This window comes from Macrotis lagotis, chromosome 2 (assembly GCF_037893015.1).
Source record: "Macrotis lagotis isolate mMagLag1 chromosome 2, bilby.v1.9.chrom.fasta, whole genome shotgun sequence".
Lineage (NCBI taxonomy): Eukaryota > Metazoa > Chordata > Mammalia > Peramelemorphia > Peramelidae > Macrotis > Macrotis lagotis.
Window position 1 is genome coordinate 205,655,561 of NC_133659.1, and position 121,896 is coordinate 205,777,456.

General features: G+C 40.3%; 3 protein-coding genes and 1 long non-coding RNA gene across 6 annotated transcripts; 2 read left to right on the plus strand and 2 right to left on the minus strand.

Moving 5' to 3' along the window:
• Positions 1-41,259: 41,259 nt before the first annotated feature.
• Positions 41,260-58,231, plus strand: BTBD17 (BTB domain containing 17). The gene is made up of 3 exons (XM_074224644.1): positions 41,260-41,717; positions 49,644-49,920; positions 53,334-58,231. The coding sequence occupies exons 1-3, from the start codon at positions 41,633-41,635 to the stop codon at positions 54,415-54,417; spliced, it is 1,446 nt and encodes a 481-aa protein (XP_074080745.1). The 5' UTR covers positions 41,260-41,632; the 3' UTR covers positions 54,418-58,231.
• Positions 52,539-121,244, minus strand: KIF19 (kinesin family member 19). Of its 3 annotated transcripts, none has more exons than XM_074224642.1 (20): positions 121,157-121,244; positions 114,552-114,632; positions 88,338-88,448; positions 87,592-87,679; positions 86,796-86,932; positions 82,722-82,847; positions 80,297-80,491; positions 70,326-70,472; positions 69,164-69,286; positions 66,233-66,398; positions 62,642-62,816; positions 62,229-62,427; positions 61,582-61,852; positions 61,195-61,316; positions 60,237-60,400; positions 59,798-59,909; positions 59,610-59,691; positions 58,705-59,102; positions 57,317-57,476; positions 52,539-57,026 (listed from the first exon to the last, which is right to left on the minus strand). In XM_074224642.1, the coding sequence occupies exons 1-20, from the start codon at positions 121,193-121,195 to the stop codon at positions 56,923-56,925; spliced, it is 3,000 nt and encodes a 999-aa protein (XP_074080743.1). In that variant the 5' UTR covers positions 121,196-121,244; the 3' UTR covers positions 52,539-56,922. The 3 variants fall into 3 exon arrangements, with proteins under 3 accessions (XP_074080743.1, XP_074080742.1, XP_074080744.1); XM_074224641.1 differs by having other exon boundaries at positions 60,237-60,553; XM_074224643.1 differs by lacking the exons at positions 87,592-87,679; positions 114,552-114,632; positions 121,157-121,244 and having other exon boundaries at positions 60,237-60,553; positions 88,338-88,414.
• Positions 84,230-84,766, plus strand: LOC141511417 (uncharacterized). Its single transcript, XR_012475327.1, has 3 exons — positions 84,230-84,324; positions 84,418-84,548; positions 84,646-84,766. It is a non-coding gene; the product is annotated as an uncharacterized LOC141511417 (long non-coding RNA).
• LOC141511416 (transcription initiation factor TFIID subunit 10-like) lies at positions 84,793-85,411 on the minus strand. The gene has a single exon (XM_074220615.1). It carries the CDS (start codon positions 85,409-85,411, stop codon positions 84,809-84,811), a length of 603 nt encoding a protein of 200 aa, XP_074076716.1. The 3' UTR covers positions 84,793-84,808.
• Positions 121,245-121,896: the final 652 nt, after the last annotated feature.

The window sequence follows — 121,896 nt, forward strand, 5'->3', positions numbered from 1 at the left end:
AGCACTACAAGTTGGCTATTATTTTTAGAATTCTGGGGATAACCTTGTAAATGGCCATCCTTCTAAACCAGAAGACAAGCCCCACACTGGTGTTCTTCTCTTTAACATTTATTTAGTGGACCAGTTTTTTTTTTATCAAAGATCTGTACTCAAATGGCATAGCAAGAACAGGAGTTACAAAGCATTTTATCCTAGACAGTGGCATACTCTTCCCCTAAAATACATACTGAGTCACTAGAGGGTAGGGGAGGAAAGTGGTCATGTACTGAAATATAATATGAGTTAAGAAAACACATGGTCAAAGCAACTCATTATCCTAGAATTTCTAGATCTTGAAGTAACTTTCTTTTTCCAGAGAGACCTTACAAAGTTTGCTTCAGAGTGTGGTGTCCGTATTTTCTCACTTGCATTAGTGAACTCCATCCCCAGTAAACTCAGTCATCCTATAAAATGCAACAGTTTTGATACTCATACCTCAACAATACCCTCTGTCCTTCTGATTGGAAGACTGGACAACAAAGCAAAGAACTCCTCTAGAAAGTTTCTAGGCCAGCTATGTCTTCATTTCTCACCAGCTATACTCCTCCTTCCCCCATTTATCAGCTTCCTTTTATATATTGTATTCCCCCATTAGATTGTAAACTCCTTAAGAACAGGAGCTCTTGCTCCCACATTTGTATCCTCAGGACTCAGTACTGTGTCTGGCAAATAGTTTTAATTGTTCAATCATTTCAGTTGTTATTGACTCTTTTCGACACCATTTTGGGGTTTTCTTGGAAGAGATTTTGCATTGATTTGCCATTCCCTTCTTCAGTTCATTTAACAGATGAGGAAACTGAGGTAAACAGGGTTAATTGACTTGCTCAGGATCATTTAGTTAATAAGCAGAGTAGAATGCTAGGGACAAAGCTATGAATACAGCTATTGTTTTGTCTTTTCAGTCATGTTCTACTTTAAAGTGCTCCGATTTGGGGTTTTCTTGGCAGAAATACTGGAGTGGTTTGCCATTTCCTTCTCCACCTCATTTTATAGATGAGGAAACTGAGGCAAACAGGGTTAAGTGACTTGCTCAGGTTCACATAGCTAGTAAGTATCTGAGGTCAGATTTGAACACCAGTAGAGGAATCTTCCTGATTCCAGGCAAGGCACTCCATTCATAGAATCCAGACAATGCCCTAAAGATTCTTCTATTGTCTCCTTGAATTCTTCATATGCTTATTGTTCAAATTTCAGAAATTTTCCAAGATGTTAAATATTTTCTCTATATCTGAAAATATTTCTTTAAGTTTCATTGTATTTTTATCCCTTCAGACTTTAAACTTGACTAAATTTCAATTAGGCAGATTATAACATTATTTAAAAATGAGATCACAGATAAAAATAATTAAATCTGGTTTGGAAAGTTTATCTTTCTTCTTTGATAAGATATAGATGTTAACTGCAATATCCTGAGGCTTTAGGACATATGTATTACATTGCTTTTTTTTCAGCTATACATTTTTTTAAAAAATTTATTTTTATTAAAGATGTTATTTACAATTTTCCCCTAATCTTACTTCCCTCCCCAACCCACCCCCTGCAGAAAGCAATCTGTTAGTCTTTACTTTGTTTCCATGTTGTACCTTGATCCAAATTGAGTGTGATGTGAGAGAAATCATATCCTTAAATAAGAGACAAGAAGTCTAAGAGGTAACAAGATCAGACAGTAAGATATCTGTTTTTTCCTAAATTAAAGGGAATAGTCCTTGAACTTTGTTCAAACTCCACATCTCCTTATCTGGATACAGATGGCACTCTTCTTTGCAGACAGCCCCAAATTGTTCCCGATTGATGCACTGATGGAATGAACAAGTCCTTCAAGGTTGATCATCACCCCCATGTTGCTCTTAGGGTGTACAGTGTTTTTCTGGTTCTTGTCATCTCACTCAGCATCAGTTCATGCAAATCCCTCCAGGCTTCCCTGAAATCCCAATCCTCCTGGTTTCTAATAGAACAAATAGTGTTCCATGACATACATATACCAGTTTGCTAAGCCATTCCTCAATTGAAGGATATTTACTTGATTTCCACTTCTTTGACACTACAAACAGGGCTGCTATAAATATTTTTGTACAAGTGATGTTTTTACCCTTTTTCACCATCTCTTCAGGGTACAGACCCAGTAGTGGTATTGCTGGATCAAAGGGTATGCACATTTTTTGTTATCCTTTGGACATAATCCCAAATAGCTCTCCAGAAAGGTTGGATGAGTTCACAGCTCCACCAACAGTGTAATAATGTCCCAGATTTCCCACAACCTTTCCAACAATGATCATTATCCTTTCTAGTCATATTGGCCAATCTGAGAGGTGTGAGGTGGTACTTCAGAGAAGCTTTAATTTGCATTTCTCTAATAATTAATGATTTAGAGCATTTTTCATATGGCTATGGATTGCTTTGATCTCCTCATCTGTAAATTGCCTTTGCATATCCTTTGACCATTTGTCAATTGGGGAATGGCTTTTTGTTTTGAAAATATGACTCATGGGGCGGCTAGGTGGCACAGTGGGGGGCGGCTAGGTGGCACAGTGGGGGGCGGCTAGGTGGCGCAGTGGATAAAGCACCGGCCCTGGAGTCAGGAGTACCTGGGTTCAAATCTTATCTCAGACACTTAATAATTACCTAGCTGTGTGGCCTTGGGCAAGCCACTTAACCCCATTTGCCTTGTAAAAAAAAATATGACTCAGTTCTCTGTATATTTTAGAAATGAGCCCTTTGTGGGAATCATTAGTTGTAAAAATTGTTTCCCAATTTACTACATTTCTTTTGATCTTGGTTACTGTGCAAAAGCTTTTTAATTTAATGTAATCGAAATCATCTAATTGGTTTTTGGTGATGTTCTCCAACTTTTCCTTAGTCATAAACTGCTCCCCTTTCCATAGTTCTGACAGGTAGACCAGTCCTTGATCTTCTAATTTGCTTATAGTATTGTTTTTTTATGTCTAAGTCCTGTAACCATTTGGATCTTATCTTGGTAAAGGGTGTTAGGTGTTGGTCTAAGTTTCTTCCATACTAACTTCCTTTTTTTTTTTTTTTTTTTTTTTAGGTTTTTGCAAGGCAATGGGGTTAAGTGGCTTGCCCAAGGCCACACAGCTAGGTAATTATTATTAAGTGTCTGAGACCAGATTTGAACCCAGGTACTCCTGACTCCAGGGCCGGTGCTTTATCCACTGCGCCACCTAGCCGCCCATACTAACTTCCAATTATCCCAGCAGTTTTTATCAAAGAGGGAGTTTTTATCCCAATGGCTGGACTCTAGGTTTATTAAACAGCAGCTTACTATAATCATCTCCTGCTTTTACACCTAGTCTATTCCACTGGTCCACCACTCTATTTCTTAGCCAATACCAAACAGTTTTGATGACTGATGCTTTATAATATAGTTTTAGATCAGGTAGGGCTAAGCCACCTTCTTTTGCACTTTTTTTCATTAAGCTCCTGGAAATGCTTGACTTTTTATTTCTCTATATGAATTTACTTACAATTTTTTCTAACTCATTAAAGTAATTTTTTTGGAATTTTGATTGGTAGGGCACTAAACAGTTTAGTTTTGGTAGAGTTGTCATTTTTATTATATTAGCTCTACCTATCCATGAGCAGTTGATATTTGCCCAGTTATTTAAATCTAATTTAATTTGTGTGAGCAGTGTTTTATAATTGTTTTCAAAAAGATTCTGAGTCTGTCTTGGCAAATAGACTGCCAAGTATTTTATATTGTCTGAGGTTACTTTGAATGGGATTTCTCTTTCTAGCTCTTCCTGCTGTATCTTGCTAGACACATATAGAAAAGTTGAGGATTTATGAGGGCTTATTTTATAACCTGCAACTTTGCTAAAATTGCTAATTGTTTCTAGTAGTTTTTTTGGATGATTTCTTGGGATTCTCTAGGTAGCCCCTCATGTCATCTGCAAAGAGTGAGAGTTTTGTCTCTTCCTTCCCAATTTTTTTTTTTACAATTTATTTGGGTTTTTTTTTTTAGGTTTTTGCAAGGCAAATGGGGTTAAGTGGCTTGCCCAAGGCCACACAGCTAGTTAATTATTAAGTGTCTGAGAAAGAACTTGAATTCCTTCCCAATTCTAATTCCTTCAATTTCTTTTTGTTCTCTAATTGCTGAAGCTAACATTTCTAATACAGTATTGAATAGTAGTGGTGATAATGGGCACCCTTGTTTCACCCCTGATCTTATTGGGAATGCCTCTAGCCTCTCCCCATTGAATATTCAGCTATACATTTTACAAGTAGCAGAAAATGAAAGTTTAATGTAAAATGTCTTTTAAACACTTTTCTAGGATGTTTTACTTTCTAAAAGAAATTACTTAATACTTTTCTCCAAATTACATATGCAATTTATATTCTTGTTGTTCAGTTGTTTCTGGAGTATTTACAGATTTGTAATTCCATGTGGGGTTTTCTTGACCAAGATACTGGTGTGATTTGGCATTTTATTTTCCAGATCATTTTATATATATAAGGAAAATGAGTTAAATCAGATTAAGTCACATAGCTATTAAGTGACTGAGGCCAGATTTGAACTCAGGAAAATGAGTCTTCCTGGCCTTAGAGCTGGCCCTCTATCCACTGTGCCATCTAACTACCCCTATTTATATTCTTATAGAAAATTTCTAACACCAAACATAGGGGGATTGGATGGAAGGAGTTAACTTAACATCTCCTGCTTCCAGCAATGAATCATCCTAGGCATATGTTATCTCTTAAAGCAATAAATAGTGAATAGAAATATGGTACAATTTCCCAGGGCTCAATTCGCTGTGGGATTGATAGCAAACATTTTAATGGTTAATTCTGTACAGCAAGATGCAAGTGATTCCAGTAATTCACAAATGGGACACATTTTGAAGAGAGAATTTCTCTAGTTTATTTTCCCCCTATGATTCAAAGAATTGCTAATTCTGTTTATTTTTCCTACAATCCTACCCCCCACAACTACTTGTTGAAAAGTCTTCTTTTATCTAAAATTTACCACAGCTAAGTTAAAGGTATTTTTACCATAATTCTCATACAAAATTTATTGCCTGAACATAGCACACTTTTTTTGGTTTATTTATTTTATAGTTTTGCAATAATCTTGTTGTGAGAGTAAACCTAAACCCCGTCCCCCAAAGATAGAGAAACCTCAAGAAGGGTGAGAGAGAAAAACAAGTATACTTCAGTCTGTGTTCAGATTCCAACGGCTCTGTCTCTGGGATGAGTTGCCTTCTTTATCATAAGTCCATCAGAGAAGTTGCTTCAGTATTTTTTCCACAGTTGCTATTACTAGCTGTATTTCCCTCCACTCTATTCCTCCCCACTCTCATTTATTCTATTCTCTCTCCTTTCACCCTGTCCCTGTTAAGAAGTGTGTTGTATCTGCTCACCCTCTCCCACCATCTTCCCTACTCCCCACTTTCCTCCCCCTCATTCCCCTTATCCCATCCCTTTCCTCTCATTTTTCTCTATGGTAAGATAGATTTCTGTAACCTATTAAGAAACACAGCCCACTTTTAAAGATAACAAGACAGACACTTTTATAGCCAATATTCCTGCATGTTCCTTTCCTGAGATCCAGGACACATTTTGAGACTTCCTCTTCTCTTTTGCACTTTGGACTCCAGTGGGTTTTTTTCCTCTATGTAGAAAAACCTTCAATTTCATCTGGTTGCAGGAAAGGCCCTTATTTTAGGGTGACTGCCCTCTTCAATTACCTAGGGAGGGTTAAAAACTACACTACAATTTAGGGAGAATATAGTTTTACCCTATCATTCCTGAATTTGCAGTTTTAGTTTTTTCCTGTGAATTTGGTGGTTCTTGGCCAAGAATTCAGAATTACTTACAGAAGTTTCTGCATAGAAATAGGAGTTATCCCTTAAGGTGATCTAGAGTTTGTTTATGCAACTGATTAATGCCATCCTTTAGATTCTGATTCTAGGATTCTTTTAAGGTGAATAATTTCATCCAGAGCAAGAGATCAATATGGGGGAACTATAATTTAGGATCATCCTAGGTATAAAATGAAATATGTTTGAAGACTTGCGAGTTTGTGATACAGCTGAGTTCAACTTGTGATAAATTGGGTATTTGATCTCAGACTGCTGACCTATCACTTTTTTCTTGCAACTGGGCCCTAAATCCTGAATCTATTGTGTCTAAAGTATTTCCTGGAATCTTTTTAGTTTCTAGATACCTGTAGGGCAATTAGGAGGTGAGGTGGATAGAACTTAGGTCCTGGAGTCAGATAGGTCTGAATTCAAATCTAACCTCACACAATTATTAACCCTAAACAAGTCCCTCATTTGTAAAATGAGTATATATCTCTCTATATTTTTTCTTTTTAGGATTTTTTTGAAAAGCAAGCGGGGTTAAGTGGCTTGCCCAAGGCCACACAGCTAGGTAATTATTAAGTGTCTGAGACCAGATTTGAACCCAGGTACTCCTGACTCCAGGGCCGGTGCTTTATCCACTGCGCCACCTAGCTGCCCCCTATATCTTTTTTTAATTAAAGATTTTATTTATTTTGAGTTTTACAATTTTCCCCCCAATCTTACACCCTCCCCACAGAAAGCAATTTGTCATTCTTTACATTGTTTCCATGTTGTACATTGATCCAAATTGAATGTGATGAGAGAGAAATCATATCCTTAAGGAAGAAACATAAAGTATAAGATCTATCTCTATCTCTATACATATACATGTTTGCTAAGTGTGAGAAATGTAGGGTGTTGGTCTTCACAGGGTGTGGAGGGGAGTCCTTAGGGAATCCATTACAAAGGGGGAATCGCCCAGCTAATCACAAGACTGGAAGAGTTTTAGGTCTAGAGTGACCTATAGGGGCGGCTAGGTGGCGCAGTGGATAAAGTATGGGCCCTGGAGTCAGTAGTACCTGGTTTCAAATCTGGTCTCAGACACTTAATAATTACCTAGCTGTGTGGCCTTGGGCAAGCCACTTAACCCCATTTGCCTTGCAAAAAAAAAAAAACCCTAAAAAATAAAAGAGTGACCTAGAGATCTTGACCTAATGCTACCAAGTTTGTTCAATTAGGTAATTGAATATTAACCCACACACCCCCTGTGAACCCCTGTGGGGTTCATTAGCATATCATGCCTCAGATGATGTGGGGGGGATCAAATTAGGGGCATGTCATGGAATGAGTGGACCTCTTAGATTGTAACTCAAACTCTGAGAGCCTATGAACATCCAAGAGGGAGGGGAAAGTTTCTGAAGACCATAAATTACCTGACTTTGAAGATTAATTCGTGCTTCACCCCTAGGTGAAGTACCTGTATCTTGGAAGGTGTATCTTGCAAGTTTTGTGAATAAAATGTACAATTTTCTCTCACTCTAGCAGGTTTTTCTTTTTATTCATTTATAACACTAAGGATAACCTCAAATGAGGGCACAGAGTCAAACACAAGCAAACAACCTTTATAAAGCCTGCTCAGAGACTTTTCATGCAATCATAATTAGTCTTAAGGTATATTACTAATAAGTCTTGGGTAGATGAAGCCATCTATTAATCTCAAACTTGCCTGTTCTAATAAAGGGTGTAAAAATGGACAACTTTTCCTTCTCAAGTTAGAGGAAGGGGAGTGGTAGGGAGAGGCTAGGAAGGATAAGTTATATAACCCACAGAACCTGGTTCAAGGTTTAATATTTCTTAAATTATGAGAAAAACTAGTATGAATAAGACACTTCCCAACCAAATTACCTTAATTCTTCTGAACAGATATTCAGAAAAATGGTTAACCAACATCAAATGTAAACTCGCCTTAGCAAAAATTCTCTAAGGCTTTCCTGAGCTCATTTAACCCTAAAATACTGAGCAATTATCTAAGGCAAAACTTGATCTCCCAGCTTAGAGACCTGTCATTCAAAAGGCACCTCATCTATTTACCCATCTTCCTTAGGCAAACTTAGAAAATAGTATCTCCTTGCCTGACTTCTGTGTATTAAAGAAAGCAGATAATTTTGTCCCCTACAGCATAAAACCAATGAGCATCTTTGTAAAACTTCCAAGAATTGAATATAACAAAACCACTTCAGGCAAAATGTACACAAATGCTTTTATTAAAGAGATAACTGAATAAATTAGTTAAAACTTCTTATTAAAGAACTGATCCCAACTCTTAAAATGACCAATGTCCCTTATATACACATTGGGAATAGGAAAAAAGCCTAGCTTCTGATAAAGGTCAGGATATCTATTCGATCCAGATTTTCCCCTAATGTCTGAATTTGAACATCCTGTCATAAAACTCTGAGGAAGGATATAAAGGTCACTTGGATTAAATTGTGAACAACCAGACAGTATTTTGCACCTAGGAGTATACATTCCTCTGTGGAAAAGAAGAAAGAGCCAAGTCACTAATAATTAGAGAAATGTACACTAAAGCTATTCCAAGATGCTACTTCACATCCAATAGATAGGCAAAAGTAACAACAGCAACAAAGATGACAAATGTTGGAGGGGTTGTGAGAAGACTGGCACATTAATGGATTGTTGGCTAATCTGTTAGTCTATCTATTCTGGAAAGTAATTTGGAACTATACTGCCAAAGTCACTAAACTGTGGAAAACCTTCAACCTAGTGAAACCACTATCAAGTCTGTACCCCAGAGCAATCAAAGAAAGACATAAATATTTATTGCAGCTCTTTTTGTAGAACTGGACAAAAAAATGAACCTGAGGGGGTATCCAACAACTGAGGAATAACTACTCAAATTATGGTGTATAAATGTAATGGGATGTAAATAGGCCAACAGAGAAACCTGTGAAAATGTATATAAGTGATTTAGAGTAAAATGAACAGAACCAGAACAATTTGTACAATGACAACATTTGAAAATGATGACTTCTAATAACATCAACAGCCAAGGTGTGGCTTTTAGGGGAAGGTTCACATGCTTTGCAGAGGTCTTAGTATAACTGAACAGTCACAAAGATCCTGTGTTTGGGAGGAGCCATCCCTTCTGGCATCCTCCTAGACATACCTCCCAGGAGGTGTACTGAATATCCAGCTCCACCCTGAGTTGAGGGCTACTTCCTTAATGGACAAAGACAGAAACAACTTTTTCAGCTCTTGTTTTCTGATTGTGGAAGGTATAAAAACCCATTTCCATTTTGGAGAGAATCTGTTTTTCTAACCAGACCCCCATGTATGCCTATTTAATCAGCCAACTTAAAGAAATATTAACAAACATGTATATTAACCTAACCCAATTCCATTTTGCTCTTTCTTGAGAACAAACTCTGAAGGTTAACATTTGTCCCTTATTAGAACAAACTTTGAATGTTAGCACATTTTTATTTTAATTATTATTTTTAAGGCCAAACCCATGAAAGTCCTCAAGAGACAAACAACTTTGAAAGATTTAAAGCTCCAGTCAATGCAGTGGCCAACCATGATTCTAGATTACCAATAAAACCTGCTATCTACCTCTTTACAGCATGATGAAGTATTCTAGAGGATAATTTTTTAATACATTTATGGGAAATTGTTTTGTTTGACTATACATATTTGCCAAGAGGGTTTTATTTTAGTTTTAGTTTATATGGAAGGGTAGTGAAGAGTGAGATTATTACAGATAGGATGCACATTCTCTAATTAGGAGAGAGCCAGAAGGAATCACAAAAAAGCAATTTAGCTTTGAAAATTACGTGTTGGGGTGGCTAGGTGGCATAGTGGATAAAGCACGGGCCCTGGAGTCAGGAGTACCTGGGTTCGAATCCGGTCTCAGACACTTAATAATTACCTAGCTGTGTGGCCTTGGGCAAGCCACTTAACCCCGTTTGCCTTGCAAAAACCTAAAAAACAAAACAAGAAAATTACATGTTGAAATTAGTATATATTTTATTTTTAGGTTTTCTGCAAGGCAAAATGGGGTTAAGTGGCTTGCCCAAGGCCACACAGCTAGGTAATTATTAAGTGTCTGAGACCGGATTCGAACCCAGGTACTCCTGACTCCAGGGCCCGTGCTTTATCCACTATGCCACCTAGCCACCCCTTAGTATATATTTTAAAAGGGAATTCTACTTAAGATAATTTCACAGCTTCATAATACTAATTTTATTTGGTGTTAACTTCAAAAGAAAAGAAAAAGAAAAAGCAGTAGAATGAGAACCCAGGTAACTAAAAAAGGATTAGAACTAAATACATGGGTATAGGGAACTCCTTATTAGAGAAGCCTCTTCTAGCATTGAAGACTGACAATTTTATAGTCTTAGCCAGGGGCTAGTAAACTGCGCCCTGCAGGTCTAACCTGTTTTTGTACACTGGAAGCTAAGAATGATTTTTTTACATTGTTAAATATTTAGTTTAGTCTATAAGCAAGCACTTACTATATGTCAGCAAAAAAGGGGGGTACAAAAATAAGGTCCTCTTGAAATAGCTCATATTCTTTTTTTTAGTTTTTTTCAAGGCACATGGAGTTAAGTGGCTTGCCCAAGGCCACACAGCTAGGTAATTATTAAGTGTCTGAGGTCGGATTTGAACTCAGGTACTCCTGACTACAGGGCTGGTGCTTTATCCACTATGCCACCTAGCCATCTCATTTTTTTTCTTTTTTTTAAAATTATTTTCCATCTACATGCAAAAATAATTTTCAGCATTCATTTTTTGGTAAAATTATGAATTGCACATTTTTCTGCCTCTCTCCCTTCCTCCCCCTCCCCTTCATAGCAAGTAATCTTATTTATTATACATGTGTAACTATTTTAAACATATTTCCGTATTTGTCATGCCGTGAAAGAGGAATCAAAACAAAATTGAAAATAGTGTGCTTTGGTCTGCATTCAGATTCCATTGTTCTTTCTCTGGAGGTGGATGAAAATTTCCATCACAAGTCATTTAGAATTATCTTTAATCATTGTTCTGCTGAGAAGAGCTAAGTCTATCATATTTGCACATTATACTATGTTGCTGTTAATGTTTACAACAGTCTCCTGGTTCTTCTCACTTCACTCAGCGTCAGTCCATGCAAGTCTTTCCAGGACTTTCTGAAGTTCACCTGCTTATGATTTCTTACAGAACAATAGTATACCATCATATTCATATACCACAATTTCTTCAGCCATTCCCCAATTGACGGGCATCCCCCCAATTTCCAATTTTTTGTCACTTCAAAAAGAACTGAATGTGGCTCACTTTTTAACTCGATGCAGGAATATTTTATGTTGAAAAATATATGTTTTCTACAAGTTTTATTTTTTATTTAGTTGTTTTAGGTTCATTTCTAGCATTATAACTAACATGAAATGCAAATATAATTGATCCCTTGTGAAACTTGTATTTTGACCCAAATTTGGCACAAAATATTCAGCATTGGAATGAAAGGAAAAAAAATTTTTCTAATGTCAAATCTGATATCAAGTAAAATGCAAATGATTATGTTCCTAAAAGATATATATACGGTACAGAAAGAACATCATCTCAAAGGAAACACATTAGCCATGAGGAAGACTGGAAAAGGGCTCCTGCAAAAGATGGGATTTAGTCTGAGTTGTAAAAGGAACCAGAGAAGCTGAGGGATGAGGAAAGAGGAATGGGGCAACAGCCAGTGCAAAGACTGGCAAAAGAAGGGAGATGGAATATATGTGGTGGGAAGTCAACTAGAGGATTTGTTTCAAGAGTTGAGCAGATAGGTGGTGCCATATAGCTAGACCCCTTCAAGAATTCAGATCTGGCTTCAAGGATTTAGGAGATGTGACCTTGGGCAAGTCACTTTACCCTGTTTGCCTCAAGTTTCCTCATTTGCAAAACAGCTGGAGAAAGAAATGGCAAACCACTCTAGTATCTCTGCTAAGAAAATCCCAAATGGGGTCATGAAGAGTCAGACATGACTGGAAATAATGACTAGAAATAATAGACCATCATTGGAATTTATTGAATTGGGGAGGAATGCATTTTAGAAAGATCATCTAGATAGCTGAGTGGAGGAAACACTAGAGTAGAGAGAGACTTAAGGCAGGGAGATCAACCTGAAGTCTCCTATATTATTCTAGGCATGACACAATGATGACCTGGACCAGGGTGGTGGCTATATAAGTGGACAGAAATGGACACAAAGGAGAGATATTTTTTTTTTAGGGGAGAGATGTTTTGAAAGTAAAACTGATAAGATTTGTCAACCTATTGGATATGCAGAGAGAGAATAAATAAGGAATTGAGGATGACACCAAGGTTGTGAGCCTGGAATGGCAGCATGATGATGGCAGCATCTTCCTCCACAATAATAGGAAAATTGGGGAAAGAAGGTGATTGTGTAGAGAGGAGAGATTTTGAGTTTTGTTTTGGATAAGGTGAATCTGGATGTCCAAAAGGTATTTTAGTAATGGAGATCAGGAAAAAGATTAGAGTTGGATATAGAGATCTAGTAAGAAACTACATAGTGATGATAACAATCTTTAAGAGTTGATGAGAAGGAAGAGGACTCTGGACAGAGAAAGTCTTGGGAAACATCCAGAAGTGCACTGGCCAATTTTTAACAAAAATGATGCCTGGAAATGTTTTAGAGTGATCTAGTCTAGTGTTTAAGAATGTGAAGGAATTCACTTAAAAGACCAACTAGACTTAGAGTATTTAGGAATAAAAAAATTTTATTTGGGGGTGGCTAGGTGGTGCAGTGGATAAAGCACCGGCCTTGGAGTCAGGAGTACCTGTGTTCAAATCCGGTCTCAGACATTTAATAATTATCTAGCTGTGTGGCCTTGGGCAAGCCACTTAACCCCATCTGCCTTGCAAAAACCTAAAAAAAAAATTTATTTGTATATTATTGTGATTAAACAAGTAAAGAAATTCAGTAGTTAGATGGGCTAGATCTCTTAGGAAAATCTGGCAAAAGCTAGGAGAGAAAGTAAATAAAGGCACTTGCAACTGGACTGATCAGCAGCAGCCAGCAGGGGATAAAACCAGGGTTTATATAGGGGAACAGGGTACCAGCTGAGAAAAGTGTAAGGGAAGAGTTAGGGTGATACTAGGAAGGGATTAAAGAGTTTGAGTATACTGAAGGGTCAACATAGTGTCTTAAAGTAGTTTTTGTCAGACAGAAACATCTCCAGTCTGATTCATTTTTGGCCCCTGGACTCAGATGACTCCAGAGTAAGGCATCACCTCCCTAATGCCATGTTCTTCTTTGAGAACAAAGGACAAACATCTTCATCAAGATAGACAAGGGATGGGAGTATGGTTAATGGAATATGAGTGGACTTCAAGAAGTTTGGATAGCTTTGAGCAATGGGATGGGAGTCAATGCAATTTCAGCTCAGAAAGAAATGTTAATTATTTAACATGATCAACATAGAACACTTTTCTCTGCCTCATATTTCCTCTGCTATAACTAGATCATTTCAGGGAAAAAAATGTACCTATGATACATTTTTAAAATTTAATCTGCATTATTAACAGCTTCTATATTAGTTTCTTAAGTCTAGAAATCAACAAAACACTAAATCAAAACTTGATTTGTAGCATTTGTGAATATCTGGGTGTAAATAAATGCTCATATTGAAAAGTTAACAATTGTCCCTCACTGTTGGCTAGTGGTAGGTATGACCTAGATGAATGTTGAGTTAAAGGAGATTAAGTAGACCCTCAGACAGAAAGAGAAGAGGAGAGAGTCAAGTCATGAACATTTATTGTTGTTATTTGTGGATTAAAGTGAGGGCTGTGCAGTCTCCAGTCTCACTTCCTTCTCTGGAGCCATCTGGTCCAGTGATAAGATATAGATCAGGATGACTGTAAGAAGTCCCTGTATGCAGTGGGAGCTTAGAGAGGAAAGAATATACAGAAGAAGATGGTGACTGATAGTGTCAGAGTCTGAAGAGAGGTGAAGAAAGATGGAAGACAAAAGACCATTAGATTTGGCAATTACGAGATCATTGGTAGCCTTGGAGAGAGCAATTTCAATTGAGTGATAAATTTGGAAACCAGATTACAGATTCTATAGAAGAGAGAATGAGGAAGGAAAATGAAGCCTATTGTAGACAACTTTTTCAAAGAGCTTAGCCTAGAAGTGGAGAATCCAAAGGATAGTCAGATCAAGTGAAAAAAAAAATTTAAGGCTGGGAGGGGATTAGTTGTTTATACATGGTGCCAGTAAAAAGAGTGAGAGACAGGACATCAGACTGAGGATAATTAGTTGGAGAAGAAGGATGGGGATAAGATCAGTGGTACATGTGGGGAGTGGGTCTAGGCTAAGAGGACTACCTCTTAGGAGGGCAATGTTTGAATGATATGAAGTGAGGAGGGGAGAAGAAGGAACAATCTTAGAGAAAGCCTCAATTTTTTCATTGAAGTATGAGGTAAGCTCCTTGACAGAGAGGGTAGGGGTAAAGGGGAGTAATGAGAGGTTTTAGAAAGTATGAAAAGTTTTTTTAAATAACTGCTGTGGTTGAATGGGATAGAGAATTGTTTAGGAAAGTTTAAACGACTGCTTTGCAAATGTGAGGGTAGAGATGAAATTATATATTACACAAACTTGTAGTGTGTCTAATCAGCACAGCTTCAGCTAATTAGTAGGGAGCTTAATAAATGTTGATTTATGCTTTGGTAGTAATAACAGCAGTTCACTCTGGTGAAGACAGGTAAATGGGGTTCGGGGAAAGGGGACTTAAAGATAGATCTATCGGGGTTAACTGTGAAAAACTCACCAATTTCTCAGACTTGGAAGGTTAGGAAAAGGCACAGATTTTAATTCACAGGCTGCTCAAACAGTTTACAAGTTAATATAAAAACTCACAAATTGCTTCAAAAGGTTCACACGTTAGGTTCTTTGGAGAAGTAGCAAGATAGTGAATTTTAATTGAAGCAATAAGGGGGTGGGAGAGTTTGGGGAATCAAACTCTCCAGAGTAGGCTGACTTTCCTCAGGAAGACAAGCAAGCAGGGAGATAAATAGTAGAGAAGAGTGAGAGAGCCGGGAGGAGGGAGGGTTTGGGGTGGAGGGTGTCACACTCTCCAAAAGTGGATCTAGTTTCAAGAAGACAAACAGCATAAATAGTAGACAAGATAAGTAGTTGAGAAGGGCAAAGGGATAGGAGAGTTTGGGGGATGACAATGGGTGTGCCCTCAAAGGAAGGCGCATGAATAATAAAGCAGAGTAATAGGGGTAGAGGATATTGCTTCCTCAGAGCAGGTTGCCTTCCAAAGGCTGCGGAGTTGAGTTTTTAAGGAGGATGTGGGTGGGTGGAAGACCTGTGGACGAGCAGCAGTAACTCCAAGAACTGAGGTGTGATAAATAGAGATGTTGATGAGGGGCAATAGCTCAAAGAGTAGAGAAGAGATAATGAGGGATCAACAGATGAGAGGTGGTAGCACAAAGACTTAATCCTTTTAGTCTAAGGCAGGGATCCATCCTTCCATATCACAACTTTCCCACATCATGGTTTCTGTTTCTGGCAGATTAGTTTAAGAAATTAAATGGTAATTTTTTTGGAGTTTTTCAGAAGTTGTAGATGACATGTGAAGCCCAGCAGATGACACAAAGTCTATGATCAATACTTAGCCAAAATTTTACAATAAGATACTATAAATACCCCATAAAAGAAAAAGAAAAAATCCAGGCTTCTTTTGTTGGAAGGATCAAAAAATCTTATTCTGAGTAGAAGTCTTAGAAAGTAGCCTTGAATAGGGGCAGCTTGGTGGCGAAGTAGATAGAGCACCAGCCCTGGAGTCCAGGGACCTGAGTTCCTATCCAGCCTCACACTTAATAATTACTTAGCTGTGACCTTGAGCAAGTCACTTAACCCTATTGCCTTACAAAAAACAAAACAAAACAAAAACAAAAAAAGAAAGTAATCTTGAGCAGAGGCTCAAATACCATACCCACAGGCAGCATTGTTCCCCAGTACCCCCAAGCTGTGATTTATAGAAGGGATTTGGGACTTTAGGAAAGTGAATATGTGCACATACAAGATAGTCACTTCATCATTTATCTCTCTGGGTAAGAGTTTGGGTGTTGGTTATAAGACTTTCCAATTCATAGCCTTCTATTGTCTTCTCCCACACACTATGACTGTAAGCTCTGATTTCCCAGTATGTCTCTAGGTTAGTCTCACTGAGGTCAAAGGCTATTCCATAAGGATATCATAGCTCCTTTTTTTTTTTACTGTATATATCCTAAGGTTTTTCAGCATACAGGAGACAGTATCAAAACCTGTGGAAAAATAATCATGCCTGCTGATTGACTATGCCATATTTTCATATTGCTTATTTGTATAGATACATAAAATCAATTGAATGACCTCTCTACTGTTTCAATATTAAGTAAGTCCAATTTTAATGCAATGGAAGAGGTGGGGGTTGATAGTATTTGTCCTTAAGTTTAAAAAAAATTTTTTTACAAGTCAGTGGGGAGTTAAGTGACTTACCCAAGGTCATACAGCTAGGCAATTATTAAGTGTCAGGTTGGATTTGAACTCAGGTCTTCCTGACTCTAGGGCTCTGCACCACCTAGCTGCTCCTGTCCTTAAATTCTAATAGGTCTACAATGACTATTGGGCCTCAGACAGTGATGGGATTTTGTTGATTTGCACTGTTTGGCAGAACTGATACCTAATTTTATGTTGAATTCAGTAAACTGGTTATTAATTTATTTGAATCCTACACCTGGCCTCAGATGCTAGAATGATTCTTCATCTGAGAAACACTATTTTCCTCATTCCCTATGTTAAAATGGATATTCTCCTAATGCTCAAGCCTTCCTAGTTCTATCCTTTACTTTCTTCCTTATTGTGCTTTCACACCTTGAACTGTCCATTTTTTTAAAGACTTTATTTTGTTTTACAATTTCCCCCCATTCTTGCTTCCCTCCCCCACCCCCACAGAAGGCATTCTGTTAGTCTTTACATTGGTTCCATGTTATACATTTATCTCAGTTGAATGTGATGACAGAGAAATCATATCTTTAAGGAAGAAAAATAAAGTATGAGATAGTAAAATTACATAATAAGATAATGGTTTTTTCCCCCCTAATTTGAAGGTAATAGTCTTTGATCTTTGTTCAAAGTCTATAATTCTTTCTCTGGATACAGATGGTATTCTCCATCGCAGATAGCCCAAAATTGTCCCTGATTGTTGCACTGATGGAATGAACAAGTCCATCAAGGTTGATCATCACCCCCATGTTGTTGTTAGGGTGTACAGTGTTTTTCTGGTTCTGCTCATCTCGTTCAGCATCAGTTCATGCAAGTCCTTCCAGGCTTCTCTGAATTTCTATCCCTCCTGGTTTCTAATAGAACAATAGTGTTCCAAGACATACATATACCACAGTTTGTTAAGCTATTCCCCAAATGAAGGATATTCACTTCATTTCCAATATTTTGCCAACACAAATAGAGCTGCTATAAATATTTTTGTACAAGTGATGTTTTTACCCTTTTTCATAATTTCTTCAGGGTATAGACCCAGTAGTGGTATTGCTGGATCAAAGGGTATGCACACTTTTTGTTATCCTTTGGACATAATCCCAAATTGCTCTCTAGAAAGGTTGAATGAGTTCACAGCTCCACCAACAATGTATTAGTGCCCCAGATTTCCCGAATCCCTTCCAACATTGATCATTGTTCTTTCTGGTCATATTAGCCAGTCTGAGAGGTGTGAGATGGTGTCTCAGAGATGCTTTAATTTGCATTTCTCCAATAAGTAATGATTTGGAGCAATTTTTCATATGACTATATGCTTTGATTGCCTTGAACTTCCTTTTGCTGTATGTCCTTGAAAAAGTCATTTTCCTCTTCTGGATCTGAGTTTCTTCATTTGTTTCTTCATTGACCAGATGATCCTTAAAGGTTTTTTCCCCCCCAAATCATAACTCTAGGAATATGGATGGTACCCTTGAGGAACAGAGGCTTCAAAAATAGACATTTTTAGTATTATGACAGTTGTCTAGAACCTATGATCTTCCCCTAAAGTATCTGTAATTCAGCATGGTAAATTTATTTCTAGAAGACCCACTCAAGTTTACAAGCTAGCCCATATATCCCTAGTCAAAGGCAGCTCGGAGGTCCATGGGATAGAGCACTGTCCTTAGAGTCAGGAGGACGTGAGTACAAATTGGCCTGTAGCAATAGCTGTGTTACTTTGAGCAATTCAATTAACCCTAATTACCTTGTTTGTAGGGTTATTTCTAGTTGTCCTGATTCTTATCTGGTCACTGGACTCAGGTGGCTCTGGAGGAGAAAGTGAGGCTGGTAACTTAGCATAGCACTTCTCCACTCAAATCCAATTCATGAGTTTATCATGGCACCACCTCCCTGATGTCATGACCTTATTTGAGCAAAGAACAAACATCATCTTACCCCAATTCACCAATGACAATAATACCAAGTATGAGATACCAACGAATTAGCAGAGACCATATTTCAGGAAATGCCAGAAGCTTGCATGTCTTGGCTGGGTTGCTTCATTTGCTTGGGGGAAAATCATAGGAGAGGATAGGAAGGAAAATTGGCAGGAATCCATTTTTCCTGGTCTCTTTGGACTGCCTCTGGGGCTTTAGGCTCTAGGCAAGGGACCTGTAGAGATCTCAGTGGTTCCTATTGAGGAAAGTTTTATTTACTTGGAAAATTGCACAAGAAATCTATTCCTTTGAGAATCGGGTGGAGAATGAGACTCAAGAGCCACAGTGAGGAATAAATTATATTTTTCTCCCTTTTTAAACCAAACTATTTACCACTGAATCTCCTAAGCATTTAACTTTTTTTGGGATTGTTTGCAAAAACTTTAAGTGACTGAAGAGTAGTTGAATAAATATTGGAGAATAGTTAAACAAATTATGGTATATGAGTATAGCAAAATATTATTATGAAATTATGAAAGAGATGGTTTCAGAGGAAGCTGGGAAGAGTGGTATGAACTGCTGCAGAGTGAAAGGAGCAGAACTCAGAGATACAATACAACTACATTGTAAGGACAAAAAACTTAGAAAAACTTAAGATGCTAATAATAATTCAATGACCAAACACAATTCCAGAGGTCAAATAATGAAGCATGCTACTTTTTTTTTAGGTTTTTGCAAGGCAAATGGGGGTTAAGTGACTTGCCCAAGGCCACACAGCTAGGTAATTATTAAATGTCTGAGACTGGATTTGAACCCAGGTACTCCTGACTCCAGGGCCGGTGCTTTATCCACTGTGCCACCTAGCTGCCCCATGCTACTTATTTCTTGAATAATTATAAAAATGTTTGCCCTTTATAGAAGAAGACTATGACATCAGAGAGGTGATGCCATGACAAGAACATGAATTGGGTCTGAGTGTTTGGGGAGGGTGGGGATTGCTAAGTCACCAGACTCATTTTCTACTCCCAGAGTCATATGGGCCCAGTGTCCAGAAACAAATCAGGATGACTGGAGATGGTCCTGGATGTGAGGCAATCAGGGTTAAGGGACTTGTCCAAGGTCATATAGTTAGTAAGAGTCAAGTGTCTTAGGCCAATTTGAACTCCTATCCTCATGGTCTGGCTAAACTAACGTAATAAAAACGGCAATTTTACCCAAATTAAATGACTTATTCAGTTCCATACTAATAAAACTACCAAAAAAACTATTTTACAGAGCTAGAAAAAAATAGCAACAGAATTCTTCTGGAGCAACAAAAAGTTAAGAATACCAAGGAAATTGTTGAAAAAATACAAAGGAAAGTGGCCTAGCTGTTCCAGATCTAAAACTATATTATAAAGCTGCAATCATCAAAATGAGCTGCTACTGATTAAGAAATAGAATAATGAACCAGAGTATTAGAATAGGTACAAAAGAAATAGGAGTAAATGACTATAGTAATCTTCATTTGACAAACTCAAAGACTCCAGCTTCTGGGATAAGCACTCACTATTAGACAAAAACTGTTGGGGAAAGTTGGGAAATAGTATAGAAAAAACTAAGCATAGATCCACATCTCACACCTTATATCAAAATGAAGTCAAAATGGGTACAAGATTAAAACATGAAGGGTGATACTATAGACCAATTAAGAGAACAAGGAATACTCAATCTGTCAGACCTGTGGAGTTGGGAGAAAAAGAGAATATTATAAATTGCAAAATGGATTTATTTAGACTATATTAAATTAAAAAGTTTTTACACTAATAAAACCAATGTAGCCAAGATTAGAAGGAAGTTTGAAAACTGGGAACAATTTTTACAGCTAGTATTTCTGATAAAGGATTCATTTCTAAAATATTTAGAGAACAGAATCAAATTTATAAGATTACAAATCATTCCCTAATTAATACATGGCCAAAGAATATGAACAGGCAAGTTTCAGTTGAAGAATTTAAAACTATATATAATAATATGAAAAAAATGCTCCTAAATCTTATTGGTTAGAGAAATGAAAATTAAAACAACTATGAGGGACTACTTCACCCCTATCAGATTGGCTCAGATAGCAAAAAAAAAAAAAAGAAAAAGATAAAAGTTGAAGAGAATATGGGAAAATTGGGACATTAATGATTTGTTGGTGGATTTGCAAATTGATCCAGCCATTCTGGAGAGCAATCTGTAACTATGTCAAAAGAGCAATAAAAGTAATCATATCCTTTGATCCAATGATACAATAGTAGGTTTATATCCCAAAGAAATCCTAAAAAATGGGAAAAGTCTCACATGTCCAAACATGTTTATAACAACTCTTTTTGTAGTGGCAAAGAATTGAAATTGAAGGTGGGTAGCGAGCTGGTGCAGTAGATAGGCCCTGGAGTCTGGAGGATCTGAGTTCAAATATGACCTCAAACATTTACTAGCTATGTGACCTTGGGCAAGTCACTTAATTCCATTGCCTTGCAAACACCAAAAAAAAAAAAAAAAGAATTGAAAATTGAGGAGATGTTCATCAGTTGGAGAATGGCTGAACAAGTTATGGTATACGACTGCTATGAAGTACAATTGTTCTATAAGAAATCATGAGCAATCAGACTTTAGAGAAGCATGGAAAGAATTACATTAACTGATGCTAAGTGAATTGAGCCGAACCAAAAGACCTTTGTACATCTTAATAACAACATTGTGAGATGATCAACTATGATGGATGCAGCTCTTCTTAGCAGTTCCAAGATCATGGACAACCCTGAGAGACCAACTATGGACAATGCCATCCACATCCAGAGGAAAGGAATATGGAGTCTGAATGCATACTATGTTTACTTTTTTTAAAACTTCTTTTGTTTTTCCTTTCTTTCTTATAGTTTTTTTCCCCTTAGTTGTAATCCCTATTTCACAACATGACTAATATGTAAATACATTAAACAGAATTTTACATGTACAATTTTTACCAGACTGCTGACTGGCAGGGGGAAGGGGGGAGGTTACGTTTCTTCCCATAAAGTAGTCATTGAATGGAAAAAAAAAAGAAAAGAATAGCATAAAGTAGTAATCATAAACTGTATTTGGTATTCACTAACACTGGAAGAGTTTATCTTTGGAACAAAATAATTGAAAAATGTTCTGAAAAAAATGAACATATGAAAATGATCATATCTTGATCTTTAACTAAACCAAAAGCTTCAAATACTGGGGAAAGCACTCATAATTTGACACCTCCTCCTCTTCTCCTCCCCTCCCTCCCAAAAAAGAAAAAACAACTGCTGATAAAAATGGAAAGCAGTCTGGTAGAAGTTAATATTCAACCTATCTGTCCCCTGGATACAGAAACTAGATATAAAAATCCATTCTTTAAACAAATTAGAGGGGGAAGGAGATACTTCATGGGATTAGTTCCTGAATAAATGATCACAGGAGAGAAAATGAAAAATTTTATTTATATAAAATTGAAAAATTTTGCACAAATGCAATCAATGCAGTTAAAATTAGAAGAAAAACAGTAACTGAGAAAAATCTTTGCAGCAATTTTCTAGAATAAATGTCTAATATCCTAAATATGTAGGATTTGATGCAAATATATTAGGACAAAAAAAAGTTCTGAATAGGTAGTTCTCAAAGGAAGAAATGCAAACTTTCTATACCATAGGACAAACCCCTTCAAATTAGTAATAATATAAATGCAAATTGAAAAATTTCTTTGGTTCCAACTCACACCCATCAGAATAGCAAAGTTGGATAAAAGAGAAAAATGAAAATTACAATTATTGGAGGGGATATGGGAGGATAGGCACTGTTGGTAGAACAGTGAATGACTTCAATTATTCTAGCTTTTTTAAATTTAAATTTTTAATTTTTTTGACTTCAACTATTCTAGAAAGAAATTTGGAATATACCCCAGAGTCAATAAACTGCACATGCACTTTTACCCAAATATATCACTTATATCCCAAAAAGATCAAAGAAGGAGGGGGAAAAAACCTCCTATTTACAAAAATATCCATAAAAAGCACTTTTTGAACAAAGGATTGCAAACAAAGTAAGTGACCATCAATTGGGGAATGGCTGAACAAATTATAGTATATGAATATAACATAATTTTATTCATCCATAAGAAATGATGAAAGGGACAGATTCAAAAATGTCTGGTAAGACTTGGGTTTTTTTAAGTGTCTATAATTTTGGTCTTCCTTGAATTTTAAAAAATTTATTTTTATTCTAAACTCAACAAACACCAAATTAAATGAATATTTCCATATGAATAGTAGGAAAAAGATAGTATATGAAATTGAAGGCCTTTCCTATATACAACTTACTTTTCTCTTTAAGGCATATATAATAAATTCAACTGAAAGCTTTCAAAGCTTTCTTGCTTGTTTGTTTCCTGCTGAGTTTCCTTCTGTTCTCAGTCAACATTTATTAACCTTCTACTACAAGATAAGCATTGCATTAAGGTCTGGGAATATAAAAACTCTTCAGGTAAAAGAAATACGATGCCTTCCTTTAAGGAGCTTATAGTCTAAAGGAGTAAGACAACAAATAAAGGAAACAGAAAGGGGATGTGAGGATTGGGCAGAAAGAGGCAAAAATAATTGGTGCCTCTCATGTAACAAAAGAATAATCAAGCAAAACAAATTTGTATTATAATAGTCTTTTTGAAAATGTATGTCTCATTCTGTATATCTTGTCCACCTTGGTAGTATGGGGTCCCTATCTTTTTTTTTTGGTTTTTGCAAGGCAATGGGGTTAAGTGACTTATCCAAGGTCACACAGCTAGTCAATTATTAAGTCTTTCAGGCTGGATTTGAACTCAGGTCCCCCTAACTCCAGGGCTGGTGCTCTCATTACTGTACCACCTAGCTGCCCCTGGGGTTTCTATCTTGAAAACTGTAATGTGGATCCTTTAAGTAATAAAAGTCATGAATTATGGAGGTTTCCTAGAAAAATTCTCAATCAGTGAAAATCATCATCATCATCATCATCATCATCATCATCGTCATAATAGGGAGACCCTCTCAATGAAAGCCATGAATAATGTAAACCAAAAGAAAACACAATGATTAGTAAATGACCGGAACACAATTAGTATATATGTTCAGTTCATAATCTTGCATTCCCTGAGACTCTAGCCCTGACAGCATTGATATGGCACTCAGGTATTTGGGACCCAAACCCAGTACTGAGCAGAGTAAACCCCAAAATATTGGTCAATCCACATTAAATTACTTTATAACTCCTCCTCCCTTTGTCTTATTTCTATAATTACCATGGGGAGTTTACTCCTCCACATGAAATCCTATTTTCATTATAAAACTACCTATAAAATCAATCTGGAACCTTTTGCTTCAGTATTATATTGGAGCCCTTGTTTGAGGGGAGCCTTGAATATTCTGCTGAAGGGGAATTTTTGGGCAAGACAGTTGGGTAGAATAATTTATCATCAGTTTTCTGGAACTCTGCCCAGAGCATTGATCAGAGTTCTTAAGATCTTCATAGGTTATTTCTTTTACAATGTTGTGACCAGTTGAGTAAATTGTTTTTCAATTTCTTTTGATTTCACTCTAGAACAATTTATTCAAATCTTCCACAATTTCTCTGAATCCATTTCATTTGTCAAACTTTATTCAGCCATTCTCCAAAGGATGGTCATCCATTTTATCTCTAGTCCTTTTCTACAACAAAATGTACTTCTATAACATTTTTTTTGTATATTTTGGTTCTTTTCATCCTTCTTTGATCTTTTAAGGATATATTCCTTGTAACAGTATCATTGAGCTAAAGATCATATATAGTTTAGTGACTTTTGGAGTATATATTGATGATATCTTCTTTTAAAACCAAATATAAATTTTTTGTCTGCTAATGACAAATATGAATCTCCCTGTTATATCAGTAGTCATAAGATGGAACGGACATCCTGGAGAAGATTCCCATGCTTTATGGAGGTCTTTAGCAAAGGTCCTGAATTGGGAAGGGGCATTCTTTTGACTTATTGGAATTTCAATATATAGAGTTCATGGGAATATTAGTTCCTCTTTGTTCCAGTTCTTTAAGAATGCCTTTTTAAAATTCCACTTTGGGGTCCTAGCTGGGCCCCACACATACGAGACTACCACCTTAGAGAACTAACAAATGTATATGTAAAACTAATTCTGTTTGTTCTTTCTTAAGTTCAGACTTTGGAGGCTAACACATGTTATTTTAATTCCATTTGTTTCTTATTAGGATAAACTTTGAAGTTTTGAAGGAGAAATAGTCCTTCCTGTAATATGTTTTTTTAGGGGTTTTTTTGCAAGGCAAATGGGGATAAGTGGCTTGCCCAAGGCCACACAGCTAGGTAATTATTAAGTGTCTAAGACCGGATTTGAACCCAGGGCCGATGCTTTATCCACTATGCCACCTAGCCTCCCTGCCTTCCTGTAATATTAAGGAACTATTATCTGCACTGGTCTGACATTTTCTGTGGGTTTCTGACCCTCTCCCCATTATTCAGTTTAATCCTTCTCTCAAATGTAAGTTCACTAAAATAATAGAAAGCAACTTCAGCCCCTTCTTCCTATCCTTCCTCCATCTATCTGGCTCTTAACCCTCCAAAATGTATGCTTGACTTCAGTCATGTTCAGATGTGTCATTCTTTGATTTCCCCCTACCCCTAACTCCTCCCTGCACAGGAGGTGGGCTAGGCTCCCTATAAACCTTCTTTTCCATGCTGGACCCATGTAGTCCCAGCTCCATGTGAATGGATTCATGTTGATCTAAGTCTAGTCGCTGTCTCAAGGCTATTTCCTTTCCCTTTCCCTTATTGCCTTTCTCCCTTTAACTGTCTTTGTTGTTCTTCCCAGTGCAGTTTGTAGCTTTTTCTTTTTTGCTTAAACTTATCTTTTTAAAAACTCACTTCCTTTACCTTATTAAATAACTTAGCCTGTGAACTTTTTATAATAATTTCTGAACTTTTTGTAATAACCTGTTAACTTTTGCAGCAATCTGTGAATTAAAATTTATCTTTTTCTTACCCTGATGAGTTAGATTCTAGTAATTTCCTCACTGAAAAGAATCACAGATGTCTCACTCTGATCTCTTCACTCCAGTTACTCCAGCCACAGGAGGTTAACACATATTAGTTTAATTCTGATTGTCTTTATTAAGGCCAGACTCTGTAAGGTTAACAGTGAATTTCCAAATTGCCTTAGTCAGTGCTGGACTAATTCACAGCATCCCCTAGAGTGAATTGTGCATTTTTTTTTCTTTTTTTGTTGTTTTTTTTTTATTATTTTTAATTTCTTTTTTCTTATTGGTTGATAGATTGCATTTCTTCCTTTCAGATCTACCTATTTATTGATTTTTTTGATCATTTAACTATTGGGGAATGGTTCATGTTCTTATGTGTTAGAATCAATTGTTGAGAATGACTTCCCAGTAGGACCACTGATAACCCTACCCCCTCAAATGATGAAACAATATGAATCTAAGTTTTCAGGGGCCTTGCAAAGCTTAAATGGCTCTTGAACTCAAAAAGTTCCAATAGCACTTCTATATAGTGATCATAAAGTAAATAAACATCTTTGCCATCAGGGTGCAACTCCATCTCCCCGCCAAAAGTGACAAGAATATCCACAGGAAGGGGCAGCTAAGTGATGCAGTGGATAGCGCACTGGCACTTGAGTCAAGAGGACCCAAGCTCAAATCAACCTTAGATATATAATCCTTACCCAGCTGTGTGACCTTAGGCAAGTCACTTAGCCCCATAGCCTTGAAAAAACAAACAAAAAGAATATCTCTAGGTGACTAAGCTATTATACTGAATGTTCAGAGAGATGAGATTACTATTTTTTCTCCTGGAAATGTAAAGACTGGGGCCTTAAAGTTTCTCCTATAGATACTTAGTCTTTCCTTTCATCCTTACTTAGGACATACTGAATACTTCCTTTCTCCTAAATCTCCTCCCTTTACTCTCCCTATGTAAGTTCACTTTTTTTTTAGTCTCCAGGCGTTCTACCTGGTAATCTCTTACTTTTCTTTCTGCCCCATACTACCCTAAGGCTAATGAAGGCAAGCCAGGCTATTACGATTCTCTGAGCAGTGGTATGCTAAGTCTAAGATTTGAGTTCCACTATGTTATAGTGTTCCATCTGGACAGTCCTGCCCTGCCTACTAAATATACATTTCTGAGGAGTCAGAGCAGGAAGCACCATAGGCAGTTTTAACTCCTTCACATGCAGTCAGCTGCTAGGAGGGGAGAGTCTTGTAATAACAGGAAATAGGGATAGGTCACCCCAGTACTCAAGAATTCCTCATCTTTGGGAGGGGAAAAAATCAGATGACAGCGCACCCTAGAAGACCCTTGGCACCCTTGTATTCTTTAGGGAAATCATAGGATCATAGATTTAGCAATGAGAGGAATTTCAGACACTGTCTAGTCCAACCCTTTTGTTTTATAGATGAAGAAACTGAGACTCAGGGAGGATAAGTGAGTTGTCAAGGGTCCCTCAGTTTATAACCTTAGAAAGAGGTATTCTTCTATAGGACAGAATGCCCCTGGCATGGCATCTGCTTGATGGTCAGTTTGTCCAGTTAGTATTTTTCCATCTAGACTGAGTGCAACAAAATTTTAAAACCTACTGGACTAGTCTCTTGTAGTTTTACTCAGCCTGCTAACTAAACGCTTTTCTACAGAATGGTGATGACACTAGCCAAAAGGCCTGAGTTTAAGTCCCAGGTCTGGCAGTATTTGGACTCTGGACAAATCACCTTCTCTGAAATCACCCTTTCTTCATCTAAAAACCAGATTTAATCATATTCATCACATAAGAAAAGGACTTTGCAATCCATACAGCACTAGATATGTGTTATACTATGTTGTTTTTCTATCCTGATTTCCATTTGTCCAGAAGGGAAACTAAGGCAAAGAATTGGTTAAACTGTTCAATCAGTTCCACACAAAATTCAGCAGTCACTGAGGCAATAAATAACCTAGTTAATCCAGGACCTAACCCACTTTTACTGAATAACCTGAGTAATTATCTCCGTTCTTTGCTTCTCTTTTCACAGTGAGTGCTAGGCATCAGGCCAAACTTTTCCCTAGGGCGGATCCCATTACAGGTCACTGTGAATACAGGTGTGAAGGACTCAGAAGCTGGAATGAATTCCCACCCACTTCTGATGAGTCTCATCAGAGGTTTATGTTGGTTACCTGTCTCCCTCTTCGTTGAATGGGGACCCCAAGATCAACTGTTGGATATTTCCTCAAAGTGACCAGAGGGTCCAGGGATGAAAAGCACTATTGATCCACCTATGCCCCAGGGTCTGCTCCAAGGATTCCCTTCTGGGCTGAGTCCCTCTGTGGAGCACTGACCTATCCATTTGTATCTCAGCAAGTACTCCTTGCCACTGTGGTCTGGGAGAGTAAGCCAGCACCAATTCACAGCTGACAAACTCCAGGAGAGTGGCAGCAAGCTGGGGATGGAGCTCTGGGCAGGGTGCCAGCTCTCCTGTGTTCTGTTCCTGGCTCTGCCAATGACTCACTCTGGGCCTCCCCTCCCATCTTGGGGTTGCTTCTCTTTTCTCAGTTCCCTCCATTCTTGGCCAAGGATATCAAGGCTCAGCTGTTTAAGTGGGATAGAAATCTTCTAGAGAGAAGTCAAAGTGGCCAAGAAGAGAAGCTTGAGATTGGGATGTGGGGTGCTGAGACAAACAGGCTGAACTGAGGCCATAGGGGCAGAGATCCTGAATGAGAGGAGGGAAGAGGATGGTTGTGGAATAGGGAAGGGGGAGGCTCAGGAGACCTGGAGCCTGTCTTGTCCTGGAAGGAAGTAGAGTTGGTAGAGAAAGTGGGGTGGGGTTAGGGGAGGAGGCATTCTGCCAACCCTCCTGGGCAGCAGGAAGGAGGGTATGAAAGGGCCCTTCATATGGGGGCAGTGAGCAGGAAACTCATCCAACCACCAATGTTATCTGAGAAAACGGCAGTGACTTGCAGCCCCCAGGTTGGCAAACCCTATATGGCTATAGTCAGGAGGCAATCAGCAACTGGAACATCTGGTCCACACCCCTTCCCTTGCCCCTTCTTCCTCCCCTGCTGGCTCTTGGCAGAGGGTATATTTCCTTGGCAATGACCCTAGTCCTTCTCTTAAAAAAAATTCTCTCTGTCCAAACTCTGGCCACTTTTTCTAAGTTCAAGGTCCTATCCTGGGGCTCCTCCCACCTTTTAGTTGGTCCAGCCTTTTTCCCTTTGCAAGCAGTGCCCCCTGCTGTTCCAGATGCCAACATATCTTAAACCTTTATAGCTTGAATCTTTAAATTCTCTGTTCAAAAATGACTGCTTTATTAACGCTATCAATACAATATACGAATGCTATAAAAATTGTCGATAAAAGAATATAGTGGAACGTAGAGATATTTGTATGTAGTATAGCAAGAGAATATTCTCAAAACCAAAACTCTGAGCAAAACCATATATACCATACATCACTCATCAATGACAAAAATGATAAATATTGGAAGCATTAAAGGAAAACAGACATCATAATGCATTGTTGTTAGAATTGTGAATTTATCCAGTCATTATATAAAGCAATTTGGAGCTATGCCCAAAAATCACTAAATTTTTGTCTTAATTCTTAGCAATACTATTACTATACTCGAAGAGATCAAAGAACTATGAAGATGACCTATGAAAATATTCATATCAGTTCCTTTTCTAGAGGTTAAAAAAAAGTTGGGGATGACTAACAAATTTTGGTATATGAATATGATGGAATATTAATCATGCTGTAAGAGTAGATTAAATGCAGTGGATAGAGCACTGGCCCTAGAGTCAGGAGTACCTGACAAATCCAGTCTCAGACACTTAATAATTACCTAGCTGTGTGGCCTTGGGAAAGCCACTTAACCCTATTGCCTTGCAAAAACCTTAAAAATAAAGAATAGATTAAATGGTAATTTCAGAGAAATCTGGGATGACCTCTAAGATCTGATGCAGAGTGAAACAGAACTCAACATAATTTTTGCAATGACAACAACATTGCTAAGAGATATTTTAGAATTCCAGTTTGGGTTCTTGTTCTTTGCTATCAAAGACCAAAATGATATAGATAGAGATGTTACAGTGTGGTTCATCAGACCAATACAAACTTGGAATATTCTATCACAGGTCAGTCATAGATAGTCTATATGAACATAGACTCTGAAGTGGGTACTCTAAAGTTATGCATCTCATGTTTCCTTTGAGTTGCTTCCATTCTGTCTTGTTCATGGAGTACAGCACCCTCTCCTATGAGGGCACACCAGGCTAGGCAGTCCTGTGCCAGTGTCTCCCATGCAGTACAATCGGTTCCAAAGTTCTTAGAGAGATCTTCACAGTGTCTTTGTATTACTTTTTCTTACCCCACTGTGAGTGCTTGCTCTGTGTGATTTCTCCATAAAATAGTATTTTTGGCAAGTATTTTGGCATTTGAATAAATATGGCCAACCCCTCAGATATGTGAACTCTTATCAATGCAATGATCAACCACCATTTCAGATGATTAAATAAGAAACAGTTTATACATTTTCTTCCAGAGAGACATTGAACCTAAAATATATAAATCAACCTAAAATATATAAAATATATAATTTAGATGTATAACCACAGCAAGATTTGCATTTTTTTCAAGGGGGGAGGTAGGGTTGGAATGGGGTAGAAATTTAATTATTCTTTTTATAAAGTTGCACATACAGATTCATGTATTCAGGTGCAATCCTCTTTTTCTGTTTTCCTTTGTGTATCAGTCCTTCTGACAAGAACTCTAAGTTATTAAGGACCCAGGGCATCATCATACTGGTAAATGTTTAACAACCAGCTCTTCCAAGGGAAAAATGTATGCATGATATGTTAACATTTTCTTGATCACTTTCTTAAGTCTAGACAAGAAACAAGAAATCAAAGCTTGAATTGTAGCATTTGTAAGTTCTGAGGTATAAATGCTCAGACTAAAAACTTAACAACTGGCTCTTAAGAAGTGGTTTGAGTTGACTCCAGAGGAAGCTAAAATGGCATTAGTACTGGAGGGAAGACTCTTCCACTACAATGGGAGTTTAAAATAATCCTCTGTGAAAGAATTAGGACAGAGAAAGAGAAAACATACCAAGAAGAGAGGGAGTGGATGATGAGGGTGGTACTTCCCTAAGACATGAAAGCAGCTGTGGTGCAGATTGTTTGGTAGTGCCCTTTCTCAAACTGAAGACTGGAGAAGTGAAAGCTAAAGGAGCAAGAAGGAAGATATGAAATTGTTTTGTCTTGTTTTGAAATTGCAGGCTTTTGCTCAGGTAATGGCAGGACTGAGTTAAAAAAATAAAACTAAATACTCTCTTTAGAATTTGCTCTTTATTCCTTTCCTCGACTTAATTTAGCTGAATATGTCTGGTACATATTTCTAAGCATATTCTTTAATTTTATTAAAGATTGCATCTGACTGATCTAATCTTATTTGTTATGAAGACTTGTGACTTACCCTGTCCTGTATGTTTTGTTTATACTTCTGTGACTCACACAGGATAGTGTACCCTTCCCCAGAACAGTCCTTTGTTGGAGAGTTTTCTTTGTTTAATTGGGGGAATAATATGGGTCTATCCTTTTGTTTTGTAACTACACTTCCAATAAAAGAATTACTATGAAATCGGGTCTTTCATTATGTATGGCCCATCTGAGCACAGCCTAACCTGTTTTTACAAGCAGTACAGATTTCCACAGGCAAATCTATAGAAAGGTTCATGTTTATTGATGTTTTTCAAATTTATAACAATAATAATAAAGAGAAAGGGCTAATCAAGGGTTAGTTGGCAACTAATTTGCAAAAATATAGGAGTTACAGAAGGGATTGCATTCCTTAACCGAGTTATTTTGCTCCTAATAATACATCCTAAAGGATATTTATAGAAGGGAGGGAAAAACTTTATATGCCTTTCCCCTCTTGAGATCACTTTGCATCAATTTATACATTTTTTTTATTGATTTTCCTGTGTAATTACTCTATGCTTCCCCCACCCCAAATTCCCTGAGGCAGGGAATTCTTTTATTTTACTTTTTCACTTTGTATCCTCAGGATCTAGTCTAGTATTATACAGATGTGTTTAATAAATATCTGTGGAATTGAGCCAAATGTTTAATATCAATTTTATAGAATATTATTATAATATAAAGTGATAAATATGAAGAATGCAAAAAAATATATATGCAGCTGGTGGCACCACTGAGTAAGGTAAACTGAGCTGCCAACTGTTAAGAGGAAGGTGATACTTTCTCATGCTACAAGGTGCAGCTTGGTGGTGACACAGGTTTATTTTGCTTCTCAAACTGAAGACTAGAGAGATAAAAGTTAAAGTGGCAAGAAGGAGCATATAAAATTACATGTATGTTAAACTATATGTATAAATGGATTTATTTATATGTATGTATGACTATCTATACATCTATCTATTTATCTGTCACAAATCCTGATCATTGGTTCTTACTTTTTCTTTCTCTCCTTATTATGATTACCCCTTCAAAGTTGAGGTTTGTTTTGCTTGTAAATATCCCCTCTTCACTTCTTTCCTTCTTCATCCCTCCTCTCTCTCTATTCCAACTTGTTTCCCTATTGAATTTAATGTATTTTTACCCCAAATTCATTGTGTATGTATGAGATTAATGAGATGCTACCTTTTCCTACATGTTTATATACTCTTTTCCTCTTGAACTCCTATTATGAGAAATAGTGAAGTTTCTTCTCTTTCTTCCTCATTTCTTCCAGTGTATTTTTTAACTTGATCCTTTTTTTCTTTCTGAAAACTAACAAAGCAGAAAAAAATCAAATTTAATCCACATTTGTCTTTTTTGCTTCTTTTTGTGACCCTTAAAGACAATGAGGCTTCTTTTTTTTTAAATTTTTTATTTTTTATTTAAGGCAATTGGATTAAGTGGCTTGCCCAAGGTCACACAGCTAAGTAATTATTAAGTGTCTGAGGTTGGATTTGAACTCAAGTACTCCTGACTCCAAAGACAATGGGAATTCTAAGAGATTCATGTTGCTTCTCTTTGTATAATGCTAGCACTTCATTATCATTTGGCCCTTTCCAATTGCTCAAATGTACTAGCTTTTTAAGATTTTTCTTGTAGCCTATGCCTGTGTTTCAAACACTTTATCCACACCCTTCTTTTTATTATGAATACTTGAATATTCTCTATTTTAGCAAGGGTTCATTTCCCCCTTAGGAATATACTTATTTTTGTGGGTAAGTCATTCATGATTATAAAATGGCTTCTGTAATATTACAATCTGAAATTTCTCTCTCTCTCTCTCTCTCTCTCTCTCTCTCCCTCATCAGAAACAGTATAGTGTTGAGTGATCTTTACTATGGTTCCTTGATACTTGTAATCTTTCTTTCATTATGTCTGTGGTATATTTAGTTAAATGTGAACACTTTGGATTTTGACAGAAACCCAGAATAGTGCTTCTTTCAGGTGCCTGGTGTATTCTTCATATTTTTACTTGTCTCTGGTTCTAGCAAATCTGAGTAGTTTTCTTAAAATATGGCGTACAAGTTTTTGTTTGGTTGTATTTTTCAAGGAATCCTAAATGATTCCTAAATTATTATTCCTCAACCTATTGTCTAGGTCAATTTTAAAAGATAAAATACATGATAGTTACCCAATATATGATTCTATTTTTCAGACTTTTTAATTTGCTGCAATATTTCTTGTTATCTCATGGAATTATTGAGATATCTTTGTTCCATTCAATTTTTCAGGGAGTCTATTTATTGGGTAGGGTTCATTCATCCTACGTTTCATTCTTAGTTGTTTATTCTTCTTCCAGTTCCCAGCTTCCCTTCCCAGCTAATTTCCTTCCCCTTTTGCTCTTTTCCTCCCAACCTCCTCCCCCCAGCCCTGGACCTCAACATTGACAGAGCAATTTTATTGCTACCATTATAAATTTAATATATTCTTTAAAAAAGAAATTTTAATTTTAATTTAAAAAAATAGAATTTCACATTTTCATTCATAATAATCTTTTTTCTTGTCTATTTAGATCATATTTACTGATATTTATAATAAAAACAAAGATTAAAAATTAATTTGCTTCTTCAATCCTTTGATTTCACATCTATTAAGGAATGACATTTCTTCTCATATATTTATATTAATTCCCTTCATATTATAGCTCCCTTATTTTATAAATGAAGAAACTGAGATCTTATCCAAGATCGTTCAGTCCTAAGTAGCAAATCTAAGATTTCAATTCATTTCCTGACTACCTTCACTCTTTGCTTTGAAGACATGGTCTGATTAAAAAGTAGAACTTTGGGCGGCTAGGTGGCATAGCAGATAAAGCACTGGTCCTGGAGTCAGGAGTTCCAGAGTTCAAATCCGGTCTCAGACACTTAATAATTACCTAGCTGTGTGGCCTTGGGCAAGCCACTTAACCCCATTTGCCTTGCAAAAAAAAAAAAAGAATAATAAAAAAAAGTAGAACCTTTCAAGTAATGAAGACATAAAGGAACAGAAAAGAAAATTTTAAAATATAATAAAACTCTTCAAGGTCAAACATACAATAAGCATAGTTTTTTTTAAAAAAAATTTAACACTAATTTTCACTCAATGGAAATAGCATGTAACACTCTGCCCCCTCCCTGGACCACTTTCTCCATGTGCCTTTCCATCAGATAATTGGACTTGCAGAGGTGAGCACTCTCTAAGCTTACTGTGGTGCCACATTTCTAACACTGTAGCTCATGAACCCCCATTAGGCAGTAGACACAATTAGCTATGGCAAAGACATTTACTAAGACTGACAGTAAGAAGAGTAACTACAAAACATTTCATCCTAGATCTAGGGCATCACAGTAATACACATATTGGGACAGAATAAGTATAAACTTGGGTGGCGCAATGGATAGAGCACCGGTATTGGAGTAGGAGGATCTGAATTCAAATCCAACCTCAGATACTTACTAATTACCTAGCTGTGTGACCTTGGGCACATGCCTTTCAAAAACCTGAAATAAAACCCCCAAACCAAAAACAAAACAAGTGTAATTCTATAGTGTTACTCTTTGTCCTGGAATTTATAAAGGTCTCCATAATCCCAAAGATAAAGAAAACAAAAACCAAGCTTCCTTTGTCCCCCATAGAGGTTTAAAGAATGTATGAGAATTTCTCCTTAGGAATCAGGGACCTAAATTCCTTGGGAAGTCACTTGCCTTAGTCATCAAACCAAATCACTTTGTCTTGATGCTTTGTATAATCACATAAACCTCTGGACTCAGGACTTATGCTGCTTATCCCCTCATTAAAGGGCCTTTTGTTATAGACCTACACTCAGACCACATTAATCTTGAGGGAAGAGGGGGTGTCTGTGTGTGTGTGTGTGTGTGTGTGTGTGTGTTTTGCTTCTTATAATACATGGAGCAATACTGTGAACCCCTGGAATATATAGAATAATCCAAAATGCAGTCCAAACCAGCCATTCTCAAGGCTGAACAAACTGACTTACAAAGGAAAACAAACTCAGAAAAGCCCCAGAGATATGGGACTCCCTGAAAAGGATTCTGCCCTTGGGGTTGATCACTCAGAATTTCTGGGCCACTTTCAGGCCACAGGAATCCCAGAGTAGCTGCTGTACTTCTGTCACAGTAAGGCAAACATTCCCTCTATGGAGTTGGATTTCTCCTCCTTTTTTCATTCCCCTCTTGGATTCATCTAAACTGCCAAATTTAAGCTTATCTAGGGCTCAGCTATTTAAAGCCACAAAAGCAGGGACATTTTTATTTATTTTTTTGTTTGTCCAATGACTTAGCTCTTAACTAATTCCATAAAAGAAAGGTATTCACATTTGGTAAAGGGATTGTCAGGAGTTAAGACTTTGCTAACACATTAACACCTGATTATTTTTGTGATCTATTTCTTTGATTTCAGTGACAATAGCAACTTTGGGGGATGGGGGGTGTGATGGAGGGAAAGAAGTCACATCCTCACTTCCAAAGGGAAAAAAGGATGATGATGATTCCTTGTCAAGGCCACCAATGCTATGAAGTATTTGTGGGATTGGATCTAGGGATGCCAGAGAATTTGCTGGCCTCTGACTTGAATCTTCAATTGCCTTTCAAATGTCTTCAACTTGATGTTTTGTGTTTTTTTAAGTTGTTTTTCTTTTTTTGTTTTGTTTTGTTTTGTTTTGTTTTGCAAGGCAATGGGGTTAAGTGGCTTGCCCAAGGCCACACAGCTAGGTAATTATTGTGTCTGAGGCCAGGTATTCCTGACTCCTGTCTGAACTCAGGTACTCCTGACTTCAGGGCCAGTGCTTTATTATCCGCTGAGCCACCTAGCCGCCCTTGATGTTGACATCTTAAGCTCCTTATGTTCAAAACAGAACTCATTAGCTTTTCTCCTAAACCCTTCCCCCTCCTCTCCTACTTTCCCATATCACTGTAAAGCAGGAGGGGGGAACCTTTTTTCAGCCATCATCATTCATGGCCATACCAAATTATCAACTTAAAAATCAGCCTACTATAGTTGATCAAAAAAGCTCCTAGATTTATTGAATTTCAAGTCCCACCTGCAGTTGCCTTGGCAATGTCAGACCTAATGATTTTTCATGACTTGTAGGACCTAGGACCAGACATTCCTACCCCTGCTGTAGAGGGTAACACCATCCTCCCACTTCCCCAGGCTCTAAAACTAGGAGTTGTCCTAGATTCCTCTCTATATCCAAACTGTTGTCAAAGCCTATTGATTTCATCTTTGTAAAATCTTTAGAATATGTCCTTGTCTCTCCTCTGATATTCTGATATTGTTACATGGAAGTACAAGCTCTATTGCCTCTTGTCTGCAATAACCTGTTGGTGTGTCCACTTGCTTTAAATATTTCCCTTCTCTAATTCATCCACTGAAATGATTTTTCTAAAATGCAGATCTATTAATGCAGGAAAATAAAAAGCAAGATATATATATATATAGGAAAATAGGAAATAAAAGAGAGAAATTACTAGAATTAAGAAGAATTACAGAGGGCTTCATGTAGAAGTGATGATTAGTACAATGTTAAATATATATTGAATTGAATTGAAAAAAGAAAAAAAGGAGATGATCCTAGTGGATATGTGACACAGAACTATTAAGAAGAAGAGTTTTGAGCTTGAAGGGATCTTACATCTGAAATCAAGTCCAACCCTCTCATTTTACATACAAAATAACTTCAGCAGAGATATATGAAGTGACTTACTGGGGTCACACAGGTAGTAAGTGAGCAAGGCAGAATTTGAACCAACATCTTTTTTGTTTGTTTGTTTTTTTGCAAGGCAACAGGATTAAGTGATTAGTCAACTTCATACAGTTAAGTAGGTATTAAGTGTGGGAGGCTGGGTTTGAACTCAGGTCCTTCTGACTCCTGGGCTGGTCCTCTATCTATTGTGTTGCCCCGCTGCCCCAAAACCAACATTCTTTGATTCCAAATCCAGGGTTCTCTTTTCAGTGGACAGCATTACCAATCTTGGAACAACTTTGTCAGTGCTACTCTTCTTTTTTTTTTTTAAGTTGTTGGTTTTTTTTTTGCAAGGCAAATGGAGTTAAGTGGCTTGTCCAAGGCCACACAGCTAGGTAATTATTAAATGTCTGAGACTGGATTTGAACCCAGGTACTCCTGACTCCAGGGCGGGTGTTTTATCCATTGCCCCACCTAGCCGCCCTAGAGCTACTCTTCTTTCATGTTTGGACCATTTCTTTGTAGGTGGTAGCCACTGGAAATAGAAGCTACCAGAGTCTGTTATGGAGATCCTACTGAAACCACCCATAGTGCCAGGAAAGGGTTTTAAAGAGCCCTGGGGCTATTACAGAAAGCATGAAACAAAGTGGAAGGAGGTAGCAACCTCAATAGATCCTACTTGCTTAGGATGCTGGAGAGACCCATGCTATCTATTCATGTTAAGAGGGAAAAAATGGAACTCTAGTTCCTTATCAATGAGAGAATTGGCCCAAAGTTTAGTATCCTTGGGTGCAGCTTATTGGGGCAAATAGAGTGCCAGGCCTAGACTCAAGAGGACTCATCTTCCTGAGTTCAAATCTGGACTCAGATACTTACAGTTGTCTGACCCTGAAAAGTCATGTAACCCTGTTTGCCTCAGTTTCTTCATCTGTAAAATGAGTTGGAGAAAGAAATGTCAAGAAACCCTAGTATCTTTGCCAAGAAAGTCCCAAAAGGAGTCCCAAAGAGTCCTAGGTGACTGAAATGACTGAACAACAACAAGCAGTGATCTAAAGGACAGGAAAGGATTGGAAGTAGAAGTAAAAAGATAAGAAAAGAAAAAAAATGCTATCTTCCTCTAGAGAGAGAGAATTGATAAACTTTGAATATTGATTGAAGTCTATTTTTTCCTTGCTTTATTTTTCTGTGTATGTTTCCTCTTGCAATATAGTATGTAAATATGCTTTGTGTGGTTTACATATATAATCAATATATTGCTTACCTTTTCAAGAAGGGGTGGAAGAGAAAGAATTTGGCATTCAAAATTTTTAAAAATGTTAAAAAAAGTTTTGCATGTAATTGAGATATAAAATTAAAAAATTATAATGATATAAAATGGACCTGAGTTTCAACAGTTTTGACCAGCCTGTCAGTTAAAGTGAAGTAAGGAGGAGAGCTGGCCTTTGCAGGCCAGTCTCCTGTTTTCTTACAATGATGTAATCCTGATTAGGATCTAGCTAGGGTTTCTTTATGACTTTAATTTAATTTTTTTTTTTTTTGCAAAGCAATAGGCTTAGGTGATTTGCCCAAAATCACACAGCTAAGTAAGTATTAAACATCTGAGGTCAGATTTGAATTCAGGGTCTACTGACTCTAGGGTTAGTACTCTATCCACTGCACCACCTAGCTGCCCCATTTTAATTTCTATTGAATTTAATTTATCAAGAAACTAAAGTGGGATGGCTAGGTGGCACAGTAGATAGAGCACAGGCCCTGGAGTCAGGAGTACCTGAGTTCAAATCTGGCCTCAGACACTTAATAATTACCTAGTTGTGTGGCCTTGGGCAAGCCACTTTACCCCAAAAAACACAAAAAGAAACTAAAGCAATTGGTATACTACACAAAAACTGTTTTTTTATACTCAGTCTGTTGGTCTCCAAAAATGATTATCCTCTAGTATTATCTTCTCCCCATTCTATACACAAGAATATCTAAATGACTCAGTGGATAGTGTGCTGGACCTGGAGCCAGGAAGATTCATCTTCCTAGGTCCAAATATGTCCTCAGATATTTACTGTGTGACCTTGGGCAAGTCATTTCACCCTGTTTGCCTCAGTTTCTTCAACTCTAAAATGACCTAGAGAAAGAAATGACAAACCATTCTGGTATCTTTGCCAAGAAAATCCCAATGGGGTCATGAAGAGTTGAACATGACTGAACAATACTTTATACCCATGCCAATTGGTATGTCCCACTGGCTGTCCCCTGTGCCTGGAATGCTCTCCTTCCTCTTTTCTACTTCCTAGTTTTTTTCAGGATTCAGCTCAAATCTCACTGTCCAGGTTCCCTCTGTCATTCAATCATCCCTTCCCTTCTGAGATTACTTTCCATACACATACATTATTGTTTATCATATATAGCTTGTATGCATAGCTTTCTTTCTTTCTTTCTTTCTTTCTTTCTTTCTTTTTTTTTTTTGCTATTGTCTCCCATGTTCGAAAGTGTGTTCCTAGGGTGGCTAGGTGGTGCAGTGGATAAAGCATTGGCCCTGGAGTCAGGAGTAGTTCAAATGCAGTCTCAGTCACTTAATAATTACCTAGCTGTGTGGCCTTGGGCAAGCCACTTACCCCCATTTGCCTTGCAAAAAAAAAAAAGAAATTGCGTTCCTCAAGGTCATGGACCATACTTTTGACTTTCTTTGTGGACCTAGGGCCTGTTTAATCAAAATGGAAATGATGAAGTGGATTGTATCCAACAATATATATGACATTCTGCATCCAGATCCTCCTCACCTCATTATGACAAGCATTCAGTTCACATTAATGGTTGAATTTTAAAAATATTTTCATTGATGTGATCATTCCACATATTATGTAAAGTATGTGTATTCCCAGGAGCAAATGTGTTTTACTTAGGTGAGGTATGAATGTCCATATGGCTCTATCTTGAATGTGACTCAAAGGGAGGCTTCTTTGATGGATCTCTCAGAGTCTTTTGCTCACCCTTCTCCCAAGGGTGCTTTGAACATGTTTAACATCACTTTCCTGGTTCTGTTGACTTTGCTCTGAATTGTGGCATATGATCTCATATTTCTCTTCTCTGTCTCTATTTTATTAATAATAATATATTGTTATTATTAATATATACTAATCACAATAATATATTATTAATAAATAATATATAATAATATATGATTTAATACTATATAATAAACATAACATAACACAACATAATTAACATAACATAATAGAATACAATACAACATAGCACAACACAGCACAACACAGTAGAACATAGTAAAATGTAATACAATGATATGATATAAGCTAACCTCATTTAACCTAACATGGCACAACATAACATAATTATAGGAAACATAGCTGTCTCAGAGCTGGCAGCAAAGGATCTAGTTTGGCCTATGAGTCCCTGGGCTAGGGAGAGTCAGGCTCTAGGAAATACAGGCTGCCTGCCAGAAAGGGGGTAGGGATCCATCCGGATGAGGGGAACCAGGCGTGAAAGTCATAGGGGCCAGGAAGGGGTTTTCCAATGGCCGGGTGGTTTGATGCCAGTACTGTCAGAATTGGAGCCAGATTCAATACCACTCAGCCCGGGCCCCAGGAAGGGGGCAGGACTGGCAGAGTTAGAGAGCCATGCACTGATCTGATCTTTGGGTTGCTGGGTGGAGAGAGCAGAACCACTGACCCATGTATGCCCTCTCATGGACCTTGTTGAAGGAGGAAAAATGAGTAGGACAGGTACCTTAAGGTCACCAAGGAGGAGCTAATGGAGAGGAACTGTGCCATGTGGGCACCTAGGCATTTGGGCTGGAAAAGACTCCCTGATGTGTGGAGGTCAGGGTCCATTCCCAGATCTTGAGTGTCTCAGCCCTCCATGCCGACTCTTCCTATTCCAATACCTTTGCTTTGAAAAGCAACTGGATCCACTCCATTCCATTTGACTCATTGTCCCTTTGCAGAGGTGAGAGGTCCACAGGTATTGCACATTGCACATAGGTCAGACTTTTCCCAATTACTGATCATTTAAGTTCTACCAGCAAACAGTATGACCCTGTTGAGCTCTGCCTCAATTTCCCCATCTGAGGAATGGGGCTTCTGGAGCTGCTGGGAAAAAAAATGTGCCAGATAACAATTTGCACTTTAGAGTAATGAGAAGCCTTGTTAGGTCCTAGGCCAGGGTCCTAAGTTTGTCTAGAGAAGAGGTATTAGGGAGGATTGTGATATAACATACAAAAAAGTCAACTAGCATCAGTGGGAAAGGTTACCTACATAAACTTAAACCTTCCAGGATTCCTTTGTATGAGTAGAGGATGTGGTAAGTGTCTTAACCAAACTTACATCTTTCCAAAAGAAGGAACCACTGGACAATCTCCCCAATAACCTGGTCACAGTATAATGTGCCCACCCTGCCCTGAGGAGGACCCCCCCCCCCCCCAAGTCATTGCCTCCTGAGGGAGGCCTAGCCTGGAAAACCGGACTCTGAAGTTGAAACAGTCCAAGACCCACCAGTGGGCAAGTGTTAAGAGTCCATCCAGTTTCCTTCCTCTTCTCTCTCATGCCCATCTCTGCAGCCAATTCACCCTAGCTCTCCTTAGCATTCCTGCCAAAGAGCTGTCAGGTTTTCTCTTTGCTGGGGCAACAGGCTGGGTCATGGGAGTGGAGGAGGCATCTTTGACTAGGGATTGGCAGAGGCCCCAGAAACTCCCACCTCTTCTGACTTGCCTGCCCTCCAGGGGGCTTTCATCACCCCAGGGAAGACAGGAAAGGAAAAGCACATTCTGAGAGCAGGTGGGAAGGCCTGGGGATTGCAGAGGGTCCACTGCCCCTCTCAGGGGCCTAGCTGGTCAACACAATAGGCCTGGCGGCTGTCATGTTGAAGCTCAAATGGTTGTCTGGGCAACAGCTGAGACTAGTTTCCACCAATCCATGGCAAAGATAGATTGGGGGAGGGAGGCAGGGGAGGAAGGAGGGGAACTTGCTCCCCACCAAAGGCCAGGATCCTATATAAGGAGCCAGGGCATTTGGGAAGGCAGCAGTGTGGTGTATAACTGGCTCTTGGGGTTAGGAGTGAGGACACAAGATGCCTGGGACTCATCATTCCAAGTTCGGGCCCTGGGGCAACTTTTGGGCCACCATGACCTTACTGGGCCTGGCTGTGCATGCAGGTAAGGATTGGTGGTGGTAGAGAGACCAGAGGGGAATTCTTTCCCTTTTGGGATGAGGGGTAGGGGTTAGGAAGTGGGAGAGATCATGTGGAATCCACCATGGCATTTCCAAGAATTGATAGAAGGGGTCTTGGATAGGGAGGAGTAGTGAGGGGTCCTTTGGTTATCACAGGGCTGGCTATACTATGGGGAGATAGTTTGTGAAGTGAAGCTGGTTCTAAGTATCCTAGACAGGGTGGCTCTCACTGATCAGCTGCCCTCCCTCTTAAACTCATAGAATATTAAAGTTGGAAGGGAATTTAAAGATCTTTTCATTCATCTTTCCTTTCTTCATATTCTTACCAAGAAAGGGGAATAACTCTCCCCTCCCCCTCCTTTACTCAGTCAGCTTAGGGACAGAAAAGAAGCTGTTGGCATCGGGACAGGGGAGAACAGACTGAAGCTTTACTTTCCTTCTCTCCCTGCCCCCCTAAAAGTTGATTTGGGGCATCCTGGGAGCTCTGTCTGAATTGACTTGCTTTTATTTTAATCCCCTTCCCCCCTTTTTATTTTCTTATTCCCTCCCTGCCCCAGTCCTTCCTTCTCTAACTAGATTTGGAGTCATAATAATAATGATAACTAACATTTAACTTTTTTTTTAAAGTTTGTAAAACACTTTGTAAGTGTTATCTCATTGGATATTCATATGTTATTATTATCCCCATTTTCAGATGAGGAAATGGAGTCTGACAGAGGTTATTTTTCCAGAGTCTTCTAGTAAATGTCTGAGTAGGGATTTGAAATCAGGACAATGAAACCTCCTTTCATAGGATCTTAGATTTAAGATGAAAGGCATCTTAGAAGTCGTCTATTCTAATTCTCACCTCTCCCATCACATTTTACAGGTGAAAAAACTGAGGCCCATAAAAATGAAGTGACTTGCCTAAGGTCACAAAGGTACTAAGATGCTCTGATTCTAAACTCTTTCATTGAACCATTCAAGGTCCAGATCAGTTACAAGTTATAGGACTATTAATATCATTTAGGTTATCTGAATTTCAATTTCTTTTTCTTTTTTTTTTGTTAGGTTTTTGCAAGGCAAATGGGGTTAAGTGGCTTGCCCAAGGCCACATAGCTAGGTAATTATTAAGTGTTTGAGACTGGATTTGAACCCAGGTACTCCTGACTCCAGGGCCAGTGCTTTATCCACTGTGCCACCTAGCCACCCAAACTTCAATTTCTTACCTATAAAATGAGAGGAGGGCAATAATAACTTATTAAGGATATTGGGGCATTGTGGAATAGTTCAGAGGGTGTCAAATGCCACAGAGTGAGAATATTCCCCAATTACATTTCAAACTGTTTCTCACTCTGTAAATAAAATACAATAGATCATAGATAATGTTAATATTTAGCTAGGTGGCATGTTGGATAGCAAGCTGGTCTTGGAGATTTTCTCATCTGTAAAATGAGCTGAAGAAGGAAATGACAAACCACTCCAGTACCCCAAAAGAAGTCATGAGCAGTTGGCCATGACTGAAAATGACTAAACAACAAAATGTTAATATATATATATATATATATATATATATATATATATATATTTAGGTTTTTGCAAGGCAATGGGGCTAAGTGGCTTGGCTAGGTAATTATTAAGTGTCTGAGACCAGATTTGAACCCAGGCCGGTGCTTTATCCACTGTGCCACCTAGCCGCCCCAATATATATTTCTAAATCATTATATAGCCTGCCGGGATCCTTATGTATAATTTAATGACCCCCCCCTTCTAATTTGAATTTGACACCACTGGCACCTGTAGTAAATGAGAGTTGACAGAAATGAGGAGGACTTGAGTTTAAATCTCACTTCTGTATGTATTGGGCTTATAATTCTGAGAAAATCAATTAGGTTCTCAGTAGCTTGGGTAAGTCTCTAAAATCTTAGTTTTAGATAAAGTTGCAGATAAGGTGATGACCTGTGGGTTGGTAATAGAGTCCTCATCTAGCACTTCCCTATAACTTGGAAATGAAAAATTTAGTTTGTATTCTGTAAAATGATAAAAATCACAAAAAAAGTGAGCAAAGTACTCTGTAAAAGGTTAAATATACTGGGATTTCAATACTAACTGACAGTGGAATAACACTCTTTTCTCTGGGATATTTACTGCTGAAGTTACCATCATTTGGAATTTTTATGCAGTTTTCTCTCCTTTACCCCAATATATTCATACACTTTACAATGCAAAGACCACATTTCAAGGTCCATTATAACTTGCTTCATTTTTACTTTAGGTTTGTCTATAGGTCAAAGCATGGCACTTCTCTGGAACCCTATCCTATGAAGTGAAAGCAGGGGTGTTGTGAGGCTCAGATAAGATAATGGATGTAAAGTACTTTACAAACTTAAAACACTATGTAAAATGCAACTTATGATTACTATTATTAGCCTGTGGTCATCAGGTCTACAGTCTGATGATGACTTCATTTCTGAACCTTCTACTATATTTCTTTTTTAAAAAAATTTAAAAATTTTTTTATTTATGGCAATGAGTTAAGTGAGTTGCCCAAGGTCACACAGGTAAGTAATCATTAAGTGTCTGAGGTCAGGTTTTTTTTTTAATTTAAATTTATTTTTATTAAAGATATTATTTGAGTTTTACATTTTCCCCCATCTTGCTTCCCTCCCCCCTCCCCCCCACAGAGAGCGCTCTGTCAGTCTTTACTTTGTTTCCATGTTGTACCTTGATCCAAATTGGGTGTGATGAGAGAGAAATCATATCCTTAAAGAGAAGAGAAGTCTAAGAGGTAACAAGATCAGACAATAAGCTATCTGTTGTTTTTTTTTCTAAATTAAAGGGAATAGTCCTCGCACTTTGTTCAACAGGTTTGAACTCAGATCCTCCTGACTCTAGAACTGGTACTATATCCAATGCAACGCCTAGCTGCCCCCCTTCTTTTCCTGCTGAATTTAAGCAATGTTTATCGAACAATACAAGGGTAAATGCTTAACTACTGGCTCTTCAGTAAAAAAAGTATATGATACACTTTTTTATTATATAACTATTTTATTTGTTTTCCAATTATATACAATAGTAGTTTCTACCTATTATTTTTTGATAAGGTTTTAAATTTTACAGTTTCCCTCCCTCCCCCCCCCCCCCAGTAAGGGCAATCTGATCATCTTTACACTGTTTCCATGCTATGCGTTGATCAAAATGCAATATACTTTTAAATTTAATCTAAATTATTTACACTTTCTATACAATAGGGCAGCTAGGTGGCACTTATATGCTGAATCTGGAATCAGAAAGACCTGAGTCTGGATTCAGGTCACTTATAGCTGTGAGAGCCTGAGCAAGTCATTTATCCCTGTTTACCTCAGTTTCTTCATCTGTAAAATGAGCTATAGGAGGAAATGGCAAACAATGCCTATATCTTTGCCAAGGAAACCCCAAATATGGTTATAAATAGTCAGACACATAACAACAACAACAACAACAAATTCCAGGCAATAAAACAAATCAAGCCCTAATATATAAGGAAAGATGATTTCTGAAGTGTAAATGCTCACAATGAAAATTTAAGTCAGAGCTGCCTCCAGCATACCTCTGAGTGAAAGGCAGATGCAATTTAGCCTGTAGCTGTGGTGTTAGTTCTAGTAGAATAAAAGCATTCTAAAAATCCTTTCCACTATGTGGCCGGCTTTAAATGGATCGGGGATCTTCCCTCACAAGATAGTCTCCTGAAAACTGGATCCAGAATTGCTAATTCTGATTTTGAGCGAAACTAAATTCCTTCAAATTCTTGTGCAACTATGGAAAAAGGAATCTAAAACTTTTGTTAAAGAAATCAAGTCAGCAACTACTTTAGACCAAAGTCTGTGTGTGTGTGTGTGTGTGTGTGTGTGTGTGTGTGTGTCTATGTGTGACCTAGACAACTTGTGACAAAATTGGGGTTACAAACACATGAATCCTGCTTTGGATACTCCCTCAATGACTTCCAATGAGCAATTCAGTTAACTTCTCTCAAACTCAAATTCCTCTTTGGAGGAATAGCAGCCACCTTTCAGGATTGTTGCTAGGATGCAGGAGACAATGTGTAAATGCAAACCTTAAACTGCTATGTCAAGCTCTTAACTAATATTCTATTATCTCTGTAAGAGCTAGAGGAGATCCACTGGTAATCCAGGTACAACTAACACCAGAGTAGGAAGAATAGCCTTGGCCTCTTGAATGGCTTGCCTATTATTACCACCACTATTTCTGCTACCACTAGCTTGCATATATACATGGTCATCTGGTTAAAAACCTCCATGTTTTATAAATGAGGAAACTGAGGCAGAAAAAAGTGAAGTGAATGTTCTCAGAGGTAGTGAGTGCATTGTGCCCCTTGGTGGTTGCAAGATGCTTTCAGATCCTATTTGAAGATTCCAATAGCCCTGTGAGATGGACAGGTGTTCCTGACCAGGGAAGGGCAACTCAGAGAATTATTGACAGGTTTTTGGTGGGGTTTTTTTTGAGAAAGGAAACAAAACTCTGAGGAGTTCAGTGCCTTTTTGACAAAGTCATTAGACCTTCTGCCTAATATTCTGATTCCTAGATAATGCAGTGAATGAGAACTGGGTCTGAAGGCAGGAAGAGTTGAGTTTGAATTCAGACTCAAACCCTTACTAACTTTGTGACCTAGATCAGTCACTTAATTTCTGACTATCTCAGTTTCCTCATTTGTAAAATAGAAATAATGATTATAATAATAATAATAATAATAATAATAATAATAATAATAATAGCATTTGTCTCCCAGGGTTGTTGTGAGGCTCAGATAAGATATTTGAAAAAGCACTAAGACCACTGAATTCACATGGGTTCATGTCTTTGCACAAAGCCCCCTCACTTTAATCAATCTTATGTGCAAGTCATGATATCACTTTCCTGATGTCATGGTCTTCTTCCAAATCAAAGGACAGCTACTACATAGGATAACTGCTAGTATATAGAAGGAGCTTAATAAATACATACTTAACTTCCTTTTCACCACCATCTCCTCCCCATCTCATTACACTGCTTCTATGATACCATGGACACTCCAGATTGTTCACATAGCCTATCTGTGCCCGTTCTATGGTAGGGCATTCAGAGTTTGTATTGTTCTGATTAGCCACAGTTGGACACACTAACTCTATTTTGGACTTCCTCAAGAATGAAGGAGAAGAACCAAAAGAAGCAAAATAAATGCACGTTCACCTTCCTTTCCACCATGGCCTTCTCCCCATCTTATTTCACTGCTTCTGTGATACCTTGTAACATCCTGCTTCATGAAGAGTGCCCAATCTCAGGAAGTGTACAGAGGAAGACTCTTCTGTTCAACTAGCCCGGATTGCTCTCATATTCCTGGAGATGCCTGAAGACCTATGCCCATGAGCAGATCCTTAGAGGCCCCTCACCATTCTGCCAATATTTCTTTGGTACTTACGCATGTAGACAATCACACAGCAGGAGTAATCTAGTAAACAGCAAGCTGAACTTAGACCTCCAAAAACCTGGGTTCACATTTTGACTCTCATATCTTAGTTTCTGTGTGACCCTGAACTTAATCTCTATGTATCTTTTAGGAACTACCTGAGGCTTACAAATAATAATGATAATTTATATAGTGCTTTCTTACTTATTGGAGATTCAAAGGCAAAAATAGTCCCTTTCTAATGGGAAAGAAAGTAACTCCCCTGTTAGATATAGATGGAGTTGTTACTTTTGTTCAGTTTACTCATATTTGATTCTTCATGACCTAATGGACCCTTCTATTCATGGTGTTTTCTTGGTAAAGATGTTAGAGTGGTTTGCATTCTCTTCTCCAACAGATTAAGACAATCGTCCTGAGAAACATCTGAACTCAGGTCTTCTTGACTCCAAGGCTAGAACTCTTTTCACTGAGTCATCTGGCTGTCATATAAATGGCACAGATGGAAGGTAATCTGAGAGATTGGAGCACTAATTGCTGAAGGAATGAGAAGATCTCTTGCAGAAGATGGGACTTCTGCAAGGAAACTAAGGATCTGAGTTGAGGGGATAAAGATCCCAGGCATGAGGGACAAGCCAACACAAAAACATGTTGGCCAGAAGATGGTGTGTTGTGTGTGAGAAGTTACAAGTAGGTGGGTAAAGCTGTTTAATCATAGAAGAAAGATTTTAACTCAGTGTAAATTCTCATAGTGGAAGCTTCCCATGCAGATCCTTCTCATATATCTATAGACACTTAAAAGCATCTACAACTGCCAACCTCACCCTACTCAATCATCCATTGAACCACTATAGTGAGTTTCTTTTTTTTTAACTTTTTTTTATTTAAGTGGTTTTTTTTTAAAAGTGGTTTCCCCAAGGCCACACAGCTAGGCAATTATTAAGTATCTGAAGCTGGATTTGAACTCAGTTACTCCTGACTCTAGGGCCAGTGCTCTATCCATTGCGCCACCTAGCTGTCCCATAGTGAATTTCTTAAAGTGTAGGCCTGAAAAGAATTGGAAGCTCAAAATTTTAAAAAATATTGAAAATAAATAAATAATACATTTTTTTAAAATTAAAAAAAAATAAATGTAGGTCTGGTCATGTCATCCTTCTGCCCCTTAGTGAATAAACTTCAGTGGCTCCTTGTTACCTTCAAGATCAACTACAAGAGTCCTCTGCTTGCTACTGAAAGCTCTTTATAACCTGGCTTCTCCTTCCGGTTTAAGTTTTATTTCTTCCACCAAGTCTATGATTTAGTTACACCAGCCCATTTGTTATTCTTTTTTTTTTTTTTTAGGTTTTTGCAAGGCAAATAGGGTTAAATGGCTTGCTCAAGGCCACACAGCTAGGTAATTATTAAGTGTCTGAGACTGGATTTGAACCCAGGTACTCCTGATGCCAGGGTCAGTGCTTTATTCACTGGCCACCTTGCCCCACCCCATTTGTTATTCTTTATAATAAGACTTAATTTCCTGACTTTATGTCTTTGTGATGGTTATTTCTCATGCCTGGGATGCTCTCCAGGCTTATACCTGCCTCTTAATTCCCCTGGTTTCCTCCAAGTCTTAGCTTATTTGTCTTTTCTTTTTCATTTTTTTCCCCTGTGATTGTGGAGGGAGACTAAAATGTGGTAGGGAGAAAGGGGTAATTAGCAAAAAAAAAAAAAAAGGAAAAATATCATTGAAGCATCTTTTAAAAAATGCATAAAACAAACAGAAGGAAGGTCAGAAAAAAAACAGAAGAGCAGGACAGTTTTGAAAGCTACAAATCTAATTTAATATATTTAAAAGTAAAAACAAGCTGTGCAGAGTAGTTCATAATAGAGATTTGCAGTTTCATATATGATCCCCCTTTTCTCTTCTACCATATATGGGTTTGCCATTTTTTGTTTTTAACATTTATTTTTTAAATATTTCTTTCCAATTCCATGTAAAAACAATTTTTAACATTTAAAAAAAAATTTGAGTTCCAAAGTATGTTCCTTCCCTCTCTGTTCCTAGAGAAGGCAATCAATTTGATAAAGACTATACATATGTAGTCACACATAGGTGTGACATATTTCCATATTAAGGATTTGGCATATGTTAAGTTGAGAATAAAAATTAATAAATTACTCAAAATGCGAACTTCTGCAGAAAGCCTTTCCCATCCCCTATGTTGCTAGAGCCTTCCTTCTAAGATTACCTCTCATCACCTCCATATCTATCTTTGTTATTTAAATGTTGTCTTTTCCATTAGGATGAGTTCTTTGAGGGGCAGAGATTTTTTTTTTGTATTATGTATATGTAAGCACTTCATAATTACTTGTTGATGGAAAAAATGCTTCCTTGACTCCCTGGGTAAGCAGCTGCCATTGAGCCACTGCCCTCCTCATGGGGACCTTGTTGGGGCTTCCTAGTCCTACCCCAGTGTTTCCCTTCAGTCAGTCTGTGTTTCTCCCTCCCTAGCCCAGAAAGCAAACGTTGCTGGTGAAGCAGCAGATGCCTCGATAAACCACTCCTTGACGATGCTGCAGCGCTTGCAGGAGTTACAACAACTGGGAAATGAGAGTGACACAGTGTTGCGGGTGCAAGCTGCAGGTACAGATGAAGTCCACATCTTCCACACTCACCGGCTGCTCCTGGGCCTGCAGAGTGAAGTATTCCAGGGTCTACTGTACAATCAAAGTGAGGTGACATTGCAGGAACCCAGGGACTGTGCTGCTGTCTTTGACAAATTTATCAGGTAGAGTCAAGCTCCTTAGGATCCTTTTGCAGGGTTCTTTGGGGATCAGGGTCCTTCTGTTGAGGTCTTTGAGGAGTCATGTTCACTAGAGTATTTGGGTGAATCTTTAGGGAGTCAAGTTCAGTAGGGTTCTTTTGAGAAATCAGCTTCATTAGGGTATTTCTATGGGTCTTTGAGGAGTCAAGTTCATAAGAGTCTTTCTGTTGGGGTCTTTGAGCATTCAAGTTCACTAGGGTGCTCCTGTGAATCTTTAGGGAGTTAAGTTCAGTAGGGTCTTTCTTTGGGTCTTTGAGAAGTTAGCTTCATTAGGATCTTTCTATGGGTCTTGAGGGAGTCAAGTTCATTAGGGTATTTCTGTGGGTATTGGGGAGTTAAGTTCAACAGGATCTTTTTTTTTTAGGTTTTTGCAAGGCAAATGGGGTTAAGTGGCTTGCCCAAGGCCACACAGCTAGGTAATTATTAAGTGTCTGAGACCGGATTTGAATCCAGGTACTCCTGACTCCAGGGCCTGTGCTTTATCCACTGTGCCACCTAGCCACCCCTCTACTGTGCCACCTAGCCACCCCAACAGGGTCTTTCTTTTGGGATCTTGGGGGTAAGGGAGGAGTATCATAAGAGATATCCTTTCCCCTTTCCAAGTCTCCTAAATCTTTTTTTCTGGTGATTGACATTCATTTGGGGGCCCCCAGAAATAATCATATCCCAACTAGTAGGCAAAATGACATCTTTTCAGCTAGACAATGTAGACCACTCCTATTTGTAACTGAGACAATCTCCTTTTACTATGTATATAGCATTTTGCTAAGCAATTGCAAGGATCAAAGTATTTGTACCCAGAGGTATATTAGCATGGGCATATTAGAGCTTTGGTCCAGGACCCTGACTTTTTTTGGGGGGGTGCTTCTTGTAGGGGTCTGTATCTTACAATATCCCGGTGCTATGATACGCTTCTCCAAAAGCCCATTTTCTTCCCCAACCCCCATGTGGTACAGGCCTAACTTTCTGGGTCATATCACTTTATAGTGCCCTGATGGTCCTCTCAGCCCCAAATGAATTTGCACAAAAATTCCTGGTTTAGTATTGTATTCCTACTGCCTATTACAATGCCACTTGACACTGTGTGTGACCTTGGGTAAATCACTTAACCTTCTATCTATGCTGATCCATATCTGACCACTGAATCCAGATAGATCCAGAGTTGAAAAATGAGACTGGTGACTTTGCCTAGCACTTCCTCATTTAAATCTAATTCACATACATGTCATGGCATTACTTCCCTGATGTCATAGTCTTCTTTGAGAATGAAGGACAAACACCATCATTCATTATCATCATCACAATACAAAACTACTTTTTTTTTTTTGAGTCTTTCATGGATTGGAGACCACTTATTCTCTGTCCACTAGGTAATCAATCCACTTTTCTTTTCTACCTTTCCATCTCTGGATAGACTTATCTGCATGTTGTAACCCATTGAGGAGTGGCAGGAAAATATATTGAGACAAGAGAGACAGAGACAACAAAGACAATTAGGTGGTGATCTTAGCACCTTATGAGAGAGAAAGAGAGACAGAGACAGAGAAAGAAGAGAGAGCATGCTTATAATATAAAAAAAAGCATACAAAAATTTGGAAAATCAACTTATATGTCTAGTGATTGGGGAATGGCTGATTAAATTACCCAATGTTAATATAATGCTATTATTCCATAAAAGTAATAAATATGAAGATCACGAGAATATATAAAGAGATTCATACAAGGTGATGCGAACCTGGCAGACTAAGAATGACACACATTGACAACAACCAAAAAAGTAAATAAAAAAGTAATAAAATAATGATAATAAAAAAGTAAAAAAGTAATAAAGGTCATAAAAGTTTATATATACACAGACATAATTTAGAAAGAAGACTTGGGACAGATGAATTGAAAAAAAGTTGATTTTATTTTTTCCAACCAAAATAAAAATATTTTTAATGTAAACATTTTCTTTAAAGATGAATTCTATATTTTGTTGAATTATTATTTTGTATTTCTTGAGTGTTTATACTATTAATAATAATAATAAGCACATAATCACTCATTAAAGAGATATAGAGATAATAGATAGCTATATCTAGCTGGATAGAGACAGATGAATATGGCTAAGTAGATGGAGATAGAAGAAAGTATACATGTATTAAGCACTTATTATGTCCCTAGTATTGTGCTAAGTGCTTGCAAATATTATCTCATTTGTTTCTCATAACAATTCTATGAGGAAGGTGCTATTGTTACCTCCATTTTACTGAGAAAATTTAGTCAGAAAATGGTTAAGCAACTTTCCCACATAGCGCCACATGGCTAGTAAGTATTCAAGGTCACATTTGAACTCAGGTCTTCCTGACTCCAGGGCCAGCACTCTATCCACTACATCACGTAGCTGCTAAAATATAAATAGCTATGACAGATAGATGACTAGAAACAGACTGATGGATAAATAGATAAATATATAGATATAGAGAAAGGTGTAAATAGACAGACAATAGATAGATAAAGAGAGAGACAGACAGAGAAACAGAGACAGAGAGAAAGAAAGAAAAAGAAAAGAGAAGAGAAGAAGAAAACAATAAGGGAGATAAAAGATAATAAGGGAGATGAGAGGCAGTAACAAAGATTAATGAAACAAGGAAAGACAGAGGAGGAAGATAATGAGAACAGTGAAAGAACAAGACAGTGCCATGAAACAGACAGGAATTCTTGACCCATAGAATGTTGGAGCTAGAATGAAGATTAGATATCCTTTCATACAATCCCCCACTTTAGGCAGCAAAAGGAAAAAAGGGTCATGCAGAGAAAGGTACTGACAGAGATAAGACAATGAGAAAGATGCGACAATCTTGTGGGATTGTGAAAGAAATACAAGGAAGATTGGTGAGGGAGGAGGAGAGATGTGGTGGTGGTAGTGGTGGTAGTGGTGGTAGTGGCGGTAGTGGTGGTAGTGGTGGTGGTGGTAGTGGTGGTAGTGGTGGTAGTGGGGGAGGGGGTAGTGGGAAGATACATTAACTGGAGGAAGAAAAGATGTAGTATGCTGAAGAGGAAAGCTCTAGATTTGGAGAAGATTTGGGTTCAAATTTGACTTTTGACAAGTTTAAAAAAAATTTATGATCCTCAATGTAAAATAACAGAGGTAGAATAAATGATTTCTAAGGCCCCAGCTCTGTCTGTAATTCTAATGAAGGGATGAGAATTTGGTCTATTCTTTTTTTCAACTATCATATCTGAATTGGTACTGAAATCCTTAGAGAGTTCTCTACCACCCTTGGTCTGGATCTTTTCCTCAGGTCCTCCCCTTCCTGGGTCATGGGAAAGTAGACAGTGAGTCTGACTTCATAGCTTGGTCCACACAATTTCTTTTTTTCCTCCCCTTCTAGGTATCTATACTGTGGAGAGCTGTCTCTCCTGATGTCTCAGGCCATCCCCCTGCACAGATTGGCCAGCAAATATGGAGTGACTTCCCTTCAGCAGGGTATAGCTGAGTACATGAAGTCACACCTTGCAGGAGAGATGGGGGGCCCTGGCCCAGCTGTAGGTTGGTACCACTATGCGGCACTAACAGGCAATGAAGACCTCAGGGAGAGCTGCCTCCAGTTCCTGGCTTGGAACCTGTCAGCTGTGGTTGGGAGCTCTGAGTGGGGGGAAGTGACCCCAGAGCTCTTGGCTCAACTCCTAGACCGTTCTGACCTGGTGCTCCAGGATGAATTAGAGCTCTTCCAGGCCCTGGAAGTCTGGCTGGGCCGGGTCCGCCCTCCTACACCTGTGGCTGAGCAGGCACTTAGGGCCATTCGATACCCCATGATCCCACCTGCCCAACTGTTTCAGCTACAAGCCCAGTCTCCAGCCCTGGCCCTTCATGGAGAGGCTGTGGGTGATCTCCTCCTGCAGGCCTACCAGTTCCATTCAGCCTCTCCCCTCCACTATGCCAAATTTTTTGATGTCAATGGTAGTGCCTTTTTGCCTCGCAACTACCTCTCTCCAGCTTGGGGGGCCCTATGGGTCATTAGCAACCCAGCCAGGGATGACCGAAGCACAAGTTTCCAGACACAACTGGGCCCTAGTGGACATGATGCAGGGAGGCGAGTGACATGGAATGTCCTCTTCTCCCCACGCTGGTTGCCTATCAGTCTGCGACCTGTCTATGCAGATACTGCTGGGGCTGCCCTGCCAGCTGCTCGCCCTGAGGATGGGCGACCCCGACTGGTAGTGACTCCAGCCAGCATCAGTGGGGATGCTGCTGGCGTGAGCTTCCAGAAGACAGTACTGGTGGGGGCTCGACAGCAGGGGCGGCTTCTGATCCGTCATGCTTATAGCTTCCATCAGAGTAGTGATGAGTCTGGGGACTTCTTGGCCCACACTGATCTACAACGGCGCAACTCTGAATACCTGGTGGAGAACGCCCTTCATCTGCATCTCATTATCAAGCCCATCTATCATAGTCTCATTCGGATCCACAAGTAATAGAAGGAAGCAGAGAGGGAATGAGGGAAGGAAAAAGAGAAGGCCTCCACAGACTCCCCAGAATGAGATAATCATGAATGGCAGTGATCACAAGTAGATGAACTTTCTGGAATGGTGGCCAGACATATGGCCAAAAGACTTTGATTAGGGTATTAAAGGCCCCTAAGAAAGCTAGGTCTATGCTTTTGGTCCTGATGTAGAACAGGGGTGGGGAACATTTTTTCTGCCAAGGATCATTTGGATATTTATAACATCATTATATACAAAATTATCAACTTAAAATTAGCCTGTTATGTTTGGTCAAACATTTAATTAATTCACCCCTAAAAAGTTTCTAGATTTATTGAATTTTGAATCTCATCTGTGGTTGCCTTGGCAGCTCCAGACCAAAGGATTTTGTAGGTCTTATACAGTCCATGAATTGGTCATTAGTGTAGAGGGAATCTCTGTCTTACTGTCCAATGTGCTACCTGACTGTTAGGTGTGTAGAGGGGATAGAGTTGGGTAACAACAACAACAACAATAATAATAACTCCTGTGCTAGAGTCAGAAAGGCCCGAGTTCCAATGTGGCCTCAGATACACTAGTGATGTAATCTTGGGCTAGTCACTTAACCCCTATTTGGCTTACTTTCCTCATTATAAAATGGGGATAATCATAATCTCACATGCCTTCAATGGTTGTTGTGTGGATCACATGAGATAACTGTAAAGTGCTTAGCACATAGTTTATTTTTATTATTATTAACATTACTAGTACTATTATATAATACTTTGAGATTTGCAAAGCGTTTTATTGAATATATTATCTCATTTGATCCTTACAACCTGGAAAATAAGTACATTTTTTACTATACCCATTTTATAGTAGAGAAAACTGAATTTCAGAGAGATTAAGTGACTTTTCCATGGTCACAGAGCTAGTAAATATTGGAGACAAGTTTTGAACCCAGGTCTAGTTAGATTCCTGGTCTAACCCTTCATTCACAATGCCCATGCTTCCTCTTTAGGCAACTTTAGGACAGTGGGGTGTGGGTGGGGATAATGTCTCAGGTCAGGCCATCCTAATATTTGTGGCATTCCTATCATCTAGATTCAATGACTCCAGTGGACCAAAAATCTTTTTCTTTCTTTCTTTCTTTCTTTTTTTTTTTAAGATTTTTTGCAAGGCAAATGGGGTTAAGTGGCTTGCCCAAAGCCACACAGCTAGGTGTCTGAGGCCAGATTTGAATTCAGGTACTCCTGACTCCAGGGGAGCAGAGCATTAAAGGAAGATAGGCCAGGGACCTGAGTCAGGGAGGAGATGACAGGGCATGGAAGGGATGGCAAACAGACCTTGCTAAATCTCTGACACTCTTTTTCCTTTCTGGGAAATTGAAGCACTTTGGTATTTAGAAGCAGACAGTGTGTTTTAGAAAAAGGAAATATAGAGGGGTAGACCTGGGGTCCAAGACTGACTCTGTTCCTTGGATAAATCACTTAATTTTCCCATTTGCAAAAGGAGGAGAGTTAGGCTAGAATGCTTATTCAGTTCTCAAAATCTATGAACTTAGGAATTAATTGGCCACCAGAGTCTCTATCACTGCTATACAAAAGAGTTTGGCAGAGCAGGGCATGGAGCCCTGAGACTCATCTTTTTTAGTTTTGTCAGTTCACAGTCAAGATCAACCCAGGATCAACCCCTGGGAAAATAGTTGCTATTTTTTTTTGGTTGGGGGGAGATTAAAGTTAAGTGTCTTGCTCAGGGTCACACAGCTAGTATCTAAGGTCAAATTTGAACCCAGATCCTCCAGGGCTGGGCTCTATATTGTACTGCCTAACTGCCCTGATCCTATGCTTTTGATCTCAAACATGAACATACAACTTCAAGTAGAACTTTTATTGTTAAAAAGTAGGGGGGAAAGTCACTGTGATGTGATAAAACTGAACCATCACCCTCAGCCTCCACCTCCAATACATAGCCTAGATTCTTAAAACCAGTATCAGGCTCTCTCTTGGATTCCCTTTCCCCCAAATCTGACAACTCCAACACCTCTGTGCAATATTTGGCCCCAGGACCCCATTGTCTTCCCACCATCCTGCTGCAGAGGCTCAGCCTGAAGCCCTGCTAACCACACTGAAACCAGATGGTGGGTGAAGAGCTTTGGCAACACAGTTCTGTGCAGTATAATATAGGGAGGCATAGGGAGCTCTGACCCTGGGGTTTGATTTCTCTCAGGCCATTCTAGGGATTCCTTCTTAGGGATCATCTTTCTCCAGCAAGTCCCCTACCCCATTCCCTGGTTGCATTGATATATCTGAAGTGGAAGGGTGGATGACCTTCGTTCTAGCAACTCCAGGACACAAACTCCACCAGGGTTTATGGGGTAACAGTTTCCTGGACATCTCCTTCTCTACTGCCCAGGTCACCTCCCATTGCACTCCCCTCCATCCCTGGTCTTTCCATCTTCCCAGTTCTCTCCCTTTTCATTCTTGGGGGTAGATTGGTTCCAAGTTTTAGAGATCTTCAGTTAGGTCGGAAACGTCCATCCTTGCCCTGGGGTTGATATGGACCACAGGTAGCTCGTCTGGAAGCAGCTAGCATGGTGTGGGGCATTGAGTCCCCAGGACCTGCAATGAAGGAAAAGGTGACTATAAATAGTTAAGCAAAGTCAGCATCTACTTTTGACTTCTCTGCTTAGCCAATGTTCCTGATCTCTGCAGAGGCTCACCTTAGGGACAACAAGCTTTTGGATCTACAGATAGGGTTTTCAGCATCTCTACAGCAAGGTGACTTAGCAGAGTTAGACACCTGAACCCACTAAGGGCACCTGAGAACACCCTCATGATGGACTGGCAAAGGTTCATCATTAAAGGTGCCTTGGCATGAATTTATTCCCTTTCCCAAAGGGGACACTGACCTGTGTTCTGACTTGGAGGAAGCCTGACTTTGGCGAGGGGCAGTGCAACTTTATTCAGATGCCGGATACTGGGTACTGAGTTACCAGGGATGGGTATCCTGTAGTCTGAGGTGCTTTCCAGGGGGCGGGGGCACAAGGGATGATTCTTAGGATGTGATAGCTGAGTGGATACACAGAATGGAAAAGTGGGATTAGGCAGGAGGACAAAAATGAATAGAAACCTCATTTTCTTGTTTTTAAAACTTTTTTCAATTTTACAAAGACATTTTTCTCCTCACACCTCTCCTTATCTCACTTTTGAAAAAACAAAGAAAAATAAAACCTGGTAACAAATATTACACAGCCAAACAAACAAATTCCCACATTGGTCATGCTCCCAAACATGTCTCATTCTGCACCCTGAGTCCATCACTCCTCTGCCAGGAGGTAGGTAATATTGGAAACCTCGATTTTCAAGTCAAGGATAACTCTACCAATTGAGAACTCTGCTTGGAATCTATGGGAAAAGTGTGGGGGAAACGTGAGGTGCAAGACTGTCCAAATGGGGAGGAAGAGTTGAGAAGTCAAGAGTTTTAGGTGTCTGTCAATCTGCCTTGTTCTGGGTTGTCCAATTTTTTGTTCAGCAGAGCAAACACATTTATTTCCATGAGGCAGAGTTTCTACCAGCAGGGTTTTCCAAAGATATCTTTCCGTCTGATCTCACTGTAGTTGTGGAATGAGGGACAAAATGGAATGGTGTAAATACTATCTGATAGTGTCTTAGAATGAATGGCCTGGAGAAAGCTATGCCCAGGGCAAGGCCCTTTGAGGTTTCCCAATATTATTATTGCACTGACTTCATAATAATGGGTAAAAGATTTTGGGACGCTACCCCATCTTGGTGGGAGTAGGAAGACAGAAACCTTGAGATCCTAGTGACAGGAACGGGGGGGGGGGGACCTAGGCTTAGGAGACACTTACTCCCCCCCCCCCCCCCGTAATCATGCAGGGGAGAAATCAGGAGTAGCTTTCTATTTTACCTAATTATTCACGTTAATTAGCTAAGCTCAGTTGTTTCTATCTAATGAAGTAGCACAGTCAGTGTCCTTTAAATTTGGGCACCCCGCCCTAGTAATATTTCTGTTCATATTACTTCTCATGGAGTTCATAATATTTTCTCCTGAAACTACAAAAACTCCCACCCCATCCCAGGAACCTGAGCCTATGCCCTTGGATGGGGTGGAATCTATCTCTAAAGAACCCTAATATCTATCACTTCCAGGTTGGGCCTCTTGAAGTGGGCTGTGGAGCATGTGGCAGGGAGCTGGAGAGGTGGCAGCTGGTCTGTTCTGCAGTTTATTCAGGACAGGCCAGTAATAACTTGCCTGCCAGAGCCCTTCTGGTCTTACCCCCTGTCCTGTGACTTCAAAGGACCTGGACCTCCGTTTCTTCTTCTTTGCCTCTAGTGATTCTTCCCGTTTTTTACCCAGACTCTTCTTCTGGCCCCGGAGCCAAAGACCCGGGGCATCACCATGGCGCCTGGCCACCCGTGATGGAGTCTCCCCAGTGCTGCTGGACAGGTTGTCTTCACTGACAGTATGCTGTATCATGGGGCTTGGCAGGCGCTTACAAGCAGGTGGTGGTGGTGGGGGGCCGTCATCTGCCTCACTCAGGGAGTGCAAGGACAGGCTGCTGGGCTCCATCATTGGAACCAGCAGCTGATGCTTCTCTGGGCCCAGTGCCCGTGACCGCCGCCTGGCTGCTTTTACCACAATGCTCTTGGTGTCAGATAGGATCTCTTTCCTCTCTATAGCAGGGGAATTTGGGGAAGGAGGGAGAGAGGAAGGGGAGGAACCAAAAAACTGAACCTCAGACCCATATTTCAGGAGTTAGCTATTTTAAATTTCTGTTTCTATCCCAAACTGCTTCAAATTAAATCCTTGGGAAATTCTTTTGCTTTAAATTTCCCCTTGTAGAATGGGAACAATAATCTCTACTCTTCCATTCACAACTTAATGCAGAGTCCTTACTCTGGATTAAGTTCTTTGTATCTTGACCCCTTCTCAGAATGTTTTACAAGTTCCAAAATGAAATATATATAGTGTTATAAATGAAATGAATTATAATGAAAAGCAGATGTTAAAATATTAAGAAAACAAATTCCATTTCCCTGGGATCTATTCACAAAGGACTTGGGGCTCCATGGACCCCAGGTTAAGAATCTCTGCTCTGATGTGACTGGATATGGGTTAAGAGATGTGAATTTGGTGGGAGAAAGAGGCCCAAGGAATCCAATTCAATTTTGGGTTGTCACCTTTATAAGACACAGGGATCGCTGGGAAGTTCTCACTGCTGTCTGGGGATGAGTTGATGCGACTGCTGTCCTGGGGTGTGTCCTGTAGGTTGAGGAGGTGGGAAAGAAGGAGTCAGTAGGACAGTTAAAGTAACCCTGACTCTTAGGTCTCATTATGACGCCAGGTGGCAAGGTGCTGTGAGACTTACCTCCTGGGTAACCATGCCATTAATCTGGATGGGTGGCGGTGTCAACACAGCTGAACTCTTCACTTGCCAGGCCCGAGGATTGGGACTGGCCTTAAACACCTTGTTAACCTCACTGTGGTTAAGAGAAGTGAAGAAGCAGATAATTGTTATCCCTACCATATTCAGAAAAGAAATGGGGCTCCATAGGCAAAGGTATCCTAGCACCCCAAGCTCAAGAATCACGGATTCCTACCAGGGAGAAGTTGGCTATCCAAGTGAGGACAGAATCCAGGAAGGCTTAACTCACTAGCCCATGCTCTCTCTGTCCTTCAGTGCAAGGCAATACAAGGCTTCCCAACCCCTAATTTATGTTGGCATCACCTACTTTCAGCCATGTCAGGGCAAGAAGTCCCATGGTCTTTGGGTATGGACTCCACAGGGTTGGGATCTCCAACCTTACCTCTCGGAATCACCCACATTAAGAGGTGGGAGTATGCTCTTTTGCCATTCCTTCCGTGGCACCAGCTGGGGCTCAGAGCCCAGGGTCTTCACACTCTCCTGATCTGAATCCAGGGCCAGTGTGTTCTCTCCAGGGCCTGGGGGAATTCTGGGCAATGAACTTTCCTGAGTGGTGAGGGGAGAGACACAAAGTGAGAAGACCTGGCCCGGGGGAAGATGCAGCAGGAGTTGACTAGCAGCTTTATAAACATGCATGTCAGGTTTTCTTCTGAGTGGGTCTGGCCTCTTCCAGGGGTAATGGGGCTTATGCCCAGGGTCCTGTAATAATAATGATGATGACAATAACAATGATGATAACTCACATATACATAAAACTTCAGACTACATAAAATGCATTGTACATTATGGTGTTGTACTTTGCAAACTGTAAAACATTACATATATGTGTTGTGGTGGTTATTATTATTATTAATAACTCCATTGCAGGATATTAAGGACTATTCCACTACTCTCCCCTCCTCCCCAATATGTCTCAATGTGTACTTTGCTGGGGTCAGGGAGTGAGGAATCTCAGGAGTCATCTGAGCTCCTGGAAACTCTGCCTGATGACCTGAATCCCTGGGGCTCTTGGTCAGGCATCTGACATTGCACTTGAATTCTTCAAATTCTCTATAGAAGACATCTTAAAAATAAGCCCCTCACCCCTGACCTGGGATGATTCACTAGAGGAGGGAGAGGCTCAGGAACTCCTCACCCTGGGTACTGACTGATCCAAGGTGGGAGGAATGGAAATCCTCTTTGAAGGGATATTGGGGGTTAGAGTAAGCCGGCTCTTCTCTTATGGGGGCTTACACCTTGCCCTTCAAGGTGTCAGGCAGCTGGCCACCTCTCCCCTCATTCCCTCAGGGCACTTGTATGTATCATTTCTGCTTCTATTTACCAGTGATATTCCCACACACCTGTAAGGCCCTGGAGGCTGCCTGGTCCATAATGGTCATTCGATCCAGATTTCCCTCCTCTAGCTCTCGCTGGTAGAGCTCATACAGCTGTTCCAGGTGGTGAGGGACAGACAGGTTGTAATCTGCAGGGAGGGGTTCTCTTAGCACCTCAAGTTCCAGCCTCTAACCCTTGGTTCTCGGGGAGAGGCTGATACGAAGAGGAACAGCCACCCTGGAAAAGCTACTTCCTTACTGGTTCAGAGATTCAAGAACTGGAACTATTAGATTGGAGGAAAGGGCTACATAATAGGGAGGGAGTCAGAGAACCAGGGAGCCAGGGAGAGCTTGTGGCTTCAAGCTTTAGAGTTGGGGAAAAGGGAAGCCTGGAAGACGGGGGAAAGATCATACCATCAATAATCTGTCGCTGACCCTGGATGATTTCATCACAGAGGCTCCGGTGTTGCTCCAGACGATGCATGGCCTCCCGCCTGTGGTAGAGTGCCCCGTCTCGGATCAGGGCATGCGACTGCATCTCAGTATTTTCCATTTCTAGTTCATGAACCCTGCAGAGTAAGCTCAGGATTTCTCGCTGCTCCTGAGAACCAATGTGACGTGGCAACATCTCCTCTAGCCTCCGGCCCTGGGTTCTCAGATCCTGGCATCGCTGCTCCAGTTCTGCCTAAGGGGACCCAGGGCCAGGAGGGGAGAGTGATGTCAAAAAGGGGAAACAATTCAGTTTAGGGGACCTGCTCCTCTATTTCAGTCCTTAATAAGTAAATTCTTTCAACATCATCCTGCTGTACCAATCTTTGCTTCATTTAAGATGAATTTTAGAATTTTAGAACTGGGACCAGGGCTAGCCTCTCGAGAACCCCACTCTTCCAGAACCACCTCCAGGGCATATACACCCTTTAGACCAGTAACATCCACCCTGCTCTCCTCCCTAGGGACCATTCTATAGATTATACCCATCTCACATGGTAAGGCCTGGAACTGACCCCTGTGTTGACTGTGCCCCAGAGAAACTGCCCTCACTTCCCCAAGCCTCTGACCACCTTCTGCTTTCGGAGTTTCTTCTGCTCCCCTACCAGGGTAGCAATGCTCTCTCGGGCTGAGGTCACCTCTGGAGGCTCCAGGATATCTGGCAGGTCATCACCTGTGTCTGAATCCTTTTCACTGTCATCCTTACTGTACGATTCCTTCCGCTGTTCCTCCTGCCACTTGAGTGTGCGGCGAGATTTCTCCTGTTCCCAGCTGCCCCAGAACAGCCCCCCCCAGGGAGATACAGGGTGTGAGTCTTAGATATATGGACATAGGGCTACTGACCCATAAGAAACATGTAGATTCATGCCATAGATCTGAGGGGTGGGATGGGGTAACCATCAGGAGGATCAAAAGGTCCATGAAGAGGACCAGGACCAGAACACCCTTTTGGCACTATCCCAGTCAAGGAATGCTGTATACTTACTCAGCAATAGTTAGCAGATGACGGGAAGTATCAATCTGGATTTCCATGGAATGGTTCTCCAATTCCAGCAGGAGCCTGCGGACATCCATCTGGTCCTGAAAGGCACTGAGGAGCTGCCCCCGCAGCTGTCCCATCTCCAGCTGCTCAAACTGGGAGCTATGAAGTTGGACCTCAGCTGCCCCAAAGATGAGGAGGGAGCAGTTGGAGACAGCATTGCCCAGGGAGATACCCTCCCTCTCATTCCCTACACATCTGGAACCTCTTCCTTTCTCAAGCTACCATCTTTTCCAATCTGCCTCTCATTTAACAAGGAGCCTTGCCCCATTAACCACTTACATCACTGCTAGCCCTCCCATCTCCCAGCTTCCCCATTCCCACCAGACATTTCAGGGGTGCCACAAGAACCTTTGAACACTTCTAACTTATTACAGTTTTCTGTGTCTCTGTGGTTTATGGCTTGGTTATTTTTCAAATGGAGTGTCTCCCTTCTCCTCCCTTGTACAACTGCTTGCAACATAATAGGAAGAACACTGAGTTGGGAGTCTTGGCAACCTAACCCTGCTACCTACTACATGGTCTCCTTCTCTCTGATGTTTACTTTCCTTAGTTGTAAAAGGAGAGAGTTGAATCTTTCTGAAAGGTAGAAGTCACATGTTCAAATCTCATTTTTATCATTTCCCTGCCTGAGCCCCAGACTCTAAGCTGTTTGTCCTGGACACCAGAGTTGCTAGTTATGTCTCAGAGATGGACCTCAGAGGCATAATAATAAAAATAATAATAATAATAATAATAACTAACCTTCATGTAGTACTCACCATGTACTAGGCATTATGATAAATGATTTATAATTGTTATCTCAATTGATCCCCCCAACAACTCCAGTGTGTATGCATACCATTATTATCTCTATTTTAAAGAGGAGAAAATTGAGGCAACAGAGATTAAGTGACTTGCCCAGAGTCACACAACTAGTATTGTGTCTGGGGCTGGATTTGAATTCAGACCTTTCTGTTTCAAGAACAGGATCCCCCTTATCAATAGTATCCATTAAAGATTATCCAGCCTCCTTTTGAAGCAATTCCAATAAATGGAAACCTATTGATTCCATTTAGATCCCCTCCAAAGAGAGGCAGCCATGATGTATTGGACAGAGAGCTGGCCTCCAAGCCAGGAAGACCTGAATTTGAGATGAACCTTTGATACTATTCATGAGATGCTGGGTACATCACTGAATCTCTCAGGACTACAGATGCCTTGCTGAGACTATAAGTCAGAAAAGGTGCTACCTGCATTGGTAGAGGGAGGTGCATTCTCTGGGAATTCCTTACATCATTGAAATCTAGTCCAATCATTGAACTAAAACCTGGACTTTCTTCAGTTTCTAACTCCATTGCCCCTTGTATTTGCCTCTGGGGCCAATCATGACAAATTTAATCCCATTTCTATTGGGCAACCCTTCAATGACTGAAGTCAACTGTCATGTTCCTCCTAAGCCTTCTCTGGGCTAAATATCTGGGGCTTCTTTTTTTTTTTTTTTTTTTGAGGTATAGAAGGAAGCTTTCATTACATCTACAGCACTTAGCATAGTCCCTAGAATTCTGAGTGGTTGATTTCAAATGATTTCCATGGGCCACAGTCTTTAGTACCCTTCCCTTCTGGTTGCCCTCCTCTGGACATAATGCCCTGTGTTAGTATTCTCCAGCTGTGGTCTGATCAAGACAGTGGTTAGAATCTCCATATTATCCTGAACTCAAAGCCTCTATAACCCAAGACCAAGCAGGATTTGTGGTTATCCCTTGCAAAGCATTTTAGACATATTGTCTCACTTGATAATATGCTTTCCAAAGGAAAAACACTACCTTGTTATTATTGTTGTCATTATTCCTAATACCAGTACAGACTAGTACATTTTCACTTTGATCCTTTCCAACTCCCAGGTTAGGAACTTGTCCCAATTGGTGCTTTTCTTGAGTAAGGCAGTAGGGAGGCTATAACTTGTATTAAGCTTGGAGTCCACTTTGAAAAACTCTCATCTTTTTTTTCCACAGAACTTCCTCATCCCCTACATGTATAGATGATTTTCTGAGCTCCAGGGTATGTCCTTACATTAATCCTATTAAATCTCATATTCCTTTTGGATCCTGACTCCATCATCCAACATGTTAGGTGACCCTAACCAGTTCTGTGGCATCAGTTTGTGGCATATCTTTTCCTTCATCCAAGTGTGACCTCTCAAGGTTGGAAGTCATTTAGCTATTCAGAACCTGTAAAATGAGGGGGTTGGGCTAAATGATCTCTACCTTATTTCTATTCTGCCTCTGACAGTGAATGGGTCTTGAATATCTAAGCAGGAGGGCATGACTAAGTACTCCATGATGTATATACTTTTTTTGTTGTTTTTATTTTTTTTAGGTTTTTGCAAGGCAAATGGGGTTAAGTGGCTTGCCCAAGGCCATACAGCTAGGTAATTATTAAGTGTCTGAGACCAGATTTGAACCCAGGTACTCCTGACTCCAAGGCTGTGCTTTATCCACTATGCTACCTAGCTGCCCCAAATGATGTATATACTTCTATAGATACATCTATAGGCTTCTACTGAATTATGAATTGGATGAGATCTGGGTTCAGATTCTGTATTGGACAGTTAGTTATCCTGTCATCTAAGTTTAATATTACTGCTACTGCTGTATCTACTATCTTACTGTTACTGCTCCTGCTATTACTGCTACTGTTACTACAGCTACTGCTAGTGTTACTATGGCTTGCCCAAGGCCACACAACTAGGTAATTATTAAGTGTTTGAGGCTGGATTTGAACTCAGGTACTCCTGAATCCAGGACCAGTGCTCTATCCACTGTGCCACCTAGCTGCCCCTGCTAGTATTACTATTACTGTGACTACTACTACTCTACCACTATTATTACTAGTTATATTATTACTATTACTGTTAATTATTATTGTTACTACGTTACTACCACTGCTGCTGCTACTACTACTACTATTGCTATTACTGCTACTATATTATGACTACTATTACTTACTATTAGCTAATCTTTATATAATGCTTAAGGTTTGTAAAATCTTTATGCAAATATCTCCTTTAATCCCCATGACAATTCTGGGAGATGGGTGCTATGATTATTTCCGATTTAAGGAAGAAGAACATGAGGTAGTTTGAGGTTGAGTGACTTGCTTAGGGTCACAAAGCTAGTAAGTGTATGAGGCAGGATTCCAACTAAGATCTTCCTAATGCTAAATCCAGTATTCTATCTACTGAGTGGCCTAGCTCTGTGATTTTACTTTCTGCATCTGTATATTTGGAACAATAATCTCTAGTTGTAGGGATCAAGTGAGATAATGATTCCATGTGTTTTGTAGACCTTGAAGTGCTATGAGAAGGGCAGCTTTATTATTATTGTCATTATTATCCATGCCAAATAATGATAATAATGAGTCATGACAAAAAAAAGTAAAAGTTTAGTCTTTGGGGTAGAATGTGCCCTCCCCAAAAGCTATGGGTAACCTAGACTTCTGACAAATGATTAAAGATAACCAAAAGGATAGCACCACCCTATGCCTCTAAGTACCCACCTTGGATCTGGCGAATGTCACCCTGCTCACAGGGGCTTCTACCCTGGCCCCGCCCACCCTTTCCATCAATCTTGCATTTGAGTCGTTGAATTTCACTTCGCAGGTCAGAGATGATGCTGGTGTATTGAGCAATGTGATATGAGACATTCAGCAGGTTCTGTTTTACCTGGGGGTGGTGGGAAGAGAAGTGAGAGCCAAGTGGTCTCTTCCCTCTCCTTTCTCCTCCCTAGTCAATGGGTTGCTGATTCTTTCTTTCTTCTGACTCTTGAATTTCACCCAGCTTTTAGTGCTGCCCTTGGGAGTCTGGGTTCAGTGAGTTTTTGTCTCTAAGCCTCCCCTTATTCATTTATAAAATAATAATAATAGTAGCAAGCATTTATATAAGGCTTTCTGGTTTCAAAGCACTTCACACATGCTGTTTCCTTTATTGGAATTCAACATCTTTGAGGGCAAGAACTGTGTCTTATATGCACTCTGAATCCCTCCATTCCATGATGTGACTCCGCACTCCCACTCACCCCACTGATACACAATCAGTTACTAAATCTTGTCTTTTCTACTTCCATGACATCTCTGATATATATATCTTCTCCTTTCACGAACTCCATAAATTTAGAGCCATCTCCACTCCAAACATTCATTTGAACTATTTGTGCCTGGCCTGTGAACTTCCTGACTTAAGTCTTTCTCCATGCACCAGTTATACTCCACAAGTCTGCCAAAATGATGTTATCTCCCTGATCAATAAACTCCAATAGCTCTTTATTGCTTCTAGAATCAAATATAAACTGTTTGGCAATTAAAAGCTCTTTACAATTTGACATTAATCTACCTTTCCAACCTCATTTAATATTATACATATATTACACATACATACATACATATTTATATATGTATACATATAAATCTCTTGTCTAGTCTTCTTATACTTTACTCTCCTACTCATGTTTTATGTTATGCCCTACTTCCATATTTTTGCCTTCATTTATTCCATGCCTGGAATGCCCTTCTTTCTCATCTCTGTCTCTTGGAATCTTAGCTTTCTCTCAAAACTCAGCTTAAGTGTCAGCTTCTGCATGATGCTTTTTTCTGATCCCCTAGATGTTAGTTCTCTTCTTTCTGAAACCACTTTGTACTAATTTTGTACTAATCTGTGAATCCTCAAGAGTGTCAAGTGTTTGGCACATAATAAGCCCTTAACATATACGACTGATTGATTGATTGGCTCAGAGTACATAATCAACCAATCAACAAACACCTATTAAGCAGCTGTGCTTCTGTGTTAGGCTTTGAATTATACAAATACAAAAGTGAGACAATTCTTGCCCTCAGGGATCCTACATTCTGGTAGGGGGAAGTATGTAGAGGATATATATAAAAGAAATACCAAGTAACTTGTCAAGAAGCATTAACAACTGGAAAATCAGGAAAGGAAGGAACCATTAAATTCTAGGGCAAAAGAGAACATTCTAGATATGGAGAAGAACCAGTCAGAGGAATTGGGACAAGGGAACAGTACATAGGCCAGTCTGGCTGTGGTATAGAATAGGTGACAGAGAGTGATGGGAAATCTACCAGGAAAGATGGGTTGGAACCATCCTATGAAAAGACTTTCAGTGCCTTCCAGAGGATATTGCAAAGGAAGTCACTGAAGCTTCTCAAATAGGGGAGTAATATTTGTGCCTTAGTACCATGAATTACTTTGGCAGCTGTGTGGATGACTGATTAAAGAGAGACTGGATTGTTGTTGCTGAATCTTCTTGATCCCATTTGGGCTTTTCTTGGCAAAGATACCACAGTGGTTTGCCGTTTCTTTCTCCAGCTCATTTTAACAGTTGAGGAAATGGAGGCAAACAGTATAAAGTGGCTTTCTCAGCTAGTACTGAGATCAAGTTTAAACTCAGATCTTCTTGATTCTGAGTTCAGCACTCTATTACACTATACCATCTAGCAGCCCCAAGAGACTGGATACAGGGTAGCAAATCAGGAAACTATTGTAATGGTCCAGGAGAAAGGTGATGAATGCCTTGACTAGTGGTGGTAAAAAGAGAGAGAAGAGGATGAAAATGAGATATTAAAGGAGGTGAAATCAGCAAGCAAGACCTGATAACTGTTTAAATATTGGTGGTGGTAGTGGTGGTGGTGGTGGTGGTGGTAGTGGTGGTGCTGGTGGTGCTGTGTGTGTGTGTGTGTGTGTGTGTGTGTGTGTGTGTGTGTGTGTGTGTGTGTGAGAGTGTGTGTGAGTGTGTGTGTGTGTAGGAATATAAAAGATTAAGGATGATTTCTAGGTTGTGTACCTGAATGACTTTAAGAATTGAAGTATCATGGTCAGAAACAGGAAAGTCAGTAGAAGAGTTTTGGTTTAGAGGATATGATAATCATAAGGAGTTCTGGTTTGTATTTGTATTTGGGAGTTTGAGATGTTAAGACATTCAGGTAGAGATGATGAACAGTAGCTGGTGATGCAAGACTGAGAGCTGGAACTATAAAGCTAGGAATTATCTGCATATAGATAATGTGAGCTGATGAAATCACCTAGAGAGGGAACATAGAGAGAAGACACCTATAGTAAATATTGTATAGAAAGAGGAAAACAAGGGAAGAATGATGAGAAGAGAAGGAAGGAGAAAGAGAAAGGGAAAGGAGGAAGGGGGGTAGTGGATTCAGGAGTGGATGAAGCCATAAAGAGGAAATTTAGTGCTTTCAGTGGTGAATGGAAGCACCTATCACTAACTTCTGAGAAGTATCTGTGAAGTATGACTGAAAGAGTGGGGAAGAATAAGATTAGATCCAAGGACTGAGGATGGGGCTAAAGAGGCGAAGGCTGATTTCAGGGATATTCAGCAGAGGAGTGGTCAGGTAGGGGATTGACTCAGTGAATATAAAGTAAGGAACTTGATCTTGGGAAATAGTCAAGAGGCTTTATCTCACCCTTGTCTTGATATTCTTGGCCCGACCAGCATAAGTAAGAGTGTTTCGGGATTCCTCAAATGCACAGCTTGCTGGACTGATATGGGCAATCATCACTGTCCTACTGTTGCCCCCAAGGGAATCCTATGTATGGGGTGAAGGAGAGGACCTGGTTAGATTATCAATCATTACATCTTATCTCATTTTGCCACACCTATGACTAGGTTTCTCCACTGTGGGAATCTAAATCCCTGCCACTCCCCATCTCTCCTGACCCCCCCCATTACCATATATCCTGAAGTATTTATTAATCATCTATGGAAAGCTTGGACTTGTACCTCCTTCCTCCCGTCTTTCTTCCCCTTCTTGCCCAATTTATAGATGAGAATTTCTTTCTTTTTTAATTGAATGATTCTATGGCTAAGGAATGCTCTTTGTTTTTTTCATTTTCATTTTCATTTTTTTTGGTTTTTGCAAGGCATTGGGGTTAAGTGACTTGCCCAGTGTCATACAACTAAGTATTAAGTGTCTGAATCTGAATTTGAACTCAGGTCCTCCCAAGTTCAGGGCCAGTGCTCTATCCAATAAGCTAGTAGCTACCCTAGGAGTGTCCTTTGTTGCAAGCATAATATTAATTAAAAAACCCCAACAACTCTTCCATCTTGGACCTTTGGTTCTCCATTTATAAAGTGAGAAAGTTGGACTAGTGAATCCCTAATATTCCTTTCAGCTATGAATTCTATGATCTTGAATATCTTTCATGGGCCATAAGGTGAACCATTGTTCTTAGGGATTGGGACTGGGACAGATGAAGAAACCACCTCTAAGAATGTAGATTGACACTTTCTTTGCAACTTTTAGTATTAGTTACTGAGCATGGAGAGGCAAGTAATTTGCCTGGGTTCACACTATCATTAATGATCAGACTTGAACTTGATGGGCCTTGAACCCAGATCTCCTTATACACTATGTCATACTACTACTACTACCCCCCCCCCCGTTATTCTCCATGTGACTTCTGAAAGGTACCTTCAAAATATCCTGTGTTATACATAGCAAAGTGCTAACAATGGCAACAGTGGGATGGATACAGTTTCCTTTGACACAACAGCATCTTCTAAAGATTTGGCTCCTGACCCTCCAGCTTTCTGCCACTTATGCCCCATTTGGTTTCTGCGGGTACCTTGAGGAGTCTGGTGAGTTTGCTGTCTCTGTAGTTAATATACTTATTATTCCCCTTGTCGCTGAGAGCATTGATACAGTTGCCCAAGGCCAGAAGGGACCGGTTGATGTGGGCACCCTCTTTCATGCGCTGTCCTCGGTTCTGAGTCTGTAGATCAAGAAGACAAGAGTTGACTGGGGAGTGGTGGAGGGGCTGAGCCTTCAGGGAGTGATCTACAAGCCTGCTGGGCAGGAAAGGTTGATGTTATATAGCAAAGCATTTGATTTCTCTATTAATGCACTAATACCCAACCAATCCCCTCAGCTTGCTCCACCTCAGTTTCTTTGCCTGGAACACAGATGATAACAGACGCTATGCTACCAACCTAATAGGATTGTTATGGAGGTAAGTGAGGTAAACAGATGGAAAAGAGCTTTCTCTTTCTCCTTCCTTTTCTTCTCATCACTCCTCCCTTGTTTCCCTCTTTCTACTACAATATTTAGAGTGTGTGGAGCTTGCTATAGGCATCTCTTCTCTATGCTCCCTCTTTAGATGATTGCATCAACTCATATTGGATTCAAATATTATCTCTATGCAGATAATTCCTAGATCTATTTGAGGAGAGCATTCTGGCCCCAGGAAACCTGGGTTCAAAACAGGTTTTACCATTTTTACTCCTTGGGTGAATTTGAGCAAGATACTTAATCTCTCTCATCCATAAAATGGGCATGATATTATTTTCCCTACTTGCCACACAGGGTTATTGTGAAGATCCAATGAGATAATGTATGTTAAGCATTTGATAACTCTTAAAGTGTTATGTGAGCAGCAGCTAGGTGGCAAAGCGTATTGAGTGCTCTCCTGAACTCTAGAGAGACTCTTACTGAGTTCAAGTCTGATCTCAGACACTCACGAGCTGTGTGACCCTGGACAAGTCACTTAATCCTGCTTGCCTCAAATTCCTCATCTGTAAAATGAACTGGAGAAGGAAATGGCAAACCACTCCAGTATCTCTGCCAAGAATTCATCAGAATCATAGAGAGTCAGAGTTGAAAAAAAAATGACTGAGCAGCAACAACAACAAAGTGTTATTTATATCTAATGTAGAATCATAGAATAGAATTGGCAAAGACCTTTGAGGAAACTGAGGAGCAGAAAGTTTAAGTGATTTATCCAAGGATTCTTCTATCTCTGAGATGAAATTTGAACCTTAACTATATCATACTGCCTCTATATGTCAATATTTTAAGGGACTGTGGTTTCATTAGTGACAATATGCCTTTTCACCAATGATGATTGTAACCTCTCTGCCCTTACATGTATTGTTAGGGTCACTATGCTTGATATGGTGGAAATAGCATAAGTTTAGTGCCTGAAGCTTTGGATTTGAACTCTGTTTCTGCTCTCTAAGTGACCTAGGGCAAATTCACTTCACTTTTCTGGGCTTTGTTTTATTATTGTATCAAATAAGGGAAGATGATGTTTAAGGTATTTTCAAAGGAAGGGGCAGATGGGGGGAGCAATAGATAGAGTGTTGGTCCTGAAGTCAGGAGAATCTGAGTTCAAATCCAGCCTCGATTCCTTACTATCTGTGCGATCTTGGACAAGTCACTTTACCCTGTTTGCCTCAGTTTCCTAATCTGTAAAATGAGCTGGAGAAGGACATGGCAAATCACTCCAGTAACTTTGCCAAGAAAATCCCAGATGGGGTCAGGAAGAAATGGTCATAACTGAAATGTCTAAAGATATGTCTTTTCTAGCTTTAAATTTTATGATCTTTTGATATTGCAGCAAAATGACTCGTGAAGAACCTCTCTGGCCTTTGCTAGGATGATGACTAGATGTCATCCAGCCTATAACTAGGCCTATGCTCAAAGCCTTTTCAACTTGGTAAGACCAGTCAGAACTTGTATAACTGTTCAAGAGCTTAAGATCATCTCCACACCAATGAGGCATCAGACGAGGAGAGGACTAGATGATGCCAGGAAGACCTGAGTTCAAATTTGAGCTCAGACACTAGCCAAGTGATCCTGGGCAAGACATTTTATCTCTGTCTCTAGTTTCTTCCTCTCTAAAATGGGGATAATTATAGCTCCTATCATCCAGTGTTGTTAGGAGGTAGAAATGAAGTAATGTCTATAAAGCACTTTACAAACTTAACCTGTGATAAAAATGTTTTAGTTTTAAGAAATGACCCTGGGACAAGTGGTTATTCAGCTTTTATTCTTGTATATTCAATATTCTACGAGTTATTATCCAGGTACATAGAATAATTGAATAAATGTATGAGGATATAAACTCATCTTCCACTGGTTGCCTGAAGCATGCCATACTCCAGTAGCATGCAGGACCAGAGACATGATATATACCTTAACTTGTCCTTGTGACTTTGATCTTCTTATTCGGATCTCTATATTGTGAAAACTTTTGGTTCCATGTAGTTTAAAGATCATTATGAGCATTTCAGATAGTGTTACCATTGATAGCATTGATAAAATGCTTTATGATCAGAATAGTGCTTTACATATATATATATATATATATTATCTCACCATATAATATATATATATTATCTCACCATATAATATATATATATATTATCTCACCAATTCACACAACAATGCTGTGAGGTAGATAGTATAATTAGCCTTATTTTTGTAGATGAGGAAACTGACACAGGTAGAGGGGAAGTGACTTGCCCAGGGTTACACAGCCAGTTTGTCTGAAGCAGTATATAAATTCAAAGAATCCTATTCCAAATTCAGTACTCTATTATTACCTAATCAGTCTTATAAATGTTCTTAAGTTTTTGTGACTTGGTGTTATGCCTAGGCGATTCATCCTGTGATAATGGTCTTATTGGTGAGTTTTATGGAATATTTGGAGGTCTATATTTATAGTATTGGAATTTGTTATCTGTTAGTACATGAAAGGTAGAAGTAGTGAGCTTCTGATAATTTTAACCATCAAATACATATTTAGTGTATTCTACATATTAATAGCTATTGTGTTGTCTCCACTGTTCCCCTGCAAGATTGACATTCATAACTAAGTGCAGGCTCCTTCAGGATGACCTTTTTATAGTTTCTGATTGCAATGACTTGGTCCTGAATTGTTGTCATAATTTCCTGTGTTTCCATAAACAACTCTACATGACTCAGTCACTTGTTCATCACTTTTCTGTTGATATAGTGTTGACTGAGTTCACATGGATATTCATTATTAAGATTATTAATGACCAGTTGTTATTAATTACCACAACAATATATGCCAAAAAGTCCCAGGGTATAAAGAACAACTTATTATTGAATGAGCTGCCTGAAAACACAGTAACACTTATACCATCTTTGTCAATTAATGCAAAGCCTTTGTCTCAATATCACAGTGAAGATTTATCTATGATCTGCAAATACCTAGACCAGTCTCCCAAAACAATCAAACACTAGAGTATCTGATGTCCACGTGGAACATTGCTTTTAATTTAAAACACTTCAACCACCACAATCACGTCAAGGACTATTCATATAAAACATGGCATTTCAAAAGAACTTTTATTCCTACTTAGCTTCCTTCCTTTTTCTTTTCTTTCTTTTTTTTCTTTCTCTCTCTCCCTCTTTCTCTTTCTTTCTTTCTTCCTTTCTTTCTTTCTTTCTCTTTCTTCCTTCCCTCCTCTCTCCCTCTCTCCTTCCTTCCTTCTTTCTTTTCCTTCTTTTTTCTTTTTCTCTTTCTCAGTCATTTGTTCATCACTTTTCTGTTGACATTGAATTCACATGGATATTCATTATTAAGATTATTAATGACCAATTAATATTAATCACCACAAGAATATATGCCACAAAATCCCAGGGTATTAAGAACAACATTATTATTGAATGAGCTGCCTGAAAACACAGTAACATTTATACCATCTTGGCCAATTAATGCAAAGCCTTTGTTTCAATACCACAGTGAAGATTTATCTATGATCTGCAAATACCTAGACCAGACCCCAAAACAGTCAAGCACTAGGGCATCTGATGTCCACATGAAGTACTGACTTGTTCCAGGGCAATTACTATTTGAACCCATGGGGGAAAAATGTTGAATGATGATGATGATGATGATGATGATGGGATGATGACTATAGATAATGATCACCACTACCACCAACACCACCACCAACGCAATGATGATGAGTATTAATGATAATGGTGACACCACTAAAGACTCAAGCAACCCTGCAATAATGATAGCAGTGAGCTACCCAGCTTGCTTTTATAAGTGTGAAGGGGGGGTAGCTAGGTGGCTCAGTGGATAGAGCAGTAACCCTAGAGTCAGGAGGATCTGAGTTCAAATCCAGCATCAGAAACTTAATAGTTGCCTAGTTCTGTGACCTTAAGCAAGTCACTCTCAACCTCATTGTCTTAAATAAATTAAAAAAAACTGTGAATGGAAAGAGTTGAGGACAGCAAACAAAGAGTCGTTAACTGACTTGGAGCACTAGATGGCGCTCCAAACTTTGGGAACTAATCAGGAGAAAGGGAGGGGAAGGCAAGTTGCCATTGATGTGGGTCAGTGGTAGTGGAAAACCAAGGTAACTCTTTTACTCTTGTCCTTCCCTTTCCATGTGGCAGAAGATCAGGAAGTGTAGATCTCAGAGACATTTTTAGCAGGACTTTGTAAAAACCTTCTGTCCTGTCTGGGCCATTCTAATCAGTCACCACCTCTTGCCCATCATGATCTACTTTCCCCCTTCCCTGTTCCCTCTTCCCATTTTACAATGCTAATAGGATCTTAAGAATAGGATCTTAATAAATGCTTATTGTCAGAAGAGAAAAATTGAAGCAGAGAGAGGTTAAATGTCTTGTCCAACATTATAGACTAAGTATCTGAGGCAGAATTGGGGGAGAATCAGTCTTGCTGACGAATATTCTATAAAAAATTGGTAAAGGTCTGTATTAGTTGTTTGGTAGTAGGAATCTATATTCAATTTTGCTATTTTGATAAAGTAAAAAAATATTGGGGGGGGGGGAACTAGATACCCAGGAGATAGAGCTTTGGCCCTGGAATCAGGAGGACTTAAGTCCAAATCTGGCTTCAGACAGTTGACATTTACTAGCTGTATGGTCTCAGCAAGTCATTTTCCCCATTTCCTTGAAAAAAGAAAAAAGAAAAGATATTGGATTTAGAGTCAAAGGACCTTAGTTTGAATCCTGGCTCTGATGGTTACTCTCTGAATGACTTTAGATAAGTCATTTAACTACAGATCTTCTTCTGAAAAAAAAAGGAAAAGGTTGAACTAGATGGCCTTTAAAGTCAATCAATAATCATTTATTAATCAGCTATTTTATTTAAGACATTGTGCTAAGTGCTAGGGAAGCAAAAAGAGGCAAAAGACAGTCCCTGCCCTCTTGGAGATTACAATATAATAAGGGAGACAGTAAACAAATAAATATGAAGTTATAAATAGGAAATAATGAACAGAGGAAAAGAATTAAGAGAGGTTGGGAAAAGTTTTCTTTGGAAGATGGAATTTTAGCTGAAGGACTTGAAGTTTGAAAGTTTGACTTCTAGTTTGAAAGCTAGAAGAAAAGAAAGACCACTGAGTCAGGTAATTAGAGTTGGCCTGGGAAGCACCAGAATTAACCCCCCCCCCAAAAAAATAAAACCACACAGAAAAACTACTTGCTCATTAAACTTGAACTACTATTTTTTTGTTGTACTTTGTAAATCTTAAAGGTATCATACATAGAACAATATCTCACACCCTGTAACAAGATAAGATTAAAATGGGGCAGGATTTAGACATAAAAGTTAATATTATAAGCCAATTAAGAGAACAAGGAATAGTTTACCTGTCATTCTATTGAAAGATCTATCTCTTCCAAAGAAGAGATAAAGAACATTATAAAAAACAAACTGGATTAATTTTGATTTCATTCAGTTAAAAAGTTTTTGCACAAACAAAATCACTATAAACAAGATCAAAAGGAGTATAGTAAGTTGGGAAGCAATTTTTATAATTAGTGTTTCTGACAAAAGATTAATTTTTAAAATATAGAGAACTGAGTCAAATTTATTAAAAAACAAGTCATCCCACAGTTGATAAATGGTGAAAGCATTTGGAAAGGTAGATAAACAAATCAAAACTATCTACAGTCATATGAAAAATTGCTCTAAATCATTATTGGTTAGAGAAATGCAAATTAAAACATCTCTGAGCAAATTAAAACATCACAAACCTCTCAGATTGACCAACATGACAGGAAAGGAAAATGATCAATGTTGGAGGGGATGTGAGAAAACTGGGACACTAATGTATTATTGGTAGAATTGTGAAGTGATCCAACCTTTCCAGAGAGCAAATTGGAATTATGCCTAAAGGGCAATAAAAATGTGCATACCCTTTGATCCAGAAATACCACTGTTGGGTTGTATACTGAAGAGATCATGAAAAAGGATAAAAAAATCCCATATGTACAAAAATAATCTCTAGCATCTCTTTTCATAGTGGTAAAGAATTGGAAATTGAGGGGATGTTCATCAGGTGGGGAATGACTGAACAAATTGTATATGTATGTGATGGGACACTATTGTTCAAAAATAAATCATGAAGGATGGGATTTTAGAAAAGCCTGGAAAGACTTGCATGAATCGATGTTAATGAAATGAGAAGAACCAGAAGAACATTATACACATTAACAACATGAGGGAATGATCAACCATGATGGACTTGTTCATTTCAGTGGTATAATAATCAAAGACAATTCTAAAAGACTGGTGATGGAAAATACCAACCATATCCAGAGAAGGAACTGTGGAATTTAAATGAAGACCAAAGTTCATTATCTTCAGTTTTCTAAAGTTGCCTTATGTATTATGTCATTTTTTCCCCCTAATGTTTTCTTCCATTTGGATCTTATTCTTTTTTCACAACATGTTCAATATCGATCTATGTTTAGCATGGTTAGAAATGTAGAGCCTATATCAGATTGCTTTCTGTCAGGGGGAGGGGGATAGAAGAGAGGGAGAAAAATTGAATACTCAAAACCTTGCAAAAAATAAGATTGGTTAATAACTACTGTTGTTTGTAGTTGGAAAAACAAATAAAATATTTTCAAAATGATATAGAAAAAAAGTGCCATAAATATTTGTGATTATTAACATTAGAATTGCCAAGAAAATCCAAAAAGGATCACAAAGAGTCACATATTACTGAAAAACAACATTAGCAGCAGCAACAGCAAATGCCTGGGATAGTTTTTATCAAGGTTTAGTATATGTGTGACTGGGAAGTAATAGTTCACACTTACATAATGCTCTAAAGTTTGCAAAATACTTTATAGAAGTTTTACATTACTTTACATTCATTTGATTTCTTTCTGATTTCATTTGAGTCTCATAATAACTCTGGGAAATAGATACTATTATTATTATTATTATTCCCAATTTTTAAGTAGACTTATGATTTTGTTGGAGTAATTCTTGTCTCAAAGTATGGTAAGGGAAAGACACACTTATCAGTGGACTTTGGGACTAGGCTTATCTTCTTGAGTTGGCGCAGAGTGAGTATAAAACTGGCCAGAAATTCTGAGGGTCTTCCCCTTCCAGTATGAGTCTTTTATGAAGACAGGCTAGGCCATCTTTTGTCTCAGTTCTTTTTATTTTATTTATTTAAGACAATGGGGTTAAATGACTTACCCAAGGTCACACAACTAGGCAATTATTAAGTGTCTTGAGGCTTAATTTGAACACAGGTCCTCCTGACTACAGGACCAGTGCTCTATCCATTGTGCATTGCTGCCCTCTGTCTCATTTCTTACTTAGCCCTTAATCACTGAATGGGCTTTGCCTCAGACAAACTGGAACCTGGGAAAGACTTAGCTGGAAAAAGTCAAGGTCCTCCACTGTATCTGGGACCAACTCCAGTCATCCAGACCTATGTCATGCCACTGATAACTCTGGAGGAGAGAGGTAGTGACTCTGCACAGTTCTGCCTCACTTAAATCCAATTCACTTGTAAGTGAAAAATATTAACCTTCTGCTGTCATAGGTCCTCTGGGAGAAAAAAGGACAAACAATATTACTGATCGACTTACCTAGTGAGGGACTTACTCTGCCAATGAAGGTGGGTTCTTTCTCTGCAATTTAGAATCTTAAAAAAAAAAGCTGCTCTGCTGTGTTAAGCCACTAGCCCAGGGTTACTGTAACTGTTAGAGGCTTTAACTTGGATGCAGGTCTTGGCTGAGGCAGATTTTCCCACCCTTCCTATGAGTCAATTTGCCTTATTTCTATACAAAATTCCAAGAATGGCCCAAGGATTGTGTTGGTAAATTTCAGGAAACATCTTTTTAAGTTTTATCAGCATAATTAACATTTCTGCTATCTTTCTTTTTCTTTCTTTCTTTCTTTCTTTCTTTCTTTCTTTCTTTCTTTCTTTCTTTCTTTCTTTCTTTTTCCTTTTCTTTCTCTCTCCTTCCTTCCTTCCTTCCTTTTCTTTCCTTATTTCTCTCCATCCCTCCCTCCCCTCTATTCCTCCCTTCTTTCCTTCCCTCTCTTCTTCTTTCTTTCTTTCTTTCTTTCTTTCTTTCTTTCTTTCTTTCTTTCTCTCTCTCTCGTTCTTTTTTCTTTCTCTTTCTTTCTTTTTTTTTTTTTGCAAGGCAAATGGGGTTAAGTGGCTTGCCCAAGGCCACACAGCTAGGTAATTATTAAGTGTCTGAGACCAGATTTGAATCCAGATACTCCTGACTCCAGGGCTGGTGCTTTATTCACTGCACCACCTAGCAGCCCCTTACCATTACTTTCTTAAAACAAAACTCAAAGTAATAAATTAAGCATCGAAGTAATAAATCAAGCCTTGATTGCTATTGTTTCTCAATTTCTAATTCTCCAGTACAAACATTCACACTAAAAAATTTAATTGGCTTTTGCCAGCTCTTACTGTCTGACTCCAGTATATTGCTGTATGACTAGCTTGTGTAGGGCACAGACACCTACCTCATAGTGCATGCCACTATCATGCTGCATCACATCCCCATTTTGCAGATGAAGAAACTGAGGCTTAGAAGTTAAGTGACTTGACATCTAGTCTGAGGTAGGGTGCCAACCCAGGTAGTTGTGATTTGAAGTCTGGTATTTAAATGGGCAGGAATTAGACTGATTTTCTCTCTTCCTCCTTTTGTCATGGAGTAAGACCTTTCTTAGGTTTCCATCAGTGCTGTGCTGGGGCCAGTTCATACAGACTGGAGAGCTACTATTAATCAATTTTCAGTGTGAATGAACATTTACACCTTGGAAAGGCAAGTGGCACAAATCAGAGTTTGTTTTATTGTTTTGTTGATTGACTAAACTGAAAAAGGTGATTGGAAAGTATAAATAATGCAGATTAAACTTAAATATCTTTTTTTTTGAAAGTCAGGACTCCTTTCCCCACCCCCCTCCCCTTCCAATAAGCTTTTGTAAGGGCCTACCTTTCCCAAGACCCCATGGAAGAGGCTGCTATATTCTCCCACCACTCTCTCTTTCCCAATACTCTAAGTTTCTTCTTTCCCATCATTCAAGTCACTCCTCTCCCATCATTCAAGCCAATTCTACCTCCTCCAGGAAATTTCCACTCCCATCCTGTCCAAACATGCAACCTGAACAATCCTTTCCTATCCTCCTCTGTACTCTCTCTGGCATTGTCTAACAATGCCAATACTTACTCCTCAGGTGTTATCTAGATTCCCTGTGTTTACCTACAACAGGTGGTATGCCCTAAGACTTTAAGTCTCTTAACAAACATGGGACCTGGGTTTAAGTAGCTTACTCTAGATGCCAATAAAAAAGAATTTTAGTTTCCAGATAAATGACCATGATGGTGAATGAAGTGAAAGAAACTATTAATCTTCCTTTCTACTGGGAGGGTCCAAATTGGAACCTCCTCCCAAGAGAGTGGCTTTTCTGAAGGCAGTCCTATCCCTGCCCACCCTGCCACAGAAAGCCATTGCTCCCACTTCTTCCCATCCATTCACCTGGGATGCCCGTTCTGACCCAGCGAGGTCGATCATGAAGAGGCGGCCCAGTCTCACTTCTTGCATGACATTCTTGACCCGGTTCTTTTGGCGCACAGTCACTTGGAGTATGGCATGGGACCGGGAAGACGTCTGGTTGGCAGCTGTAGGCTCCTGGGTTCTCTGCTTGTTTCCTTTCATCAGAAGTTGCATGACCTGGAGATAAAGGGGAATGGTAGGCTGGGAGAAGGAGAGGTCTCAGGCCCCTGACCTCTTCTGCCAAACATGCCAAAGCAGGGAAAGCTTCCCTAACTCAACCTGACCTCACATCTGTTGTATACCTGATGTGCAGAGGGTCTTGTAGTAGGGACTGCAGATGATACAAGATTAGGGAAAACAATCTCTGCCCCTATAGATCTTACTAAGAATCCACACACTAGCAGCAGGGATAGAGGACAAGTGTAATTTAGTGGAAAATGTGCTGAGTTTGCAGTCAGAGGAGTTGGATTCAAATTCTAGCTATGTCTTTTGCTAATTGTATGACCTTTTAGCAAGTCAGCCTCTTTGGACCTCACTCTCTGGAACTATAAAATAAAGATGTTGGCCCATATGACCCCTAGAGTCCATTCCAGCTATGATGATAATAATAATAATGATGATGATGGTATTGGTGCTGGTGGTGATAGTGATGATGACAATGACAATATTATTTATACAGTGCTTCAAAGTTTGCAAAGAATGATATAAATATATTTTTTATGTTTATGTATGTATGTTATCTCATTTGTTCCTTACAACCACCCTGTGTGGTAGATGCTATTTTTACCCCCATTTTATAAATAAAGAAACAGGTTTCAAGAGGTATTCTAATGATAGCAATAATAATTATGATAATGATAACTAGTGTTTGCATAGAGTTTTAAGATTTGCAAAGTGTTTACAAATGTTATCTCATTTTTTACAATAACTCTGGGTATTTGGTGGCATAATCTCCATTTTAACAAATGAGGAAACTGAGTCAGAGAGAATTTAAGTGATTTGCCCAGGATCACACAGCTAATAAGTAGATGAGGGAGATTTACGAATTCATGATTTATGATCCTATGAGTCCAAAGGGCACATTCACCTCAAAGTTTAGTGGATAGCCTTCATAGTGATCAAATTCTTATATAATCCCTCAGGTTCTAAATTTATAAAATGGGGGGGAGGGTGAAATGCTCTCAAAGGTCTCTCTTCTTATTCAGAATCCAAGATCCTATGGGTGCTATGAGGATCTCATAGGTGGGCAGAACTTAGAGAGAGGCTCCAAAGGTAAACTCAAAGATGGATAGAAAATAGAGATAGGGAAGAAGAGATAGAGTGACAGGCATTTCTCAATCAAAGAAGAGAAGCTGATAAATATACACAAGGAAAAAATCATGTAAACAGAAAGAATGATAAAACAGATCAAATGCTATGTAATTACAATGTCAAAGAGAAGAGTTGAGAAACAGAACCTTTCCTCCTTTACTGTGAGTGGTAGACTAGGGGTGTAGAATACTGCATACCCTATCAGTTATGGTTAGCTGATGTGTTACTTGGCTTTGTTCAACTGGTTTTCTTTTTTCTTTTAAAATCATTTTTTTAAGAAGGGTTGCTCCTTTAGAAGGGGAGAACAAAATGAATAATATACTTAAAAATGAATGCTAGAATAGTTTACAAGCTCATAGTGAAGCTAGTCAAATTTCCTCTCTTACTGATGAAAAAATCAAATCTCAGAGAGAATAAAAAACTTTTTTGAAAATCATACAGGAAGCAAGTGAAACAGGATTTGAATTCAGGTCCTTTGAACTCAAATTCAGCCATAATTCCATGCTGTCTCTCAAAAGTGAGTAGTAACTTTGTGGGAGGGGGAGAGGAAGGGGAGAAAGAAAGAAATTTAAGAGGATACTCCAGTCTTGGAGGAAGTGAAATGGGAAAGATCCCTGGCCTGAGAATGAGACTTGTATTTGACTTCTAACTCTGCAACTGATAATCAAAAGCCCAGAGGTTCATTTATTTTGGGGGAAGACAATAGGGGTTAAGTGACTTGTCCAAGATCACACAGTTAGTAACTGACTGATGTCAAATTTGAACTCAGGCCCTCATAACTCCAGGGTCAGTGCTCTATCCATTGTGCTACCTCACTGTGCCAGTTTTTTCCCCCCTTAGGAATGTCTTTGGAAGACTATTTGCTGTTTCACCTTCTTCCTGGGAATTCTTGTGAGATTTGGATAAGACAGAAAATATTGGAATTAGTAAAGCTAACATAGAAAGCAAAGATTCTTCTTACGTAGATATCCCGATCCTGGTTAGATTTTTTTGCATGGCTTCCTCAAGGGCTGGAACATCCTACTGGGCAGCAACCTCTCCAGGACTCCTTGACCCAAGGGAGTGAGCCTTCCCCTTCTCTCTGCCCAAAACTTACCTCTTTGGCATTGATGGTGGAAACCTCAGTGATCCCAGCCACCTGGATCACCCCTTTGGAGTCCTCTCTCAATTCTAGGTACCCCAGGGAAGGGTTCAGTAGATCCCTAATCATTTCATTGTAGATCTGTTAGGAGTAAGGAGAGAATATTGGGAGACTGAGAGCAGAGAACCAAGGCAGGAGTCACATTCCTCATCACTCATCAGACCGAGGAGAATCAGTTAAGCTGTAATCAAGCAATCAACAAGTACTTATTAAGCACCTACTATTTGCCAGTCTCTGTGATAAGTGATGGAAATACAGGTACTAAGGATGAAGGGACAAATTTCCAAATCTTTAGCATTCCAAGGAAGTTGCAACTCAGGATAGAGATAAGGGGGTCATTATAATGAAGACAGAGAGAGGTATTCTATCGGGTTGACCCCTTTCCAGGGCTGACTGGGCCCATCCCCAGGAGGCTGGATCCCTGGACAATGTATCTGTGGTCCAGGGTTTAGCTCCTCTCCTCTTCCTGGAAAATGTAAATGGAATAAGTTTTCACTCTGATCCCCAGGCATCTGTTCAAGGGGGAGAGGTCTGCCTCTACTACCTCTAACGAAGGAGAGCTGAAGAAGAAAGACCCTGCTAAGAATGGGGGGCAACCAAGGGAAGATCTAGCAGCCCATTACTAATACAAGGTGCCAAAATTTAAAGGGAACTAAAATTTAGAGGAGCCTGTGTTATTTTTTACCTTCCTCCTACCACTCACATTCTGTGTGTAAATACTGTATTAACCAGTGTAAATAGGGGAGAAAGTTCTAGCTCACTGTCCTTCCTGCCTGGCCTCTTACATAATACTCAGGATAATAATAAGAAAAATTATAATAGCCTAAATTTATTTTTATTTTATTTATTTTTTTGAGCACAAAGAAGAGCAGAGACTTTAATGAGGAATATCTCAAACTGAGGTGGCGAAGTTGGTGCCTGGGGTGGGGGGGAGAAGGGGGTGCATAAAGGGACAGAGCAGCATGTGAATTGTCTTATCTTTTGCAGAATTTTTTCACACCCTAATGTGCTGCCTGTGTTGGGAGCTTGCCAGGCACCCCCTGCCCCCAGACCCACTCTCATCACCCACTGGATGCCTTATGGCTCCCTCTACAATGTACTTTATGAAGGGACCAGTGAGTTATTATAAAACAGATTAGATTACAGCTGGGGACACCAGAGAGTAGGGGCAGGAGTAGGAACCTGAAGATAGTTGACTTAGGGTAACACATTCCCTCTTCTATGAACTTTGCTTCTTCCAGATTTTGTTGTTGACCAGACTCAAGGGGTCAAGTTTGCTCTGGATATGGCCTGGGGGATGGCCTTTCTGTATACACTGGAGCCCCTCATACTCCTGCACGCCCTTAACAGCCAAAGTGTCATGGTGAGGCTTAAGGCTGCAGTGTACCTGGGATGTCTAATCCAGCTGTCTCTTGAGCACAGATTCCCACTACAACCAGCCTTGTCTTTCCCCCTAGGATCGATGAGGATATGACTGCCCATATCAGCATGGCTGATGTGAAATTCTCCTTCCAGTGTCCAGGGCACATGTATGCCCCTGCCTGGGTGGCTCCTGAGGGTGTGGGGGGGAATGAAGACAGAAGCAGATTTATTTGGGAGGTGGGGGACAGGGGAAGAATGAGGTTCTTATCCCAATCCTCTCCTGATTCAGCCCTGCAGAAGAAGCCAGAGGAGATTAACAGTCATTCTGCAGACATGTGGAACTTTGCAGTACTGTTGTGGGAACTAGTGACAAGGGAGGTGCCATTTGCTGACCTCTCCAACATGGAAACTGGCATGAAGGTCTGGAGGTTGCAGGGGCAGGTTGAGGGGAAGGGGAGGGGAGAGGCAGATTTATGGGACAGAGAGATCCTTAACCTGGGATTCTTGCTGCTTGTAGGTTGCCCTGGAAGGCCTTTGACCTACCATTCCTCCAGGTATCTCCCCACATGTGTGTAAACTCATGAAGATCTGCATGAATGAGGACCCAGCCAAGAGGCCCAAGTTTGACATGATTGTGCCCATCCCCCCCCACACCCAGGCCAGCCAGGGAAGAGGTGAGTTTAGGTGCAATAATGCAGCTTCTTGACATTAATGCCATATTCGCTGAGTGCAGGGGTCAGATCTTCCATGGTCAGGGTATACTTCGGGTCTTTGCTCTTGCTCCTGGGGCTGCCTGAGGCAGTGCCCTTCATCTTGCAGTGCTGCAGGGCATCGTTGGCAATGTCAGAGATGAACTTCTGGGCTGCCAGGGAGATGAGCCGGACAATTCTGGGATCAGAGGCTTCAAACCCAGCTCGGTTTAGATAGTAGCCAGTAACAGCATCTGGAATTGTGGGTGTGTAGTCTTCCAGTTGCATGAGGAAGTCTACCAGGGGCGTGCTGGACACAACCGGTTTGACCTCTCCGTTGGCAGCGCCGGGCAGTACGTACACCCCATTGGACATGGCACCTTCGGGGGGCGCCGCCCCCCCAGCCGCGGACACTGGCACAGAGGCCCGGCGGTCCGATGTGTCCCCCCGGCCGGGCCCGGGGCCTGCGCCTCCCGCGGGGCTGGCCTTGCTCTCGGCTAGGGCGGGTACCGAAGCCGGGGCCGGGGTGGGGGTCGGAGCCGGGGTGGGGGTCGGGGCCGGGACCGCTTTGGGGTTCGCGCCGCTGCCGCTCATGGCGCCCGGCGGGAGGCGGGGAGAGGGGACGGAACCCGAGGCCCAGGACCGGGAGGACGGCGCTGCCGCCGCCGCTGCCGCTTCCCAATAGCCTGCATTTATGTACTGCTTACTCTGTCCCTGGCACTGTGCTGAGCAACTTTGCGATTATCTTATTAGATCTACACAACTCTGGGAAGACAATGCTATTATTATCCCCATTTACAGATGAGGAAACTGAGGCAGATAAAGGTTAAGTGATTTGACTAAGGTCACACAGTCTGAGGTCTTCCTAACTCCAAATTCAGCACTAGCTGCCTCTTAAAGATCACCTAATAAAAGACAGGTTCAGGATTGTATTAGAGGTTCTGGGAAGCCAGAGAAGTAGAGCTATTACTAGCAATTTTTGTATATGATACCAGGAATACAACATACGCTCAGGACAAATGGAATGAAACATGTCTTTGAATCACCTATTTAAGAACAAGTCAGTTGAGGAATGACAGAGACCCCAGGATGAAGACAAGCTGAGAGGCATTTTCTTGGGGTGCTACTGCCAAGTAGAAAAAGATTCCATGTGCTCCCTGTTTGAATTATTTTTGCTAGTTACTAGGTTCAGTTGCTTCTAAACTTATGTCAGTGTCCTCTAAATTTTGGAACCTGGTGTCTAAGCTCCCATCACCCCTCCTTATTTACAACTCTACAGAATAGCCACAACTCATCTGTTCTTAGCAATGACTTCTCATATACCTATTTGCACAAATCACACCACTCTATTAATCCCATCATCATAGGCCAACAATAGGGAAAGCTGCTGCCAGGTATACCAGGCACATGGACACACACCCACACATGTATGATACTGCTACATATACATATGCTTGGGTAAATGGTCCACATTTAACTAATCACCCAAAGTAAGTCATAATTGGTTTCTGATGAGAAAAAAATATATGTTGATCCCATTCATTAAAAGACAAGGGGTGCTTCTAAGGAATGGTTTAGGAGACAGGAGATCAGTAGATATGTTAGATAGCAGTGTGACCTGGTAATTTCCATGCTTATTTGAAAGGTAGCAATATTTTCTGAAATTTGCATTCACCCTAGATGAGAGGTGGGAAGGAAAGTCTGGCAGGGAAATTGGGAAATCCTACCTTTGACTCAGCATCACCCAGGGCATATCCCTAGGGAATGTACAATTCACATTTGCCCTGTTTCTAGTCTTTCAAAATGAGAACTGTCAGAATGAAGGGGTCAGGGAACATAAGAAGGGGTAAGTTGTTATCATACCCCTGGAAACTGCCTAGGTACCTAGGATGAGCTGCTTTCAAGGGATTTTCTTACCCTTCTCATGAGCCTTATCCCTACTCAAAATTTCAACTTTGTCTTAATTAGGATGACCTACCTCTAGGTAGGACATGGACACTTCATATTCCATGTCATTACTGGTCTTCTCAATGGCACAGAATAGGTCGTTGAGGGTCCGAACATAGATGCCAGGTTCATGATCAGTGCCCAACATGGTATAGGTTTTCCCACAGCCTGGAGGCAGGAAAGAACAGTATGTGAGCAGGGGATTATAGATGTCACATGACTGGAGAAGGCCATACCTAAAAGATTTCTTTTCATGGATAACTCTTTCCTGTCCTTGCTCTGAAAGTTATATCTGTGGGGAAAGCACCATGTCCCTTCTTGGGAGGGGTCAATGAGAGGCTATTGAAAAGCAAGGGTAGGGGGGCAGTTAGGTGGCGCAGTGGATAGAGCACTGGCCCTGAAGTCAGGAGTACCTGAGTTCAAGTCTGACCTCAGACACTTAATAATTACCTAGCTGTGTGGCCTTGGGCAAACCACTTAACCCCATTGCCTTGCAAAAAAAAAAACTAAAAAAAAAAGCAAGGGTAGGGCTCTGCCTAGAAGCATGTGGGTGGGAGGAGGGGGCTTCTAGTATGGGATGGCCCTGGATGAAGATGGGGGTGGGATATGAAGTTCATGATGTCTTAGGTTTACATTTGGCCAAGTCATTCTTGTGATAGTGAAGTGGGAATATCAAATAAACATCAATATGAAATATCAAATAAACATCTTGCTGGTGGGACTTGGTCAACCTCCATGTTTGGGGATCAGGTGGGCAAAGAAGGTGGGCTCTTTTGGTTCTGGACATCTGGGGAGGCAGAAGCCAGGTGCTGAGCCAGCCAGCTCACCAGTGGGGCCATAGGCAAAGACGGTGGCATTATAGCCAGAGATGACCCCTTCAATGAGGCTCTTTGTAGTGGCTTGGTAAACCATCTCCTGCAAAGAAAGGGAAATTAGGAATGTGAGGGGTTCAGAACATGCCCAGCTTCCCACTGTAGAAAACAGTTTCTGTTTCTGGATCCTACTTAACCTGAGGTCCTTAAGAACACCCAGACCCTGGAGAGGTGACACTGAGGAGGTGGGGAGTCTCTTTACTTTCAGTTCATTAGGGATGCCAGCTGGAAACAGAACTCAGTACACCAACTGGCTCCTCCAGCCTTTTCCTGGCCCCCTTCCCAGCTGCTGCCTTAAAATATATACTAGGGACATTCTGAGGTGAGTCAGGTGAGGGAATCCCCAGGAGAGCATCAATTCTCAGGTCCATCTTACCATCTGGGTTAATCTAGTGGGATCTTAGACTTCTCTAGCTCAGAAGAGAACCAAATGTGAGTCCCACAGTGTTTGCTGACATTCATAGTTACTCAGTATGTATATATGTATGTATCTATATTTGAATTAGTATGCTTTGGAGAAATACATTTAAATATGCACATGTTCATAAGCAAAGATAGCCACACCTCTCCAAAACAGGACTGAAGCAGTTTCTAATAGTTGTATACAAAACCCAGGGCAGAGTGATGGCTTCTTAAGGACAAATAATAGATCCTTTCTTTATTTTGGTCCTATGTTGGTTTTTCCATCTCTGATCCTTCACCTGAGTGGCAGTGAAGTCAAAAGCCACATCAAATAGGTAGGACTTCTCCCGGGATCGGTGGGCTCGGAGAATATCATCTGGATCCTCCATTGGGTCCATCAGAACCACCATCTGCAAAAACCCCAGAAATTGTCAGGAAGGAACTACTGAGAAAGGGTGGGGGTCTTATGACCAACATGTCAGGAAGCGGTACCTCCCTACTTCTGGGGCAGACTAGGGAATCACTGGGTAGCTAAGTGGAAGTAAAGCTAAGTCAAAACTGCTCAAATTCAACTTCAGACATTTACTAGTTGCGTGACCTTGATCAAGTCACTTAACCCTCTTTATCTCAGTTTTTCTCATCTGGAAAATGATCTGGAGAAGGAAATGGCAAAATCACTTCAGTGTTTTTGCCCAAAAAACCTCCAAAGGGGATCACAAAGAGTCAGACATAACTGAGCAACAACAAGAACAACAGTAAGGGAATGACTTAGATTGGACAGCTGGTGAGGGAGGCTATCAATGAAGTAGGCAGGAGTTAGGGGAAAAGGGGCTAGAAGTGGGGGCCAGAGGGGAGGAACTTTTCTTAAAGGGAAGTATAAGAGGATCTCCCCAGATTTCTCTTGGACTACTCACATTTAAACAACAAAAAGAAAGTAAAGTATGGAGTTTTTTCAGAATCTGGTGGCTGCCAAATCCTTTTCTGATATGACTGGCATGGTACTTTTAAAAATTATTTTCACATCTATGATTTCATCTTAACTCCTCAAAATCATGATTCCTATCAACTTTTTGTTTGCCTTCTGGATCATCTACTCATCCCTAGGGATGTTCACACCCTCAGAGTGAAAAAAAGTTGGGAAAAGAGGAAGATAGCTGAGGTGGGGAAAGATTCCATTCCTTTGCCTTCTGGGTGCCTCCCTCCCCCCTCTGTACTTTGCTCACAGATTCTAAGATTGTATCTATTTTACAGGACAAACTCTGTCACTATGCCAGATAAGACAAGACAATAGAAGTGATGCAAGAACATGCACAAAGGCATTATAAAAAGAAGCACAGTTTAGGAACATAATCCTAGCTTCCCAGGCTCCTAGGCTCCCCGCCCAGGTAGCATTACCATGGAGAGGTACACTCCAACAGATGCTGTCCCTGAATTCACCAGTTTCCTCTCTTTGGACTTGTCTTTGAAGACTTTTGGAAAGAAGGCAATGGTAGAAAAGAATTCAATTGCCCATAGTTGCAATGCCCTGCAGAAGAGAGTACTGCTAGTGGGGTTGAGCCAAGTTTGCTGTCTAGAGAAAAGCTCTTATATCCCTTTTCTCAGGACTCTAGTAGGGTGCTTCAACAGGACAGTGACACTGGGAGCTGATAGAATACTTCTAACAAGCCCCCTATTCTCCTCTTTCTCTTTTGTTCTATCAGAGCAGGAAAAGGCAAGAAAAAGACTGATTTCTGACTGCGGTCAAACTGGCCAGTTTCATTATTTATCTTCTGATTGAGTCAACCTCCTCTGCCCTTTCCATTGTCATGTCTATGTGATAGCTGAATATTAACAATGAAAATCTGGTGGCTGCCAAACCCTTTTATGATATAGTTGATACTGGTTCTGGTAGAGATTTATGAAGAAGTTTTGACCCCTTTAAAGAGATAGGAGACACAACCCTACTTTAGATCAGGCATCAGGCTGAGGTGTAGAGGAGAGGAACAGATCCTAATCTTATTTGGAAATCTGCATGAAAGAAAGATCTATTAATATCAAATGCCTTGGCAAGCACAAGATTCCAATAAACAGGAGAATCTATAAGCAGAGAGCACGATTTAAGATAGATATGTTCAGTCCTTTTCAGTCATGTCTAACTCTTTATGATCCCATTTGGAGTTTTCTTTCTTTTTGAATGTTATTTTATTTTATTTTTTCCAATTACATGCAAAGATAGTTTTCAACATTTATATTTGTTTTGCTTTTAGGTTTTTGCACAGCAGTGGGGTTAAGTGGCTTGCCCAAGGCCATACAGCTAGGTAATTATTAAGTGTCTGAGTCTGGATTTGAACCCAGGTACTCCTGACTCCAGGGCCAGTGCTTTATTCACTGCACCACCTAGCTGCCCCAAGAGTGTGTTTTCTTAACAAAGATACTAGAATGCTTTGCCATTTCCTTCTCCAGTTAGTTTTACAGATATGAAAACTGAGGCAAACAAGGTTGAGTGATTTACCCAGGGTCACACAGCTAGTAAGTGTTTGAGGTTGGATTTGAACTCAGTAAGATGGGTCTTCCTAACTCTGGGTCTGATGCTCTATCCCCTTCACCCCTAGCTTCCCCCTTATGTATATACATCCACATGAATACATACCAGAGATAGATACCAGCCTCCCATAGAATGACTGCATTCTGTGAATATGCTGCTGCCCTTAATAGTCAATCAATAAGCATTTATTAAAGTCTTCCTATATACGAAGCACAACGAAAGATACAAAGAAAGGCAAAAGACAATTTGTCCTCTCAGGTACCTCTCAGTCTAACAGGGTAAATAGAAGCATGAAATTCCACTTATATACCATTTACTCCTTTGTATTTTTTTCTCCTAGAGAAGTTAAGTTTTGGGTAGAGTTTGGAAGGAAGGCGAGAAAAGACAGAAAGCATTCTTATTCCTTGTAACTGTGAAAATAACCAACTAAGGTGCCCAAATGTCAGTGTTGTTACATTACTTTACTTGCAATTGAGATTCAATCCTATAGCAACCTCAGAACCCTTTCCAGTGGCCGTACCAGGGAGTTCTTCTGAGATGAAGCCAGGTCTACCCTACCCCTCCCTGATAAGGTGAGCTGGCTGGCACCTCTAAGAACTGATCTATGCCCAGGTGTTGGCTTAGCTCTCCAGGGCTCTGGCTGGGCCACAATTAATGGGGATAATAAGCGTCTGACCTGTTCTACTCAGAATTGTAATGAGTTTGCCAGATAGCTTCCTAAGGGCATGTGAATGCTGAAGGGAGACCAGGGCCTCTCCCAGCATCTTGGGCTTGCCCTTCCCTATCTCAATCCCTGAATCCTACTTTACCTTTCGTCTTCCTCCTCATCAATGAGAATTAAATAGCAACAGCAGTCTTTCCTCCTTGTTCTGCTTATAAACACAAATCTTGTGCTATTTCCCCTTTTTTTCCCCACTCTGTTGTTATTTAGTCATTTTTCAATTTTGTACAACACTTTGTGACTGTTTGGGATTTTCTAGGCAAAAATACTGGAGTGGCTGGCCATTTGCTTCTCTAGCTCATTTTACAGAAGAGGAAATTGTAGCAAACAAGGTTAAATTTGCCCAGGGTCACACAACTAGCAAGTGTTTGAGGTTGGATTTGAACTGGGGAAGATAAACCTTCCTGACTCCAGCCCTTATGATCTCCACTGTACCACACCAACCCAGTGTCTCTATAAAAGACAGAGTGGTGAGGGAAGGAAGTGTAGCCTCATTTTTTTTTTTTTGGTAACAATTAGGATAGTCTAGAGAAAGAGTTTGAGCCACTGTTGTGTGTAAGTAATCCCAGAATGCATAGTATATCCTGGGAAGATGGAAGGATTCAATTCCATTGAGCATGTTTGGTAAACACTTATTTATTCTACAGGCACTGGGATACTAGAGTCCCTGCTCTCAAGGAGTTCACAGTCTTTTGAGGGACAGCAATGTTTATACAACAGAGAGAAGTAATAGATAAGGGACTACAAAGGAAGGAAGTCAACTGACAGTCACAGCCTTCAGAGGCTCTTAGGTCATCAGTTCTTAGGTGTGTTTCTGTCAAGGGACCCCTCCTTGGAAGAATATTTTTAAATGCATAAAATATATAGGATTGTAAAGGAAACCACTTATAAAGATGAATTTTTCCTCTCATTCATTACCATTCCCCTGAAAGCTAACCACAAATATGATTAAAACCTCTCTCCTAGCTCAATATCAAGACAAGAGAACTGCATGAAAAAGACCTTAAGAACGCTCAAAAACACAGCAAATTGACTAAGGATTATTATAGGTGGGTGGGTGTGGCCTCAGGCTCTATCAGGAAAGGCTTCCAGGAGGGAATTTAAAGTTTCCATTTCTCAGCTGCTGCCTCCCACAGAGAACTCTAGAGAGTACAGGAAGGGGGGCAGCTAGGTGGCATAGTGGATAGAGCACTAGCCCTGGAGTCAGAAGTACCTGAGTTCAAATCTGACCTCAGACACTTAATAATTACCTAGCTGTGTGGCCTTGGGCAAGTCACTTAACCCCATTTGCCTTGCAAAAACCTAAAAAAAGAGAGAGAGAGAGGATAGGAAGGATGGGACATTGTTGGGTATCAGGAGTAGGACTGTGAGACTGTCACAATGTGGGATCAGGAGGTAAAACTCCTGAAGAATTCTCAGGCTGCAAAGCACCTGGTCCATATTGCCTCCACCATGCCTCCACTGCACATTATAGCTTCCTGGGCTTTCCTCAAGACTCAGCTTGAATCCCAACTTCTACAAGATACATTTCATCCTGCTTCTTTGCCCCAACTCACCCCTACCCTGCCATGGTCCTTTCCCTCTAGTGTTTACCTTCTATTTACACTGAATATATTTTTGCAAGTATATATATATATATATATATATATATATATATATAAATATATATATATATATATGTGTGGTGTGTGTGTGTGTGTGTGACAGAGAGGATAGAGAGGAAGACAGAGAAGGGGGAACAGAAGAGAAAGAAGATGGAGAGAGAAAAGGGACAGGAAAGAGAGGAAGAGAAAGAGAAGAGAAAGAAAGGCAGACACAGAGAGAAAGAGAGGATAAGAGAGAAAGAGTGAGAGAAGAGAGAGATAGAGAAAAAGACACACACACACAAAGAAAAAGAGGACAAGAGAGAGGGGGAAAGAAAGAAAGGCAGAGACAGAGAGAGATACAGACACAGAGAGAGAGAGAGAGGACAAGAGAGAAAGAGAGTAAGAGAATGAGAGAAGAGAGATAAAGAGAGAAGCGAGAGAGAGGAGAGAAGAAAGAGAAATAAAAGCAGAGAGGACAAGAGAGAGAGAGAGAGTAAGAAAAGAGAGGGAAGACAGAGAAAGAGAGGACAAGAGAGAAGAGACAGAAAGGCAGAGAGAGAGAAAGAGAGAGTGAAAGAGAGAAGAGTGAGAGAGAGGACAAGAGAGAGTGAAAGAAGAGAGAGAGAGGAGAGGACAAGAGAGAGAGAGAGAGAATGAGGCAGAGAAAGGTACTTAATAAATGTTTGACCACTTGACCATTTTGGGACCAACACTGCCAGAATTGATGACAACACAAGGAAAGGCAATGCCTGCTGCCCCCCACCCCAAGTCCCTTCCCCTTAAGGAGCTCTTGGTCTAACGGAAGAAACATGGTGCACATTTCCTGCATGTATATATACAGGATGAATTGGAGGCATTTTATTCTCAGCAGGGAGGCATTAGCTAGCACAGTAAATGCTTTTTAATGAAAAGCATTTTGTCAAAGACAAAAACAAGTCTAGTCACTGTCTCCCAGAAGCCTTCAGCAGCCCTTCTAATCAAGACAACAGTAGACCTCCCTAGCTGGGGCTACTCAATTTCTCTCCACAGTGAACACCAAATGGGCGGGCCCCTTTTCCCAGCTCAGGCTCCCCAGAGGCAATCCTGTAGTGTTGCTTTGGTCTATACAGTTATCTATTACCTGGTAATTTAAGGAGTAGGTGGGAGCAGAGACCTAATATCTGAGGGATGCGTATGTTCAAGCTACTTTGGGGAGAGGGACTCCATATATTGGTGTGCCAAAGAGGAATTTAATTCCACAAAGATTTATTAAGAGCCTGCTTTGTGCCAGGCCCTGTGGTAGGTGCTAAGATAGTAAAGATGAAGATTTCAAGCAGTTTACATTTTACCAGGGGCACAATTAAGCATAATATCCAATGACCTTTTAAAAATTATTTTCTTTCTTGAGTTCTCCCTTGGATTAAGGTAGCTTTTGTGATACTTATCTCTGCTACATTTCTTTCTATCTGAAAGCAATTTAGTGACCCAGTGGATATAGGGCTAGACCCAGAGTCAGGAGAACCTGAGTTCACAGTTACTAAGTGACCCTGAGCAAATCACTTCACTTCTATCTGCCTCAGTTTGCTCCTTAAGGAAGAAAAATAAAGTATGAGATAATAAAATTACATAATAAGATAACTTTTTTTTCTGATTTGATGGTAATAGTCTTTGGTCTTTGTTCAAAGTTCATAATTCTTTCTCTGGATACAGATGGTCTTCCATTGCAGACAGCCCAAAATTGTCCCTGGTTGTTGCACCGCAGGGATGAGCAAGTCCATCAAGGTTGATCATTGATGGACAGGGGGTGGAGCCAAGATGGTGCTCTCTGATAAAATTCTTAAGCTAAGGACTCTAACTAAGCTTTCCAGAGACAGAACCCACAGAGTGACCCATTGAGGCAGTTCTCTTACTCAAGGTAACCTGGAAAAGAGCAGAAAGGCTCTGTTCCCCCAGGTCGGAGGGGCGGCCCGCCAGAGGAGTGACCCGCAAGAGCAAAAGAACTTCAGCCTCCTGGGGGCAGCCCCAGGGCGCTGGGAGCCACGGCTGTGAGCCACGGGGGCGGTTTCCATCTACGCCCCGGGGGAGCACCAGGCAAAAAGTGGGGGAACAGCGGGGGAACTCTGCCAGAGCCAGCATGTGGAGCCCAGCCCTCAGGGCACACAGTGAGCAGCTTGGAGCTTGGTCTTTCCGCAGCCCAGATCCAGGAACAGAGCAGGCTGAGCCTGTAATCAGGAGCCCCCAGGGCATGAGCCCATTGAACCTAGGGAGAGGAGTGAAGAGAGACTGCAAAGCTCTGTCCTCTGCCTCTGGAACAGGACTCTGGGGTTCTGACCACATTCAGAACCTGATCACAGTCTAGGCCCCCCCATAGAACAGCAGAGCCCCCCCCCACCTCAGCCCCGTGGCAGAGGGAGGTGCTTATTCACAGACCAGGAGGGAGGACAGAGCCTCACACACTGAGACCCTTGTGGGAGTGTCCCAAAAGATCAGGAAGCACCCCCAAAACAGGTGCAGGCTGGGAAAAATGAGCAAGCAGAGAAAAAAGAGGAACAAAATTGAGAAATATTTTGCAAATGAGCCCAAGAAGGATCAAAATACTCAGTCTGAAGATGAGGAAGCACAAGCTCCTACATTTAAAGACTCCAAGAAAAACAGAAATTGGGCTCAGGCTCTGACAACTCAAAAAAGACTGAAAATCAAATGAGGGAGTTAGAAGAAAAACTGGGAAAAGAAAGGAGAGAGATGCAGGAAAAACATGAAAATGAAGTCAGCAGCCTAGTCAAGGAAATCTAAAAAAATGCTGAAGAAAATAACATGCTAAAAACCAGCTTAGGTCAAATGGATAAAACAGTTCAAAACGTTATTGAGGAGAAGAATGCTTTAAAAAGCAGAATGGGCCAGATGGAAAAAGAGATAAGAAAACTCTCTGAGGAGAACAGATCCTTCAGACAAAGAATAGAATTCAGGGAGATTGATGAATTTGCCAGAAATCAGGAATCAATACTTCAAAATCAAAAAAATGAAAAATTAGAAGAAAATGTGAAATATCTCATTGAAAAAACAACTGATATGGAAAACAGACTTAGGAAAGATAATTTAAAAATTATTGGAATACCTGAAAGTCATGATCAGGAAAAGAGCCTTGACATCATTTTCAAAGAATTACTACAGGAAAATTGCCCTGATATTCTAGAAGCAGAGGGCAAAATAGAAATGGAGAGAATCCACAGATCCCCCCCGAGAAAGAGATCCCAAAAAACCAACCCCTAGGAATATCATAGCCAAGTTCCAGAACTCCCAAGTCAAAGAGAAAATATTACAAGCAGCCAGAAGTTCAAATATTGTGGACCTACAGTCAGGATCACACAGGACTTAGCAGCAACTACATTGGAAGCTTGTAGGGCTTGGAATTATAATATACCGGAATGCAAAAGAGCTTGGAATGCAACCGAGAATCAACTACCCAGCAAGGCTGAATGTCCTCTTCCAGGGAAAAAGATGTACTTTCAATGAACCAGGGGAATTTCAAATGTTCCTCTTGGAATGGCCAGAGCTGAACAGAAGGTTTGGTCTTCAGATACAGGACTCAGGTGAAGCATGGAGATTGGAGGAGAGGGGGAAAATACGAGGGACTTAATGATGATGAACTGCATGTATTCCTGTATAGAAAAATGACACTGATAATACTCACATGAACCTTCTCAGTTAATAAAGCAGGTAGAGGGAGCTTTTATAGTTGAAGCACAGGAGAAAGCTGAATTTGAAGATAAAATATGGTGTAAAAATGGAGTCAATAGAAAAAAAACACAGGGAAATGTAATGGGAGAAAGAAAAAGGAGAGGGAATAGGCCAAGATATTTCATATAATAAGATTTTTCTTTATTATAATGAGCTATTGCAATGATATGGAAGGGGGGAAGGCAAGGGGGAATGAGGGAAACTTTGCTCTCATCAGAGGTGGTTAGGAGAGGAAACAGCATATATACTCAATGGGGTATAGACATCTGGAGTAAGAAGGAGGGGGGAGCAGGGGGGAGTGGTGGGGATGTGAATGATGGAGGAGAGGATGGACCATGGGGGGAGAGTGGTCAGATATAACACATTTTCTTTTTACTTATTGCAAGGGGCTGGGATTGGATGGCCTGTCCCGGACCACAGGGCCAAGTGGATGCTGGGCCTAAGGGGTGGTATGTGGGCTCGGGGCCTCTTGACCCCAGGGCCATGGATCTGTCAGCTGTGCCACTCAGCTACCCTACAGCAGAGTCAGAGTGAAAGGAGAGAGAAAATATAGTACATGGTAGTGGAGAAATAAGAAAGGAGGGAGTTGCGATCAGCGATGGCAACTGTGGAAAAATATGGAAGTAACTTTTGCCATGGATTTATCCTAAAGAATGTGATCCACTCACGACAGAGTTGTTGGTGTTGGAGCAAAGACTCAAGCACATTTTTTATTATTATTATTTTTTGGGGGGGGTGCAGGGCACATGGGGCTGGGTGGCCTGCCCGGGGCCACATAGCAGGGGGATCCTTGGGTGTCTGAGGGAGGATTTGGACCCGGGTGCTCCTGGCTCAAGGGCCAATGCTCTGTCCACCACCCAGCCACCCCTACCATTATTAGTATTTTATTTTATTTTGGGTCTTTTTTTCCTTTTTTTTTGGTTTTTGCAGGGCAGTGGGGTTCAGGTGGCTTGCATATCACACAGCTGGGTGATTGTTGAGTGTATGGGGCCAGATGTGGCCTCAGGTGCTCGTGGCTCCAGGGCTGGTGCTTCGTCCATTGCACCACCTGGCCATACCTACAATTATTACTATTATTTTTTTAATTTTAATTTTTTTCTCTCCCCTTTACTTTATCACTGAAGCAAGTCTATATTTATGGGGGGAGAGGGTATCTCATTTACTCTTAAACAAGAATATTTTACTAATGTAAAAATAACATCAATTGTACAAAATGAGAATAAATATTAAATTAATAAATAAATAAATAAGTTTTTTTAAAAAATAAATAAATAAAAAAGGTTGATCATCACCTCCATATTGCTGTTAGGCAAACTAAGATTTCTAAAGCGCATGCATTCCCTGGTCAAAAAACTCTACTCTTGATTCTCAGACAATAAACAAATGCCTCTGTTTTCACTTTTTAAATCTTTCACAATCTGTCTCCAGCCTACATATCAAGGCTTATTATACATTATTACCCTTTACTCTACCTTTCAATCAAAGTGAATTGTTTGCCATACTCTCTCCATATTTTTCCACTTTCTACCCCTGCCATCCCTTTTCATAGACTGTTTCTGAATGCACTCCTTCTTCATCTCTAACTTACAAAATCTTTAGCTTTCTTCAGCTCACTACCCTTTCGCATTAAGTCTAGTTGATAGAGCCACCCCTCCCACAGTGACTTTGTATTTATCTTATATTTAATTTTCTATGTTTTTGTTGTCTTCTCCATCTCACCCCTTATTAGTAGAATATAAACTCCTTCACGGCAAGGATTAGTCTGTTTCTGTCTATCTCCTGCACAAGGCATGATTTTGTTGTTGGTGATGTTCAATTGTGTCTGACTCTTCATGACCCCATTTGGGATTTTCTTAGCGAAAATACTGTTGTGGTTTGCCATTTCCTTCTCCAGCTCATTTGATAGAAGAAGAAACTGAGGCAGAGTTAAATGACTTGATTAGGATCATATAGCTAGTATGTGTCTGAGCCTGGATTTGAACTCAGATCCTCCAGACCCAGTGCTCTATCTACTATGCCACCTAACTGCCCACTGGGCAAGATACAGGAACTCAATAAATGCTGGACAAATGAACCCTGGTTCCCAGCAGAAATGTCCCTTCAAGAATGCTCTCTTCTCAACATTCTCTTCCATGATCAGGTTCCCATCTTGGGTCTGCTGAGCCAAAACAATAAACTAGGCTCTGGTTTCAGGCCCAGCTGAGGACAAAACCACTCTGAGCATTTTTTGGATGGATCCCAGTGGAATGTAACTGGGCGCCAGCTCAGTTTGCCTCTTTTCAACCCCATAGTCACTGGATGGCAATTCTGCTGCCCAGGGGAGGCCGAGGGGCTAATCCTGAGAGAGACTGCCAACAAATCATCTTGAGGACCTGTCTGCCCATAAATCTGATCTCCCACTATAGTCACCTTCAGATGTCTAAAGTCCTCCACCATAGGTCAGAGCACCTTGGGCAAAAGTTCCCTAGGCTATCCCATATCCTGACTCAGGACATTATTGGCATTGCCATGATCTTCTCTTAATGAGGGCTTTGTCTGAGCCCCCTTCTGTCTGTGCTCCAGTCTGACTCCTTTCCAGTGTCTGGCCCCCACCACACCCCCACAAGGGCTGCTCCCCATTCCTATCTGCTAAGGCAGACAATGAGGCCTCTGTGAAGTCCAGCCAGGTGACTAGAAGCCAAGCCCTGGATCAGAGGGGAAGGGTCAGGAATTTGCACCTGGGCAAGGAGATTTGGGAGAAGTTAGAAGGCCTTCAGGAGTGGCTATCTCTTTTGCTAGAGCTATTTAAGAGGCCCTAGCTTCCAAATTCCCAGAGTGCTCTGAATTTCCTTTAGTTGAAAGAAGGGGCAGCTAGGTAGTGCAGTGGATAGAGCACCCACCCTGGAGTCAGCAGAACCTGAGTTCAAATGTGACCATAGACACTTACTAGCTGTGTGACCCTAGGTAAGTCACTCAACCCTGTTTGCCTCAAAAGAAAGGAAGTGAGACAGGGACAGAAGCCTTGGGAATAGCAACAATAATAATCACAACTGTGCTTTATCATCAAAAACAAAACAAAATGCTTTCACATATATTAAGGATCAGTGTAGTAGAAAAGTGTTAAACCTAGATTCAGGAAGATATAGTTTAAAATCCTGACTCATTTACTTAGTTGTGTGATTGAGCAATTCACTTAACCTCTCTCTATGCCTCCAACTCATCTGTAAAATCATCATCCTTATCCTGATGTTATTTTTTTCACATGTGAAAATTTGAGACTGAGAAATCTCTAAGGTCCCTTCCGGCTCTAAAGTCTATGATAACTAGTGCTTAAAAGTTTGCAAAATATTTTTACAAATGTTACCTCATTTTATCCTCATAACAAACCTGAAAAGTCATAATTATCCTCATTTTACAATAGCTAGTAAGTATCTGAGATTGGGTTTGAATTTAGATCTTCCTATCCACTGAGCCAACTAGCTGATTATTGACTTAAATTGCTGTGTTGAAACAGATAACAGTTCTAAGGTGTATATGCATGTGTGTTGTGAGGAGGGGAGAAGTTTTTCATTTTCGGAAGCTTTAAGAATTGTTGACACAGATTCCTGTGTAGCTGGACTCTAAATGAAGTCACCTAAGGGATAAGCTCTTGTGAACTACTTTTTGTCTGTACCACCTTCCCCATATTAGGGTGGGGGGGGTTACATTTATTTTTATGTATCAGGAAGGAACCCTAAATGTTCTTACTCACTCCCAGACAGAGACAAATTTTAGGTCCAGAGATGTGAACACACTAGCCCAAGGTCACACAGCAAATCCTCATTCCAACCTTATAGTAAACTCTTGAGTAGTTCAGCTGTTTACCACTAAGGCACTCTATTTGTTATTGTCATCGTCATCGTCATCATCATCATCATCATCATCATCATCAACATCCTGATGTTATTATTTTTCACATGAGAAAATTTGGTATTTGAGAGGTTAAACAAATTGTAAAGACCCAAACTCCCTGATCTGAGTATATATATATATTTTTGAGACCTTTTTTGAGGCTGTATAGAGAAGTAAATTTGGAAATAGATGTAAATTGAATCTTGGTCTATTCACTACCTAATAGATTTGTAGCAAATAATTTCATCTCTTTGGATCTTCTTTATTTACACTAAAAAAAAAATCTCTCTTGTTTGACTTTACCTAGACCCCTCTCCAGTGAATCCTTACAGAGCTGGGGAAGAGAACCTAGAGGCTGAGCTTTCTCATAACTGCCAGCAGCCCCCAAACCACTTTCCTTCTGAGCAAATGCTCCTTGCCCACCTGCCTCTGTCCTTTTGATCTGAAAGATGCAGGAGAAGCATTGCATCTGTCCCTATTGTCAGCAAAACCAACAGGGATGTCACCAGAACCTGAGAAAACAGGTAGAGCTCAGTGGAAATAATCTTCCACCTGTTGCTACAACATGAGATGGGCACTCAGCCCAGTCCTTCTTCACCAAGCCTGTGGGGAGTGGGCTTTATTGCCCCTCACCCATTTGTCCCAAGACACTCCCCATTTGTCTCTTCTGCTAATCAATTACTGCTTTCTCCAGCCCACAGCATTTTAGGTGCCTACAGCTAAAGGGGTTGTGTGAGTCTTCTTCTAAAATACTATATACTCTTAAAGAACAGTGATTTTTTTCACCTTTTTTTGGTTTTTGTATCTCTAGTTTTGTATATAGTAAGTGCTTAATAAATGTTTGATGAATTGAGTTAAATTATCAGTTGGAGAGAATCAGTGGTTCATCACTTCAGAGGGAAGGTGGAGGTGAGGAGCCTGCAGAGTCAGGGGGTGGGGTGGGGAGAGAAAAGGGCAGGAAGCCCCAAAGATGCAGCTCAACAAACCTTTTTAAGCTCCTATTCTGTGCCTGCCACTCTGCAAAGCCCTAGGAATATAAATGCAAGCTATATGCTTCACCCTTCTGCATCCTGGCTGGCAATGGCCAGTCATGGCAGGTTGACAATCCTGTTTCTAGAATGAAGAGTCTTTTACTAGGATGATGGTGGTAGTGAGGGGGAGATTTCAGGGATGTCTCAAATTGGAAGGGAAAAAAAATTTACATTTTAATTTCAATAGAATCCATTTCCTCTGCAGTTCTGCATATTTTATTTTATGCACTTAAGTCTTCCAAGAAGGGTCCATTGGCTTTCCCAGGCTACTGGAGGGGTCCACAGCATTCAGAAAAAGTGGGGACTCTGCTCTAGTGGTCTCAGCTTAAACTTCTTTTCCTCTCAGTCCCTGGCTCCCATTTCAATGCAGATTTTGACCTTTCCAAAGTTTCCGACCATCTTGCTGTTGTCTCAGAGCCAGGAAATCCAACACCAGTAAGGGGAAAGCATTGGCCTTTCAGTCTGAGGCAGGGAGTTTAATCAGAGGGATCTGTCCTAGTTAGAGAGTCCAGGCTCCACACTTCCCTCCTCTCACTCCCCTCCTTCCATCTCCTAGGTGAGAAAGACCAAGAACAAACAGCCTTGGGTAGTGTTGCCACTCTGCCAGTCCTCAAATTTGAAGACTTCCTTCCTGCCTTGATACTAAATAACTGGATTCTCCAGAGAGGACAATAGGTTTGGGGTTCCAATTTGCTAAGTGACCTTGGGCAAGTGTATTCACCTCATTGGATTTGAAATTTGTCTCCATCTTGGAGAGGCTAGGAATGCATAGGGAAACAAATGTAAACACCCCATCTAATATGTGAAGGTGGTATAGACAGAAAGCAGTTCACAAGAGTCTATCACGTAAATGACTTCACTTTGATTCCAGGTATAAAGGAACCTGTATCAACAGTTCTTAGGCCCTCAGAAAATGAAAAACTTTCTCTACCTCTTTCCCACTTAGAAATGAAACCTGTTTTAATACTGCATTTTAATTTAACAAACACTCATTAATCAACCTGTTATGTAATAGGCAGCTTGAGTTCTGCCCTAGAGAACTTTATTATTAAATAGAGATGAGACAGGACCATACAAAATCAAGAAACCAGGCAAAGGGGGAATCAAAATACTATAGGAGGAGGGTAGAAATAGAGTGATAATGGTAGCTGACATATATGTAGCCTTTAATAAAATAACAATATGATAAGTTATAATAATATGAGCATTTATAAAGTGCTTTAAATTTACAAAGAGTTTTATATATGTTAACTAATTTAATCTTTCTATCAACTCATAAAGGTAGGATTTGGATTCAAATTCTCTCTTTTTTTTAATTAAAGATTTTATTTATTTTGAGTTTTACAATTTTTCCCCCAATCTTACTTCCCTCCCTCAAATTCCCTTAATTCTAAGTCCTGCACTCTATCCACTGTGCCACCTGAGGCAGGGTTTCTTATCTCTTATCTCCAAAGACCAGTTCCCTAAAGGGTCCATAGATAGATTTAAGGAAGACTGAGTAAAGGAGAATGTATAGAGGAAAAAATATTTATTTTCAATAAACTTTAACTGAAATTTAGCATTTCTTTTCATTATGAATTTAAAAATAAATTATTCTGAAAGTTTATAGACTTTACCAGACTACCAAATACATACAACAATACACAAAAAAGTTAAAGTGTCTCGCTTTATATTTTCAAACTATTTTACATTTATATTTCAAATGTCTATGGAGCATCCAGTTCAAGATGGTCAGTCTAGAAATTAAGAGGACTGGATAGGTTGGTCTGAGAATCATCAGCTTCCATGGAAGCTGATGAGATCACCAAGTGAGATCTCCAGGAGGGAGAAGATAAGAGGACCTAGAATCGAGCTCTGAAGAAAGATTCAGCAAAGGAGAGGGAGAGGAGTGGTCAAGAGGCCTTTTTGAGAGATCAAGAAAGATGAGGATGGAGAAAAGATCATTATTACAGGACTGTACTTTGCCTTTTTTCCTTTTGATGAGTCATTTTTTAAAAAGGTGAGAGTCCCTGTCCTCAGGAAGTTTACATTCTAATAGAAGGAAAAAATATATGTGGGAGAGCCATAGCCAGGGAGGGGTGCTTTGTTTTTAAAAATCACAGAGTTGGGGCAGCTAGATGGTACAGTGGATAGAGCACTGGCCTTGGAGTCAGGAGTATCTGGGTTCAAATACGACCTTAGACACTTAATAATAATTACCTATCTGTGTGGCCTTGGGCAAGCCACTTAACCCCATTTGCCTTGCAAAAACCTAAAAAAAAATAAAAAAAAATCACAGAGTTGCTTAGTGGAGCCTTAAGGAAATAAACTGACAATCATTTCTGGTAGAGTAGTATTGGATTGATTATTGTTCTAATGATGGAAAGAGGGTACCAGCACAGGAGCAGGATCAATAGGAAAGGGGTGCTGTTGGTGCTGGTATAAAGTGAAGCATGGTTCAGATGGACTACATGTTGTGAATCATGTGAAGTGTTTATCAATAAGGAAAAAAATAAGAGCTCTGGAGAAGGTATTTGAATGAAGATGGGGGGGAGGTGAGTAAAGGGAAGTGAAGGACATTCCAAAAGGAGAGGAAAGACAAAAACAATGTTCAAAAGAAGGCTAAGTGAGTAGTCACTGAAGAAAAGACTGTTAAGAGCTGGAATGGACCACCAGGGATCACCTAGTTCAATCCTTTCTTATTACTGATGAGTAAACATAAACTCAAAGAGTGGAAGCAATTTGACCAAAATAAGTCTGGTGAATAACCCAACAAAATCTTTTCATTTTCTAGATACCCCCGTTGAAAATTTTTGACTCTGGTTTTAATTTTTTTAAATATAGCACTACTTTGTGAGAGAGTTTGTTGTGGGGCTATATTTCCAAAAGAAAAATATTATTCTGTAAGAGTTCAGCTGTTCCCTTAAATGTAGGGGAAGGGGAGTATCTCATAATCCCCGATCAGAAAGGTAAAGCTATCAATTTAGGAAAGAAGCACAGAATTAGAGGATTAAATTAGCCCCTTTTTGATCAGATGTCTTCCTTAACTAGGAATATTTTCACAGGAAGCAAAAAAATTTGAAGTATGATGATTTGCTCAAGCTAGTTATATAGCTATTAATTGTTGCTCCCTTGTGTTCAATTCTTGTTATCCTATTTGGTTTTTTTTTGTTTGCTTTTTTTTGGCAGACACATTGGAGTGGCTTGTCATTTCTTTATCCAACTCATTTTGCAGATGAGGAAACTGAGTAAAACGGGGTTAAGTGACTTTCTCAGGATCATAACAGCTAATAAGTGTCTGAGGCCAGATTTGAACTCAAGATGAGTCTTCCTGACTCCTGACCCAATCCTCTACTTAGCTGCCCAATAAGTGGGAAAGGTAGGATTTAAATATGGATCCTTTGATAACTCAATTTCCAGTACTCTTTTTTTTTTTAGGTTTTTGCAAGGCAAACGGGGTTAAGTGGCTTGCCCAAGGCCACACAGCTAGGGAATTATTAAGTGTCTGAGACCGGACTTGAACCCAGGTACTCCTGACTCCAGGGCTGGTGCTTTATCCACTATGCCACCTAGCCACCCCCTCCAGTACTCTTTCTGATGGGTTACAATTCATCACCTCATTTAATGGATTTAGAAATGAAGTGACTTTCTCAGGGTCACCCAGCTAGTAAATGGCAAAGTCAGGCTGTATTTTTTATCTGCCTTATCCAGAACTTGGAATGTACCTCTTTGTACTCATAGTAATCTTCCTTACCTCCCCCACCCCCCATATATCCCCCCTTATTAAGGGCAACTAGATGGTGCAGTGGATAGAGCATTGGTCTTGGAATCAGGAGGATGGGAGTTTGACTTCAGCCTCTGACACTTACTAGCTGTGTGACCTTGGGCAAAGCACTTAACTCTGATTGCCCCCACATCCTGGGCCATCTCCAGTCATCCTTTTTCATATCTGGCCCTTGGACCTAGATGGTTCTGGAGAAGAAAGTGAGGCTAGTGACTTAGCACAGCATACTCCTCACTCAAATCCAATTCATGTGCTTGCCATGGCATCACCTCCCTGATGTCATGGTCTCTTTGAAAATGAAGGACAAACATCATTATCCTCCTTACTAGACTATAAGTTTATTGAAGGCAAAGTCTATTTTTAAATTAAACCCAGGTGTTCTAGTGAATCTGTCTGTTTTTGGAAAAAACATGTGGATAACTATATGTATGTATATATATATATATATATATATACACACACACACACACACACATAAACATATACATGTACATATATACATATATGGAATTAATGTTATTTAAAATTTCTCAATTATATTAAAAACATTTTATCATTCTTTTAAAAAAATTTTGAGGGGTGGCTAGGTAGTGCAGGAGATAGAGCATCAGTCCTGGAATCAGGAGTACCTGAGTTCAAATCCAGCCTCAGACACTTAGTAATTACCTAGCTGTGTGGCCTTGGGCAAGCCATTTAACCCCATTTGCCTTGCAAAAAAAATTTTTTTGAGTTCCAAATTCTCCCTCTCTCCTGCTCTTCTCTAGCTCTTGAGAAGGCATATTGTAGTACAATGTATTTTATGGTATAGATTTAAAAATATTCCTCCGAAAGAGGAATAGGCTTCACCAGACTGTTTTTTTTTTTCTTTGCGTCGGTTTTATTGCCCCTGCCCGGGGCAGGGGGGCAGGTCATGGGCTGCTTGGCTCAGCCTGCGGCTCTGTACAGTGTTGGGGGTTCCAGCACCCCTCTGTGGCTGGGAGAAGGCACAGAATGTAACGAAGCTGGAAGTGGCGGGCTCCTGGTCCTGGGGAGGGGGAAGGGCACCGGTGGGGGGACCAAGAGACCCCCTCCCACCCCACCCACTCCACCAGGCCTAGTGCAGTCAGGCATTCAGCAAGGAGTCGGGGGAGAGGGAAGGGGTGTGGGAGGGTGTGGAGGGGGGCTGCCCACCAGACTGTTAATAGGTTCCATGGCACAAAAAAGGGGAACCCTGTCCTTGGCACCTAATTAATATTCATCATATGTTTGTGGATGCCAATAACTATATGGCAAAGTCCTTTGTGGGTCTGGTCTGATCAGATGAGGTCCAAAGTCCCTGCAGCTCTAGCATTCTATGGTGATGATACAGTCTTGCTGAGGGCATGAGGAAAGAGAATAGTAGAAACTAAGGTTGCTTAATTTAGGGGATGTCTGTGAATTCATCAAAAAAAATTTATAATTGCATTTCAAGCTAATTGACTTCTTTTGCAAAACAATGTGTTTAACAACATGATTCCAAGAAGGGCCCATAAGCTTCACTGGACACCAAGGAGGGCCAGGACACTAAAAAGGTAAAGATCCCATGAAGTGCAGAGTACAAGTGACACTTGGTTACACCTGTCCTCACCTTCACTCTAAGGAATTTTTCTTCTCTTTCTTCTTTACCTGACAAGGGCTCTCAGCCTATATCTATTCTCTACCCTGGGTGCTCCAACAGAAATTGTCAGGAGAACCAGAGACTGGTGAAGAAAAGGAATACAAGTCAAAGTACATTCATCCAATCCTTTGGGGTCTGGGGATGCAATCTTTTAAAGGTTTCCCAGGAGGAAACAGGCACCTGTTGTTTTTTTTTTTTTTAGAAAGTCCCAGCTTTCCTCCATTTTTGTTGTTCAATTGTATCCAACTCTTTGTGACCTTATTTGAGATTTTTTTTGGCAAAGATAATAGAGTGGTTTGTCATTCCCTTCTCCAGATCATTTTTAGATGAGGAAACTGAGGAAAACATGATTAAGTGACTTGTCCAAGGACACACAGCTAGTAATGTCTGAGATTGGATTTAAACTCAGGCTCTTCTGACTCTAGGTACCCCCAGCATCCCTTTCCATTACTACTCTCAGTCTTTATTTTGACTATGTTTTAGGGATTGTTGTTATTGATGATGATGATAATGATGATGATGATGATGATGGATTAAGGTAAAACCAAGACACCTTAGCACTATCTTTACTCACTCAGAAAAGGAGGTAAGACAGGAAATGTCATTAAATCATATAAAAATAAAGGTCTCAGTTGTTCCTCTAGTCTATAGAAAGACCTCCTGAAAAATAGAGCACATCTGAGGCAATTGGGGTAGGCTGCTTTCCCCTCTCTGGACCTCAGTTTCCTGATCTGAAAAACAAGGGGATTGATTCAGAACTGTCAAACTCAAATAGAAAAAGAGGCCTCTAACTTTATGAAAGGATCCCCATAGGTCACAATTCAATTTAGCTTTTAAATATAATATTATTGGGGTGGCTAGGTGGCACAGTGGATAAAGCACCAGCCTTGGAGTCAGGAGTACCTGGGTTCAAATCCCATCTCAGACACTTAATAATACACCTAGCTGTGTAGCCTTGGGTGAGCCACTTAACCCCATTTGCCTTGCAAAAGCCTAAAAAATAAATAAATATAATATTATCTATGTTTTGCAAATTTTTATTTATTTTGTTAAAAAATTTATCTGGTTCAGCTACTTTTGGAATGTTGGTGTACCTTGTGTTTGGCACCTTGGAATTAAATGCTTTCTAAGGTTTCTTCTGTCTTTAACATTTTAAAATTTTGAGAGGGAATTAGGAGGGATAGCAGAATATAGGATAATCTAGTGTATGAAGAGTCAGGAAGAACTAAATCCAAATTTCATCTCTTACTATTCGGAAGGGTGTGTGTGAGAGAGAATGGACAAATCACTTAACCTCTTATGGGTTACTAAAACTATATAAATTGTACAGGGAGTTCTCTAGACTCATGAAATCACAGGTTTTCCAGAACAAATGGGTAAAGACTGATGCTAAAATTGGTTGGGGTAGAGTTAGGGGACAGGGCTGGCTCATGTCAGCTCCCTATTTCATGTCCCAGTGTTGCACAATATGATGACTGGTTAACAGCTTAAATCTCTCCTTTTCAGTCCCTCCCTTCTTTTCTTCTCACTTTCCCCTTCTACTTTTGCTCTGTTTCCACCCTTTTCTCCCTTCTTTCTCTATATCCTGAACTTCTCCTTCTTTACTTCTGTTCTCTCTTTTGTGCATCATCCATCTCTTCCCTAAAATCTCTGAGCTCTTTTTTCTATTCTTCCTCTCCTTTCCTCTAAAAAGTGAGCTAGATTCTCCCTGATTTTCCTAACTGCTCTACCTCGGCCTTATGAGAAGGGGTGGGGAAGGTGACAGTTGGTGGTTTTAAACAGACAAATGCCTATTAGTGGATTGTAAATAAAGTCAGTTGGCTTAGGTCCTGCAAATAAATAGTCTGAAAAGCTAGGGCTGGAGATATTTTCAGGGCAGGAAGAAGGGGAGGTATCATGATTCACTAAGATGCTTCTTCTCTTACTCTTGTCCTTTCTAAGCCTCAACATTCTATCAGATTTCTTTTACCTCTGCAAATTGCCACTCCCTAAATAAGTCTGTTTCCAGGATTTAATCCTGTCAGATGCCTTAACGAGACTTCCTGGTCTGATTTAAGTCCAACTGACAGACCCTAAAACAGGGTAACAGATTGATTACTTCTTGATAGGTGATGATAGACATGTACAGGAAAAGAGACTTTGATGTTGTTGACAATAACAATGATAGCAACTCACACATTAATGAGCCTTACAACACAAACAGCACAACTGGCTGGGATGGGTAGCACAAGTATTACTATCTTGTTATCCAGATGAAAAACTAAACCTTAAGAGAGATAAAAGGTGAATTGCCCATGAAAATATAGTTAGTAAATTGTCAAAACCAAGCCCCCAAGAGTATGACCTTTTCCTCAACACCATTTAGGTTGAAATGGGAACAAAAGGAAATAAATCACTGTTATGCTCAGTTTGTTGCCGTTGCCATTTTTTCAGTCCTCTGACTCTGGGACCCTATTTGTGGTTTTCTTGGCAAAGATATTGAAGTGGTTTGTCATTTCCTTCTCCAGCTCATTTTGCAGATGACAAAATTGAGGCAAATTGTTAAATGACTTGCTAATATGTGTCAGAAGCTAATATGCCTCTTCAAGAGCACTGTCCACTGGTGCCACCCGGCTGCCATCATGTTAGTTAGGGTGGGCCCATCTCTATACCATTTTCTTCCTCAGTGTCAATTTAAGCCCATACTGAATGTGTTTCTTCAAAGTTAGGAATAGACTCTGGGTTTAATCTAAGTATCACTTTTATTAGGCTTTTTGTTTAGGGTTGTTTTTTTTTTTTTGCAAGGCAGAGAGTTAAGTGTCTTGCCCAAGGCCACACAGCTAGATAATTATCAAGTGTCTGAGACCAGATTTGAACCCAGGTACTCCTGACTCCAGGGCTGGTGCTCTATCCACTGTGCCACCTAGCTGCCCCCTTACTAGGCTTTTTTTTTCCCTTAGGTTTTTGCAAGGCAAATGGGGTTAAGTGGCTTGCCCAAGGCCACACAGCTAGGTAATTATTAAGTGTCTGAGACCGGATTTGAACCCAGGTACTCCTGACTCTAGGGCCGGTGCTTTACCCACTGCACCACCTAGCTACCCCCTTACTAGGCTTTTTAAAAGATGTTGGCTAGGGGGGCTAGGTGGCACATTCTGATCATCTTTCTGCCACTATTAGCTATGCAACTTTTGGGTCACTTTATCTCTAACCTCATCTGTAAAAATAGGCCTCCTCCTCTGTTCAGGCTAGGTGATAGAGCACTGAACTTAAGTTCAGGAAGACTTGAATTCAAATCCTTACTCAGACTCCAGCTGCCTGATGGTGTGCAAATCACTTATTCTCTCAGCCTCAGTTTCTTCCTCTGTAAAATGGAGGAAATAATAGTACCAAGGGCAGAGTGGATAGAGTACCAGACCTGAAGTTACTTAACCTGGTGAGTAGAAAGAATGGGAACTGTGAAGGAAAAAGCAATAAGATATAGTAATTGATTGGTTGTATAACATGAGAGAAAGACATAAGAGTCAAGGATAGTAACAAAATATTAGCACAACTAAGAAGGTGGCTCCCTCAAAGAAATAGGGAAATTCATAAGGAGTGAGGGAGTTCTCCAAATGGAGTCGACATGAACTGAACACAACTGAAACGATTGACATGCTTCTTAAATCTTTAAACATTATATAAATAACCCTTTGGAGCCCATGTACTCAAGGTCTAGATACTCTAAAGTCTCTCTCTTCTCTCCTCCACTTCAGTACTGAAGAATTTATTCTTGTGTGAGAATATAAATCCAACTCTAACTTCTCCTCAAACTGGCTCAGACATAGTCCTCTCATTCACTTGTTTCTCCTTACAGGCTCAGAAACCTTTGGAATATCTTATATTTTCCCAGTAAGCAACAGAGATGGAGAAAGCCCCTGGAAGTTTTCTAGTAGCTTGGAATTTGTGATTTGCCCTACCTGTTTTGTGGTAGTCATGTTTACCATCCTATTCAGAAAGAGTTGTGAAAGAAAAGCAGGTTCATTATAGCCACAAGACTGCTTCTTGCCAGACTTTGGGAAGTGGTGACTGCTTACCTCCCATTTTTCTTATCACAGCAGTGATATTCACTGGGCACCAGTGAATTCAAACTTACTGAACCTATAACTTGACCTGTTCCAACATGTACCTTTCCCAGCATCAACAGCTGTCTCCTTAGCTTTACAGAAATGCTGGCAAGTCTTGCTGCTTTGATGGGGCCCCACCACTTCTAGGAACTTCTAGGAAACATCAAGATGGCAAAAGTTAGAGTCGTAGTAGATTCCCCAGAGGGCCTCATCATCAAGGGTGACTTTGACCTCATTCTCTTTATCATTCTCATTCTCTTTCCTTGAAAATCCTCTCCCCTTCCCCTTTTATGAATTTTGTTATTTCTGTTGAGGGTGCTACTTTGTCAGTTGTCTTGGTACAACTCTGTTATTATCCTTGACTCTTATCTCTCATATTATAGAACCAATCAGTCATCATATCTCATTGTTTTTTTTTTCTCTACAATTTCCATTCTTTCTATTCAACTCCTTCTTTCTACTCACTAGACCATTGCCCTGGTCTAGACTCTTATCATTTTTCACTTGGACCCTTGTTTTAATTGGATTTTGTCTCAGTTCTCTCTCATTTATTCAGCATAGCTTTTAAAATGGTCTTCTTGCAGTATAAGTCTGCTCATTTTACTCTTGTTAATTCTGACTCCCTATTGTCTCTAAAATCATATATGAGCTCCTCTGTTTAATTTTTAAAGGCCTTTATAACCTAAACTATTTTCCACCCATTACTCTCCTTCCTTTATGCTAAAATCTAGCCAAAATGCATTCTTACTGCTCTTCACAAATGACACTCTGTCTACCATCTCCCTATTTTTGCAATGGCTGAATCTCATGACTAAAATGTACTCTCAGTTGACTTCTGATTCTTAGAATCCCTTGTTTCTTTCAGAACTGAGCTCAAAGGGCCCTTCTACATATCATTTTTCTTGAGTTTCCCAGTTACTAGTATCCTTACCCTCAAATTTTACCTAGGATTTCCATTTTACATACTTAAGTACATGTTGTCTCCCCCTGAAAGAATGTTAACTCTGAGACTTTTTTTTTTTGTATTGGTATCTTCTGGACCTAGGACAGTTATCAGGTACATAGGAGTCACTTAAATGCTTCTTAATTGACCAATTAAATGATGAATGTCTCCAGTTGAGGGTCCAGCAGGTGATTCAATATTAACCATATTCTATGTTTGATATATTGTGGTAGTTAATGAGATTCATGGAACTTACAGGTCTGAGTTGGGGTTGAGGTAGAGGCAATGAGATACCATATAAATAAAGAAGATTCAAGATAATTTGAGAAGGGACAAAACATGAACAGCTTGGAGTATTAGAGAAAGTCTTACATAGAAGATGCCATCTGAATCGAATGTTGAAGGAAGATAAAGATTCTGAAGGTGGTGCAGTGGATAGAGCACTGTCCCTGAAGCATCTGAGTTCAAATCCTGCCTCATATACTTACTAGCTGTGTGATCCTGGGCAAGTTTACCTCAGTTTCCTCTTCTATAAAATAAACTAGAAAAGGAAATGGCAAACTTTTCCAGGATATTTGCCAGAAAAACCTCAAATGAGATCATGAAGATTCAGACTTGACTAAAATGACTGAACACAACAAAAGAATTCTGAGAGGAGGCGATGAGGAGGCTTGGGGGGACTACCTGGCAAAAGCTTGGAGGCAAAGGATGGAATGCTGAGTTGGCAGAATGGCTAGGAGTCTGGTCTACCTGGAGGGGAGTGAAAGGAAAGAGATGCTATATAAATTAATACTAGAAATGTAAGTGGGAGTCAGTTTTGATAGTTATGTGGAGGCCAGATTAAGGAAGAGTAAAACTGAAATCAGGAAGACCAGTAGTCAAGGTTAGAGGTGGTAAGGCCTGAAAGAGTTGGTATCTATGTACCTGAAGAGAAGGGGTTGGAGGTAGAAGGTAGAAAACTGATAAGATCTTGCAGCTGTTTGGATGTGAGGAGCAAGGAAGAAGAAAGAATGAAAGATGAGAAGAATTGGTGGCATAGAGGCTAGAGTGTAGAAGATGGCTTTGAATATTATGTCAGATCAGTTCTGTGCCTATGGACAAATCATTACCTTCTCTCAACCATAATCAGTTTTCTCATCTGCAAAATGTAAATAATATCATTTAAGTGGTCGCATTTACCTCTCAGGCTGTTTGTGAGGGACAAATGAGATGATAAAGAAAAGAAAAGAAAGCGCTTTTCAAACTTTAAGGCAAGTAAATTTCCTTTATTTTCATCATCATTATTACTATCACTATCATTATTGTTGTTGATCTACCAAGGAAATAAGGATTTATAAAAGCTTACCATATTCCAGTCACTAGGTTAAGCACTTTACAGATTCAATCCTTAAAACAACCTGGGAGGTAGGTACTATTAGTATTCTGTATCCCTTATATAGTTGAGGAAACTGAGGCAGACAGAGGTTACATGACTTGCCCAGGGTTACAGAGCTGGTGTTTAAGACCAGAATTGAACTTGTTTTCCTGACTCCAGGTCTAACACTCTATCCACTATTACTTGCCACCTAATCGTCTCCTGCTGCCTAAGTGTTGATGTTTAGTCATTTAGGTGGCATTCAGGTCTTCTAGGACCCCATGTAGGGTCTTCTTGGCAAAGATATTGGACTGGTTTGCCATTTCCTTCTCTTGATTATTTTACAAATGGGGAAACTGAGGCAAAGAGGATTACATGACTTACCCAGGGTCACACAATTAATAGGTGTCTAAGGTCAGATATGAAGACAGAAAGACTTATCTTCCTGACTCTAGGCCTGGCACTCTATTCACTCTGCTACCTGGTTGCCTGACTAATAATTTTTTTTTAGGTTTTTTTTAAGGCAAATGGGGTTAAGTGGCTCGCCCAAGGCCACACAGCTAGGTGATTATTAAGTGTCTGAGACCGGATTTGAACTCAGGTACTTCTGACTCCAGGGCCAGTGCTTTATCTACTACACCACCTAGCTGCCTCCTGACTAATAATTAGAAGTAAAATTTTGAGAAGAATATGATCATTGAATCTAAGATCAAAGGACCTGTATTTAAGTTCTATGTTTGCTTCTTACTAGCATTATCAACTTGAGCCTCAGTTTCCTTCATCTCTAAAAAGGGTAAAACATATTGCCTATCCCACAGAGTTGCGATCAGAGTACTTCATAAACATTAGAGCTTTCTGTAAATATAAATTGGGAAGTTATAAGTGAAGTGGATAGAGCATCAACCCTGGAGTCAGGAAGACTTATCTTTCTGAGTTAAAATCTGATCTCAGATATTTAGTAGTTGGTTGACCCCGAGCAAGTCACTTAACCCTATTTACCTCAATTTCCTCTTCTTTAAAATGAATTGGAAAAGGAAATGGCAAAGTACTTCAGTAACTCTGCCAAGAAAATCTCAATGGTGTTAGAAAGAGTCAGACATGACTGAAAAATGACTCAATAAGAACAACAAATGTGAGTTATTATTTTTGTTACTGGAGGTGTTATTGTGGGGGAGGGGAGAGGCCTGGGAGGCTACATATCCTTGGATAGCTGAAACATAATGTGTACCTAGTTCTACAGATCAGACCACCTCCCCGACCTTTTCTTGATTGGGGCCTTTACTTACCTGTTCATCCACTTTATGGGCAATGAGTGTGGCTCCTTCCTCCAGCTCCGTGACACTAATGGGCCTGACCCGCAGTGCCACCTAAAGAAAGACATCAGATTTCCTGTTAGGATCAGTGAAGCTGGGATTGAGGGACAGTGGGTCTTACATCAACGAGAACCCAATGACTTAACGAAAACTATTTATTAGCTCATGGCCTGATAGGGTAGGTTCAGTTGACCCTGCTTGTCCTGGGCACCCTCCTCATTTCCCCCCCATTCTTCTTGCTGTTTTCTATCAACAGCACAAAATCATCCAGTTCAATGTAAGTTAGCCTACCATGATTGACCACCTGCTCTAAGCTAAGCACTTGAGAGTTGGATAAAACTAAATTGTTCCTGTTTTCAAGGGATGTACATTCAATTGACAGGTTACAATATGTATGCAAGTGAGTAAATACAAAGTTATGAATGGAAAACAGTACCAAATGATTTCATGAGAGATAATGCTAAAAAACTGGAGGGATCCCCAAAAGTATTGTGATGAAGGTGGTGCTTGAACTGTACTTTGAATGAATCTATAGATTCTAAAAGGTGGAGGTGAGAAAAGGAAGCATTCCAGATATGTGGGACCATCAGTACATACATGAAAGGGTAAGGGATAGGATGTCACGCAGGAGAAACAGCTAGCAGATCAACTTTATGGGGGGGGGGGGGACAGAGAGAGAGAGAGAGAGACAGAGACAGAGACAGAGACAGAGACAGAGACAGAGACAAAGAGGAGACAAGAGGAAGGGAAGGAGTGAGAGAATGAGAGGGAAGAGAGAGAAGAAGGGAAAGAGAGAGGAGGAGAAAGGAGAAAGAGAAAATAATAGAAAAAGAGAGAGAGAGACAGAGTGATAGAAAGAGAGGGAAGGGTGGAGTCATCACTTCTTTTCTGCCTTACTTGAAACATGACTTTTTTGTCATTGACTAGTCTTGCTAGGTTCATAAACCAGTGCATAGGTACAAAGGAAGGATGGGCTTAAAATATCCATGAGGTTGGCAGCAATAAAAATGTCAGGACTAGGGCCGGCTAGGTGGTGCAGTGGATAGAGCACTGGCTCTGGAGTCAGGAGTACCTGGGTTCAAATCCGGCCTCAGACACTTAATAATTACCTAGCTGTGTGGCCTTGGGCAAGCCACTTAACTCCATTTGCCTTGCAAAAACACACACACACACACAAATCTCAGGGCCTCCCTTAAAATGATGATAATTCTATCAATAATTACAATAATAGCTAGCACTTATATAGTTCTTTTAGTCTTGTATAGCACCTTAGATATTACCTCAATCACATTTATCCTAGAACATACATGCTGTTATTAATTCCTTTCTACAGATAAGAAAACTGAAGGAGAGAGAGGTTAAGTGATTTGCTCAAAGCAAGATTCAGATTCAGGTCTTCCTAACTCTAGGACCAGCATTGTGCCACCTTTCTGCCTCTATATGGTGACATCAGTGGTGCCAATTAAAGATCCAATGAGTAAAAAGAGGCAAAATGCATTAGTGGGAAGAGAATTGAAATTGAAGTCAGAAAAAGCATTGAACTTGAAATCAATCTGGGTATGTGATCTCAGTTCTGTCATTCTCTAGCTATGTAACTAAGGACACATAATTTAACCTTTCTGAGATTTGGTTTTCTTATTTGTAAAAGTGAGTTTATCATCCTTGCACTTGCTTGGTTGTGGTGGATAAGGGTTAGGTAAACCTTAAGACATTGTATGATTATGAGTTTTGTCTTGTCACCTGCAGGAAACCTATTCTCTTATTTAAGGTGGGATGAACAATTAGATTTTCTGGAGTCAAATTCTACACCCTGACTCCTGCCTGCCTTAAAGAATCCATGCCTGTGACCAAGTCGGACCTACTTTAAGTCAGAAAGACTGGGTACAATTTAACTTTTCCTCGAAAAAAGGGAGTGAGACCTGGAGAGAAGGCAGGATCGCACCTTGGGCAGGCTTAGAGTTTTCCAGAGAACAGTGGAGAATCTTCCCCAGTTGAAACCTTTTTTCCACTGAAGGAAAAAGGAGGACTAGTCTGGCAATTTAAGGATGGGTGGAGGGGGTCAGATGCTCAGCACACAGGTTGAGTCTGGATAAAAGCTTTACCTGATCCCCCTTAAAGTTGTTTTCCCACTGTTGATTATCCCAAATTATCAGCTAAGTGGTGCAGTGGTTAGAGCACTGGCCTTTGGAGTCGGAAGGACAGGAATTCGAATACAGTCTCAAATACTTGACTCTCTTTTTCTTCTTTTTTTTTTTTTTTTGCAAGGCAATGGGATTTAAGGGCCTTTCCCAAGGGCACACAGCTTAGTAAGTATTATGTGTTTGAGGCTGGATTTGAACTCAGAGCATCCTGACTCCAGGGTCAGTGCTCTATCCACTGCACCACCAAGCTGCCCCCATACCTGACTCTTACTAGCTGTGTGACCTTGGGCAAGTTGCATCCAGTTGTCCTGATTCATATCTGGCCACTGAACCCAGTTGATTCTGGAGGAGAAAGTGAGACTGGTGACTTAGCCTAGCACTCCCTCACTCAAATCTAATTCATGTGCTTATCATGGCATCACCTTCCTGATGTTGTGATCTTCTTCAAAAATGAAGGACAGGGGCGGCTAGGTGGCACAGTGGATAAAGCACTGGCCCTGGAGTCAGGAGTACCTGGGTTCAAATCCGGTCTCAGACACTTAATAATTACCTAGTTGTGTGGCCTTGGGCAAGCCACTTAACCCTGCTTGCCTTACAAAAAAAAATCTAATAAAAAAAATGGACAAACATTATCCCAATTTATCCTGTCTGTATCTTGCTTATACATGGTTGTTTACCTGTGAGCTCCTTCATGGCAGTTTTTGTTTTGCTCTGTATACCCAGTGTGTGGTATAGTAGGTCCTTAATAAATTCTTGTTGATTGCTGTTAAACTCCCACATCAGCCATGAATTACAGATGCCCGGTTATAGTCACCAAAAAGAACCTTTCTTTCATATTTCTCTTCACATAGCCTCAAGATTTATTGTTCCCAGTATCAAAGCTATTTCCCACCATCATCACCCTTATTTAGCATGGAGCAAGATAGGAGCATGTATGTCTTCAGTTTACCCAGACTTCTAGATTTCCCTAAGAGTAACTGAGGTACCTCTCCTGAGGGAGTCCACAGTTCCAGGGAGAGACTCTGGGGAGAGCTCTGTCTGTGAGCCTTGATCAGACGTATGGCCAAATTAAACACCTGCATCTCCCCTGCGATCTGCTACTTCACGTCTCTGACACCTAAACAGAATCTCTGTGCCTGGAAATTAGACACTCCATGACAGAATGAAAAGGGAGGGCTGTTTTGATGATTTGGATAACATTAGCAGAGCAGAGAGAAGTATACATATGCCATTTGCAATCCTAAAGAACAGTTCCATTTAGTTCCATATTTCTAGTTCTGGGACGAGGAGACAGAAAGACATTGCACATGCTAGGCAAAGTATGATCAGCCTGGCTGTGAATTTAACAGTATCTCCTCTTTGTACACACACACACACACACACACACACACACACACACACACACACACACACAAACCCCCCCCAAAAAAACACTACACAGGTTTCATGAAATAAGCACTGGGTTTTAAGTCAGAGGATCTAGCTTTAAATCCTGCTCTGATATACATAACCTGTGACTACTTGTAAGAGAGTGACTTTTTTCTTGGAGTGAACTAAATCATTTCTAAGATTCCTTTCAGCTCTAAATTCTGGAATTATGTGATTAAAGAGTCAGTGTTGGTACAGTGATACCACCCACTAGTCCCTAGTCCCAAAACAGAATTGCAAGAAATTTTGACCTAGCAAGACAGCTAATCATAAAATTAGAACCTTAGGAATCATCAAGACCAGAGGTGGTCAAACTCAAATAGAAAATGGGACCAGTAATCTATACAGAAGCATCCCTACAGACTGCATATTGATGTAATTTTAAAATGTAATATTATCTATCTTTTATTGTATTTTTATTTTGTCCAATATTTATCAATTACATTTAAATATGGTTTCCTGCATTTAAGAGTGTTACTGGCTATGTGTTTGATACCTCTGATGGAGACCAATCACCTTATTTTTTAGATGAGAAAATTGAGGCTTAGAAGGGTTAAGTGACTTGACCAAGGCTACACAGGTAAATAAGGGATAGAAGCAAAATTTGAACCTAGTTCTTCTCAATCCAAATAAAGCATCAGCATAATACCATGCTGCTTCCTTAATAAAAGATCATAGGTTTAAAGCCAGAAGGATTAAAAATTATTTAATCATTTCATAGAATGGAGTTGACTTGCATTTAAAGAGGTCAAATAGCAGAGTTAGGACTTGAACCCAGACTCTGAATCAAAACACCAATTTTTTTTCCATGATACCTGTGTAACTTTCTTTGATACAAAGTCTCCGACACTCTTTGTTTGATCAAGTTGTTCTCTCAACAGACATCCCTAATTAGGAAATTCTTGGTGAGTGCATCTGCTCATAATTGCATAAGGTTTTCATATAGTGATCATTTTCTTTTTCCAAGGGGAGAGGCAGCACCAGCTAGTTCACCTTCATCAGTTGCCTTAGCTATACCCAACTGATGGAAAGGGGAAATTTATCCCCAATCCAGCCCAATCTGCACAGTTCCCCCCACCCCAATAAGCCAATTTCTCAATGGACAGATTCTAAACTATGAAAAAGGATGTTCTGGTCCCCTCAGTTCAGAAAACTGAGGTCAGGGCCTTGGCAAGAGTTCCATGGACCTTGCTACAATAGTAATATGTCTCATGGTGAGATGTTATTGCTAGAATGCATCACCACCCACCTACTGCTAATGGATAGTCTATTAAAAGTTCTCTACTGTAAGGCATAAGGGTATTGATGGATTATGGTTTTAAAGTTTGAAGAGAGCTTTGAGGTCATAAAGTTATCCTCTCCTTTTGTAGCTAAGGAAATTGAGGCAGAGAGACAATAAGTGACTTGTCCAGATGCCTGAGGCAGCATTTGAACCCAAGTTTTAGAGATTCCAGTGCTCAATCTACTATACCACCCTACCCCCTGAAAGAGAGGAACTTTATATCTTTCTGTGTTTGTGTGTGTGTGTGTGTGTTTGTGTGTGTGTGTGTGTGTATGTGTGTGTGTGTGTGTAAGGGATGGGAGGGGCAGAGATTGGGGTAGCCCCTGGAATGTCATCTCTGCAAACAATAGAAAGCATTGTTAGCTAAGTAGAATATACAGTCCTGCTATATACCCCATCAAAACCTTGAGATAGATCATCAGGGTCACTGGGCTACCTCTTCTACTGGGCCCAAGTCCATATTTTAATTTTAAAAAGCATTGTTGAGCAGAAGATTCTATGCTTTCAAAACACACACACACACACACACACACACACACACACTTCAGATTCATCATAATTCCTACAATGAATAAAAAAATCATGTGTCCAAGTCTCTGTGCAAACCAGAATTATGAATTGTACAACATTTTGAGTTACTTTGTAGACCTCATCTAAGGCAAGTGCAACAGTTTTCTCTAGAAATGCCTGTATTCATCTGCCCTTACTCTCAGCTCCCTTTAACCACCTCCACCCCATAATGCTGCCTGGGCAAGATACCCACTAGGATTTGAATAGAGAGATTCAAGTTTCCTTTTCCTCTTTCTCTTGCTTCCCTTCTGTTGACAGGAAATAGAAGCAAACTTGATCCTAGCCTCTACATTGGCATGGCAGCTGCCGCAGGCAAGGGGGAATGAAGATATATAGATAGATGGTCCTGCCAAAGGATACACCAACACAAATTCTGGGAGAGGGTGATGGGGGAGTTCCATAGATGTAATAAGAGACATGCAATCTTAGAGGGGTAGAGTACGATCTCACTTCTCACTAGGGGCACTTTCAGACAACTCAGGTTCAGATCGGAAAAGAAAGAGGAGGTGTGTTTAAGAAAGCAAGCAAGGATGCACCCCATCCCCCAATTTAGTGAAAGTCCAGAGAACTAAGACAATAAACTCCACAGCCCCGGTCACCCAATCTAAGGAAACCATGCCTTTTGTTTCCTCTCCCAGTCAGAGAACTCTCCCTCTAATGTATGCAGTTGGATGTCTGGGAATTGGGGTTGGGGTGGGGATTGTTGGTGGCAGGCGGGCTTCTGGCTAGGAGTTTGAGGAGTTTGGGAAAGTCGAGAGAGTGTGCAGATTAGTATAAATTCTAACCGGAGAGGGTTCACGAATTTCATTGCTGGAAGCTTAAATGGGGTCTGTTGGGCATTGGTGAATAGAGTTTGAGTAGGTATGGGTTGAGGGGGCTTTACTCTAGGAGAGAGCTAGAGAAGTTCCAGAAGGTGGAATGCGCCCGTCATATGTAGCTCTGTTCAGTGGTGCGGGTGGAGTTGGAGAATTTGGGAGGAGTGGGTGGGTGGGGGCCTAGGGGCTGAGGGGTGCACATATGGAAGGGAAGGTCTGTTAGGAGGAGGTGATTTGGGATGGAAGGGGCTGTGAGGAAGGGATGTGTTGGTGGGCATAGGTGTGGGTGTGCATGTAGGTGGAGGAGTGAGCCAAGGAAGAGCTGCAGGAGCCGGGACTCACGGTGAGCTGTTGGTCCTTGGAGTCGGCGCTGTCCTTCATTCCGGCTGCTGCTCCGAAGGCTCAGGCCCGCGCCCTACCAGCCTCCCTCCCTCCCACTCCGGCTGCCTCCCTGCCGGGTCGCTGCCTGACAACCAGAACCAACGACGCGCTCGAGGCCAAGGGCACCGGACCCGGGAGGCGGAGAAAGGGGAGGGGGAAGCCGGCGGCCCCTCCTCCTCCTCCTCCTCCTCCTCCTCCTCCTCCTCCACCCCTCCTCCTGCCCCCTGCGCCAGACCCGGGTCCGCGCCCCTGCCAGCTGCTGCGCCGACCCACTCTGGGTCCTTCCAGCCTTGGGACCTCCCCTGGCCTCCGAGAGCCGCCTCTGGGGCCTGGTCTGCGGGTCCCTCCTCCACTCCTCCGGACCCTGGGCTGGCTCTCGCTACCCGGGAGTTAGCCATGTGCTACCCCCGAATCCCAGGCATCCCGAGGCTAGTCGGGGCGCTAGGGCAGCGTGTCCCACAAATGAACAAAGTTTGTGCGTCTTTTCAATTTGTGTGTTTTGTTCCCCTCTCCAGGAATCCCACAGCTGCTCTACTCCACGGTCCCAGCCCTACCGGATTACTGAGGTTTCTTGGGCTGAGAGCCAAGAAGGCAGAGCTAGCCTCTAGGGCTTGGGGGCGACCGGGGCGGGGAGGGGAAAGGGTGGGTAGATGTGTCTGTCTTTATCTTGATCAATGATGCCCCCCCAACATATGCAGCTA

Coding starts and splice junctions, on each gene's coding strand:
- LOC141511416 (XM_074220615.1), bottom strand. CDS start 85,411: ATGAGCGGCAGCGGCGCGAACCCCAAAGCGGTCCCGGCCCCGACCCCC.
- KIF19 (XM_074224641.1), bottom strand. CDS start 121,195: ATGAAGGACAGCGCCGACTCCAAGGACCAACAGCTCACC. Junction 61,317..61,581: donor TCAGCGACAGATTATTGATG/GTATGATCTTTC, acceptor CCCTCCCTGCAG/ATTACAACCTGTCTGTCCCT. Junction 59,103..59,609: donor GATCCCTGTGTCTTATAAAG/GTGACAACCCAA, acceptor CCCCTGCTATAG/AGAGGAAAGAGATCCTATCT.
- BTBD17 (XM_074224644.1), top strand. CDS start 41,633: ATGCCTGGGACTCATCATTCCAAGTTCGGGCCCTGGGGCAACTTTTGG. Junction 41,718..49,643: donor GGGCCTGGCTGTGCATGCAG/GTAAGGATTGGT, acceptor CTCCCTCCCTAG/CCCAGAAAGCAAACGTTGCT. Junction 49,921..53,333: donor GTCTTTGACAAATTTATCAG/GTAGAGTCAAGC, acceptor CTCCCCTTCTAG/GTATCTATACTGTGGAGAGC.